At 43.9% G+C, this 114,868-nt stretch overlaps 1 protein-coding gene and 1 long non-coding RNA gene across 2 annotated transcripts; both read left to right on the forward strand.

Moving 5' to 3' along the window:
• Positions 1-24,582: 24,582 nt before the first annotated feature.
• LOC145362160 (cation channel sperm-associated auxiliary subunit gamma-like) lies at positions 24,583-52,032 on the forward strand. The gene is made up of 7 exons (XM_080218208.1): positions 24,583-25,452; positions 26,866-27,096; positions 29,152-29,205; positions 32,299-32,446; positions 42,795-42,921; positions 46,744-46,785; positions 51,900-52,032. The coding sequence occupies exons 2-7, from the start codon at positions 26,902-26,904 to the stop codon at positions 52,030-52,032; spliced, it is 699 nt and encodes a 232-aa protein (XP_080074334.1). The 5' UTR covers positions 24,583-25,452; positions 26,866-26,901.
• Positions 52,033-56,096: 4,064 nt separating this feature from the next.
• On the forward strand, positions 56,097-65,114 carry LOC145362281 (uncharacterized). The gene is made up of 3 exons (XR_013889968.1): positions 56,097-56,248; positions 56,678-56,849; positions 64,864-65,114. It is a non-coding gene; the product is annotated as an uncharacterized LOC145362281 (long non-coding RNA).
• The last annotated feature ends 49,754 nt before the right edge of the window (positions 65,115-114,868 follow it).

Here is a 114,868-nt window from a genome sequence, read left to right on the forward strand (position 1 = left end):
GCCTTGTGGATGAAAATCCAGCCATCGTATCCAGATTAGGCTGATCTATTTCAGAAAATTCTTATCAAATTATCATCTCTTGTAGCTTCGGTAAGTGAATTAATCACAAACAAAAACATGCCTATTTTCCTGAGAAAAACAAACCATGGTACCTAATATGAACTTTAAAATTCGTCATATGACTCATATTGTTCATATCATTAAAAGGTTAAGTCAGTAAAACTGTAAGATAGAACTTCTGCTGATGCATCGAATGGCTGCAAACAGAATGTAAAAATTGGTTATTTGATACATGTGGAAGTACAGTGCAAAGGGGGAAGGAACGGCTTTGTGCCTCCAATACTTGTAAATGGTTCATGTTACACGTAAATACTTAATTTAATCAACCTACAACTTAAACTGGATCCAGTAATTGGTGAAAGGACTAAAATCTATAAGCCAAGTTGATTAAATACACTGATTGCTTAATTGCTTGTTCCCTGTTGCCATCAGACCTTTGAATGGTCCTACCTTATATTAAGCTGATCTTTCTCTACACCCTAGCTATGATTGTATCACTACATTCTGCACTCTCTCCTTTCCTTCTCTATGAATGGTATGCTTTGTCTCTATGGTGTGCAAGAAACAATACTTTTCACTGTATACTAATACATGTGACGATAATAAATCAAATCAAAATTAAATAAATAAAATCAGGTCATAAAGAAATGGTAGTGCAGGTATGTGCTATGTTAAGAACAATGTAGAGATGCCGGCATTGGACTGGGGTAAACACAGTAAGAAGTCTCACAACACCAGGTTCAAGTCCAACCAGTTTATTTGGTAGTAATCCCACAAGGTTTTGGAAACGCTTTTCCTTCATCAGGTGAGTGGAGAGTTCTGATACACGCAGTTTACAAAATACTGATTAGAGTGCAAGTCTAAGTGCAAGTGATTAGAATAGTAGGTTAGCTGCAAAGACTTGCATTCTAATCAGTATTCTGTAAACTGTGTGTCTCTTTATATGCCTTTCTCTGATCAGAACTTTCTACACACCTGACGAAGGAACACGTTTCCAAAATCTTGTGGGATTACTATCAAATAAACTGGTTGGACTTAACCCTGGTGTTGTCAGACTTCTTACTATGTTAAGAACCCCATTGATGTTAAATGCGAGGTATCTAAAAGCCCAGAAGGGTATCTTGGAATACTGGCACTTAGTGTGTATATTTTCAATTTGACACAATGTAAGGAAAGATACATAAACTGTGAGGAACTGTGATCAATCATAAAAAGATAATTAACTTAAAAATCAATAAACAAGAACGACTACAAGACAACAGTACGTTAAACTATTTTTGGGTTTAGGGAGAGTCTGTCATTCGTTCAGCGTTGTGCTTCTCTGCGATATTCAAAACCTGCAGCTTTTAGATTGGAGCTCTGCTGTTTTCTGGGGAGTTCCGCTTGCCAGCTGTTTTTCCTCGCTTTCTCCTCTCCTGCTGTATCCCATTAACCCTGCTATGGATGTACAGTTATTTTCCTTTGATATTATTCTATTTAAATCACCCCCTGGATGGCGGGGCAGGCTCGAAGGGCTAGATGGCCTACTCCTGCTCCTATTTCTTATGTTCTTATGTTCTTTTAGCATGTAAATTGTATTCTTATCTCTCCACTTTGAACTCTCAACTTTTGATAGTTCTAACACTACTTCTACACTCCATTGTTCACCCCTTCTCATCCATTATCCATAATCTATATTCCATCGTTCACTCCCCTCTAATCACTTAGGTAAACACCTATTTTCCTGCTGCTAAGCTAATTTGCATATCAAAACCCCCTTCAAATAGATAAACTCTTATCAATTCCTTTTATTGCATTCTTCAAATTACTTTTATCCAAACTTTTCTTTTAACCTTTATTTTCAAGTATAGTTTATTTGTTAGTCACAAGTAAGGCTTACATTAACACCGCAATGAAGTTACTGTGAGGTTCCCGTAGCCGCTACACGCAGGCGCCAGTTCGGGTCAATGCACCCTAACCAGCACATCTTTCAGACTGTGGGAGGAAATCGGAGCACCCGGAGGAAACCCATGCAGACACGGGGAGAACATGCAGAGTCCACACAGACAGTGACCCAAGCCAGGAAGCAAACTCGGGTCCCTGGCACTGTGAGGCAGCAATGCTAACCACTGTGCTACCGTGCCGTCCTATTACTCAATTCTTATATCTTCATTTCCTTCCAAGTTCATGACAGCTGTAATGGCACCACGTGGGATTTTGTGAATATCATTATGTGATTATAACCACATCTGTACCTGCACCTCGAGGAACTTCAGTTGCTGAGATGACATCTGTGTAGACATTACAGGTCATCAGGGAAGGGGAGAGGTAGTTAGAGAGTTCCATTCAGGAGGCAGTCAGATCCCTCAGGTTGCGAGATGGTACAGGTCTGGTGAGTGGTCATGAACAGGAGCGTATGATTGTGAATCAAGATGGGTAAGAGGTTCTTGTTACCTATGTGACTCAGGACAAAGTCCATAGGGTGGATGAACAAACTGAGGATGGCACATGGTGCAGGAGACTATTCAAGTGAGAGAACTGGAAAGGAATACTTATGTTTAAATTTATTTATTAGTGTCAGAAGTAGACATAGTAATACTGCAATGATGTTACTGTGAAAATTCCCCACGGTAGTTGTAGGGAACAGTATAGCTAGGGGTAATTGATGATGTTCTCTATCACTGTGCAAAGGAGCTTTGAAGGAGCGAGTATCAAAGATGTATCCTCATGGACAGAAAGGAGGCTGGAGTGAGGAGAAGGATCCAACTGTTGTGGTCACAGAAGAACTAACAACATGGGTAGGACAAAGAATGAAGTATTGTTGATGGAGTTTGAGAAGACTAGGTTCAAATTAATAAGCAAATCTCTGGATTACTATCTGAACAACGTTCAAATTGGTGGAAAGCTGAATGCATACCTGAAAGAGTAGTGTGGGAGGCGGGCTTTTGTGAATCAAAACTGGCATCAGTATGACTGATAGGCAGCTGATAGGACCAGGTAACAAATGCTGACCTGGCCAGCAACACCCACATCCTGACAGAGAATTTAAAAAGTGGGATTGGCTCCATTTAAACCGATATGGGGCCAGTGTCTTCATAGAATCCCTACAGTACAGGAGGCAGCCATTCGACCCATTGAGTCTATACCAACCACAATCCCCCTCAGGCCCTATTCCCATAACCCCAAACATCTACTCGGCTAAGCTCCCTGACACTAAGGGTCAATTTAAAATGTCCAATCAACATAACCCGCACATCTTTGGAGGGTGGGAGGAAACCGGAGCACCCAGAAAAAAACCCATGCAGTACAGGGAGAATGTGCAAACTTCACATAGACAGTGACCCCAGGCCAGAATCGAACCCAGGTCCCTGTTGCTGTGAGGCAGCAGTGCTAACCACTGTGCCACCGTCTTGGTGAATTGTAACTCGGCCTGTAGATAAACAGGCTTTTAAACTAAAAAGGGAGAGCACAGAACAGCGTAGTGGCTTGGGTAAAAGTAAACAGTGTGCGAAAAGGAGACAAAAAAAAGGTGATAATGAATCAGTGAATAAGATCAGGTCAGGAAGAATGGTTAAATAAAGGTGCTTTATCTAAATGCATGAACTAACTTGACAAGCTCGTGGCAAAGAGGAAATAAGATGGGTTTGATAGTTTAGATTGGAAGCTAAATATTCCTGAGTAGTTGACATTTTGTAAATGGAAAAGCAGATGGTGGCAGCGACGGTAGTTGAGGGAGGTATAATGGCAAACCCTCGTAATAAAGGATGGTAGTAGGACAGTAGCAATGAATGACCTTGGCAGGAAGAGCAGAAAATACAATCAGCACAGGTGGAGGTAAGAAATGCTCCCTCTGCGTCCAAAGTTTTTTTTAAGTTGATTGTTTTATTAATATATGAATGATTAAGCATTTTCAAAAGTTGATAAGGAATCATAGAATCCTACAGTGCAGAAAGAGGCCCTTCAGCCCATCGAGTCTGCACTGAACACAATCTCAGCCAGGCCCTACCCCCATATCCCTACATATTATATCCACTAATCCCTCTAACCTACGCATCCCTGGACACTGAAGGACAATTTCTTAGCATGGCCAATCAACCTAACCCGCACATCTTTGGACTGTGGGAGGAAACCGGAGGAAACCCACGCAGACACAAGGAGAATGTGCCAACTCCACACAGACAGTGACCCGAGCCGGGAATCGAACCCAGGTCCCTGGAGCTGTGAAGCAGCAGTGCTAACCACTGTGCTACCGTGCCGCCCTGGTATTTGGTATGTATGAAAAATATTTAACTCAATTCGAGGTGTCACAGCGAATGAGCAAACCCAATTTCAATCTCGCGGTCCACTGAGAGGAAGGACAGCCACTTACGCGGCCCACCCACTAGTCTAGGTTGCTGATCACTGGTCTATGTTCTTGTTAAAAGATTTGACAGATGAAAAATGGGGAACATGTGAAGAAATATTTCATAATTCTCAACAAATCTGCTGCGATCCGTTAAGAAATTAAAACTCTATAGCAGCGGTCTCCAAACTCCGATCTGGAGGTGGCCCGCTGCAGGCAGGATGTGGCCTACGGGCTGTAGTTTGGAAACCCCTGCTCTATAGGAAAAGAGATCTGTTGCATAAACTAAATAGGTTAATGGTAATATTTGAGTAAAAGAGGCAGATAAATAGAGGACTGAGCCTGAGGATTGGGATAGTTTTAGACACCAGCAGATAGGGTATAAGGTGGGGAAAGCGGTAGGAAAAACAAAAATAACTAAAAATATTTGAAATGGTGAGAAACGCATCACATTTTTGGTGGTCAGAGGAATTTGGTAATCCCTGTACAAGAAATTCAGAAAGTTAACATGGATACAGCAAACAATTAGGAAAGCAAATGATATGTTGGCCTGTATTGTACGATGGTTGGATGACAAGAGTAAGGGAATCTTGCTGCAATTGTAGAAAGTTTTGCTGAAACTATACCCAGAGGATGGTGTACATCTTTGGTCTCTGTACCAAAGGAAGGATAAGCTTGCCTTGGAGGAAGTGCAACATATCATTGAAACTCAACAGTGCAGAAGGAGGCTATTCAACCACGAGCCTGCATCAACAACAATCCAATCAAGGCCTTATTAACGTAATCCCATGTATTTGCCTTGCTAATTCCCCCGATACTAAGGGGCAATTTAGCACGGCCAATCCATCTAACCCACACATCTTTGGACTGTGGGAGGAATGATGTGGAGATGCCGGCGTTGGACTGGGGTAAACACAGTAAGAAGTCTCATGATGCCAGGTTAAAGTCCAACGGGTTTATTTGGTAGCAAAAGCTACTAGCTTTCGGAGTGCTGCTCCTTCGTCAGGTAAGCATGTTGATATGCGCAATCTTCTTGGAAATTCTCTCCACTTACCTGAAGAAGGAGCAGTGCTCCGAAAGCTAGTGGCTTTTGCTAGCAAATAAACCCGTTGGACTTGAACCTGGTGTTGAGACTCCGTACTGTGGAGGAAACCAGAGCACCTGGAGAAACCCATACAGACACGGGGAGAACGTGCAAACTCCACACAACCACCCGAGGCTGGAATTGAACCTGCCGTTCGTCAGCCCACTGGCCCAATTGATCAAGGTTCCGTTGCAATCCAAGATAAGCTTCTTCACTGTCTGCTATGCCACCAGTTTTTGGTGTCATCTGCAAACTTACTAATTGTGCTTCCTAAATTCTCATCCAAATCATTAATATAAATGACAAATAACAGTGGACCCAGCACCGATCCCTGAGGCACACTGCTGGTCACAGGCCTCCAGTTTGAAAAACAATCCTCTACAACGGCCCTCTGGCTTCTGTCATCAAGCCAATTTTGTATCCATTTGGCAGCCTCACCCTCGAGATTTAATCTTAGGCCTTGCTAAAGTCCATGTAAACAACATCAACCGCACTGCCCTCATCTATCTTCTTGGTTACCCCTTCAAAAAACTTAGTCAAATTTGTGAGACATGATTTTCCACTCACAAAGCCATGCTGACTGTCCCTACCTGCCTCTTCAAATGCCTGTAGATCCTGTCTCTCAGAATACCTTCCAACAACTTACCCACCACAGATGAGAGGCTCACTGGCCTGTAGTTCCCAGGCTTTTCTCTGCAGCCCTTCTTAAACAAAGGCACAACATTTGCACTCTCCAATCTTCAGGCACCTCACCTGTGGCTGTGGACAATTCAAGTATCTCGGCTAGGGGATCTGCAATTTCCTCCTTGGCTTCCCACAACGTCCTGTGATACATTTCATCAGGTCCCAGGGATTTATGTACCTTGATGAGCTTTAAGACTTCAGCATCTCCTTCTCTGTTACACGTACACTCCTCAAGACATCACTATTTATTTCCCCAAGTTCCCGAACACCCATGCTTTTCGCAACAGTAAATACTGATGAGAAATATTCATTTTGGATCTCAACCATCTCTTGTGGATCCGCACATAAATGACCTCGTTGATCCTTAACAGGCCTTACTCTCTCCCTAGTTACTCTTTTGCCCTTTACATATTTGTAGAAGCTCTTTGGATTCTCCTTCGCCTTATCTGCCAAAGCAATCTCCTGTCCCCTTCTTGCCCTCCTGATTTCTCTCTCAACTCTATTCCTACACCATCTACACTGTTCAAGGGATCCACTTGATCCCAGCTGCCTATGCATGTCATGTGTCTCCTCCTTCTTCACGACCAGGGCCTCAATATCCCGAGTCATCCAGGATTCCCTACTTCTACCAGCCTTGCCCTTCACTCTAAGAGGAATGTGCTCACCCAGAACCCTGGATAACATACTTTTGAAAGTCTCCCACTTACCAGGTGTCCCTTTGCCTACCAACAGGCTCCTCCAATTAACTTTTGACAGTTCCTGTCTGATGCCACCAAAATTGGCCTTGCCCCAATTTAGAATTTTAATGTTTGGGCCAGATGACCAATTTGGACTGAGATGAGAAGAAACTTTTTCATGTACTTAACTAGAGTAGTCACACAAATACTGTGGCTAAAAGAACACTCCAGACTCACATTGTGATTCTCACTACACATCCACCATCTACAAGGTACAAATCAGGAATTTGATGGAAGACTCTCCAGCTGCCTGGATGAATGGGATCCCAAGAACACTGACAAAGCTCAGTACCATCCAGGACAAAGCAGCCTGCTTGATCAACACCCCATGCATCATCTTGCATTCACTTCCTCCATCGATGGCATGCACTTTATAGAAAGTGCAATGCAGGAACTCACCAAGGATCTTTTGAAAATACCTTCCAAAGCCCTGACTCCCCACCACCTAAAAGGACAACAGGCACATGGGAAAAAAATCAGCAAAGTGCAAGTTCCCCTCCAAACCATGCAGAATTATGACTTGGAACTGTATCGCTCTTTGCTCAGTGGGTCAAAATATTGGAACTCCCCTTTTAATGGGTCTGAAGTATGAAATTAGTGCACTTGGTAAGCCATGTCTAATGCTACCCACTTCCAATGTGTACATGTATAGTTGCACATATTAGGAGGCAGCGTTTTGACTATGGTGTGATGTTCCCGATGACATAATCGGCAATGTACGTCACTTCCATTACCTTACCCTTTCCCATATCCCTCACGATTCTAATATGACAATCTAAGTTCATGGTTATGTTCATGGAAAGAGTGTGATTCCGTGGTGGAAGAAGCTTTTCACTGGTGAAGTTCACCTGAAATACTGGAGCTTCTTGGACACAACAGGAGGATCTGCATTACTATCACAACTTTGCCTCCAAACAGCCAACTTCCACGATATCTTGTCTAGACGGCTGCCTCCTGACCACCCTCCCCATCCTGGTGCTGCCGGCATAGCTGGCTGGCAAGTGACCTCCTTTGTCACATCCTCTCTTGTTAAGTTGCCCCTTAGTGTCCTAAGGTATGTAGATTAGATTGATTAACAGGGTAAATGTGTGGGGTTATGGGGATAGGCCTGGGGTGGGATTGTTGCCAATGCAGGCTTGATGGGCCAAATGGCCTTCTTCTGCAGTGTAGGGATTCTATGATCCTGCAAGTTGCAGGGGTATAGAGAGTGTGAGATCCATAGATATTCCAGCAATTGAACCCAGTGAATAAGGCTGACACTGACATGGGAACATGTGTGTGCTGGGGATTTCACCCGCTGAACTCATGAGCAGAGAGATTTTCCAACCAGTACCCATAATCAGAACTCCACCCTCCACACCCAGGATGTGAGGCCCTTCCCTCTCCCACTCCTTGATGCCCTCTGACTCCACTGTCCTACCCTGACTCGCCCTTACTGCTCCGAGCCTCCTCACAAGCTGCCATTCTCCTGCTACCCTCCATTGCTCGGCAGAATTCAACAAAGGAGCCTGCTGGGCTTACACACACAACTGCACAAAGCTGACTGGTGCAATGGCAGCTTGAAATGAGTGTGAAGCGGGTGCCGCGAGATTCTTGTGCATCGAAAGTAGGATGGAATTATAAAAGTTTCACACTAACGAGTATTCAAAGCATGCGAATGTTTTAAAGATATGAAGCCCTCCCCCCAAAGGCCAGCAAAAGGTGAGAAATCTCTGCACTGCAACAATAAATCAAAATCTTGGCTGCTGCTTAATTCAGTCACCTTGCACTCTACGTTTCTCACTCTTGTGGGTTCCATAACATCCTCCATCAGTGTGTCTGCATGTGCCTGTGCAAAAAATAAAAACTACATCTGAGAATCCCTACAATGCAGAAAGAGGCCATTTGGCCCATCATGCCTACATTGACAACAATCCCACCAGGCCTATCCCCATAAACTCATGTGTTTACCTTGCAAGTTCCCCTGACACTGAGGGGCAATTTAGCATGGCCCATCCATCTAACCACGTCCAATGCTACCCATCCATCTAACCAGCACATTTCTGGACACTAAGGGGTAATTTAGCATGACCAATCCACCTAACCAGCACACCTTTGGACACAAAGGGGCATTTAGTATGGCCAATCACCTTAACCTGCACATCTTTGGACTGCGGGAGGAAACCGGAGGAAATCCATCCAGACACGGGGAGAATGTGCAAACTCCACTTAGACAGTCACCCAAGACTGGAACTGAACGCGGGTCCCTGGTGCTGTGAGACAGCAATGCCAACCACTGTGTCGGCTGCATCCCTGCGAGTCAGCAGTATTAAAAGGATGGCTCTACTTTGTAAGCGATTGCATGATTTTCCTTATGAAACCCAGACAACAGCATTGGGACTTTAAGTACGCTCACTCTTCATGAATCATCAGATATGATGGTCACAGGGATGGACAATGACCAAAATAAATTGTTGACAGAAGCAGAACAGGAGTAACTGACAGTAAATACAATCGTATCTTCAGTTTGTTTTCTTGTGCACCTTACTGGACAAAAATTGAAACGTGTGATAAGTATCAACCTGGCCTTTGGATAGTAGTAATCATCTCTTGCTGCACTTAAACATGGTCAAAAATTTGGATTCTCCTCTATTATTTACTTAGCAATTTCACGCACCCTTGCCACAGAAGCAGATTTGGACCATCTGGATTCAAGAACACTAAAGGTAAAGTCTCCATAGTCCCATCCTTTGAGGGGGAGAGTTGATTGGTGCTGATTTAACCCGAGGGTCATCACACCTTAGGTCAGGGGCAAGTTTGAGAAGGTTACGAATAACCTCAGCCAGTGCAGGAATTGAACCTGTGCTGCTGGTGCCGTCCTGCATCACGAACCAGCCATCCAGACAACTGAGCTAATCGACTCCCCCAGAACACTAGTGCATCAGAGATTGGATAAGAGGGTATTCACACAATCATTACCATAATAGGCACCAGCAAAGGCAGGGCCACTTGCATCTTCAGAACTGAGTACAGCAAAAGAGTTATCACGAAGAATGGGAGGAGAACCTCCACTGGCTGGAAGTGGTTTAAAGTTTATTTATTAGCCACAAGTAAGCTTACATTAACACTGCAATGAAGTTACAGTGAAAATCCTCCAGTCGCCACACTCCAGCGCCTGTTCAGGTACACTGAGGGAGAATTTAGCATCGCCAATACACCTCACCAGTATGTCTCTCGGACAGTGCAAGGAAACCGGAAGAAACCCACACAGACACAGGGAGAATGTGCAGACTCCACACAGACAGTGACCCAAGCCGGGGAATCAAGTCTGGGTGTCTGGCACCGTGGCGCAGCAATGCAAACCATCGGTTTAGTGACTCAAGGTCCAAACAGTGAGGGTGTAAGGTATGAAAATCAGCGAAAGCTACCTCAGACTGAAGGTTCGGTTAGTTAGTGTTACTTTATTTACTAATGTCACAAGTAGGCTTACGTTAACACGGCAATGAAGTTCCTGTGAAAACCTCCTAGTCCCCACGTTCCGGTGCTTGTTCGGATAAACTGAGGGAAAATTTAGCTTGGCCAATGCACCGAACCACCATGTCTTTCGGACAGTGTGAGGAAACTGGAAGAAGCCCACACAGATACGGGGAGAATGAGCAGACTCTGCACAGACAGTGACCCAAGCCGGGAATCAAACCACTGTGCTACCATGCCATCCCAGAACATAGGCTTGAAATTCCCATCTTACCTACGTAGGTTTGTTATTAAATCTTCATTCAAAAGCTTGTTAGAAAATGATCTGCTCTTCTAGAAAGTAAACAACCTTGCTGCCAAGTTCTGCTGATGTCAGTCCTTTGAGGTGTCTGTATTTGACCTAGCCTGTGACTTTACTCTAATGAAGGAAGGTGCGCACCAAATCCATTAATTCACTCTTACAGACTAACTCTTTAAGGTACTGGGTAACTGGAGCCATGCATGCAGTATTAGGGCTACCAAGCAAATGATAATGGATGACAGACTGAGGCAGCGTGGAGGTACATTTAATCAGGTATTAATACTTCCATCTGCATGATGAATACTTTATAAAGTGAGGAATGCAGCGATGGCATTTGCAACTTGATGGCATCCAGTAATAAGATTTTTTTTATTTCTTGTGCTTTCCATCTATTGGGCTGTTAAATAAAACTAACTGGGGTTTTACGCCAGAAATTGTGTTAGCATTCAGGAACTGGATTTCAGTATGAAAATATTTTTCAAAGCATGTTGTTTTGTGCTGTATTCGCAATGACCAAAATTGAGTATGTCACTTCTGATGAATGGAGAAAGAGGGGATGGGGAGTTTGGTAACTTTTAGGATAGAGCAACAAAGGAGCTAAAAATAAGACTAAATTAAAATGAATCACAACTTAACTGCAAAATTGAACATAAATATACATTTGTCTCAGATCAGCACACACCGATGAGTTTTTACTGCATAGTAGGAAATATGTGGTTCCAGTAAGCATTGAGATATATAGATGTCAAATTGAGTTTCATTTTTTCAATTAAAATTGGAACCACAAGAAATGAACCTTGTCTCACTGATCAGGCTTAACACATCAGGAATGAAGGTCGGAATTCTCCAGCCATTCAGGCCCCACTCTCACCCAGCAAGAATGAAGAACTCGGCACTCAACCCATTTTTTTTCAATTAGGGTTAGTTCAATGGTCATTCAACCTAACCTGCGCATCTTTGGACTGTGGGAGGAAACCGGAGAAGGAACTCACGCAGACACAGGGAGAACATGCAAACTCTGCACAGACAGTGACCTAAGGCTGGAATTGAACCCGGGTCCCTGGCGCTGTGAGGCAGCAATGCTAACCACTGTGCCACCGTGCTGCCCTATCAAGTCAACAGGATGCCAATTATTAGCGAAGTTCGATGCTACAGCTGGCAAATCACCTGTTTTTGTCAATGTTGCGCTTATAGTTAAATCCAGAAGCGCAACAGTGTTTTTGCATTCATCGTACGTTTGCCGATGACAGTTCTTCAATTTCTACAATGTGCACTGTTTTTCTGGATATTGAAGGGCAGAATTTGCAATGATTCCTGGTGACCTTGTCTTCCCTCAGTCCCTTCAGCTTCAAGATTCATGTTCCAAATGTCTTATCATTTTGTCTCCAGCCATTAGGAGGTACTCACCTCCTCGATTCTGCTAACTGAAGAACACTGAGTGCTGATTGAGGAGATCGGCACATGCAGATGGTGACAAGCACAGTCTGGAAATCAAAAACATATAGCGGACATATAGTTTGTCCATCTAAATAATGCTATAAGTTTGTTAACAACACTAACTTGCAGCAACACAATTAAATATTTACAGAAATGTAAATTTAGCCTGCAGGAATGATTGCAGGTGGTTGGAAGGGTTTCATGTCACAAGTAATTCAATGTGCCCAGGACAACTAGCTGTGTGTAACACTTAAAAGCTTCTGGGTTAGAAATTATGCCGTGAAATGTTTGTTAAGAAAATGCGCTTGCAGCTAAAAGAAAATGCTAATCTGTTTACTTTACAAAGATTAACACCATTAAAACTGTTGGCAGCGGAGTAACATATAAACATGTTAATACACATCTAATAGCACACAAGCTGAAATTTCAATCCAGTTACATCTTCATTTCCTCAAATAATTCTCTTATTCCACGATGAGATACTGAGGTTCTTCAACATCTTAATCCCGTTCTATTCTTGGTTGTTGACGTTCATTGGCACTGTCTGGGAAACAATCCTGAACGTAAGAAGTAATTTGTTCCACTAAAGCTGTCCGACAACCAGTAAGAACGTGGAAACTGTAATTTCAAATCTAATCTAGAAACTGGATGAATAGGAATTTGCCTTGAACAGCAGTAGTTTTCTTTTTTATCGATTTTCTTAGCTCCTGACGTTAGGCCATTGAATCACAGAATCCTACGGTGCAGAAGGGGGCCATTCGGCCCACTGAGTGTGCACCAACCACAATCCCACCCAGGCCCGATCCCCATAAACCCTTGCATTTACCCTAGCGAGTCCCCGACACTAAAGGGCAATTTAGCATGGCCAATCCACCTAACCCACACATCTTTGGAGTGCAGGAGGAAACCAAAGCACCCAGAGGAAACCCACACAGACACGGGGAGAATGTGCTAACTCCACACAGCGACCCAAGCCGAGAATCGAACCTGGGAGCTTTCCTCAACTCCCCAATTACTCAGACAGACTGCGCCCCACAATCCTCCCCCTCGGCCCCTGAACACCACCCCCCGACTATAATTCCTGACCCCGCCGATTACCCCTCCAAGCCAAACTGATTACCATGCTAAGTCTCCTCCCCATGCCCACTGATCCTGACTACCTCTCAGGACAACAAAAACCGCCTAAGTACACTCCCTACCCTACACAAATATTCCCCCAGACCTGACTAGACTCCCCACCACCCAACTAGCTCTCAGTCTGCCTATTCCAACGGCCCACCCACACATCCCACACGCACTGGTGTTTTGCTTCATAGCATTGCTCTGTTTTACTTTGGCCTGTATCTTCCGTGAATCACCATCAGATTTCCCATCCGACTACTCTTCTGCATCCAACACAGCTCTGTCCTCCTGCGTGGGGCTTCTGAGTTCAGCTCTCCCCGCCCCCAAGAAATGTAGAACGTACAGTTCATTGGAGAACTCCAGTGCAGCGGAGTAGAGTCAGAGGGAAGACTGGGCGAGTCCCCTTTCTTATGGTAGTCCTTGCTGTAAAGTAAGTTTAAATCTTTAGTGTGATTCTTAGTGAACGGGTAAATGGTGGAGTGAATGTGTAGGATGGTAAGGTGGGTAGGTGAGGTGAATGGGTAGGATGGATGGCAGGGGGGTGAGTAAGGATGCCAGGTGGATAAAATGGCAGGTGAGTGATATAATAGATGGATAGAGTGATAGGTTGGTAGGGTGGCAGCTGGATGAAGTAATAGGTGGATAAGGAGATAGTTTGGGGAGGGTGTTAGATGGGTGAAGTAGCCAGGTGGGTGGGATGGCAGGGGAATAGGGTGACTGAGATGGGTGGGTGGACGATGTGAGTAGGTGGGCCATGGGGCCATATGGAATAGTCAGGTTGGGAGCTAGTTGGGTGGTTGGGGGCTGGGTGCTTGGGGGTGTCTAGTCAAGCCTGGTTGGTGGGGGAGTAGTTATGTTAGGTAGGGAGTGTACTCAGGTGGTCATTGCTGTCACGAGAAATAGTCTGGATTAGTGGGCGGGGGAAGGGAGCTCAGCGTGGCAGTCAGGTTCCTGACTGGGATTGTGGTCGGTGCAGACTCTGTGGGCCAGATGGTCTCCTTCTGCACTATAGGATTGTATGAATGTCTAACATTTCCTTCTGCCTTCAGAGATTTGTGGACAAACACGCCAAGGTCCCTTTGTCAGACAGAACTTCCTAGTGAAAGGCTGTTTATTGAAAACTTCCTTGTCAAATTACTTCTTCCAAAGTGTATCACCTTACACTTTTCAGGGTTAAATTCCATTTGCTACTTATCTGTACATTTGACCATCCTGTCTATATCTTCTTGTTGTTACAAAGGGAAGGTTGATCTCCTCTCTGAGAACTAACACTCAAAGAGAAGTACCTCCCTTCATAATCTGTTAAAGTGCACGTGAGAAGGGATAATCACTGCACTCCAGCAACTTTTAGTGGTTAAATCAAAATAACTACCCGGGACTCTCCCAAAAAGCAACAACTTTATTTATCTAACAGTGAACAGATTAACTAAACTATTAACAAACCAAATAAATCACTATTTTAATGGAATAAGAACATAAACATAAGAAATAGGAGCAGGAGTAGGCCATCTAGCCCCTTGAGCCTGCCCCGCCATTCAATAAGATCATGGCTGATCTAAAGTGTCTCAGTTCCACTTTCCCGCTTTCTCCCCATAACCCTTAATCCCCTTGCTTACCAAAAACTTATCTACCCGCATCTTAAATATATTCAGCGAGGTAGCCTCCACCACTTCAACGGGCAGAGAATTCCAGAGATTCACCACCCTTTGAGTGAAGAAGTTCCTCCTCAACTCCGTTCTAAACTGCCCCCCCCCCCTTATCTTGAGGCTGTGCCCTCTAGTCCTACTGTCCCTTCTGAGTGGGAATGCTGTTTAGATAAATACAACTCCCGCTTATTAACAAATAAATAGAATTTCCAGTCACTCTCAAAATATAACCAGGCGTTACCTTCCACAATCTTCTATTTCCTTTGTTGATTTCTTCTGCCTTCACTATCTTCTTTTAGTACCTTTATGATTGTGATTAGGCTTTCTTTTAAGGCACAAATGTGCCTGTTACGCTGGCAGACAGTTGCTGTCTGTGTCTCTCCCTCGAGCTGTGAACTGCGGCAGATACAGTTGCTAGAATGGTAGTGGCTGTCTTCTGATTCTCTGGAGTTGGGAGCTGTCTCTTGTACCCCTGGTGACATACCAAAAATCCCCACAACAGAATTGGTTTACAGGTTACCAAAACATTAAATTCAAATCTGATAGCTTGCTGCTATTCAAATGCTTATTTTAAACTGACTGGTCAAACTTCAAAGACAACCTGCTGTTGTGGCAGCATCACTGCCTCTACTCGTGATACAATGTTTCACTCTATGCTCTCCGTGTACTGTATTTGTGCAGATGCTTCTCTTCAGTACAGGGAAAAAAAAGCTATCTTTTCTAACAGAATCATGCCATTTTACAACTCTTAGCATTTCTACAATTGTTTTAAAATTTTTTTACAAACACCAACTTCACATTGTAGCCCAAGTCAAATATTGGGTTTGCTGAAGCCACTGTCTTTGGTCCCTGTGACAAAACTCCAACTAGCCACGTAACCATCTCTCTCCTTGCCAACCAACTGATGCTGAACCAGAAGGTTCACAACTATGGTGGCATGAAGCTATCATCCATTGCTGTTAAAAAAAAAATCTGGTTCACGAATATCCTTCAGGGGAGGAAATCTGCCTTCCTTACTCAGTCTGGCCTAGACCTGCGACTCCAGAACCACAGCAATGTGACTGAATTGTTTGTGATTGAACTTGCAAAATGGCTTAGCAAGATCAAGTCACTCAGTTCAAGGGCAAGTGGCACCCACATCCTATGGAGGAAATAAGAAAAGTGATTATCTGGTTATTTTCACATTGTGGGAGCTGGCTATGCATTTACTGGCTGCCACATTTCCTACGTTGTTTTTAATTCATTCATGGAATGTGGGCATCTTTGGTAAAGCCAGCACTTATTGGCTGCCCCTAGTTGCCCTTGAATTGAGTGCTTGCTAGGCAATTTAAGAGTCAACCACATCATTGTGGATCTAAAGACACATATAAACCAGACCGGGTAAGGATGGCAGATTTCCTTCCCTAAATGGCATCAGTGAATCAGATGGGGTTTTATGACAATTGACATCAGTTTCATGGTCATTAGGCCTTTAATTCCAGATTTTACAGTGAATTCAAACTTCACTTCAATCTACAGAGCATTACTCTGGGTCTCTGGATGAATAGTCCAGTGACAGTACCACTACACCACCACCACCTCTTACTAGACTTCAAGAGTACTTCACTGGCTGCAAAGGTCTTTCTGGAGATTTTGTAGTGCATTGGGTAGCATCCTTGCCTCTGAGCCAGAAGCTCCGGGTTTGAATCCACCTCAAGACTTGAAGGCCAAGGGCGGTGTGTTTGTAACGCAGCCAAACACATCTGTAAAAGGGTCATCCTGATGTAAAGCGTTAACTCAATTCTCACTCCACAGATGCTGTTGGACCAAGATTTTCCAACATTTGCTGAGTTTTTCTTCAGATTCCAGCATTTGCAGTCATGTGCTTTTATTTTAGGTTGAATGACAACCTGCAAAATCCTTCCAAGTATGCCAAAGGCTGACAGTAAGAGTAAGAGAGAGACTCCTGGTCAGCTATGCTTGATGTGGAGTGACGCACCTCAAGCTATACAAGACACCAGTGACAGATTAGCGACCTGATCCAGAAATAACTAACTATGGAAACTTTTAGGAGTTTGCTTTAGTGCATCACACGTTGTGGGAAGAGAATAAGGAAATCGTTTATGGGCAGCACAGTGGTTAGCACTGCTGCCTCACAGCTCCAGGGACCAGGGTTCAATTCCCAGCTTAGGTCACCATCTGTACGGAGCTCCCCGTGTCTGTGTGGGTTTCCTCCAGGTGCTCCAGTTTCCTCCCACACTCCAAAGACGTGTAGGTTAGGTGGATTGACCTTGCTAAATTGCCACTTAGTGTCAGGGAGATTAACAGGATAAATATGTGGGGGTGACACGGATAGGGCTAGGGCAGGATTGCTGTCAGCGCTGGCTCAATGGGCCAAATGGCCTCCTTTTGCACTGTAGGGATTTTATAATTTATTAGTGCATTAGAACAAAGAAGATTACAGCACAGGAACACACCCTTTGGCCCTCCAAGCCTGCAGCCACCATGCTGTCCATCTGAATCAAAACCCCTTCCCCTCCCGGAAACCGTATCACTCTATTCCCTTCCCATTCATCTATTTGTCCAGACGCCCCTTAAAAGTCACTCTGGTGTCTGCAGAGGTATGGCAAGAGAATGGGAAAGCCCTTAATTAGTGCACTTTGTAAATGCAAATTTTTTTGGTTAATTGCTTCCCATAGACACTTCCAACAAGGAAACAGACTCCCAAACCTGAGTTTCTTCCGACCCCGCCACCAACACTTGGCCGCTACAAAATAAATGGTAAAACTCTCACCGATCGCCATTGGCATTGCTCCTGCCAAGAGAAGGTGCCGCATGCGCATTGGCGAAGCTCGGCTAGAGGGAGGGAACGACGGCGCATGCGCAGTGGCGAATCTCCGCCAATAGGGAAGACAGCGCACGCGCAGTAGCGAGGCTCGTCCAACGGGTGTGAGATGGCGCATGCGCAGGGACGACGCTCCGCCAACGGGAGATGGCGCGTGCGCAATAGTGGAGCCCACGCAGCTGTGAAAGACGGCGCATGCGCATTGGTGACGCACCGCCAGCTGGCGAGGGAGACGGCGCATGCGCAGTAGCGACGCACACCCAGCGGAGGGAGAAACGGCATTTGCGCATTGACGAAGCTCGGCCAGCATGGGCAAGACGACACTCACGTAACGATGACGCTCGACCAGCGGGGAAGACGGCGCATGCGTCGTAGCGACGCTCACCCAGCGGAGGGAGAAATGGCGCATACGCATTGACCACGCTCGGCCAGCATGGGCAAGACGACACTCACGTAATGATGACGCTCGACCAGCGGGGAAGACGGCGCATGCGTCATAGCGACGCTCACCCAGCGGAGGGAGAAATGGCGCATACGCATTGACCACGCTCGGCCAGTATGGGCAAGACGACACATGCGTAACGATGACGTTCGACCAGCGGGGAAGACGGCGCATGCGCAGTGGCAACACTCGGTCAGCGGGGCGGGGAGATGGCGCACGCGCGTTGAGAGGGGCATGCACAGCGTTGTGGTGGGCGCGGATGTTTGAGCGTGCTGGAGGCTCGTGGAGTGGCGGTTGGGGTTTGAATACGGCTGGCGCCAAGCTGGCTGCGTCAGAGAGAGAGAGCGAGAGAGAGAGGGAGGGAGGGCGAAAAGGAAGGAGGGTAGGTGTTTCTTATTCTTTAAACGAAAGCGTATAAAAGTCATTAAAATTACAACAGTGATTTGATTCCCATTTGGCCTCACTGCCAGTGCTGAGCAACGGGGGGGAGGGATAATTGCCCCACTTCATAGAATCCCTACAGTGCAGAAAGAGGCCATTCAGCCCATCGAGCCAGCACTGACAATAATCCCGCCCCAGGTCCTACCCTGCAACCCCACATATTCACTGTGCTAGTTCCCTGGCATTAAGGAGAAATTTTGCATGGCCCAATACACCAAACTTACACACCTTTGGACAATTCTCATAATGGCTGAGGTTATTCATAAAAGCCCCAACCTTTGCTCTTGGCTGAGGTGTGGTGATCCATAAGAACATAAGAAATAGGAGCAGGAGTAGGCCATCTAGCCCTTCGAGCCTGCCCCGCCATTCAATAAGATCATGGCTGATCTGTCGTGGCTCAGTTCCACATTCCCGCCCTCTCCCCATAACCCTTAATCCCCTTGCCTATCAAATCCTTTGGTTAAAATCACCACTGTCCAATCTACGGTCATCTGGGACTATGGTGATTTTACGTTTCTCCTTGATCAGTCCTGCCACCCTTTCTCCTTTAATTCTTTTCCTATCCCTTTTCTCAACATCTTGTATCCAGGCATATTCAGTACCTTTCACTGAGCCCAGGCCTCTATTATCACCCCAACATCATATTTCCACATGGCTATTTGCACCTGCACTTCACCAATCTTATTTAGCATACTCCACTCATTCAGATACTGGCACTGTAACCCTAATTTAGATTTATTACATCCCTTCTTACTTTGATTCCACCTAATTTCTTACTATTTCCCACTCTTAATTCTAACTGTCTCTTGATTCTTTGTGCACCTTGGTATTTGTCTTACCTGCTGGTTCCTGCAACTCTTAACAAGTTTAAACCAATAGCGCTAGCAAGGACTTTGGTCAATGTAGGTGCAACCTATCAACCCTGTCGAGGTCATATTTTCCCCGAACTGATCCTATCATCCCAGGAATCAAAATTCCTCCCTTGTGCACCATCATTCTATCCAGAATTCATCAGTTGTAACCTTGTATTTCTATACTCACTTACACATGTTACTGGAAGTGTACTGGTGAACATAGAACATAGCACAGTACAGGCCCTTTGTCCCTTGATGTTGTGCCGAGCTTTGTCCGAAACCAAGATCAAGCTATCCCACTCCCTATCATACTGGTGCGCTCCATGTGCCTATCCAAAAACTGCTTGAAAGTTCCTAAAGTGTCCAACTCCACTGTCACAGCAGGCAGTCCATTCCACACTCCAACCACACTCTGAGTAAAGAACCTATCTTGGACATCCCTCCTATATCTCCCATCATGAACTTTATAGTTATGCCCCCTAGTAACAGTTAGATCCACCCAAGGAAATAGTCTCTGAACATCCACTCTATCTATCCCCCTCATCATCTTATAAAGCTCTATTAAATTGCCTCTCATCCTCCTCCGCTCTAAAGAGAAAACCTCTAACTCCCTCAACCTTTCTGCATAAGACTTATCCTCCAAACCAGGCAGCATCCTGGTAAATATCCTCTACACTCTCTCCAATGCTTGCTACTTTAGAGGGCCCCCTTGCTAGTTTATTTCCAAGCTCCCTGAACTCTGACTGAAGGACCACAGCCCTTTTTCGGCCTAGATTGTTGACACCAGTGTGGACCATGGCTGTTCATTTTTCACTCTCCGCCTTCAGAGTGCTCTCATAGTTGCTCTGACATCCTAAACCTGGCACCAGGGAGGCAAAATAGCAACCTGGATTTGCATTTGTGGCTGTCGAAACGCTTGCTGGCAAACTATCAACTTATCCAGTCCTTGTAATGCCATTTCCACAAACCATCCTCCTCCTCCCACCCAGCACCATACAGTTGAGCTAGAAAATATAGGGATCCCCTTACAGCTGTGCTACTGTTAACCTCCACTGACTTACAGTTTTGAAGTATTTTTAAAATAAGGAAACTAGGTTAAAATTTACTTTGATAACAACTTACTAGAAAATTTCCACTCTTAGCAAATTCCAGTTGCCTCTCTATTTGAGCAAGCAACAGTTCTTTGCCCACACACTGGCTTCCTTATTGATGACGCTCTGCTGTCAGATCCCCACTGCCAATCTTGCATCATGCGATTCAAACTTACCTTCTCATGGAGCGGAAACCAGTTCTACAGGCTTTCAAATCTTTGCGCTTGTGCAGGCCGGGAGCAGTCAGCAAATTTGCCATCCAACATTTGTATTTCTTTGGGCAGAGGAAGGTCCCAGTGTGAACATAAGAACATAAGAAATAGGAGCAGGAGTAGGCCATCTAGCCCTTCGAGCCTGCCCCGCCATTTAATAAGGTCATGGCTGATCTGTCGTGGCTCAGTTCCACTTTCCCGCCCTCTCCCCATAACCCCTAATCCCCTCTCTTATCAAAAACCCATCAACCCGCGTCTTAAAAATATTTAGCGAGGCAGCCTCCACCACTTCAACGGGCAGAGAATTCCAGAGATTCACCACCCTTTGAGTGAAGAAGTTCCTCCTCAACTCCGTTCTAAACCGCCCCCCCTTTATCTTGAGGCTGTGCCCCCTAGTCCTACTGTCTTTTTTGAGCGGGAAGAGTCTCTCCACCTCTATCCTATCCATCCCATTCATCATCTTATACGTCTCAATGAGATCTCCCCTCATTCTTCTAAACTCTAACGAGTACAAGCCTAGTTTATTCAGCCTCTCCTCATAGCTCAACCCCCTCAACTCCGGTATCAGCCTAGTAAACCTCCTCTGCACTCCCTCCAAGGCCAAAATATCTTTGCGCAGGTGCGGCGCCCAAAACTGCACACAGTACTCCAGCTGCGGCCTCACCAATGCCCTATACAGTTGCAGCATCTTGAGGCTGTGCCCTCTAGTCCTGCTGTCCTTTCTGAGCGGGAAGAATCTCTCTACCTCTACCCTATCCATCGCCTTCATTATCTTACACGTCATTATAAGATCCCCCCTCATCCTTCTAAACTCCAACGAGTACAAACCCAGTCTATTCAGCCTCTCTTTATAGTCCAACCCCCTCATCTCCAGTATCAGCCTAGTGAACCTCCTCTGCACTCCTCCCAAGGCCAAAATATCCTTGTGCAAGTGCGGCGACCAAAACTGCACACAGTACTCCAGCTGTGCACAAAGAAGTCAGCACAAAGTGAGATCATGTGAACCAGAAAATAGAGCGCCAAAATGAGAAGAGTGCCAGGTAGGGGACGTGGACTGTTCCCAATTAAGTCAAATGGAGAAGAGAGGCTTCAAGCTGGAATTGGCAGGCCTTAACTGTAGAGGGCGCAGGAGAAGCCCTGACAGTTGAACAAGGCCTAGGAGAATCTTGGCCATTGAATGTGGCTCAGAAGATGCCCTGGCATTCAAAGAGGACAGCAGAAGTTTGGTGACTTTGTGCTGCAGGCCCTTTGGAATAGTAGTATTCTTCTCACTGCAACCAAAGAATTAAATTGTGTTTGAAAGTTTGGCGCTGGAGTGCAGACCCAGGAATCCAGAGGAATATGGTTTTGGGAGATAAGATTGGAACCCTGGAAGTTGTAAACTCATTGAGGCCATCTGACTTGGGGGTGACATTTGGGAAGAATTCCAAGGTTAGATCTTTGAAAATGAAGATTGGAATTCATTGTGAGAGAGGCAGAGTTTCAACAAGATTGTTTGATTCGTGGTGTTTACTGACATCTGGGTGAGTTATTGAGAATTTTGTGGAATCTGTTTCGATTGTATCTAGTAATTATCGTGCAGGGTGGTGTGTTTGTACACAGTTTGCTTATTAATTCACATGTACCTCATATTAACCCTGAATAATACAGTAGAAGATAGATATAGAACATAGAACATTACAGCGCAGAACAGGCCCTTTGGCCCACGATGTTGTGCCGACCAGTTAAAAAAAAACAATGACCCACTAATCTAAACCAATCCCTTTTCGTCCATAAACCTATCCACGGATCTCTTAAATGCCCCCAAACTAGGCGCATTTACAACTGCAACAGGCAGGGCATTCCAATCCCTCACCACCCTCTGGGTAAAGAACCTACCCCTGACATCCGTCCTATAACTACCCCCCCTTAATTTAAAGCCATGCCCCCTCGTGCTAGCTTTCTCCATCCGAGGAAAAAGGCTATCACTATCCACCCTATCTAAACCTCTAATCATCTTATATGTTTCAATAAGATCCCCTCTTAGCCGCCTTCTTTCTAGCGAAAACAACCCCAAGTCCCTCAGTCTCTCCTCATAGGACCTCCCCTCCGTACCAGGCAACATCCTGGTAAACCTCCTCTGCACCCTCTCCAAAGCCTCCACATCCTTCCTGTAATGTGGGGACCAGAACTGCACACAGTACTCCAAGTGCGGCCGCACCAGAGTTGTGTACAGTTGCAACATGACGCTGCGACTCCTAAATTCAATCCCCCTACCAATAAACGCCAAGACACCGTATGCCTTCTTAACAACCTTATCTACTTGATTCCCAACTTTCAGGGATCTATGTACACATACACCTAGATCTCTCTGTTCATCCACACTATTCAAAGTCCTCCCGTTAGCCCTATACTCAACACATCTGTTATTCCTACCAAAGTGAATTACCTCATACTTCTCCGCATTAAACTCCATCCGCCACCTCTCGGCCCAGCTCTGCAACCTGTCTAAGTCTCCTTGCAAACTATGACACCCTTCCTCACAATCTACCACACCTCCGACTTTGGCGTCATCAGCAAATTTACTAATCCACCCAGCTATACCCTCATCCAGATCATTAATAAAAATTACAAACAGCAGTGGCCCCAAAACAGATCCCTGAGGCACACCACTCGTAACCGAACTCCATGATGAATATTTACCATCAACCACCACCCTCTGTCTCCTATCTGCTAGCCAATTCCTGATCCAATTTCTTAGAATACCCTCAATCCCATACATCTGCATTTTCTGCAGAAGCCTACCATGGTGAACCTTATCAAACGCCTTACTAAAATCCATATATACCACGTCAACTGCCTTATCCCCATCCACCTCTTTGGTCACTTTCTCAAAAAACTCAATAAGGTTAGTAAGGCACGACCTACCCGCTACAAAACCATGCTGACTATCTCCAATCAATTCATTACTCTCCAAGTAACTATAAATCCTATCCCTAATAATTTTTTCTAAAACCTTGCCCACAACAGAAGTAAGACTCACCGGTCTATAATTCCCGGGGAAGTCTCTGTTCCCCTTCTTAAACAATGGGACAACATTCGCTATCCTCCAATCCTCCGGCACTATACCAGAGACCAACGACGACCTGAAGATCAGAGCCAGAGGCTCTGCAATCACCTCTCTTGCCTCCCAGAGAATCCTGGGGTAAATCCCATCCGGACCAGGGGACTTATCTATTTTCAAACCCTCTAGAATATCCAGCACATCCCCCTTATCAACTGCAATACTGTCTATTTTACACCCCTGCAACCCAGTGTCCTCCTCAGCTATATTCATGTACCCCTGCGTGAACACCAAAGAGAAATATTGGTTCAGTGCCTCACCAATCTCTTCCGGTTCCACACACAACTTCCCTCTACTGTCTGTAACTGGCCCTAATCTTGCCCTAACCAACCTTCTGTTCTTGACATACCTATAGAACGCCTTAGGATTCTCCTTAATCCTATCAGCCAAAGTCTTCTCATGTCCTCTTTTAGCCCTTCTTAACTCACTCTTCAACTCCCTTCTAGCCAATCTAAAGCTTTCTATGGCTTGCAATGTGCAAGTTCCAAAGTGCCATAACTGTGGAATGGCCCAAAGGTGCACTGGGAAACTATTCTCAAACCTCCCACTAACCCATTCCGCGCCCCCACCCCCATTTCCACTGACCAACTGACATTCTTGCTGACCACCCATCCCCCAGTCCCCTACTGACCACCTTACCACTTCCTCACTGACCACATTAACCCTATCCCTCCACTGATCACCAAACCTCCATTGTCACTGATCGTACCCAACTGCCCAACTGTTAGCTTCCCCCAACCAACCAACTCCCACCCTCCGACCAACAGACCCTCCCCCACACAGCTGCCTACCCTCAACCAATTGAATTTATAGATAGTATTGGATTGAAAAGAACAACATGATGTAAGCATATATGTGTTATTTCAGTAAAAATCACCCATGTCTTCATTTTATGCCTGCTTTATTAGCCTATCATCATGTGTCTAACCAGCAAATACAATGGCTGACTTCTAGGAGCTAAGGATTTGACATTCGACCTCATCAAACTATTTCTATCCACTAAACTGCCTGAAATCTGACATAAATGGGATACAACCATACAAACAAATGGATCATTAATGTACTCTGATTCACATTGCACTGAAGTGTCAGCTTGGACTATGTGTTCAGCTCTGCAGTGACACTTAAACCTCATCCTTCAATTTTCAAAGCAGAAGTGACAAACTGAGTAAAGTTGACATGAAGACTAACTATTTACTCGAATATTTTAAATATTTACATAAGAACTGATCTGTGCCTGTCTGCAAACATCCAACAGATTTATTTCTTTATAAGTATGCGTGCCTTTATAAATGTTCTATAAATTTTGGATAGCAACAACATAATTCTAGAATCTTAGAATCCCTACCGTGCAGAAAGGAGCCGTTCGGCCCATCAAGCCTGCACCAACAACAACAATCCCAGGCCCTATCCCCATAACCCCTAAGTATTTACCCTACTATCCCCCTGATACTCAGGGGCAATTTAACGTGGCCAATCCACCTAAACTGCATATGTTTGGACTGTGGGAAGAAACCGGGGCACCTGGAGGAAACCAACTTAGATATGGGAAGAACGTACAAACTCCACACAGTCACACAAGGCTGGAATTGAACTGGGGTCCCTTGGTGCTGTGAGGCAACAGTGCTAACTACTCACAGGTTAGTTAAGAACAGGTAAGCTATTTATTGAATTTCTCTGAGTATGTATTAAACCAAGTTTGTGCTAGTTTTCATTTCTAAGCATATTAATAATGCGTGAAGTATAAATTGTTGTTACCTTTATACTTGGTGTTCTTGCAAATTATCCAAATTAGTGCAAGACAAAAAGCTTCAATAGTATGTCTTTTAGCAGTAATCAGTGTTTTACAGATTGAATCTTTTGATTGATTTGCATGATTTCCAAAACTCGATCGTGTTGTGATCTGACAGATCGTAAGAGCTAAGCAAACTCGATCTCAGAAGGAAATGTAGCAAGTTACCTGAACTGTTTTGTATCTGCCCTGTATGACAAAAAGATATATGTACTGAAGACAGGAGCCACAAATTCCAGTAAATATTAAATTGAAACATTTATTAACCAAAGAAAAGAAAGCATAAACCAAAAAATAACACTCACACAGTTAAAATTAGTCTTACAGAACATTCTCCAAAAAAGATTCCTATAAATATCCCTTTGGGCAATAGTCCTTTTAGATGTTTAATCTGTCAAATATTCCAGTGATATACCACAAGGCATCCACTGTTGCTGTAGGAAGGGATGTCTCAGGGCGTCTGTCTCCCATTTTGCTGTGGAAAATTCCAAAAACTTTAAAACAAAGCCTTGCTTTCCAAAAAAAAAGACAAATTCTTCTCTGGGAGGCTGAAAACTCTTTCACTTTGCTACTTTTCACAGCTCTCTCCCAGCATTGAGCACACTCCAGGAAGTCTCCACAACACAGTTCCCAACCTCCCTTTAATTTATTTTTTCCTCTTCCACCTTTTCCCGTTGTCCTTTGACATTTACCTATTCCATGAAATAAAAATGTTTTGGGGTGAATTTTCCTGTTCGTAGAATTCCCGGGAATTGTAGCCAATGAGGGGCAGACCATGGAAAGATCCGTTGACCTTGGCAGGATTTTCTGATTTCGGGGCGAGCGCAGCTGGAAAACCCCATCCTTATGTTTTTCTTTTGGCTGCTACTGTCAGGTAACAAAAGGTAATAACTTTGCCATATATACTTATTACCTTTTCCCAGTTGTAAGCCACTTTTTACTTCCCTTTGAAATTTAAGAACTAAAGACAACAACCTTCTTTATCCCCTAAGACAAATTTCTACCCGTGTCTATTTAGTTGTACAACATCCAAATTTTCCATATTCACTTCAGATGCCTACCTTTCACGCAAATCCTTTGATGTCCTAAACCTTGCAGCCCAACTGTCCTCAGTTTATTTAAATTAGTTTCACAAACACACGCAGCCTGTACAAACCTGTTTCACAGAATAACATGATAAGTCCTAACATTTTACAGTAGAGCACTTTCCAATTGTTCTCTTAGAGTTTGAATATCATTTTAAATTTCTGTTCCGTTGCAGGATCTAGGTTACCCAGTTCACTTTGTCTCTGCTGCTATGCTTAAATTCCTTGGTCTTCTCTTTTGGCCAATTTGCTTGGCCTACAAATGTGCATGGCGCGTAAAACTGAGTACCTTCATTGACCGTGGTCAATCCTCAGAGACCATTCTTCAGCAAACTCCAAGTTTTAACCTTGACCGTGTGTTTCAAAATTTAACGGATCAGGGTATTGACCCTTTTAATGGACCTGAGGTAAGTATGTTACATACCAATTCTCAGAACTGAACAGAAATATCTAGCTGTAAATTAATCAAAAGGTTACAACAGTGTGTACTTCTTATCAACAAACTTCATGTCATTGCTTTTCTGTTTATATTTTAATGGATTTTGTTTATGGATGGATTGATTGTAAAAGTTTCTTTGTAAACAATTTAACGGGGAAACATACCAACAGTTCACCATCACACTGTTACATTTGTTAGTCTATAAAACGTTTATTGAAGGTGTATTTGGGTCCCTCAGATGCGGAGACAGGCGAAATTATGTGTGTATAAGGAAATAGACAAATGTTTTAATAGATACTTTGTAATGGTCTTCATGGTCAAAGACACAGAAATTCCAGAAATAAGGATGAATCAAGTGTTTAATGAGAATTAACAACTTAAAAAATAATGATATAAGTGAAAAAAAGTATAGGAGAAGTCAATGGGACTAAGTGGCAATGAATTCCTTGGATTTGCTACCCAAAGAAATTGACATCAGCTTTGCTTTCGTGTGTAATCAACGCTCTGTTATAATTTACCATCAACACTTACAATTTGGAATGAATTTGTTATCAAATTTGATAGCAAACTCAAAGATATCCTGGCACACTTAATGCTTTCCCGGTGTGCTTAAAGCTATCCCCGCTTACTCAAAGCTACCCCACAGTCTCAGCCTTTTACAATTTATGTTAATAACTTGGATGAAGAGACTGGAGATATGGTTGGTCAGTAATCACTAGCAAATGTTTGACAAAGCTCTTTGCAACAGAGAACATAGGCTGAGAAGTAGCATATCAGGAAGGCTGGCAGGTTTTGGACTGCATTCCAAGCAGCTATTGGATTTCTGACAGTGGGACTATGTTGATGAAGATGCCCCTTTGCCTGTGGTTGTAAGTGAAAGCACTTGCAATTTACAAATACTACTTGTTCCAGGGAGTTCTAATGGCTGTACAAATGTAGTCGATGACCCCTTGTATTTTAGGCAAATAAATGATGACCTTGAAGCCATTCATCAAGTGCTGCCCAATTACAGAATCACATCTAACTGTAGATGATTTTTTGTGTGTTGGAAGTTTGGAGTGGTTGAGTGTAGCCGAATTATGCTTATCATGAATGATCAAAGGAACATACATGTTCATCTTTAAAGTTTTTGTGGGGAGACATAGAAAACACTCGGTGGAATAATGTTAGGTATGAATCATTAAGCTGCCTTATTTTACAGACAGAAAGTGAACATACAGAACATTATTTGAGACAGGAATTTTCATTCTGTGAGATAAACAAAAACATGAACATGCTATGTTTCCTTACATCAGTAGATCATCTTGCTTGACTTAAACAGCATAATTTCTACCTGTCCTTGTGCGTACTAACCTTCCAAATCTTGATGAAAGCTTACTCAGCAGTTTTGTCAATTAAAAACCTGACAGAATATGTTTCAATGAATACTTTTTGTTTGTTCCAAAAGGTTCATAACTAAATGGGGTGGCATAAATATATCAACCTCTGAGTTTAAAAAAAAACTTAAATATGGTTCCTGTATCAAATCCTTTCTATGGAAACATAGTCAAGAACAAAACTTTCAAGACAAATACTTTCTAGAACATACTAGAACAAAAATTTTCAGGGCAAGATTTTCCAGTCCTGTCTGCTGCCAGTATTATCAGGCCCCAATGGGCTTTGGGCTGGGCTGCTGTACCTCCTACAATGGGACTCATGGCAAAGCCAGAAAATCCCCAGCCTCTGTAAAATTGTATATTCCATTTACTTTAGTTAAAACATTTCAAAGAATTGTAAACACAGGACCAGGCCCTTCGGCCCACCAAGAAATTTCAATTTATTTTGTCTGCTTACTTAAACACACAATCCAACTTTTTATTTTCTGCAACTCTTACTAAATTCAAGTAAAGTTAATGTGCATAGATTTGAACTTAGTACACTTGCATGTATATGTATCTGGATAAGTATGCATTTATAATAAAATCAGCTATCTATTTGTGCGGTGTAGCTTGCACAATTTAACTAAATTCTCTTTTACTTTCAGCATTACTATGCTTTCCCTTATTTCCTTCAGATACATTTAAGCTGTGAAAATGAGGTACTGTGGACATTTTTTTTATTGTAGTACATCAACCAAAAAGATCAAATTGCATTTGTATAGTGCCTTTAACATAATATACCCCAGTGAGCTTCATGGGTGTATTATCAAAAGAAAATTGACACTGAACCAAGCATGGAAATATTAGGACAGATGATCGACAACTTAGTCAAAGTGTTAAGTGAACATTTCAGATGAGGAGAGGGAGAGCTAGAGAAGTGAAGAATTTTGAGGAGGGAATTACAGGACTTGGAGTATAGGCAACCAAAAACAAAGTTGCCAATGGTGAGGCATTTGACAAAAGGGAAGCCCAAGATGGTGGAATTGGAGGAAAGCAGAGATTCACAGGATTGTAAGAGGATATGAATTTTAAAAGTGAAATGAACCAAGATGTAATGCAGACCATGAAACACAGGGTGATGGGTGAATGCACATGAGTTAAAATATGAGCAAATTAGTTTTGAACGTGACGAAAGGGTGAAAGATACCAGGTGAGCATTGAATCAATCAAGTCTAGCAGTGACACATAGAACCATAGAAATGTTACAGCACACAAGGAGGCCATTTTGCTCATGTTCTCCATGCCACCCTGAGGACACCGAGGTTCCCTTTCTTATCCGACCTTCCTGCACCTAGTTCTTGTCCCTGTAGCTTATAGTACCTATGGTGCAGATCCAGGTACTTTTTAAAAGTCTTTAGGGTCTCTGCCTCCACACTAACTTGGGCAATGAATTCCAGACACCCACCACACTTTGTATAAAAAAGTTCTCCCTCATGTCCTGTCTAGACCTGACTGCCACTTAACTTGAACCTATGTTCCCTGGTTCTAGAATTCTTCACCAAGGCAAAACAATTTTATCCTGTCTAGTCTATCTCTTCCCCTCATAATTTTGTACATCTCTATCACGTAACCCTTCAACCTTCTTTGTTCCAAGGAAAATAACCCCAACCTATCCAATCTCTGCTCATATCTACACTTTTCTAGCCCTGGCAACGTCCTTGTAAAGCTCCTGTTATGGGCTGTTACGATGGCTTGCTTGTTGTATTTAAAACTATTGTTCCTCTCAAGTAGCCAGACAAAGTCACAGAGTGGTTCAAGATGATTTATTAAAGAAAACTATAGCTATAGCACTCTGAATGAAATCATTCAGAGTCCTATGTATTGAGAAATACATAGGCAATTAAAGCCTTAGCTTAGATTACAAGTAATTATCATATACCAATACAAGAATAGGAGTTATCTCCATCTAATCATAAAAAGTTACATCATATAAATGTACAGCTTTTAAAACAAATCACAATCACATTACACTTGTTTAATTATAATATCAAATTAACATGAGAGGGATGAGGGGCGATTCTTCCAAAAAAATTGTAATTGTTGAATTCGCGTAAAAACTGGAGTAAATTGGGCAGGTTTTTTCAGCGGGAATTTAAAGAAGAACCTCCCATGCTCTGTGCACTGCTGAGTGTACTAGCATGAATCACGTTAAAATGCTGTGGGTGGGCCTGTTCCTGCTAGAGAGGCCAGCAGCATAGCGCTGAGCTGCCCACTGTGCACGCACCGATCTGTCAGCGATGAGATCGCCGCATGCACAGTGGTCCTGTCTCCTGGCCTCCCGATTGCTGGCCAGCTCGATCACTGGCCATGATCCAACAAGGCATTGGTACTTCCCCCTTGGGCAGCGCACTACCAAGGTTCCAATTCCAACGCCCCCTTCCCCGAACACCCAACTCTCTCGCTGTGGGTGCTGGAGATCCTGACTTCCTCCTTTGAGGGGCAGCTTGAGTGAAGTTCAGAAGTCCTGCCATCTTCTGGTATTGGTACTGATGGAACCCACTAACTGCCTGCACCATGGAGGGCATGTCCTGTCGCAGTGCGGTACAGAGGTCTCTGTGGTGGCCAGCACCCTACCTATGTTTTTGCATTGGTGTGTCAGTACAATTGCATCAGACTTCAGGCGGATGGACCCCTCCATGCCGTGTTTCAATGCAAGGTGTATACTGGGCATTCCATCCTTTTTTTTTGTGAGTTTGCCTTTAGAGCTCCAACAGCCAAGGTATGAGCGAGCCCAAAGGCTTGTCATTTGACTGGGACTCAGCAGATTTCCGGCCTCCAAGCATCGGCACAATCGGATGTCCCTGTCTTTGCCTGATGTGATCTGACATTGTAATATGCTCACAAGATTGTGACCCTGAAGCTACTCTAGAACTCCCATTGAAATGTGTGTTCTGTAATTGTAGAGGATGTGAGTGAGCACTGTGACGGTTATTCTATTTCTGGGTCCATGAACCCCTCCTGTGTGCTGCTCTTGGGGCTGGAGTCGAGGACCTGGCTGATGGATTTCCTCAGCTACTTCCCAGATGTGACTGCGAAAGAAAGGAAAACTCATTAGTGCATGGCAAGTGCCTGAGAAACAGGAGTCGTGACTCACAGCATTATTGTCTGACGAATATTGCAGTGCTCAATCCTCACTTGGTTTATCACTATCAGCACAGGAGGGGTGGGTGTCCTTCCCAGTTAACTGAATGGCTCCATCCTCGAAGCTGTGACGATCTTCGGCTCTGGTATCGTTTGTGATCTCACTTTTCTTGTGAGATAACCTGTATTAACAGATGGAGAGAGTGTAAGCAGGACATGTGTCAGGGCAGATCGTAAGAATGCCTGGCATGTGAGGATGGTGAGTCAGACCAACGAGGTATGCAGACATGACTCATAGGAAATTGAAAATGTGTCTGGGAGAGCGAGTAGCGAGTAGTGGCAGCCCTCGAGCTCACAGTGCATGAGATCCTTGTGGATGTGTGATGGGTGTGAGTGTGTGTTGAGAGTGATGAGTCCTGAGAGAATGGAAAAGATCATTATTCCTCTTCCTGCACCAAATGGCTGTCCTCTTCTGCAGTAAGTTAGCGCTGGCCACTGCTGCCACAGCCTCCCAGGTGGTGCTATGTTTGCCACCTGTGTTTACTGTCTATGTTACCTATGATGAACTCCATGTAAGATCTAATACTCTACTGCATTTGATTTCAGTTCAACTCATAATTTGTAACTCCTTGTCTTAATCATTTCTTTTCCCTTTTATGTTCACATAATAGGCAGATAATGCAAAAGCTGTTCTTTCTACACACTTTCAAGGAATGCAACCTATTGTGAAGATAAGATTTCGGCAACCTGTGTATTCAGTTTACACCTTGCCAGAAATATTGGAGATTGCAGTGACAGGAGCACCAATTGCTGATTCTGGTAAGTGTGCTCTACTAACGTCACAAACAGATCTAGGAGAAGACAGTGTCACAAAATTGAAGCAAATAGAACATTGAGTGAAGACAAAGTAAAACAAAATTCACAATCATTCAGACGTATTTCGATATTGTTATGCTCACATGAGGGGGGGTAGAAATTGTTTACCCTAATTTACCACTCCAGGTTTGCTGTAAGTTGATTTAGTTGTGAACTTAGCTAGGATGTACTTTGCCAATGCTGAAGGAGCCCCACTATGTACGCTTTCAGATTATGGAAAATTAATCAGACGAGTTTAAATGAAAGAACAAAATAAGTTTATTGACTTTCTTTATTCATAGATAGGCATGGGTGTCGCTGGCTGCCCAGCATTTATTGCCAATCCCTAGTTGCCCTTGAGAAGGTGGTGGGTGAGCTGCCACCCTGAATCGCTGCAGTCCATGTGGGTTGATCCACAATGCCGTTAGGGATGGAATTCCAGGATTTTGACCCAGCGACTGCGAAGGAACAGCGATATATTTCCAAGTTGGGATTGGTGAATGAGTTGGAGGGATGATGTCCCCATGTACCTGCTGCCCTTGCCCTTTTAGATGGAAGTGGCCCTGGGTTTGGAAGGTGCTGCTGAAGGATCTTTGGTGATTTGCTGCAGTGCATTTTGTTTGGGTTTTGGATGTTCAGGATTTGATGATTTGGGATCTGGGTTTGGAGTTCTATGGTTTTGCTGGGTGGTCTGTATCCATGAAATGGGCACTCTGGGGCTGTATTTTGTGGCAGCTAGGTTCGGTTTTCTATGCTATGAATGCCGGTTTTGGGGGGTGTGGGTTTTGGCAGTTCTAGGTATTGAGCAGTCCAAGTCCAGGCTGGGTCTATATTCTGTTAGCTCAGTCTACTTTTTATTGGGTTTGAATCTGGGTTTTAGAATGGCTGTGTTCATCTGTGATTTAGTGAATTCTGAAGTTTGGTTGTCCTGAATTGGGATGTAGAAGATTTAGTGGCCCAAAATTTGGAAGTCCAAGTCAGGATTTTGGGGGATCTAAATTTGAGGGCCAGTTTTACTGATGGTAGAAGCCCTTTTTTACCTACCTTCTGAAAGGCCTCCTCTCTCAAAATGATTGGTGATGGTGGCAGCAGGACCAGTCAGAATAACAGACTAGCTTCTCCAGTCAAGTTCTCTCCCTCCTGCCCTTGCTGAGCCTCCAGGCATTGATTCTGTCACTTGAAGAACGATTGGAGGAACTGGAGTAGTCAGCAAAGGGAAGGCAGAATCTGTGATTGGAGGAGCAGCTCCTCACAAATTCTGTCTCTCCTATTTATGGGATCAATTTATCTCTCGTATTTTGGGGCTTTTGTGGGTGAATTTACATGACACCTCCACATATTTTGAACACTGGCAGGTTAGAAATAGGTCATGCTATTCAACTGGTCCATACACAACGTTTAGACTCCCCATGAGCCTCATTCCCCTTTCATTACCCCTTCCCACACTTCCTCAGTAGCTCTCTATTCCCTTCTTCCTCGTGTATTCATTAAACCTTGTAAATGTGTCTGTTAATTACTTTAAACAATCATCGTTTGAGCATGTTCCAGGTGCTTGCTCCTAAATGTTCTACATGATCTGTTATTTGCTATTTTATGCTCCCTTTTTCTGCACTTAATCACAGAGGAGACAGGTTTTAATCACCCCCATCCTGTCACATTCTATCATAAATATAAAGACTCTATCAAGCATCCTTTCCAGAGAAAAAAGCCTCACTCTGTTTAAGCTTTTTTTCAATTCTAGCAACATGTTGTTAAACGTTGTTAAATATCTTCATTCATGGGAGGTAGGTATCACTGGCAAGGCCAGCATTTGTTATCTATCCCTAATTGAATGTCAGAAGCTTATAGTGAGCTGTGTCCATGAGCCATCCATACCAGATGTACACATGCACAGAGAAGAAAAACGTGCATTTTTTAAGTGCCTTTCACTGGACATCTCAAAGCACTTTAGAGTTCAATAAAGTACTTTTCAAACAGTCATAATTGTAATACAGAAATTGTAACAGCTGATTTGTACACAGAATGCTTCCACAAATGGCATAGAGTCACAGAGACATTTACAACACAACACATTTCAGCTCATCAAGTCTCATCAGCTCTCCGTAGAGCAATCTAGTCAGTCCTATTCCTCCACTGCGTCACTGTGGTCCTGCAAGTTTATTTCTGACAGATATCCATTCAATTGATTGTCTCTGCTTCCAGCACTCTGATGCATAACCAGTTCTAGATCATTATAACTCACTACGTAAGAAAGATCTTCCTCACATTCCCTGTGCATGTCTTGCCCTAAACCTTAAACATGTATTCCTCTAGACTTTGTACCATAAGCTATTGAGAAGCTTTTCCTTGCTTACTTTTATCACTTATATTGTCATCATCTTTGTGATAAACTCTACAGTTTGTAGTAAGCCTGTACCTTTGATATACCCTGGCCAAAGTGAAACTAAGATAATTCTGAAAATTAAGAGTTTCTGAGAATTTCTAAGAAGTGACCCGATGATTGAGGTTGCTACTGAAAGGAAAGCAAGGTACCATAAAAAGGAGCTAATTGGGGTATTGTGTTTCTTTCACTATTAATGAAAAATTCACTGTTTCACATTGAAGTACCCCCCATTTGTCTTAATGTCCGGTTAATTTTATATTGATTTTGGCTTTGATTGTTTGAGTACAACGTTTTAAAAAGTATGAACCCATGAGTTGGTGGAATTTCACTTGTATCCGTTCTGAGTTTGTGTATAGTTTATTTTTCCTCATCACGGCTGTTATTCAAGGCTTTGTTGGCATGAGATCTCGTGCGACAATATTGGCAATGAGAACAAATTGGCCTATAGTCACTAAGGCACCAACATCTGAATGGGGAAGGGTGAGTCCCCTGAAAAACCTGCAGGGAAGGTTAAAATTACTGTGTCATTCATAGTCGAATAGCTATGCAAGTGTTTGGGAAAATTGATCCATTTGAGCTGCAGGTTGAAATTTGTGGCCTGTACATCAAAAGACTTCAATGCTTTCTTGCAGTCAACAAAATAACTCCTGAAGAAAGGTTTGTAGCCCTCTTAAGAAGCATTTCTGGGCATTCTATCCATTTTATTGGTTAACATCAAGACATGGACCCGACGGGTCCCAGTCCTCTCAAAAGTTAAGAGAATGGTTTTGACAGGCTAGCATTTGACAAATCTGAACAAGTTGCCCTATTTTCGGTGTAGGATGAAATCAAGTGTGAAGACTGGGTGCTTTTGTGGGGAAGCTGAGTGATAGTACCACCACTGGGATGACGACCACTCCTTCAGCAGTTATACAGTGCATATCCTGGGCACTCCGAGACACAGATGTTGGCCAGGATTTGACACAGATAAAGGGTGTGGTCGACTCTTGCCAACATTGTGAAATGTATCAATCCCTTTTGCCCACAGCAAGCCTACACACCTGAGATTGGCCCAGCACCCTTGGATTTCACTGATCCTTTTGATCTTGATGGATGCTCTCTCGAAGTGGTTTGATGTGCAGATCATACGTTCTATGACTTACACAGTTACTATAGACAAGCTGTGACAATTTTTTGCAGTTTGCGGCCTACCAGAGATAATTGTTTCTGACAATGGCACCACTTCCGCTGCCAAAGACTTTCAGCACTTTGTCAGAATGAACAACATCTGAATGGCCTCATACCACCCTACATCTAATGCTTTGGCAGAAAGGGCAGTGTAAATTTTCAGAGCATCAATGAGGAAACAATCCAACAATTTTCTATTCTTGTATAATACCACTATCCCATGCCACCACAGGGTTTACGTCAGCCAAATAGTTGATGCATTGACACCTGAGAACCCATCTTGACCTCATTTTTCCGAATTCGAGAGGGAATGTGGAGGCTAAGCAAGCTTCGCAGAAGGAGTCTCGTGATTCAGTTAGGGGAGACAAGTAATTTGATCTGATTAATTTGGAACTTGTTTGGAACTTTGGGCAAGGAGATAGAGTATCAGTTTGGAACATAGAACCTTACAGTGCAGTACAGGCCCTTCGGCCCTTGATGGTTTCACAGATTGGTGCAACAATCTAAAGCCCATCTAACCTACACTATTCCAATATCATCCATATTTTTATCCAGTAACCATTTAAATGCCCTTAATGTTAATGTTGCCTGCTGCACAGTCTGTTTTGACCCCCATACAGTAGACAAAAAACTTTGAGTAGACGTCTTATTAGTACAACCAACATTTATTGAATCCTACACTATCAATAATCGCCCACCCGACCAATCTTGCAAAAAGTTACTAGAATTCAAGTCCAATACAAGACCTTGATTTAACTTTGCATGACTGGCAAGTACTCAAGCAGATTTTGGCCTTTATCTGTGTGCTGGTCTTGATAGTCGTCTGCGTGGTCTGGTTTGGCACTCTGGCTGTGGTCTTTCTTCCTTCCTTCTCGGGTGTGGTGACTCTCCTCTTGCTGGCGATGATCACCATTGTTATAGCTTGTTCGTGGGGTCAGAAAGAGAGAGATTCCTGGTTGTGCAGCACCCTTTATACCCCATTTGGTTTCATGCCCCTTTTGGCCATTGCCAATCAACCTATCAGGACTTTATCCTCCTGATCGATAAGAATCCAATCAGGTGCTGCCACACCGATCTCTGAGTGTGTTCCCAATGGCCATGTCTGTAAGTGCTGGAGGCACGTAGGTCACATACCTCCCTCCTAAATAAGGGTTCACGGTGCCCTTATGTCTGGTACACAACGCAGTGTGACCGGAAAGTCTCTTTCATCCTGGAGATGAAACAAGCCCAGTGTGACCGTAAAGTCCCTTTCATCCTGGAGATGGCCCATATCCTGTTTATTCACTCATCAGGGTTGCAGCCTGTTTGTCTCTGTCTTTAAACTGCAGCTCTTGGCCTCTTGGCTAAGATCAAGTTTAATATCGACATGCTGCACTTGGTTGAAGTCATTAGGTTACATTTCAGCTTCATTTGAAGCAATTATTTAAAGCGGCATCTGGGCCTTTTGGCTAAGATGCAAACTAGATCAAGCCTTGGAGGTGGAGCTACACCTACTCCAATCAGCTTGGATCATGTAGGTCAAGCCCAGGACAGGAGGTGAAAGCCCTGTCTTGTCAGCTTGGATTGGGAATGTCCCAACTTGTTGGGACTCTGAATTGGCTTTAAGAACATAAGAACATAAGAAATAGGAGCAGGAGTAGGCCATCTAGCCCTTCGAGCCTGCCCCGCCATTCAATAAGATCATGGCTGATCTGTCATGGCTCAGTTCCACATTCCCACCCTCTCCCCATAACCCTTAATCCCCTCTCTTAACAAAAACCCATCAACCCGCGTCTTAAAAATATTTAGCGAGGTAGCCTCCACCACTTCAACGGGCAGAGAATTCCAGAGATTCACCACCCTTTGAGTGAAGAAGTTCCTCCTCAACTCCGTTCTAAACCGCCCCCCCCTTGGATTGGAATAAAGTTTTAAAAAAAACTGCAGCCTGTCGGTTTAGTTTCTTGCCCAATTGTCCCAGAATGCTTTACAAAACGCCATTTTAGATGGCCCGCTTGGCTACATTAGTGAGCCCATTACTGTTGCAGACAGGGCATTCCATGCTCTTACTACTCTCTGAGTAAAGAATCTACCTCTGACATCTGTCCTATATCTATCACCCCTCAATTTAAAGCTATGTCCCCTCATACTAGCCATCACCAGCCGAGGAAAAAGGATCTCACTGTCCACCCTATCTAATCCTCTGATCATCTTGTACACCTCTATTAAGTTACCTCTTAACCACCTTCTGTCTGACGAAAATAGCCTCAAGTCCCTCAGCCTTTCCTCATAAGATCTTCCCACCAACATCCTGGTAAATCTCCTCTTCATCCTTTCCAATGCTTCCACATCCTTCCTATAATACAGCGACCAGAACTGTATGTAATACTCCAAGTGCGGCCACACCAGAGTTTGTGCAGCTGCAACATGACCTCATGGCTCCGAAACTCAACCTCTCTACTAATAAAAGCTAACACATTGTATGCTTTCTTAACAATCCTATCAACCTGGGTGCCAACTTTCAGGGATCTATGCACATGGACACGAAGATCTCTCTGCTCATCCACACCTCCAAGTATCTTACCATTAGCCCAGTACTCTGTGTTCCTGCTACATCTTCCAAAGTGAATCACCTCACACTTTTTCGCATTAAACTCAATTTGCCACCTCTCAGCCCAGCTCTGCAGCTTATCTGTATTCCTCTGTAACCTGCAACATCCTTCTACACTGTTCATAACGCCACCGACTTTAATGTCATCTGCAAATTTGCTAACCTATCCTTCTACGCCCTCATCCAGGTTATTTATAAAATTGACAAACAGCAGTGGCCCCAAAACAGATCCTTGCAGTACACTACTAGTAACTGAACTCCAGGATGGACATTTCCCATCGACCACCACCCCCTGTCTTCTTACAGCTTGCCAATTTCTGATCCAAACTGCTAAATCATCCTCAATCCCATGCCTTTGTATTTTCTGCAATAGCCTACTGTGGGGAACCTTGTCAGATGCTTTACTGAAATCCATATACACCACATCAACCGCTTTACCTTCATCCACCTTCTCAAAGAACTCAATAAAGTTTCTGAGGCACGACGTACCCTTCTGAAAACCGCGTTGACTATCCCTAATCAAATTATTCCTTTCTAGATGATTATAAATCCTACCTCTTATAATCATTTCCAAGACTTTGCCCACAACAGAAGTAAGGCATAGTGGTAGTGTGGTCCCTTTAAGGGTGGATGTTTGTGGGTCACATGAGCTTGGGTACCCAGGAAGATATTTTGAAAGACTGGCCCAGTACCTTATCAACGTTCAGGGCCACAAAGTCCCAAAACATGTCAATCACCTCAGAAGACGGGAATCTGCAGCTACACTGCCAGTTGTTAGGATGCTGTAAGAGAGCCCAGTGTATTAGCAATTGAGTTGGCGATAGCAGAACCGAGTGTTCCCCAGGAAGAATCTCAATTGTAAGGGGAAGCAAAGAAAGAAGGTGCAGGTCCTAGTTCAATGTCAGAATCTCTTGAGCTACCTCGCACTTTTGCAGACTCTGTTGCGTCTAGTTCAGAAAACCTGATTATGGTTCAAAAAGAGTCCAGAAACCCCCAGAGCAGCAGAATTTGCAAACTTTGCCAAATGGCCCATCTTTGTCAATTCTATTTTGACTATATATCTGTATATAAGAGTTTTTGTTTGCATTATTGTAAAAGAACTTGAGGGGGGAGGAATGGGTTGTGTGACCTCTTTAAGGGATGGATATTTTTGGGCCACATAAGCCTCCAGATATCTATTGGGAAACCGTCACCTTTCGGGTGTTAGAGTGCATGCCCTGGTCTGAGGGAACCTTCAGTGGGATGGTGACACAGTGGTTAGCACTGCTGCTGCACAGTGCCTAGCATTGCTGCCACATAGTGCCAAGGACTTGGGTTCAATGTATGAAGTTTGTGCATTCTCTGAGTCTGCGTGGTTCCTTCCAGGTACTCCGGTTTCCTCCCAAAGTCAAAAGATGTGTGGGTTATGTTGATTAGCCATGCTAAATTGCCCCTTAATGTCAGAGGGACCAGCAGGTTAAATACAGGGTAGAATTGTGGTCAATACAGACTTGATGGTCCAAATGGCCCCCTGTGCTGTAAGAATTCTGTGATTCAGTGTGAGCCTGGGAGTCAGTGGAAGTCGACCTGTATCTGTATTGAGCTTTTTATATAGTTTGTCTTCCCTTCAATAATTCATTGTTGTGATTCAAGGCTTCCTCGCTATGAAGCCTTGCACTACAATAATCTTTTTGCTTCAAGGAGAACAATCACAGCTTCTCTAACCTTGTAGCCAAAATCCCCATCCCCATAACTAGTATTGTAAATTTCTTCTGCACTTTCATAAAAGATTATGACTAGTATTGGACACAGTGCTTTAGGTTTGGCCTAAGCAGAACTTTATAAAGGTTCACCAAAACTTCTTTGCTGTCATATTCTGTGACTATTTATTAAGCCCAAGATCCCATTTAGTTTGCTAACACTTTCTGAATATGTCTTACTAACTTCATAAATCTCTATGTATATGAATTATTTATTAATCAGCCTATTATTATGTGGAACTTTGTTAATGCAAACTTTGTTCTAGACAACATCTAGTGCATTCCTTTCATTAACTTTATTGGTTACTGTGTCTTTAAGAAACGTAGTTTTGTCATGTGTCTATGCAGAACGTTTCTAGCAGCCCTTTCCATTTTATCAGTGCTGTTCTGTCTACAACCGATATCCTGTATTGTTGCTGCAGCAAAATAATTGCTTAATCTGAACTAATGCTATTCTTGTATTACCCTGGGATTTTATAGAGTGGGGCTTGATTGGGATGCTTGATAGGCATCATCATGTGATGGGGTGAAGCCAGGCTTAAGCAAAGAATTCCAGCTTAGTTGGTTTTTAGATGCTGCTTTTGACTTGAGAGAGAGTGGTATTTTCTCTAAAGTTAAAGACAGGAGATAAGCCCTTTCTTAGAGATTTTGCTGTACGAGAGTGGATCTTTCTCTGAGAGTTGCTGTTTTGGAAGCATGCAAAGCAGTATTCCTTTCTGTTTCTGAAGATTGGGAACAGCCAGAGACTCGATTTACCATTCTGAAACTTTGCCGTTTTGAGGATATATCCTTTTCTGGAAACTGCTGTTTGGATCTCTATTCAGAAATATTAAGAGGCTGAAAATATAGCATCACGTGAACATATTTATTTTTGTGTTAACTATTTCTGAAAAAGAGTGTATGTCTTTGGGTATTGATTTAAATTGGAACAATAGAGATAGCTGTTAAGAATTATACTTTGTCATTTTTAAGTATTTTAATTTTTATGTTCTAACTGTATTCTTAGATAATGTTTGTTTTGATAAAAGCTTCTTAGTGGGTCACTTGAATCATATTTGGAATGAAACACCTTAAGCGCACCCTAATGCCAAAATCAAATGTAAAAGTTGAGGTCTCGGCTAACTGCATGTTGTCCTTGGAGTTCTGGTCTGATTCTTAACATGACTTCATCAAAAAATTAAACTGCATTAATTATGATCTGCCTTTAAAAAAAAATCCATGCTGGCTATCATTAATTACTCTGAGCTTCTCCGTGTGCTTGCTAATCTTTCCCTGATCATTGTTTCTCAAACTTTACCTTCACTTATGTTAAGCAGTTGCAAAGACTGCCCTTACACCACTGTCCAATCACCTGCTACTTCCCTTGTGTCTCGGGCATTTGGAAATGTCCTTCAGCTATCTGCACCCCAGCTTCCTTTAGCAGCCTGATACAAGTCATATGGAACCAGTGACTTATACACTCTTAAGCCATGTTCACATCTCTTTGTGTGTCAGTACTACACTGTCTCCCCCATGCTTCCATGCCCTTGCCCAGTGTGTCTGTGCCTCACCCTCTCTCCGTCGGTCAGTGTCCCACCCTGTCCCACTATATCTGTGCCTCGCCCTCTGCCCGTGTGCCTGTGCCTCGCCCTCTGCCCGTGTGCCTCCAGTGTGTCTGTGTAGGAGGGGCATCTGGGAAAAGAGGTGTAAGGAGGGAGAGAAGGGAGCTGATGTATTCTCCTCTGATATCATCTGCCAGGCATGAAATCCAGTATCTTTGTTAAATTAATTTCCATATTCCATAACTGTAACTTTCGTATTCTCAAAAACAGTTTCTATAGATTATGAAACTGATTCTTGTGTGATTTATAGTCACTGTACACAGTTCATATAGTGTAAAGGAACAGGAAAAGAGCTGAAGACTTGTCTTGCTATTCCTCTGTCCTATTTATTTGTGACATACATTTTTGATGGCGATCAGAAAGTTATTATGAGATATAAATAACAAGAATACTAAAATAATGCCTCTTGTCACTTCCTTAGTGGCATTGTATTGTAACCTGTTAATCACTTACCAAAAACAGTGGTCTCAGCCTTTCAGAAGAGTGTGGGAGAGCCCTGTGATGGATAATGAAGTAAGAAGTCTCACAACACCAGGTTAAAGCCCAACAGGTTTATTTGATAGGAAAAGCCACAAGCTTTCGAAGCACTGCTTCTTCAACAGGACTCATGTTGGATTTTAACCTGGTATTGTGAGACTTCTTGCTGTGTTTACCCCAGTCCAACGCTGGCATCTCCACATCATGGATAATGAAACCATGGGTCCTTGAACTAAATTTATTTGGGGGAATAGGAAAGTGAGGCTGGAATTGATGTGGTTGGGTTATCTTATTCATGTTGTGCGAAGCCTTTATGAACTAGATCCACACTGTTACCTTTTTTCTTTTACTTTGTCAGTTTCTGAATGTTCAGCTGAAATTTGTGATTTGGCATGGTATATTCCTTTGCCGTATAAGAATGGATCCATAGTCTCTGAAGCAGTTATCACAAGCAATAAGATTGGGTTGCAAATACCAGACAAGAGGTATGGTGACAAATTTAAAATATTTTTTGTTATTTTGTTCAACTATTTATCCAAATAACTAGATTCTATGAAAATGAAGGCCGTGAAATTATATTGTGAACTGGGTAGCATCCAAACATTTAATTCATTCATGAATTCCTCTCCCTACTGTTTCGTTCTACACTTATTTTAATTAGGTTAGTCGCATCACTAAAATGAAGCGATTTCATAACAAAATGTTAAGCTTTTGGACATACCTCAACAGTATAATTTTACGGGAAATTTACCTGAAACTCGACATTGCCCGTAATTTGAAACGGGTTCATGGAGAGTGGCAGAGTTTCTTTTTGCAAAGGTATCATTTATTCATAAAATATTGAAAGAACATTATAAACATTTCAAAATGGTTATCACACAAAGTACAATAATATTCAGTTTTCCTCTATGTTGTGTTGTAGTGCTACAATACAATTAAAGAAACATTCCAGACATCCCAAAATGGTCATTACAAATGGTGCAAAGGTATTTAACTTGGCTATGTAGATCGCGTTGCAAGCTAAGGTGTTTCAATACAGTTGTGATATATTGAATGTATACAGTGAATAATAAATGTGAATCACATGGTCCGAGGGGGTTCTGTACAGTTCTACTCTTTGGTTCCCCATGGCTGAAAGGTTGATTTAAAAAAAAATATATATTCCTTTTGTTAAATTTACAAAGCCAATGAACAAAGTGGACAGGGCAAGCCCTTAATCTATTTCCTTGCTTTCTCCAAAAGCCAATACAAATTCCAGTTGAATCCAATCCATGTTTCCATAAGGGAAGCATACAAGATCCAAGCTGACAAGAAAAGGCTTGAGCTTAGCCAAAAGGCCAAGAGAAGCGGATTGGCTTTCTTTTGGCAAAAATATGCTTTATTCACATACAATCTGAAAGTTGCATTACAACACATTTCAAATTGTTACAACAATAAAATGCAGTAGTATTTGACATTTTTGCCAGAGATCAAAATGCAATCTGAAGTGCTTAACTTAAGTAATGGGAACATTGTGATGAAGATATTGAAATGTATGTAGAAAATAAAATTCATTTCAAACTATATACAGTTGGTCATGTTGCGCTCTGTGGTGATTCAGTAAAGTTACAAAGAATAAAGAAAATTACAGCTCTTCGGCCCTCCAAGCCTGTACCGACCATGCTGCCCATCTGAACTAAAACCCTCTACCCTTCTGGGCACTATATCTCTCTGTTCCCATTCTAGTCATATATTTTATTTAACTCTTCATCATAAGGCTAAGGTGGCTTTGAAAAATTGCAGCAGGTAAAGCCTTGGTTTAACCTCATTGGTTATCCTAATCGCTTACTTTACCCTACCTTAGGGAAACCATGATCACAAGCATTAGCTAATGGACTAGCCAGGTTCCCTACCTAATCATGGTTTCATCCTTGCCAGGGTTTTTCATAGTTACCAGCCATTGGATGACTGCTGATTCACGTCTAGCCAAGACCCAATAGCAACCCCTATGACTTTAAGGTGAAAGCAAATATTAAAATACAATATTAGTCTAAGTTAATGGGGCAGAAATTCCTTTATGTTTACTTTGTCATGCAGAATGGATGTTATGCTTTTGAATGCGAGCCTGGTCATAGGACAGAAGCTCCCAAATTTGTGGAGCTGATCAATGTAAGTAAGTACAATGTCAGTGCAACTTGTGTTGCTAATCTGCAGCTTGCCTTGTTTTTTTTTGACACTCAATTTTTCTTTACAAAACTGGAGCATCACAAGAGTTTACTTTTTCCAGGTGCAGACAGTAAAAAATTGTTCAACAAATACTACTTTCCATTTTGTGCTAGCACTTGAATGCACTCCTCCTTTTGCAATTTAGTCCAGCCTGTTGCAGCTGATGTCCTTAAGTGTATTGTCTGAAGAACTAGCAGCACATGTTGAGGCCACATAGCCTCGCATTTTGTGTCTTTGTGACAATTAAAGTCAGTCTGTTTTTGGAAAAAGAAGGCACACTTTGGTTGCGGGATCAATCACACAACGTTGTGAAAAATTATAGGCACTTGAGAGACTATAATAAGGCAGACAAGTAAGGAGTGCCATGCTTTTTCCAAATGCAATCAATAATTGAAAACCAAGGCATGGACGTTGTCGGCAGAGAGGAGCATGACGCCTAATGAGGTTTGCAGACAAACACTAGCCATCTCATAGAATCCTACAGCACACAAGGAGGCCATTTGGCCCATTTGAGTCTGCACTGACCACAATCCCACCTAGGCCTTATTCCCGCAACCCCACAAATATACCCCGTAATCCCCCTAGCAGCAAGAGACAATTTAGCATGACCAATCCACTAACCCACACATTTTTTGGATTTGTGGGATACAAGGAGAGGCTAGATGGGTTGAGAACTGGCTTGGTCACAGGAGACATGGGGTAGCAGTGGAAGGGTCTTTTTCCAGCTGGAGGTCTGTGACCAATGGTGTTCACAGTAAGAAGTCTGACAACACCAGGTTTAAGTCCAACCGATTTATTTGATAGTAAACTCAGTTTACAGATTACTTCTGTGCTTTATATACTCTGTCTGAGGCCAGAACTCTCCATTCACCTGACGAAGAGGTTAACCTCGAAAGCTTGTGAGTTTACTATCAAATAAATCGGTTGGACTTAAACTTGGTGTTGTAAGACTTCTTACTGTGTTTACCCCAGTCCAGTGCCGGCATCTCCACATCATCACCAGTGGTGTTCCGCAGGGCTCTGTACTGGGACCTCTGCTATTTGTGATATACATAAATGATTTTGGAGGAAGGAGTAACTGGTGTGATCAGCAAGTTTGCGGATGACACGAAGGTGGCTGGACTTGCTGATAGCAATGAACATTGTTGCACAATATAGCATGATATAGATAGGCTGGCAACTTGGGTGGAGAAGTGGCAGATGGAATTTAATCCAGATAAATGCGAGGTGATGCATTTTGGAAGAACTAATGTAGAGGGGAATTATACAATGAATTGTAGGACCATCAAGAGTATAGAAACACCGAGGGACCTAGGTGTGCAAGTCCACAAATCCTTGAAGTTGGCAGCACAGGTGGAGAAGGTGGTGAAGAAGGCATATAGTATGCTTGCCTTTATAGGAAGGGGTATAGAGTATAAAAGCTGGAGTCTGATGTTGCAGCTGTATAGAACGTTGGTTAGGCCACGTTTGGAGTACTGCATCCAGTTCTGGTCGCCGCACTACCAGAAGGATGCGGAGGCTTTAGAGAGAGTGCATAGGAGGTTTACCAGGAAGTTGCTGGTATGGAGGGTCTTAACTATGACGAGAGATTGGGTAAACTGGGGTTGTTCTCCCTGGAAAGACGGAGAATGAGAGGAGACCTAATAGAACTGTATAAAATTATGAAGGGTATAGATAGGGTGAACAGTGGGAAGCTTTTTCCCAGGTCAGAGGCGACAATCACGTGGGATCACGGGCTCAGGGTGAGAGGGACAAGGTATAACTCAGATGTCAGAGGGACATTTTTTAACACAGAGGGTGGTGAGAGCCTGGAATGCACTGCCAGGTAGGGTGGTGGAGGCAGACACGCTAGGGTTGTTTAAGACTTACCTGGATAGTCACATGAGCAGACTGGAAATGGAGGGATACAAACGAATGTTCTAGTTGAAGATCAAGAGCCTAATGGCGTTCCTGGGAATTAATAGATTCCTATCAATCGTCCAACAAATTTCAAGGCTCACCTTGTCACTTTACGTGCAGCTATTTGGGGATCTTCCATTACTGTCTGTATAGCCTGTTGTATGTCTATTTATGTTTATTGATGTCTCCTTTTAAATCCACAGGCGATTCGTCCACCTTGTTGGCCAAGAAGGTGCATACACACGGTGGGTCGTGCGAGGGCTGCTCTTGGATGTTACTTCAAGAGTAGCCTAGAGCATTTAGAAAGCAGTGGCAGGATCAGACAAAGTCAGCATGGATTTATGAAGGGGAAAATCATGCTTGACAAATCTGTTGGAATTCTTTGGAGATGTAGCTAGTAGAGTTGACAAGGGAGAACCAGTCAGAGGTATATTTGGACTTTGAGGAAGTGTTTGACAAAGTCTCGCATAAGAGATTATTGTGCAAGATTAAAGCGCATGGGATTGGGGGACATATATTGAGATGGATAGAAAACTGGTTGGCAGAGTGGAAGCAAAGAGCAGGAATTAATGGGTGCTTGCACAAGGACCCCGAGGTCCCTCTGCACCGTCGCCTGCTGCAGTTTTTCTCCACGTAAGCAATAATCCTTCCTACCATTATTCCTACCAAAGTGGACCACCTCATAAGAACATAAGAACATAAGAAATAGGAGCAGGAGTAGGCCATCTAGCCCTTCGAGCCTGCCCCGCCATTCAATAAGATCATGGCTGATCTGTTGTGGCTCAGTTCCACTTTCCCGCCCTCTCCCCATAACCCTTAATCCCCTCTCTTATCAAGAACCCATCAACCCGCTTCTTAAAAATATTTAGCGAAGTAGCCTCCACCACTTCAACGGGCAGAGAATTCCAGAGATTCACCACCCTTTGAGTGAAGAAGTTCCTCCTCAACTCCGTTCTAAACCGCCTCCCCTTTATCTTGAGGCTGTGCCCCCTAGTCCTACTGTCTTTTTTGAGCGGGAAGAGTCTCTCCACCTCTATCCTATCCATCCCATTCATCATCTTATACGTCTCAATGACGCCTCGCCTCGCACTTGCCAACATTAAATTCCATTTGCCAGTTCCTGGCCCATTCGCCCAGCCTATCTAGATCCTTCTGTAGACTCTCCACACCCTCCGCGCAATTTGCCATTCCACCAATCTTGGTGTCATCCGCAAATTTCGACACCATACACTGGGTTCCCTCCTCCAAATCATCTATATAAATGGTAAGTAGCTGAGGCCCCAGCACCGACCCCTGGGGCACTCCACTAGTCACCAACCGCCAATCCGAATAGCACCCATTGACCCCCACTCTCTGCCTCCTATTTGACAACCAGTCCTCTATCCACGCTAACACCCTACCCCCAACTCCATGTCCCCTGACCTTCTGCAATAACCTCTTGTGAGGTACCTTGTCAAACGCCTTCTGAAAATCAAGAAAGACCACATCCACCGGCTCTCCTCTATCCACCGCCCTAGGCACATCCTCATAGAACTCCAGTAAATTTGTCAGACACGACTTCCCTTTAACGAAACCGTGCTGCGTCTGCTCTATCAAGCAATTCCCTATTGCACCATAGCATTTGAAATATCTTTTTTAGTTGGACCCACTCAACATAGTTTTATCAAGCTTGCAACTATGTGATGCAAGGATATCTTTGAGGTGTTGTAGCAGTATTTTCATGTTGACATCATAACCTTTCAGCTACTGCAGCTAATTTTTTCAGATCAAGTTCTGCCACATCTCCAAGGATCTTGTTGATTGGCAATCCACTTTTCTAAGCTGAGGAACAATGGCTCAATATGGTATCTACAAGAATGGGAAAAGCCAGCTTCACCTTCTGAAACCACTTTCAATTCCATAGCTCTGTAAATTTCCTTATGACACTCTTTATTGATAGATTTTAATGGATTCTAGCAATTTCCGCATGGCTATCTGGCCTGTAGTTTCCTCCTTTCTATCTCCCTCCCGAGCTAGCCAGCAAATGGGGAGATTGACAGATTGGGACCACTGCACATGCGCAGAATTCCAGCACTGTCGGACTGGCATGAATAGACCCTGTCTCCCCGGGCTTTTAATGAGATTTACGATTGGGACCTCTGCAGTGCACAGAGTGCGGAGATTTGGGTGAGAAGTTAAACTGACAAAACAGTTGAGATTTTGAACAATTTTCCCACCAATTCAGCATTTTTGGGAGAATCGCCACCTATATTTGCTAGACCTCGGTTAATTTTATGAAAACCAAACTGCCCATTTATTCCCTTACTGTCAATGCGTAGACCATTGTTGCAGAGCTGATAATGCCCTTCTAAGGCTTCTTGCTACCCTGCTATCAGACCAAGGACTGTTGAACATAAATCTTGCTTTTTTCCTTTTCAATATTGATAATTTTTTGCTTATCCTGGTGTAAATAATGGCTGTATCAAAGCTTTATGTATGAATTGCAGAAGGTAATTGTTTAAATATGCATTGCAGTTTTTTAAAATTTTCTCGCTTTCTCTATCCCAGTACGTCCACTTTCTGATGTATTTTGTTCCATTTATAACAGACTTTCCAGACCTACGTGCATGTACTTTTTCCTTCAAACTCCCACTGCACTAACAGTGAAATTTGTCTGTTACATTTATTTCTGTGGGTTGTACATCTTTAGCAACATTCATTTATCCCAGTGATCTGCCAAGAAATCCAAGTCTTAATCTTTCTCAGTGATTGATCCTTGTTTGCTTTCACCTCTTACAATTTTGCTCAGTTTTCTCTGAAGCAGACCTTACAAATTTCTGACAAAAGCTTTTTTAAAATTTACAAATATTTGCTAGCTTTTGGTTGCACCCAGAGCAATAATAACAAGCAAAAGCTCCATTATTTACTTGGCAAGATAGAACTTGCGTTTGTATGGTCTTTTGAAGAATAAGGATAGCCACTTTCCTTTACAAAAAGCAACACATTTGCACAAAGCAAGGTCACATAAATATCAGTTAGATGAATGGCCAGGATAATCTGCTTTTGGTGGTTTTGATTGAGAGATGAATGTTAGGATTACTCTCTTGTTGCCCTTCAGATATGCTAGGGGATCTTTTATCGATATTAGGGCAGACAAGATCTTAACATTTCATTCCAAAATCAACATCTCTGACAATCCGTGCTACACTGATAAGTTGACCTAAATGATGTGCATGGGTATTGGAGTGGTGCGTGAACTGACAACTCTCTGATGCAGGAATCAGTATGAATCCGATATTAATTTAATCTGCTCTGTTCTTTAAATTAATACCCCTTTGGAATTAGGAAGTTAAACTGCAGTTCCTTATGGTTATTGTCCAACGTGAAGGGATGTTGGTTGCGACCTTACCTGCCGTTCACGCCACTCTCTTGCTTCAGCAAGGTTGGTCAGCCAAATCTCCGTTCACTGCAGCAGGATGGGAAAATCCGTCCCATGATGGGATTCCAGTCTATGAATTCAAATCCCACCGGTGCAACTATGGGAAATTGAGTTCAATAAATCTGGAATTTGTGGGCAAATATCAGATAAAGTCATAATTTAGTTAAAATGATTATCATTTAATAATGGATGACACGGTGGAACAGTGGTTAGCGCTGCTGCTTCTTAGCGTCAGGGACCCGGGTTCAATTCCAGGCTTGGGTCAGTATCTGTGTGGAGTTTACACATTCTCCCCTTGTCTGTATGGATTTCCTCTGGGTGCTCTGGTTTCCTCCCATAGTTCGAATGGCGTGCTGCGTAGGTACATTGACTCGAACAGGTGCTGGACTGTGGCGACGGGGGGGAGTTTCACAGTAACTTCATTGCAGTGTTAATGTAAGCCTTACTTGTGACTAATGAATAAACTTTAACTAATACTCTTCACCTGATCCATCAGCTTTCTGTGTACATTGCTAATAAAAGCATTTTTGTGGTAGTATTAATGATACATGTAACTTTCTAAATTTGCTTTGGTACGTTTATATTTATTTTATAAGAACATAAGAAATAGGAGCAGGAGTAGGCCATCCAGCCCCTCGAGCCTGCCCCGCCATTCAATAAGATCATGGCTGATCTGTCGTGGCTCAGTTCCACATTCCCTCCCTCTCCCCATAACCCTTAATCCCCTCTCTTATCAAAAACCCATCAACCAGCGTCTTAAAAATATTTAGCGAGGTAGCCTCACCACTTCAACGGGCAGAGAATTCCAGAGATTCACCACCCTTTGAGTGAAGAAGTTCCTCCTCAACTCCGTTCTAAACCGCCCCCCCGTTATCTTGAGGCTGTGCCCCCTAGTCCTGCTATCCTTTCTGAGCAGGAAGAGTCTCTCCACCTCTATCCTATCCATCCCATTCATCATCTTATACGTCTCAATGAGATCTCCCCTCATTCTTCTAAACTCTAACGAGTACAAGCCTAGTTTATTCAGCCTCTCCTCATAGCTCAACCCCCTCAACTCCGGTATCAGCCTAGTAAACCTCCTCTGCACTCCCTCCAAGGCCAAAATATCCTTGCGTAAGTACGGCGCCCAAAACTGCACACAGTACTCCAGCTGTGGCCTCACCAATGCCCTATACAGCTGCAGCAAGACCTCCCTACTTTTATATTCAATCACCCTCGCTATGAAGGCCAGCATCCCATTCGCCTTCCTGACCACCTGCGGCACCTGCAAGCTGGGATTTTGTGACTCATGCGCAAGGACCCCGAGGTCCCTCTGCACCGTCGCCTGCTGCAGTTTTTCGCCACTTAAGTAATAACCCTTCCTACCATTATTCCTACCAAAGTGGACCACCTTGCACTTGCCAACATTAAATTCCGTTTGCCATTTCCTGGCCCATTCACCCAGCCTATCTAGATCCTTCTGCAGACTCTCCACACCCTCCGCACAATTTGCCGTTCCACCAATATTGGTGTCATAGTTTGAGGATAATGGGTAAACCTTTTAGAACAGTGACTCTATAACTGAGGTGAGGAGAAATCTCTTCACTCAGAGGGCAGTGAGTGTGTGGAAGTCACTACCACCGAAAGTAGTTGAGGCTAAAATGTCTGATTTCAGGAAGGTATTAGATAGAGCTCTTGGGGCTACAGGGCTTAAGGGATATGGGGGGAAGCTGAGGGGGATCAGCTTATTAAATATGATCAGCCATGATCAAAAATGAATGGCAGAGCAAGCTGGAAGTGCCAAATGGCCTACTTCTGCTTGTAGTTTCTTTGTTGGCATGGTTTTGATGCATGTTTTTTATTTGTTTGATTCAATTAATATGAGCTTTTAGGACAGAAAAATTTGTTTTCCTATATTAATTTTCTTTTGCTGTTTTTATTTCACAATGCTGTTCTTTCCAGTATTCTTTTAAATATTGATGGATACTTGAGCCCCAAACTGGATTTGGAAGTTGGTGTTGACCCAAGTATCAAGCAATTTGACATTGGACATGAGGTTAGCAATGTCTGGTTCTTGCATAATTTTATGAATTAATAAATTTTGTTCAGCTAGACAAATATTTCAGTAGCAAAGTACTGTAGATACTAGAAATCTGAAATAAAAACTGGGAATCCTCAGTAGGTTTTGCAATGTCTGAGGAGGGAGAAACATGCTAGCATCTGTTTCCCTCCCTATAGTTGATGCCAGACACATGACAAGTATTTCCAGCCTTTTCTCTTTATGATTTAAGAATATTATTTAAAGCCCCCACCTGTATTGTGGTTAAGTGAAGGGTGTATTAGATTAAATATTTCACACTCATTCAATACTCAACAAAATTATAAAGATGTGATTAATGTTCATCTGATGAGCATTTTGACAATAAGGAATAATCATCATAGCTTTAATGGCATTGAACCATATTACAACAATTTAATGTGATTCCTGGAAAAGATAATCAATGAACAAAGACTTTCAGGAGATATGGGTGGACGTTTACCAGTTTGCAGTCTTTAAATCGTTAAAATATTTTTGGTATATTCCTTTGCGTGTAACATTGAGTCATGCTTATTTTAAATGGATTAAAAATAATGCACAGGGAAATGTAGTTTGAGTGTGTTTAAGGATCCCGATTCTATAATCTTTTTAGGTTCTCGGAATAAGCTTGTAGCTATCCTATGCCCAAGTAATGTCAGGGCAAAGCTATTTTCTTTCTTGCTTTAGGCATAGCATTGGTATCTGCAACTTATGGAATTAATGGAGTTTTATCACATGGATAGAACTAGAGGAGGACAAAGGAAGTGCTTCAAAGACACCCTGAAGGCTTGCCTCAGGAAATGCAACATAGATGTCAACACCTGGGAGACCTACTTGGAGCAACCTCTTGATTGAAGCGACACAATTCTTCGAGGACATCCGAAGGCCCAAAATAAGTCTGAGAAAGGAATGCCAGCAAGTCCAAGAATCAAACCCATCTCCCGGAAACAACTGCCAACTGTGCAGTCGAAGTTGCAGCTTTAGGATTAGGCTCATCAGCCACGCAAGGGCCCACAGAACCCGTGACCAGTGATACCCAGTTTCTTAGGTAGACAATCGTTCTGGTCACTGAAGAAGAAGATGATCTCATGGTAGAAGTGGGCAACTGCAGATGTGATTCTTTTGGCAGGTAACTTCCTATTAGTACTGAGACACCAAGCCACAGAAAGCAGAATGGTGACACCCAAGTGTGCAACATGCGTAGCAAAATTTATTATAAACAGATTTGATAAGCCACAATGCTAATATTAAAAATATTAGCTATGTGAAATTAATAACAAATTGCAAGTTAGATTAGAAAGTGTCTTGATAGTAGGAAGCAGAGAGATACACGACAAAGGCTAAGGTGGTGGAGTGTGGTGTCAGGCAGGAGTTAAAGATGGCTGCAAAATAGAAAGGAGAATGCAAGAGTAAAGGGTGTCTGTTTAAACAGTAAGTGGTATCCAAGTGTGTCCTGAGATCACAGAATCACTGAACTGTTACAGTGCAGAAAGAACCAATTTGACCTATCATGGACGATCTTATGAAAAGATATTCTAAGTCCAGAACAAGCGTGAAAACGGGACAGTTTCGGATTTTTTTTTGACAAGTCCACGTAGAATCATAGAATCCTTACAGTGCAGAAAGAGGCCATTTGGCCCATTGAACTCGCACTGACAACAATCCAATCTAAGTTCTATCCTTGTAACCCCATGTATTTACTCTGCTAGTCCCCCTAACACTAAGGGTCAATTTAGCTTGGCCAGTCCACCTAGCCCACACATCTTTGGATCATGGGAGGAAACTGGAATACCCAGAGGAAATGCAGACACAGGGAGAACATGCAAACTCCACACAGACAGATACCTGAGTTCAAAATTAAACCCGGGTTCCCTGGCATTGTGAGGCAGCAGTGCTAACTGCTGTGTCACTGTGCCACCCTTATACTATTCAGCCCATCAAGCCTGCACTTAGAATAATCCCACCCAGGCCCTATCCCTGCAATCCCCTGACAGTAAGGGACAATTTAGCATGTCCAATCAACATAACCTGCAAATCTTTGGAGTGCGGGAGGAAACCAGAGCACCCGGAGGAAACCCACATTGGGAGAATGAGCAAACTCCACACAGACAGAGGCTGGAGTTAAACCCGGTCCCCTGGTGCTGTGAGGCAGCAGTGCTAACCAGTGTGCTGCTCCATCTGTACTTAGTGCATTATAAAATGCTGAAAATTGTTTCTTGCTTGTACGGGGAGAGGGCAGGGCTTAATTTGTCAGAAAGCCAGCTGATAGCAGCAGAGGGCGTAATTGTATGTGTGCAAGTCTCTCCTCTGAGCAGTAAAGAGAGAACTGTCAAAGTCTCTGTTGCTTTCAGCTGGTCTCTGTGGCCTAAAGCAGCCTTCCCCCATCCCACCCCAACTATCATGGGGGCCCACGGTCTATCATCAGCCCCACCTGGCCTGGACAGACTGAACCCCTCCCCCAGCCTGGAAAGATTGATCCCCGTCCGGACCGATCCATCCCCCCTTCCCCTCATAGTCGCCATTGCAGAGTGTCAGTGGGCCTTCCCCCTTCCAATTGCAAGTGGTCACCACTGTAGATAAGTTCATCCCCTCTGGTCTGATTGATCACCCCCCCCCCCCCCCCCCCCCCCGCCCCTCTTTTGCACTGCCAGGTGCCCGGTGAGCAATGCCAGAGTATTGGTGGGCGGTGCCTAAGGGCACCCCACCTTGCTTCTGGTCTTCCGGGGCACCTCAGTGGTCTCTAGGTATACTGGCAAGGCCATCACATTGGCGAGGATCAGCAGTGGTTCTCACCGGAGAGATCCTCCCCCGACAAGACCACACTGGAAAGTGAGTCCAGACAATAATGTCCTGGCTCGCTAATCACATGTTCAATGTATTTAAATTAAATTTAATTAATTTATTCGGTCTCATGCTGGAAATGGGTGCGAAGCTGATCGCACCGGATGTGTGGCGCTGGTAAGATTGCAAGAGGCGAGGAATTGGGTGCAAACCTAATTTTTTGGCTCTATTGCGATCTTATCATCTCCTCCAGTACCATGCCCGTCGGCTAGTGGGGCATGATCACCCCCATTGTGTCTAATGGCTCTCCAAAAATAATCATTACTTAATGTCATATTCCAGCCTTTTCCCCATGTCCTTGCATTGTCTGCTTGAGTCTGTGAGAGTTGAAATAAACTTTTTAGCAGTTTCAATCGCTGTTTGTTGACATCCTTGTGCTATTAATAGCATTAGTGCTGCTTAGCTGATTTCCGCAAGCTATCATTATCAATTTTAAGAATTGTAAATTCACAATTCGATTCACTGCTCAAAGAGAGGCGGTGATGGGCTGTGAAGAATAAGGGCTAGAGGACCTAATTTAATAAAACAATTGGGATGAAGTACCGGAGAACCAAGCTGGACCGTGGCAATGGGCAACCCCTGTGACTGCATTCAACCTTGCTCTGGGGCTGTTGGGTTGGACTCCTGGATCTCCGTCCCCTGATCAAAATTCATGCCATTCAGTGCACCTTTCCCAAGATGGGAGAGGCTGATGTACAGAAAGAGTGAAGAAGTATGAAAGATTGAAGAAGAACAAGAGATTAGAGAAATACAAGGGACTAGAGGAACTTTAGAGATGGAGAAGATGGCAACAACCTGAACCCTTCTCATTGCCAGATTATTGTGATGCATAATCTGTAAATCTTTCTAAAATAATCAAGCCATCACATTTAATTAACTAAAATTGTATTGAAAATTATTGAGGAATAGTATAGTTAAAAAGGATTTGATATCTAATGGTAAATTAAGGTTTAGTAATTGGAGTTATTTATCACCAGTGGAATAAACTTCTCTTTGAAGAAGAGAGGTTCTCACCAACTAAGAAGGGCAAAATATTTTTATACAATTTTTTTATATAAAAATATATATTTAATTAAAATTATAGCAAGAAAAGTTTTTATGAATGAAGTCAGTAGTAAGAGTTTAATTACCAAGTAATGTTTTCATACAAGAAAGACTATAGTAAATTTGGTTTTGTTAAACTTCAAACATGATCTGAAACATGACTTGAAATTAGTTGATTTTTGTTCCTTTTTAGGTTGTAGAAATTGGGAATTTAGTTCCTATTCCCAATCCGTCAAATCCACTCTGGTATTTGCCTGAAAATAGTCCAGTTCAAATACTCGGAGGAGTTACTGATCGCAAGGTTGTCCTCTTGTCTACTACTGAATTTGAGGATTTTACTATTTTGGAGGTGACTTTCAGTTTTATGTGAAACCTTCTGAAAAGCATATTTATATTATACATGTATATAAATAGCCAATGATGAGTACTGCCAACATTATAATCCTGCTGCACTTTTCTATCGAAGTCACATGATCTCAAACCTTTTATGACAATTCTAGCTTGAGTGAATAACATTTGCCACAGGATGACACTTAAACCAGGGCATTTTCCAGTCCAAACACTGGAAGATGGGTCTTAGCATGCTTAAACTGGCTGAAGTTTTCTTGTCCCGCCTGCTGAGGGAATTGTAGCGGGTGGGGCATGAACCATGCAAAGACCCGTTGATCTCGGGCAGGATTTTCTGGTCTTGGGGTGAGCACAGCTGAAAAATCCGGTCCGGTATGATGTTACGGTTCACTGATTGTAGAATCACACTTTATATCTGTTTTGTTTTCAGGTGAGCATTGACAGTTGTTGGATTGGCTCCCTTAGTTGTCCACAGGGAGTGTACTCTGCCACCGTGCACGATGCCATTGCTACAGAAAGTATGTTGTTTATCCGGCAGAATCAACTAATGTATTACTTCAGAGGAAATTTTACCTTACTTCGCAATGTAAATCAAGGATCAGGTACAGTCCATAATCAAACATGTGGGACAGGGGAAGTGTCGATCGGCTGAATTGGAAGCAAAGTAATTGTCCTGATGTAGTATACATAGATACATAGAACAGTACAGCACAGTACAGGCCCTTTGGCCCTCGATGTTGTGCTGAGCTTTGTCCGAAACCAAGATCAAGCTATCCCACTCCCTGTCATTCTGGTGTGCTCCACGTGCCTATCCAATAACTGCTTGAAAGTTCCTAAAGTGTCTGACTCCACTGTCACGGCAGGCAGTCCATTCCGCTCCCCAACCACCCCGAGTAAAGAACTTACCTTGGGCATCCCTCCTATATCTCCCACCGTGAACCTTATAGTTATGCCGCCTAGTAATAGCTATATCCACCTGTCAAAATAGTGTCTGAACGTCCACTCTATCTATCCCCCTCATCATCTTATAAACTTTTATTAAGTCGCCTCTCATCCTCCTCTGCTCTAAAGAGAAAAGCCCTAGCTCCCTCCAAATCAGGCAACATCCTGATAAATCTCCTCTGCACTCTTTCCAGTGCTTCCACATCCTCCTTGTAGTGAGGTGACCAGAACAGGTCACACAATATTCCAAATGTGGTCTTACCAAGATCCTGTACAGTTGCAGCATAACTCCACCGCTCTTAAAACTCTAACCCCCTGTTAATAAATGCTAATACATTATAGGCCTTCTTCACGGCTTTATTCACTTGAGTGGCAATCTTCAGAGGTCCTTGGATATAAACCCCAAGATCTCTCTGTTCCTCCCCATTCCTCAGAACCCTACCGTTGACCCTATAATCCGCATTCAAATTTGTCCTACCAAATGAACCACCTCGCACTTGTCTGGGTTAAACTCCATCTGCCATTTTTCGACCCAGCTCTGCATCTTATCAATGTCTCTTTGCAGCCTACAAGAGCCCTCCACCTCATCCACTACTCCACCAAACTTGATGTCATCAGCAAATTTACTGACCCACCCTTCAGCCCCCTCCTCCAAGTTATTGATAAAAATCACAAATAGCAGAGGACCCAGTACTAATCCCTGTGGTACACTGCTGGTAACTGGTCTCCAGTCTGAAAATTTTCCATCCACCACCACCCTCTGCCTTCTATGAGATAGCCAGTTACTTATCAAATCGGCCAAATTTCCCTCTATCCCACGCCTCCTTATTTTCTTCATGAACTGACCGTAGGGAACCTTATCAGACGCCTTACTAAAATCCATGTATGCGACATCAACTGCTGTACCTTTATCCACACACTTAGTTACCTCAAAGAATTCAATCAAATTTGTGAGGCAAGACTTACCCTTCACAAATCCATGTTGACTATCCTGGATTAAGTTGCATCTTTTCAAATGGTCATAAATCCTATCCCTCAGGATCTTTTCCATTAACTTACCAACCTCCAAAGTAAGACTGACCGGTTTATAATTACCAGAGACATTCCTATTTCCTTTCTTGAATAGAGGAACACCATTCTCCAGTCCTCTGGCACTATCCCCTTGTAAAAAGTCTGACAACACCAGGTTTTAGTCCAACCGATTTATTTGATAATAGACTCACAAGCTTTCGGGTTAGTCCCTTCGTCAGGTGAATGGAGAGTTCTGGCCTCAGACAGAGCATATAAACACAGACTGTCTGTGCTGTATATGCTCTGTCTGAGGCCAGAACTCTCCATTCACCTGACGAAGGGACTAACCCGAAAGCTTTTGAGTCTATTATCAAATAAATCGGTTGGACTAAAACCTGGTGTTGTCAGACTTCTTACTGTGTTTACGCCAGTCCAATGCCGGCATATCCACATCATGACTATCCCCTTGGACAGTGAGGACCCAAAGATCAAAGCTAAAGGCTCTGCAATCTCCTCCCTTGCCTCCCAAAGAATCCTAGGATATATCACATCTGGCCCAGGGGACTTATCAACCCTCAGTTTTTTCAAAATTGCTAATACATCTTCCCTGAGAACATCTGCCTCCATCCTATCAGCTTGTATCACATTCTCGTCCTCAAAAACATGGCGCCCCTCCTTGGTGAACACTGGAGAAAAGTAATCATTCATCGCCCCTCCTATCTCTGACTTCATGCACAAGTTCCTGCTACTATCTTGGAGGGAGCGGAGGTTCAGTTGCAGGATATAGTTATTACGAGAGAGGAAGTGCTAGGGCTTTTAGGTAGCGTAAGGACGGATAAAGCTCCGGGGCCTGATGGTATTTATCCCAGGCTGCTTAGGGAGGCGAAAGATGAAATTGCTGGGCCTCTGGCGCAAATCTTTGTCTCTTCTTTGGACACAGGTGAGGTCCCAGAAGACTGGAGGGTAGCAAATGTGGTCCCGTTGTTCAAAAAAGGTAGTAGGGATAACCCTGGGAATTATAGGCCGGTGAGTTTGACGTCGGTGGTAGGGAAGTTAATGGAAAAAATACTTAGGGGTAGGATGTATGAGCATTTGGAGCGTTGCGATCTGATTAGGGATACGCAACATGGCTTTGTTAGAGGGAGGTCTTGCCTTACGAATCTGGTGGAATTCTTTGAGGAGGTGACAAAAACGGTTGACGATGGGAGAGCCGTTGATGTCATCTATATGGATTTCAGTAAGGCATTTGACAAAGTCCCTCACGGTAGGCTGGTAGAAAAGGTTAAGGCGCATGGGATACGAGGCCAGGTAGCTAGGTGGATTGAGAACTGGCTGGGCAATAGGAGACAGAGGGTAGTTGTGGAGGGTACCTTGTCGGGCTGGAGGCCAGTGACCAGTGGTGTGCCGCAGGGCTCAGTACTGGGACCTCTCCTCTTTGTAGTCTACATAAATGACTTGGAAGAGAGCGTAGGTGGTGTGATCAGCAAGTTTGCTGATGACACCAAGATGGCAGGGTTGGCGGGTACGGAACTGGATTGTCAGGTGATACAACAGGATATAGATAGGTTGGTGCAGTGGGCAGATAGGTGGCAGATGGCATTTAATCCTGACAAATGCGAGGTGATGCATTTTGGACGGAATAATGCAGAGAGGAGCTATGTGATAAAAGGTAGGCCGATTAGGAGTATAGACGTACAGAGGGACCTGGGAGCGCAGGTTCACAAATCCATGAAGCTTGCGTCACAAGTGGAGAACGTTGTTAGGAAGGCTTATGGGATGTTAGCCTTTATAGGAAGGGGCTTAGAGTATAAAAGCTGCCGTCTAATGCTTCAGTTATACAGAACGTTGGTTAGACCGCATTTGGAGTACTGCGTCCAGTTCTGGTCACCTTACTACCGGAAGGACGTGGAGTCTCTGGAAAGGGTGCAGAGGAGGTTTACCAGGATGTTGCCTGGCATGGGGGGACTGGATTACGAGGAGAGATTGAAGAGACTGGGGCTATTCTCCTTGGAAAGACGGAGATTGAGAGGGGACATGATAGAGGTATATCAGATACTGAAGGGAATAGATAGAGTTAATAGTGAGAGACTGCTCCCTAGACTGGGTACGAACACGAGAGGTCATCACTTAAGGGTGAGGGGGGGAGGTATAATTTGGAGGTAAGAAGAAGGTTCTTTACGCAGAGAGTTGTGGGGGTCTGGAATGCGCTACCGAGTAGGGTGGTGGAGGCAGGAACGTTGGACTCGTTTAAGATGCAGTTAGATAGGCACATGAGTGAAACGAGGATGGAGGGATATGGTAGGGGCTATTAAATAGGGTTAAACCTCGGGAGACACCGGAAGGGCAGGCTGTATGATTAATATTTTTTGTCTTTATTCCACAGGTGGAGGTCCACCTCGTGTCAAGCGAGGGGCATGCACACGGCGGGTCGTGCGTGGGCTGCTCTTGGAAGTCCAGGAGTGGCCTAGTACTTCATGTCGGTGTGTGTGCTTGATCCTGGACCGATAGACGGGCGCCGCAACAGCTCAGTGACTAGCACTGCTAGCTGTGCAGATACATGGATTTGGGCCTGTGTCTGTGGGAGTTTGCGCATTCTCCCTGTGGTTGCGTGGGTTTCCTCCGGGCGCTCCAGTTTCCTCCCACACCCCAAAGATGTGCTCTTAGGCTAATCGGTTTCTACCAAATTGACACTATTTCTTCCCTGAATCTGACTGAGTAGGGTCCCATTCGTAGACATGCAGGGTAGAATAGGTGTAGGGTGATGCGGCGGCGCGGGCTCGTTGGGCCGAAGGGCCTGTTTCCCGTGCTGGGTTGTTCTTTGTTCTTTGTATCCTTGACTGGCCCTACCCTCACCCTGGTCATTCTTTTATTTCTCACCTAAGAGCAAAAAGCCTTGGGGTTTTCCTTGATCTGACTCGTCTAGGATATCTCATGCCCCCTCCTAGTTCTCCTAAGCCTTTTTTTTTAGCTCAATCCTTGCAATCTTGTAACCCTCAAGCAACCCAACTGGACCTTGTTTTCTTATTCTTACATACGCTTTCTTTTTCCTCTTGACAAGACATTCAACCTCTTTTGTGAACCATGGTTCCCTCACTCGGCCATTTCTCCCTAGCTGATAGGGACATACTTATCAAGGCATCGCAGTATTTGTTCCTTGAACAAGCTGCACTTTTCATTTGTGCCTTTCCCTGACAGTTTCTGTTCCCATCTTATGCTCCCTAATTCTTGCCTAATTGCATCATAATTACCCCTCCCCCAATTATAAACCTTGCCCTGCCAGATGGCCCTATCCCCCTCCATTGCAATAATGAAAGGCACCGAATTGTGGTCGCTATCTCCAAAGTGCTCTCCCACAAACAAATCTAACACTTGGCCCGGTTCATTACCCAGTACCAAGCCCAATGTGGCCCCACCTCTTGTCGGCCTATCCACATATTGTGTCAGGAAACCCTCCTGCACATACTGTACAAAAACTGCCCCATTAGAACTATTTGACCAATAAAGGTTCCAATCAATATTTGGGAAGTTAGTCACCCATGACAATTACCCTGTGACCTCCACACCTATCCATAATCTGCTTTGCAATTTCTTCGTCCACATCTCTATCAGTATTTGAGGGCCCATAGAAAACTCCTAACGATATGACTGCTCCTTTCCTATTTCTAACTTCAGCCCATATTACCGCAAAAGGCAGATCCCCCTCAAACTATCTTTCTGCAGCCATTAAACTATCCTTTATTAACAATGCTACTCCTCCACCTCTTTTACCACCTTCCCTACTCTTACTGAAATATATATACCCTGGAGCTTCCAACAACCATTCCTGTTCCTGTTCTAAACGTGTCTCTGCAATAGCCACAACATCGTAGTCATACCTTTGCATATATTTATGTATTTCCATCAAATAAATGGACAACAACCTGATACTTCCAAAATATTTGAGCAAAGTTACAAATGGAGATTTAAAGTTAAAGTTTTTATTAGTGTCATAAGTCTGTTTACATTAATACTGCAATGTATTACTGTGAAAATCCCCTAGTTGCCACTCCAGCGCCTTTCAGGGGACACTGAGGGAGAATTTAGCTTAGCCAATGCACTTAACCAACACGTCTTTCGGATTGTGGGAGGAAACAGGAGCACCCGGAGGAAACCCATACAGACATGGGGAGAGTGTGCAAACTCCACACAGACAGTGACCTAAGGCTGGAGTTGAACCCGGGTCCCTGGTGCTATGAGGCAGCAGTGCTAACCACTGTGTCACTGTTCACCTTTAAAATTTTCACATTTTATTAATGTAGTTTTGACTCAAGTCTCACTGGAGGGAAATTGCGAGTCTTTAAAATGTCTTGACCTCAATGACATTGTGATATCACGGACACCATCCACCAGGTGCACTCTCAAGGTGTAAATCTAAGTGTAAAATTGCTCTTGGGTTGCAAGTGAGTAAAACACTGGCCTGTATGTTAACTGGAGATGGAAAGGGTGTCGGGGTGTCCGTAGTAAGCAATGACCCTGCCATGGAGTGTGTACTGATTTTAGTACAAGGTCAGTCTCCCTTTACTAATATGTGGCTGACACCTGGTAGCTTAACTGGCTGACGGGTTTAATTAAAGCTTAGTGGCAAAGGCCGCAGCTATATATCCATGCAAGGCTTTGCATAAGATTGGAATTTCATCAAGGGTGGAAGTCTGATTGGCCCATTCAGATTTCAGTGCACGGAGTTCACTGGCCTTAGCGTGTGGCGCCATGATGGTGAGAAACACGATTGGTTTCCAATAGCAGAGACCTGGCTCGGTCATGCTAGGGGGCTTGGAGGCCACTGAAGATGGGTGATTGGGGGCATGGCCAGGCAGTGCCCATCGAGCAGTGCCTACTTGGCACACTAGAGGTGCCTGACAGTGACCACTGGACAGCCCTATAGTGCCAGGTGTTAGGGACAGTGCTGAGGGGGTGGAATCAGAGTGTTGGCGATGACTTGGGGGGTGGCTGTAGGGGTTCGTGTCTGACTGAGAGTGGGTGGGGGGGGAGTGGGTTATGCAGGAGTGGATCATGTAGGCGGTTCTGATGGGGCTCAACTCACGGGCCGGGCAGGGAGACTAATTGGAAAGACCGCGATGCTCACGACCCATGTTGGGGAGGGGGTGGGGGAACATGCCACTGATGAAAGTTGGGGGGAGGTCCCAGTGTCCATGGTATGAGCAAGAGCATCTCCCAGTGCATTGTGAGATCAGGCATCCTTGCAAAATGGCTCATGAGTACTCTGAAGCTGACTCACTGGCTGTTGAGCCAGTGGCAGTGGTTGTGGCCACTGGACATCCTGACAGTGCCAGTTGGGCAACACCAGTGTGCCAGAGAAGTGCAAGGGGAAAGGGCCTAAGTGGGGGCCATGATAGCTGGGTGGTTGTGCAAGGGTGGATCATGTTGGGGTCATGATGGGGGGTGGGGTATGTCAGTGGTCAAGCGGGGGACTCATAGAGTAGGCCCTGATGCGGCAACACATGTTGGAGAGTGGGTGGTCCCATGTCTGTGGAGAGGGGAGTCCCATTTTTGTGGGAAGAGGGAGGGGGGTCTCCCAGTGCACTGTGTGATTGTGGCTGTCTTGCAAAATGGCGCTCGAGTACTCTGAAGTTGGGCTCACCAACTCATTTAGGCACCATTCTCCTGGTACCGCACAAAACTCCCAATCACCAAAAAACTGATAGTGTGAAGGACTGTGGTACGGACTGCAGCTGAGACACTGGCGTGGATCACTCCGTTATTCTCACGTTGTTTTTTGGGAGAATTCTGCCCATTGTTTCAATGCCACTTTCAGCTTTGGGTACAAAGATAAAGTGCTATCATTTTAGACGACGCAGGTGATGGAGCTACACCAATCACTGTGATACTGCATTTTACGGATTAGGCCAAATCTTTCTCTGTCATTCAGTTCTGCATTCAGCTTACTCCTAATATGGATGCTACGTTCTGAAAAGTCACAATCGTGCCTCATATTTCTGTTGTGGCTCACAAAGTGATCTATAGAATTCATGGTTTGCTGTCTGAAATACATAAATTCAAGATGGTGTATGCAAAAATCAAGTTTAATTCTTAATTGGTCTTCCATAATGAGGAAAGCTGCTGCTTCATGGAATTGGATTGTGAGATCATCGTGTCAGTTCACATGAGTTTGATATCTGTGGCTGGAACAAATGTTGAAGCCTGCACCGTTCTTTAAGGCTTAAATTTTGTGGCTCCACTTGCTTACAGTTCTTTGGATTACCTCTACATTTGATATTGGTCAATGTATGTTTGCATGCAATTGTCAGTTAATTCAACACCTACCGGTGGTCAAATTTCAAATCTTCCTGCTCAATATTGGATCAGTACCACAGTTTGGATATATTTATCCAATGCGTCACAGAACCATAAATTGCACCGAAATCTTGCTGCCATTTATGCCAACGAGATCTTATGGTCCCACTCATGGCACATCCCCACCACAGGTTTTCTGGTGTTGAAGGGTGTGTCCAATGGGAAGCTGCCTGCGACATTGCCTCCAACAAAAATGCTTTGGAAGGTCGGAAAGCCCCATCCTTGGTCTCTGAATGGGAAATCATAACTTGAATCTCAAGTAAGTGTTTTTTTAATTTCACTGTCTTGTGCATTTCCTTTTATATTTTGCAGACAGATGGCACCGTGTGTTGAGCTCTGTATGTGTGGAAAAACTGATTCCAGTTTTTCTTACTATTCACAATGAAGAAAATCTATTTGTCATTGGGGGAGGCAAGCACAAAGCAATGATCTTCTTTGGCACTATCAAAGGTCTGTAAACATGAATAACAAAGCTGATGATGTGTAATCTTTGAATTTTGATGTCTAGAATTTAGAATATTTTGCTTGGCAAGATCACACAAATAAATAAATTGCGAGTGTTATTGCTTCATGTGCCACTTACATCAGAATAAGAAAACAGTTGGGTGAGCCAGAAACAATTGCAAATGTTACTGGCCAGATAAGGAAAGGGCAGTTATTGTGGGTGATATGAATTTTCAAAAGAAATTTGGGAAAGGACAATGTAAGAATTTTAAAAGGAAGATGGTGACAATGAGAGGCTTACATCTTTAATTCCTCCATTATTTGTTAGACTCAAACCCAGATGCAAATAATGATGTTCATAATGTTGAAGTCCAGACAAATAATCTTGAGATCAAATCCTACCATGACTGTTTTGTATGTGAATTAAGTTTTAAAAATAACTACATTGATTGAATCATATGATCAGAATTTCCGTTCCATTTTCATCAGGCAGGTTTAGCAACAATGGTGGAAATTCTTGCAAAAAGTCCCAAATTGTTGGAGCGATTCTCTCAAAAAAAGTTCTGAGTACTGAATTCATAGTAAATCACAATTGCTTTTTTCAGTGGGAGTTCAGACTTGAATCTCCCAAACTCTGTGCAATGTAGAGATCATAATCGTGATTGTAATTAAAAACTCGGTTTGGGGGGGGGCTTATTCATACTGGAGGCTGTTAGTTCTGTGCAGACATTGGAACTTTCAGTCTGCAGTTTTCTGGTCAGCTTGATCGCTAGATAGCCTGGGACCCTGGCAGTGCTGCCCTTCCAACCACCCTCCCCATGGCTCGATCACTGCCCCTCATCCATTTGCAGGCCAGCCCCGATTTCCAGCCCCTCCCCCAGTAGTGACAAACCTCCCACCAGATCCTGCCCTGGCAGAACGTCTCCGCTGTCCTCCCAGGAGACGAATACCCTACCTACCTACCACCACCACCGGCAGTCCAACCCTCCCCAGCCGCCCCGATCGCTGCCCTCCCTCCGGTTCCCCATGCAGAGTGGCAGCAGGACCCCCCACTCCTGCTGATTGCCCCCTAGGGCCCAGCCCCCAGCAGACCCCATCCCTTGCATTCCCCCATGCGCAATGGGCAGTTCATAGGTATCCCCGGGCATGGGTACTTTGCCCCTTGGGCAATGCCAGAGAGCACAGGCTGGCACTGTCAGGATGCCCATGCTCAAAGGGCACCACGCCCTGTCGCCTGACTCCCTGGAGGACCCTGCTTGTCTGCCCTTCACTCCACTGGGGTCTCCCGCTAGTTCCCAGATAATGGGCAGCTAGTATGAACCCTGCTGGAGTGAAATTGTACTGCCAGGGTGGGAAATGCTAGTGCAGTTAAATAACATTAAAATAAGATTTAAATCACTTACCTGCTGCTACTGCCGGTTTCCAGTGTGGTCCCAACCGCGCTGGATATGCAGCGCTGGAAGATGCGCGTGCAGTGGGAGTGAATTGATTCCCCTGGCCTGCCACGCTAAATAATAGGTAATTAGTGTAGTGTGTTAAATATTAGCATGGCGCAATGGGAGAATCACCCCTGCTACGCTGACATGATTGTCTCTTCTCCTGTCAATGACTGGGCATGCCACGCTTCCCAACATTCAACTCAGGAACATAATTTGATTGCATTATCATCTCCTTATTAGCCTGCATCGTTCTCCAACCCTCTCCCCCAGACCTGACCCAACCTCCCTCAAGGCCTGAACCCACTCCATCCAAGACCAAACTAACCCCCCTTACCAAGGTCTGTTTCAACACGCATTGAGGTATAGCCCAACCCCTCAATCCAAAATCCCAACCTCCCCAAATTATACCTATCTACCTTATACACTTACCTTTTCCCTGCCCTGACAGGATCTTTAGATTTGGCCCAACCTTTAATTTACTTTGTTTACGGTAAATGCTGTAAAAAGTGGGGTGTGGCTTCCTTACACCCAATCGGTCTGTCTTCGACCTTTGGTACTGGGAATGTATTGCACTGTCTGGACCTTCCTCAGCTTGAGTTGGAATGTCAGGCAAAATGGGATTAAAGAAAATGTCTCACAAGAAATAGGAATGGAGTGGCGATCTGACTCGATTGCCATTATTTCCAGCTTTCATACGTGGTGGAAAATCAGCCCTTTTCAGAGTGTGCCAAAGTAAGGAGTTTTCTGTCATACCATGAAGACTAACTAAAAGATGTCAATGAGCATGAAGTGAATTTATCACAAGAAATGATCAAGAGTACCTGTGCAACAATTCTTCCCCAGTATTTTTGATTTTACCATTTAGTTGTGACAACTAATTTAAGTTTAGCGATTTTTAATCCTGCTTGAGCTGCTAACACCTTTAAACAATGCTTTTGTTTAGATGGAATTGTGACTTTCAATTCATTGCTGGACCATGAGGACAACACAGTGTGTTTCATATTAGAAAGTATGTTCCTGAGGATAATCAATTCATTTTTGAGTATAGATATTTTGTTTTATTTCTGTCTTTGGCTTTGTTACATCTTGCATTTAAGAACATAAGAAATAAAACATAGAACACTACAGCACAAACAGGCCCTTCGGTCCATAAGTTGTGCCGATCACATCTATACCTACCAAGCCATAGAACTATCTGTAACTTCCAATGCCATTAGATCCCATATACTCATCCAGAAGTCTTTTAAAAGACCCCAGCGAGTTCGCCTCTACCACCACCGATGGCAGCTGATTCCACTCACTCACCATCTGAGTGAAAAACTTATCCCTAATATCTCCTCTGTACTTGCTTCCCAGCACCTTAAACCCGTGTCCTCTCGTAGCAACCGTTTCAGCCCTGGGAAATAGCCTCCGAGAATCCACCCTATCTATTCTTCTCAACATTTAATAAACCTCTATCAGGTCGCCTCTCAACCTTCGACTCTCCAGGGAGAAGAGGCCTAGCTCCCTCAACCTATCTTCATAAGGCATGCCTCCCAATCCAAGCAACATCTTTATAAATCTCCTCTGCACCCTCTCAATAGCTTCCACATCCTTCCTGTAGTGAGGTGACCAGAACTGCACACAGTTCTCCAAGTGGGGTCTGACAAGGGTCTTATAAAGTTGCAGCATTACCTCCCGACTCCTGAACTCAATCCCTCGATTAATGAAGGCCAGTACACCATACACCTTCTTGACCACGTCCTCCACCTGCGAGGCCGATTTAAGAGTCCTATGGACCCGGACCCCAAGATCCTCTGCTCTTCAACACAGCTAAGACTCCTACCCTTGATATCGTACTCCTGCATCCCGTTGGTCCCGCCAAAATGGACCACTACACATTTATCTGTGTTGAAGTCCATCTGCCACTTCTCCGCCCAGTCTTGCATCCTATCTATGTCACGCTGCAACTTCTCACGTCCCTCCAGACTATCCACAACACCACCAACCTTCGTATCGTCAGCGAACTTACTAACCCATCCCTCCACTTCTTCATCCAGGTCATTTATGAAAATGACAGACAGCAAGGGTCCTAGAACAGATCCCTGGGGCACTCCACTGGTGACCGACCTCCATACAGAAAAAGACCCATCCACAACCACTCTCTGCCTTCTGCAGGCAAGATGTGGGTATGCCGGCGTTGGACTGGCGTAAACACAGTAAAAAGTCTGACAACACCAGGTTTTAGTCTAACCTATTTATTTGATAATATACTCGCAAGCTTTCGGGGTTAGCCCCTTCGTCAGGTGAATTCACCTGATGAAGGGGCTAACCTCGAAAGCTTGCGAGTATATTATCAAATAAATAGGTTGGACTAAAACCTGGTGTTGTCAGACTTTTTACTGTGTTCTGCAGGCAAGCCAGTTCTGGATCCACAAGGCCAAAGCCCCTTGGATCCCATGCCCTCTCTCCTTCTCAAGAAGTCTTGCATGGGGGACCTTATCAAACGCCTTGCTGAAGTCCATGTAAACCACGTCCACCGCTTTTCCTTCGTCAATGTGTTCAGTCACAATTTCAAAGAACTCAACTAGGCTTGTAAGGCACAACCTGCCCTTGACAAAGCTGTGCTGACTCTTCCTGATCATTCTAAACTTCTCTAAATGCTCATAAATCTTGTCCCTCAGAATCCTCTCCATCAACTTACCAACCACTGAGGTCAGACTCACCGGTCGGTAATTTCCCGGGCTATCCCTGTTCCCTTTCTTGAAAGTAGGAACCACATCCGCAATCCTCCGGAACCTCTCCCGTCTCCATTGCCAATGCAAAGATCATCGCCAGGGGCTCTGCAATCACTTACCTCACTTCCCACAGTAACCTGGAGTACACCCCATCCGGTCCCGGTGACTTATCTATCTTGATAGAATTTAAAAGTTCCAACACATCCTCTTTTTTAACATCCACATACTCAATCTTTTCAGTCTGCCGCAAACCTGTAGTACAACCTCCCAGATCACTTTCCATCGTGAATACCGAGGCAGAGTACTCATTAAGCACCTCTGCCATGTCTTCCGGTTCCACACAGACTTTTCTCCCTTCATCTTTTATAGGTCCTATCCCTTCTCTTCTCATCCTTTTACTCTTCACATATTTGTAGAACGCCTTGGGACTCTCCTTAATCTTACCCGCCAAGGCCTTCTCATGTCCCCTTCTGACTCTCCTAATTTCCTTTTTAAGCTCCTTTGTACAAACCTTATATTCCTCTAGAACCTTAACATCTCTTAGCCCTCTGAACCTTTTATACGCCTTTCTTTTCTTCCCGATCAGGTTCACCACAACCTTCGTGCACCACAGCTCCCACGACCTACCGAAACCTCCTTGTCTCATCGGAATGTTGTCATGCAGAGCTCCAGTCAAACATTCCTTGAAAATCCGCCACCTTCCTTCAGTACTTCTCCCCAAGAACACCTCCTTCCAGTTTACTCATCCAATTGTCTGCCTGATGTCATCATATTCCCCCTTACTCCAGACAAACCTTTCTAGCCTGCCTGATCCTATCTCTTCCCAATGCTAACGTAAAGGAGATAGAATTATGATCTCCACCCCCGAGATGCTTTCCCTCCGAGAGATCGTCACCAGTCATGGTTCATTAGCCAGCACCAGGTCAAGTACAGCCTCTCCTCTCGTAGGCTTATCCACGTGCTGTGTCAGGAAACCCTCCTGAACACACCTATCAAATTCCTCTCCATCCAAACCCCTTACCCTAGGGATGTTCCAGTCGATGTTTGGGAAATTCTCCCATCACGACAACTCTGTTATTACTACACCTCTTTAGGATCTGTTTCCCTATCTGCACCTCAACTTCCCTGTCACTACTGGGCGGTCTATAGAAAACACCCAGCAAAGTTATCACCCCTTTGCTGTTCCTAACTTCCACCCACAGAGACTCCGTAGACAGTCCCTCCACGGCATCCACCTTCTCTGCAGCCATGACACTGTCCCTGATCAACAGTGCCACTTCTCCATCTCTTTTGTCCCCCTCCCTGTCCTACCTGAAGTACCCAGTCCTGTCCCTGAGACATCCAAGTCTCTATAATGGCCACCATATCACATTCCCAAGCTGCAATCCACACCCTAAGCTCATCTACTTTCTTCACTACACCCCTGGCGTTAAAATAGACACACTTCAGACCCTCGGTCTGGGCACTTCCCTTCTCCGTCACCCGTCTAACCTCCCTCTCATACTGTCTACAGTCCTTCTCTACCTGGGAGCTAACCTCCTCGCTCCCAGTCTCCTCATCTCTATTCCCTCTCCCCAATGTTTATAGTTTAAACCCCCCCCCCGCCCCACCATTCAATAAGATCATGGCTGATCTGAAGTGGATCTGTTCCACTTTCCTGCTCTCTCCCCATAACCCTTAATTCCCTTGTCTATCAGAAACCTATCTACCCGTGACTTAAATATATTCAGCGAGGTAGCCTCCGCCACTTCAATGGGCAGAGAATTTCACAGATTCACCACCCTTTGAGTGAAGAAGTTCCTCCTCAACTCTGATCTAAACTGCCCCCCCCGCCTTATCTTGAGGCTGTGCCCTCTAGTCCTGCTATCCTTTCTGAGCGGGAAGAATCTCTCTACCTCTACCCTATCCATCCCCTTCATTATCTTATACGTCTCTATAAGATCCCCCCTCATCTTTCTAAACTCCAACAAGTACATACCCAGTCTATTTAGTCTCTCTTCATAGTCCAACCTCCTCATCTCTGGTATCAGCCTAGTGAACCTTCTCTGCACTCCCTCCAAGGCCAAAATATCCTTGCGCAAATGCAGCAACCAAAACTGCACACAGTACTCCAGCTGCGGCCTCACCAGTACCCTGTACAGTTGCAGCAAAGCCTCCTTACTTTTACATTCTATCCCCCTCGCTATAAAGGCCAACATTCCATTCGCCTTCTTGATCACTTGCTACACCTGCAGACTGGGTTTTTGTGACTCGTGCACAAGGACACCCAGGTCCCTCTGCACCATAGCATGCTGCAGCTTTTCGCCTTTTAAATAGTAATTCTCTTAATAATAGTAAGTATTATTAAATAATAATTTATTTTAAGAGTGAATAATGTCCTAAAGGATTCAGAGACCCTGGGGAAACCCTTTTATTGTTTTGGACATTGACCAATTATTATATTTCCGACCTGACATTTGATCTTATTTATAAACTGTTGAGAAAATTCCACTTCCAGTGTACTCATTCCTCACCATCCCCAAGTAAAGAAAAATTTGAATTTGCCCTTTGAACACATCTAAGATATACTTTTCAAGATTACAATGTGGTAGGAATTAACTTCCAGTTCATTGCTGTCTAATTCTGGCCAACAGAAGCCATTTGTGATAGGTTGTGTGAGAAGAGCTGGGGCAGAATTTTCCTGGCTCCTTATATGTGGAGGGCAGCAGAAAATCCTGTTGGAATGCTCCCCGACATGGCCCTGCTCCTGGGTGAGTTTCCCAGTGGCAAATGGTCATGGGAATTGACAGCCTGCTCACTGGAAGTAGGCAGGCAATTCATGTAATTCAGGCCTCAATATAGGTCCATGCCAGAGGAGGCCTTAGAGGACCTTCGGAAGCTGAATGAAATGCCAGTATTCGAGAGCACAGAAAAAGAGGTTCGACCATTGCCACAGTGATTTTTGTGAAGGGGCTGTTCACTGGGGAGGAAGCCCTGACTCCAAAAGCAATAGGTCATTCAGATGGCCAGCAGCTGTTTAATGCCAGCAGAGTCATCACTGATCCAGAGGCAGCTTCTGGTTTCATCAGGGGCAGGTAGGCAGGGATTTGGTAAGGGATGTGAAGAGTCAGGTTCAACATGGTGGGAAATAGGGAATGCTAGTAGAAATGGGAGCACTAACTTAGGTGGCTGGGATGGGGGAGGGGGAGGGATAGGAGGGATGGACAACCATTGGGTAAAGATGCTTGAACAGGAGGCTGTCTCCCAGCCCAGCAACCCAGGCTGCAATTTTTCCAGCCCTGTCGTGCCTGGTGCAGAATGCATTAGAGTGGTGCAGGGCCGGAGAATCATAATGAGTGCGCTAGATCTCATTGGTATCTTCATATCCACCGCTCCCAGACATAATCTAGTTCCCATCCAGTAATGAGCATTTAACTATGACTCAATTCGAGGCCGGATCTTCCCTGCTGCCAGGATTTTCTGACTATCGGGCGCAGCTAGAACCTGGCGAAAATCACTATTGGTCTCCACAATCTGAGTGATGGACTCACTGAGGGAGGGGGTGGCTCAGAGGCTGGTGTGGGGGACATGAGTGGGCATTGCGCATCTGGTAGTGCCAACCTGATGGGCACTGCCAAGGTGCAGGGGCAGTGCCAATGGGACTGGGACATGAGGTGGAGCCTAAGGGGTCATGAAGTGGGGCATGAAGGAGGCTGGTCATGAATAGGTAGTCATGAATCGGGTCATAGAGAGACCCATTGGGAGCGTGCCAGCGATTGTTGGGGAGGGATGTGGGTAAACATTCTCTCAATGGGGGAGAGGGGGAGGGCGGTGGGGTGGGGTTGGGGGTATATCCGATGCCTGTGGGGGTGGGAAGAGGATCCTCAATTTCAATCAGAGATCGCTGCACTCTTTAAAAATGGCACCAGATCTCTGTGAAGCTGGGCTTACCAGTCCGTTAGGCTCTATCCCCCTCCCCCCATGGAACTGGGACAGAACTCAACACTCTCCCAAAAAATAACCAAGTATGGGAAAAGTGTGGTTTCGCGAATCACAATCGTTTTGTTGCCCAATAGTCTTGGAAAAATTCTGCCCAAGGTTTTACATGCCTAACTCACTGCAGATAAATTGCACAGTACCATTGCCATGCCATTCAATATTACACTCCCTTTGCCTACCAACACACTCCCAATGTTTTGGGGGAAAGGGAGGCAGCTAAAATTGTGGTCATTGCAGCATTTAGGCAATCTTACCAAATTTTCCATTAAGCATAAAGATGTTAATTGTAAGTTTCTTTCAGGAGATTGCCTTGTGCTCTGGGCTGCCTTGGATAGATTCCAAAATGCTACTCTTCTTCTTGTCGAAGCCATAGTAACTGAACATGAACCTACAACATACTACCTGATTTATTATTATTTTGGTATGTGAATTTTCAAATGCTTCATTTTAACTATGATGAGACGAAAATATTAATCATTGTTCAGCTGAGTTGAATTACCTTCCACTTTGAGCTAAGATGAAAACAAAATATGTATGCTGGCATTCTGAATAGGAACAGAAAAGTATGGAAATATGTAGTGTGTTTGTCAGCATCTCTGGGAGATAAACAAAATTTGCCCAGATTTTCGTAATGGCAGTTGAACTCCAATTCCGGAATTCCTGCCCCATTCCTGTTTCTAACTAATTTCACCAGAGCAGGGTAAGGGTGTGGGTAGTTTGCCCGTACGCAGCACCCCTGTTCTTCCTGGCTCCATTTCAAGGGTGTTCGTAGCTTTTAGTGGTGTGGTCCCATTTGATAAGTAGGTGTGATGCATGACTCCTGAGAGGAAGCAAGAACCACAGGAGAACCCCAGTCTCAAATAGGGAACCATAAAAATCATTCACCTGCTCCTGGACTTCTGTCATTAACAGGCTTTGAAATACACAAATTTCTTTTTTTTTGAATTTCAATAGTTAGATGCTGTACAACAAGTTAGACTTTTTTGTAGTGCTGTGACTGGGATCTCCCAGTGTGGAAATTTGAAATGCTTTAAATGTCAGAGACCTTTCAAAGTAAAAAAAAACCCATCAGCTGGTTTTGTTCAACAAAAGTTTCCACCTGATTCTAGACACACTTGCGTGGTGTAATAAACAGTATTTTTGCAATTTCAACAGTCTCCATGAGGTTCAAGTATGGCCACAGTCATTCTTGTGGAGGGGCTTCCCCACCGGGGAGGAAGCCCTGATTCCAAGAGTATTCTCCATAAACTGGAATGGTTGTTATGATGACTGTGACCATTATAAATGCTTAGCTGAATTTCAGTTGTTCCAAAGCCATTTAACTCAGCTGGGGGCTGTATGGACATTTTCATGAAGTTATTAAAGGATTACATGTCTTTGATCAAATTAGTAAAATAGTTTGTGTTTTTGTTTTCACAACAGGTTGCGCATTTGAGGATGTTTAATATTTTTCGGAATGCTTTTTGAAGAGTTTTATTCCGTGTTGTGTACCTGAATTATTATATTAGAATTTTTGTTTTTTATTGTCCATTTCAAAGACATTGTGAGGCCAATCATATCAGTGCTAAGACATTGTTATAAGAGTTCCTGAAGGTAGCACTTCAAGCCCAAGAAGCATAATTGAGGGCATGTCCCTCTCTACATCAATGGGGACAAAGTAGGAATGGTTAAGAACTTCAAGATTTTAGGTGTCCAGATCATCATCAATCTGTCCTGGTTCCATGTCAACGCTATAGTGAAGAAAGCCTACCAATGCTTTTACTTTCTCGGGAGACTAGGGAAATTTGGTATGTCCGCTACAACTCTCACCAACTTCTACACATACACCGTAGAAAGCATTCTTTCTGGTTGTATCGCAGCTTGGTATGACTCCTGTTCTAAGACCACATGAAACTACAAAAGATGGTGAATGTAGCCCAATCCATCATCACTCAAACCAGCCTCCCATCGTTGACACTGTCGACACTCCCGCTGCCTTGGAAAAGCAGCCAGCATAATCAAGGACCCCATGCACCCCGGATATACTCTCTTCCACCACCTTCTGTCGGAAAAAAGGTACAAAAGTCTGAGATCATGTATCAGCTGACTCATAAACAACTTCTTCTCTGCTGCCATCAGAAGACTTTTGGATGAATCTATCTCGCATTAAGTTGATCTTTCTCTACACCCTAACTATGACTGTGACAACATTCTGCACTCTCCTTTCCCCTTCCCTATGTTCAGTATGCTTTGTCTATATAGCATGCAAGAAACAATACTTTTCATTGTATACTAATATATGTGACAGTAATAAATCAGATCAGATCTTCATCTGCTTCATCAGTGACCTTCCCCTTATTCATATGGCTAGAAGTGGGGATGATCACTGGTAATTGTACAGTCAACCTGATTAAGTCACTGGATCAAAATCCTGGAACCCCCCCCACCCAACAACAGTATGCGTACTTCATATGGACTGCTGTGGTTAAAGAACGTGACTCACCACACCTTATTCAGGGCGTTTAGATATGGGCAACAAATACTTGTCCTGTGAGCGATACCAACATCCTGTGAATGAATGAAAAAAACTGAACAAAGCAATGATCAACACCATTCATAACGCCTCAGATGAGGAAGCAGTCCATGTCTCTATGCATAACCCCAGTGACCACACTTCAAAAGTAATGTTGTTAAAGATCACTTTGGGATACCAGTGATATTTATTCAAGCTTAAGTAGAAATAATGTTTCTGCCACAAAGTAGCAGATAATGACCACCTCCAACAAAGAATTTAACTAGCTTCCCTCGATTTCAATAGTATTACCAAATCCAAATTCCTGGGAATTACCATTGACCAGAAGCTGAACAAGACAAGCCATATGAAATACTGTGGCCACAAGGGCAACTCAAGACTGGGAATTTTTGCAGAGAGTAATTCACCTCCTGATTTTCCAAAGCCTGGCCATCATCTAAATGGATGGCACAGCAGTTAGCACTGCTGTCTGACAGTGCCAAGGCCCCAGGTGCAATTCCAGCCTTGGATCACTGTCTGTGTGGAGTTTGTGCATTCTCCCCGTGAGTGTGTGTGTGTATCTTCCAGGTGCTCTGGTTTCCTCAAAATCCAGAGATGTGTGGGTTAAGTAGAATGGCCATACTAAACTGATCCTAGTGTTGGGGGATTAGCAGGGTAAATGTGTGCGGAGTTATGGGAATAGGGCCTAAGTGGGATTATGGTTAGTGTAGACTCAGTGGGCTGAATGGCTTCCTTCTGTACTGTAGGGATTCTATTCTACGAACTTCTATGAATGGCATCAGTCAGGCTTGTGATAGAATGCTCTCTACTTCTCTGAATGAGTGCAGACAACCCCAACAATACTCAAGAAACTTGACGCCATGCAGAACAAGGCAGCCTGTTTAACTGACACGTCATCCATCATCTTAAACATTCACTCCCTCCACCACTGACACACAGTGGCAGCCATGTGCATCATATACAAGGTGCACTGCATCAACTCACCAAAGCTCCTTCAACAGCACATTCCAAACCCATAACATACACCACCTGGAAGGGCAAGGGTTGTAAATGTATGAGAACACATTCACTTGCACATTCCCTTCCAGGCTGAACATCATCCTGATTCTGTTGCTGGATCAAAATCCTGGAACGCATTTTCTAATAGCAATGTGGGCATACCTACAGCACATGGACTTTGTGGTTCAAGAAGGTGGCTCACCACTCCCTTCTCTGTGGCAATTAGGGATGGGCAATGAATTCTTGCCTTGTGAACCAACATTCTGTGAATGAATAAAGAAGACAATTTTATTCAGGTATTATTGGCATCCCAAAGTAATCTTTAATCAAAATTACTTTTGAAGTATGGTCACTGGGGTTATGCAGACAATAGATTATCTGATGTTTCTTGTAGAGAAAAGTTTCCTAAAAAAGAAAATTGGAAAATCCTCAAATAATGAATGATATTCAATAATAATTAGTTGGTAATATTGTTGAAAAAAGAACCATTCTGTAGAAGCTTTTCACATTACAATTATCAGGACAGATGTAAGAATGTCAAATTTCAAAGGAAGTAACAATTTATACTGCAAGAGGAGCGATTGCTAATAAGTTGGCAAATCAGCTGTGATTGGTTGAGGTATAGCAGGTTAGCTGTAAAGACTTGCATTCTAATCAGTATTCTGTAAACTGTGTGTGACTTTATATGCTCTTCTCTGATCAGAAACTTCCACACCCCTGATGAAGGAACACCGTTACCGAAAGCTTGTGAGATTACTATCAAATAAACTGGTTGGAGTTTAACCTGGTGTTGTGAGAATTCTTACTGGTTAAGGTATTGCCATGAGAATGCATCAGGAAACTATTGACCCTGTGATGATACTGTGCTGTTAATATATTTTATTTTTGAGGGGAACTGCTTTAAGCGGCAGTGTTTTGTAACAAGCAATTGGTTTGTCTGGAGGGAATGCAACAGATGCAAGAAAGCAGAATAATTACTCAGAAACTGGAAGTGCAAAAAGATTATCGAATCAAAATGATGGCTACAAAGACAGAAGTTGGGGAAAATGCTTCAAAGACTTAATACAACTTAGTCAAAGGCCTATTGGGAATACGCTTAAATATAGTCAAGGTTTGATGAGAAGGATGTAGAAGCCCTTTTCATTTCATTTAAAAAATAGTTGCACTTAAAGTGACTCTGGATGGCCCTAAACACTCATGTAAAGTTGAGGAAGTGTGCAAAGGGATTAGTTCTCTTTGGCGAAGTCTCTGAGCAGCTCAACCTTCTGAAAAAGATGACTTCAGTTTGACATTTCAGAACTCTGAAAATTGAAAGAACTGGTTGGATTCAGCAAAAGAAATTAAAAGCAGATCAAAAGTGTTTTGTCGCAGTTTGCGTACAATATGAAGTTTTGCCATCTGGATCCTGCTCAACACTCTCAGGACAACACCATATTAATCTACAATCATGACAATGGAACTGGGTGCTGACTCAATCAAAGCAGGATCAACAACAGAAAGAGGCCTATGAAAAGAAAGAAGAAATAACTGGACAACAGCCATCCTAGTTTGAAGGTTATACACGTGGCAGGAGGAGAGAATGTGATTGCAGAAGCTTTACCTTGACTTTCATATGAAAGAAGGAGGGAATGTTCAAAGTTGGAAAAACTGAACTAGACTATACTATTGTTGAATTTGCATGCTGAGATGTAATGATGTGTATCTTATAAAGTGCTAATGGCGTGAAAAACTAGAGGCTTTAGTGAAATGAAGCCATCTTTTCATATTGTTGGTTCATTTTTTTAAGGGGGAGGTGTGCTATTAATATGTTTTATATTTGAGGGGAACTGCTTTAAGAAGCAGTGTTTTGTTACGAGCAATCAGTTTGTGTGGAATGAATGCAGCAGATGCTGGAAAGCATGAATGTTGTTAATTTTAGCCATGTAAGTGTTTATTTGGCAGAAGGCTTAATGGGGTGCATTTTGATTAAAGTAATGGAAGGTGAGTTGGGTACACAGAGGCAGAGTTATGTGATACTAAGCTAATGAGAGGAGCTAAGATTATAGCAGAAAAAAGTTTCATTTTCATTTTAAAAAAAAAAGTAGCTTGGTAACGGAAGCTATTAAAAAGAACTCTATCTTTAGCCCCAAGGTTATTATTCAAGTTAGAGTAAGTATATCTGTGTCAGCTAACTTTATTTAGTGTGGAGTTTTAAGTCTATAGATAAATATTGCTTAATTGGAACTGACATAGTTATGAAGTGCTATTTCTTTTCATATTTAAAGATTGTTCAAAATTACTTATTCACTTATGGCTGGCTGTTTTCTTTGATGGAGAGTTAAGATAAAGCGTAGCTTTTAGGTTACTAAGATTATATACTGCGGGATAATTGGATGAGGGCTGTGGAGATTAATAACAATAGGGGTAGAATGGGTTGGGGTGTCAAATGAGAGAGTGTTATTGGAAAAAAAAATGTAGGCATGATGCGGTGGTGGGGGGGGAAGCTGAGAAAATAAAGCAAAATTGCTGACAAGTGAACAAAGCTAGCTTTACCAGCTAGAGTTAAACTGCTTCATTTTCTTAGCATTATAGTGTTATGAATAAAGCTTGTTTTGATTAAAGGATTCCCTAAGTTGTCAGTGGAATTATTCTTGAGGACAAACAACCTTTCCTCAAATCTGTGCCAAAATAGAAAAACTGTTGGGGTCCATCTGACTTCACAATATACCTTGGGGTTTCTGATCTGGTGCCTAACAATCCCTGTACCTTGATTTAATTCAATGAAGGTTCAGTTCTACGACCATTTTCCTTTTGCCTGGAGTGGACAGGTCCATGTATCTAAATATATGTTGCTTCGAGCAAGCAGAAATGAGTTGCATTGGAAGCCTCTGATAACCATAAATTGGTTGTTTGTGTAATTCTTAGATCGTTCAGCAATTGCTGAATTACATCAGAATTATAACAAATGTTATAGTCAGAGGTTTGCAAGCATGGGCTGGATGTGTACAGTCAGTACTCTGTCTCTTGTGAATGGACAAAGGGATATGTTGTTTGATATGATCTGCTGGTCATTTGCTCATATAGCGTACGTACCTTGACAATTTGAGCAACTGCTGAAACTAGCTCTGCTCACTTGACAGCAATTTTGCTTTATTTCCTCAGCTTCGCCCCACCCCCACTGCATCATAGCTGCATTTATTTTCCAATGACGCTCTTTCTCTCATCTCATTCTACCTACCCGTGTTATCATTGATCTCCCATAGCCCTTATCCAATTATCCTGCAGCATATAACCTCAATAACCTAAAAGCTGCACTTCAGCTTTCCTCCTAAGAAATCAACTAGTGATCAGTGAATAAGTAACTTTGAGATCCATCCTCCTGCTTTTCGATGAATAATACTTGCTCATTTTTATATATCCTTCAGATGAGGGAAATTTCAAACTTCATTATAAACTTCCTTTGAATATTCCCAAAGGTAAGGTGTAGTACTTTACAACGTATTCATAACTTCCTGTTAAACACAGGTTTTTTCAATGAGGGAAATGAAAACATAGTTCATTATGTGTGATATTTATGACTGACCTTGTACTCCAATCTATTAACAGTTAAGGTCCCCAAATCATCTTGCTACGTTTAGTGAGGTAGTGGCATAGTTCCTCGATTTCAGAGCTACAGTTTGGGACAGGATCTGATTACAGTGCAGCATATTTGTTCAGGTTAATGGGGCCAAGTCTTCTGCTCATCTCTATGTAAAACCATTTAATCTTCTGAAGACAGAAGGGCACGTTAATAGGGTGGTGAAAAAGGCATTTGGGACACTTGCCTTTATTAATTGAGGCAGAGATTACAAAAGAGGGAAGTCATGTTGGAGTTGTATAGAACTTTGGTGAGGCCACAGCTGGAGTACTGTGTGCAGTTCTGTTCACCACATTATAGGAAGTCTGTGATTGCACTGGCGGGAGTGCAGAGGAGATTCACCCAGATGCTCCCTGGGATGGAACATTTATGTTATGAAGAGAGGTTGTGTAGGCTTGGGTTGTTTTTGTTGGAGCAGAGAAGACTGAGGGGCAACCTGATCGAGGTGTACAAGATTATGAGGGGCATGGACAGGGTGGGTAGGGAGTAGCTGTTCTCCTTAGTTGAAGGGTCAGTCACAAGGGGACATAGGTTCAAGTGAAGGGCAGAAAGTTTAGGGGCTGTGTGAGGAAAAACGTTTTACCCAGAGGGTGGTGATGGTCTAAAATGCGCTGTCTGGAAGGGTGGTAGAGGCAGAATGCATTGAGCGTGTCATAACATTCAGGGCTATAGACCAAGTGCTGGCAGACGTGATTAGGTGCGAGTTCAGGTGTTTCTAATGTATTGGTGCAGGCTCGGTGACCGAAGAGCCTCGTCTGCACTGTATGATTCTACTAAATAATATGCAAGTTATGGGTTGGCATTTCTTGTGATTTGTATTGCAAAAGTGAGATCTTGTTTAACTGATGCTGAGATAAAAATAAGTGTAAATGTTGCCAGCATTAAGCTCTTGAGGACATGCTTTCCTTTATGCACCCCCTAGTTTGAAGGCAGGGATTTTTGAGGTTACATTCAGTAATAACTAAGATTTCAGCTAAGTTGTAATGCATAGATCAGATATAGAAATGACTCTTATAGTTTGTGTCTGAACCCTTGACAATTTTATCCCTTTCATCTAGATTAAGGGTTATTTATTATTAGCAGCATGGGTTTCCTAAAAGGATTCCCTTGTTCACAAAAACAATGAAGGGGGTAGAACAAAACAGAATAGAACTGTACCCTAAAAGTCCCCTTTGCAGTGCTGTATAGCTTAGAACTGCCCAAGTGAGTACACATTGTTGATATGAATGGTGTGGCTGTACACTACACAGAGTAGAATATTTGTCTCATCTACTTTTGACACACAGGGAGAGATTTTCTGGCCGCAGTCACCCCAGGGTTGGAAAATCCTGCCTGAGGTTAATGGACCTTTGCGTGGTCTGTATTCCTTCTGCTTTGATTCCCGTGGCGGACGGGATGGGAAAATTCTAACTAGGTAGTTTTGATAGGTAAAAGCTCTTTAATCCTGCAAATTGTGAATGATGGTGAAGAATTAAATACAATAATAAAGCTGAAGTATTTGCAATCGTCTTAGCCAAAACTGCTGTTGAATGATCCAACTTGGCTCCCTCCTGAACTAACTGGGCCCTTAGCCAAGCTGCTCCAGTACAGCTACAACAATGTCATTAATCCAACAATGTGGAAAATTACTCCACATGATATCCTCCAAAATTAAATAGGACAAATCAGTTCAACCAATTGCCACTTTGTCAATCTACTCTCAGCAAAATAATGAAAGGTATTGTTGACGGTGCTGAAGGGCAGAATGGTTATACAGGGGTTAGCATTGCTGTCCCACAGTGCCAGGGACCCTGGTTCGATTCCTGGCTTGGGTCACTGCCTGTGCAAAGTCTGCTAGGGTTTCCTCCGGGCTTTCTGATTTCCTCCCACAGTGCGAAAGACTTGCTAGCTAGGTGCATTGACCATGCTAAATTCTCCCTCGATGTACCTGAACAGACGCCAGCATGTGGCGACTATGCGATTTTCACCATAACTTCATTGCAGTTGTAATGTAAGCCTACATGTGACACAAATAAATGAATAGACTGTAAATAGCATAACCTGCTTAACAGTGTTAAATGTGGCTTTGCCAGTACCACTTGGCTGCTGACCTCATTGCAGCTTTGGTCCAAACATGGACAAGCAGCTGAACTTAAATGGTGACATGAGAGTGGCTTCTCTTGACATCAAGGCAACATTTGAATGTGGCATCAACAAGCCCCAGCGAAACTGGAGTCAGTGGGAACCAAGGAGAAACTCTCCAGTGGTTAGAATTATACTTAGTACAAATGAATGTGTGTGCGGTTATTAGAGGTCAATTATCTCCGCCCTAGGACTTTACTGTAGGAGATCCTTAGGAGTTCTAGGCCCAACAATCTTTAGTTGCTTCATCATTGGATCAGAATTGAAATGTTTGCTAATAATTCCCACCACATTCTGTATGATTCACAAATCTTCAAAAACTGAAACAGTTCATGTCAAAGTGCAACAAGACCTGGACCACATCCAGACTTAGCTTGACAAGTAGCAGTAACATCTGCACCACACAAGTGAAAGACAATGACCAAAAATGGAGATTCTGATCATCTGCCCTTGACATTCAATGGCATTACCGTTGTTAAGTCCCCTACTATCAATCTACTGGGGCTTACCATTGACAAGAAATTTAACGAGATCAGCCATACTATCACTACAAGAGGCTGGGAATTCTATGGCAATATACTCACTCCTCCAAGGCTACACACCGTCTACAAGTCATAAATAAGGAATGTGATGGAATCCTCTCCAGGTGTAGCTCCAACAACGCTCAAGAAGCTCAACACCATCTCGGACAAAGCAGCCCACTTGATTAACACCACATCCACCACCTTACACATTCATTCCCACCACCTGTAATGTACAGTGGCACCAATGCATGCCGTCAACTTGCCCTCCATTACTCTTCTGATCTCTCAGCAAAGCTGAGAATAGTAGTGCTGCTGAGCACTTGTTAAGGCTAATACATGCAGCTCCTTATTTCAGTGAGCCACTGACATTGAAAGTTCAGCTGCATAAATCAAAGTGCTGACATTAGTTAAAACAGGGTGGACTAAGTGAAGGTTGTCATTTCCAACATCATCTCCTTTCGTCTTATGGTGTCACCTCCTGACGTTTTCAAAGCAAAACTGCCGAAAGAGTTTTTCCATTGAAGCCAACACAAAATTATCAATTCTTAAGGAACTTTGGAATCTATTGGATGTGTGTTTCAAATCATGTCAACATTCTTGGAATTCTCCAAATGCTTTGAGCGATGGAGATTTTGACAAAAAGGAAAAATGTTGCAACCTTTTGGCTGACACCAATGCCGTCATTGAAGATTGGCAGTTGAATTTTCCCCTTTGCGGTGGGTTCAGAATCAGCAGCCTACTGGGAAGAAGAATTTCAGTTTGGCAGATCTGAATAGGCATGGTGGACCTACTGCCTAATTCAGTAGTGAATTCTAGAGTGGCCAAGTTAAAAGTTTCACCTCCGTATCAAAAAAATGGCCCAGTTTTTCTGATGGAATCTGCTGTATCGGGATAGCCTGAAAATGTTTATAAAAGCAAATCTTCGGAACAATTTTAACCTCTTCCTAACCCTGACCCACGCTTCCCTCACCCCAACCCAACCCACCATTCCATCCCTTTCCCCACACTGTCACCCCAACCTGACCCCACCACTCAACCCCAATCCCATTCTCTCCTTCTACCCCTCCCCAGTCACCCTCACATTGCTCCAACGCTGCATTATTCACCTTACAATCACGTGAACTCAACAAGCCCTGTTGTAAAAGTTGAAAGCCATTCAAGAGGACAAATTCCAAGGGGGAAATGGCGGTATAGTGGTGTTCTCACTGGACTTGTACGCCCATATTAACCCATCTGCCCAGATCTTTCTTGCAACTATCCAGAATGAGGCAGACGTGAACAACCAGGTTGTTGTGCGCAAGTGCCCATATTATATAGGTGTTTCCCTTGGACTGCTATGTTCTATTACTTCATAGTACAATGCAATGATATATCAAGATCCTGGTCAGCTGAGCTACCTTCAGACACTATCTTGTTTATGTAAATAGAAATTGCAACAACTGCATATTTCAAAGTCTTTAACACTTTTCATTTGAAACTAGAATGGCAAGCAAATAATTTTCTTCAATTTGTGTAGTTTTGGGCCCAGTGCCTCATAATGGCATCAGTAAGGTGTGTTTTGCTCTAGTTGTATGTTAGATGTTCACATTTGAGGAACTGAAGATAAGGCACTTCGGTCAAGTTTCCATGGGTTTTCATTCAGATGAACCGTGAACTCAAGCTACACCAACAGTTCACTGCTGTCCTCATAATGTGCAAAGCTGGTAATTCCTACAACATTTCTCATTTGGTCTCACCGCCACAAATGCTTCAGTGACCTATACCATGTGGAAAGGTGAGTGGATATCCAAGAAGTCAACTAGGTCTACCCATCAGGTTGACCATACACTCATAGGAGGAGATCATACACTCAAGGGTCAAAGCCATTGTCAAACTTAACTCCTGCACGATTTCCTCCTTTGGCAATGCAGTGGCCATATGTGCCATCACGCTTTTGGGCAAGGGATTACGGATAGCCACCCCATCCCTGTAACCACCACCACATGCCTGCATGGGCTTTAAAAAATCCATGTGGACATACAATGATGGTCTTGCCATCAGCAACTTTCTCCTGCTGTTGGACCTAGCAATTTCCGAAGCAGAGTCCTCAAGACATGAATGGCTTTTAGCAATGGCATGCCACACCTAGTCTAAGCTATCTTCCATATGTTGCGTGTCCATTTCTCCTGCAAGGGGCAAAAGGAAAGCGAGGTGATGTACTGCAGTGCTGCATGGAAAAGGACAGAAATTCCAGAAGGATCAAGGCAGTATGCTGTGATCGTCTCGTGTCCCAATTTATACAGTGCTGCAGAATAACATGGCTTGGCCTTTATTCTGAGGCAGTTCTCGAATCCCATCAGCCAGGGGAAATAATCTTTCTGCATCTACCCTGTCAAGCCCCTTAAAAATTTTAAAAGTTTCAATGAGCAATTCTAATTTTTCTAAATTCCACAAAACAGGCTGGCACTGCCAGGGCACCCATGCCCGGGGGCATCAATCCCCACTGTCTGACCTCCTGGGGGACCCCAATTTCCCTCCCTCCATTCCAGCAAGGTCTCCCACCAGTTCCCTGAACATGGGGAGCCACTCTAAAGTCCGCCTGAGTGAAATTCTTCTGGTGGGGTGGGAGATGCTACTGGGCCTGGAGAATTCAGTCTCAGGCCCAATAAAAATATTTAAACTACATGAAAATTAGAAATCTTCCTGTTGTTTCCAGCGCAGCCCCAACTACGCAAATTTGGCGAAATGTCCAACACGTGTGTCTCCTAACCCGATGCGCAAAGAAAGTACATGTGGGAATGGGAGAATTGGGCTCCTCACATTTGATAGTATCACTATCCTACTAATGCTTAATATAGGGCCATGAGCTTACTCCACAGCTGAGGTTCTCCGGACCCACTGCAATGAATGAAGATTTGGCTGAGCGCCAAATTCTCCATTCTTGGCAATAGAGAATTCCAGCCATGGAGTGAGCATCAACTCTCAGCCAAATGTAAATGATCATGTGCTGTCAGTGATGGAGCTTGCTGTGAGAAGTAGATTAAGGGATTTGAACTTTCTGTTGTCATTCTATCTCCAATCCACACTTCCTTCATGAATCCCTGATCTGAAGTTATCCTATTGCACGGTGGGTCAAATCATTTCCAATTCTGATGAATAAATCTTTGTGAAAAACCAGCAGAAGAGGGTGTGCACTTGCCCTGTGAGTTTCTGCAACTGAATTCTCAACTTCCAGGAGTGAGCTGCAGTGGTATGTTTCTTAATTCAGTTTTTGACTATTATTGTTTCATATGATCATTTTTTAAGTGATATATCTTGAAATTTATCCTGTATTGATGAAAGGAAAAGAAAAAATTAACTAGCTCTCAGTACTTGGGGATGATTCTTCCAAAAAAAATTCTAAGTGTTGAATTTACATAAAAACTGGAGTAAATCAGGCTGGTATTTTCAGCCTGAATCTCCCAAACACTCTGTGCTGTAGAGGCACTAGGGTGAATCATGCAAAAAATCCTGAGGCGGGGCCTATTCCTGCACAAAGAAGCTGAATCAGTGTGTTGAGCCGGCCCCGTGCATGTGGTGATCTCTGGGAGATTGCTGAACAAGTCCTCCCAACACTGAGATCGCATGCCTCTCACCCCTCCCCTCCCCCCCACACCTCCCAATGCACATTGCTGGCCTGATCGCAGCCTCCTCACTCCCCCCCGCCACTGTCATTGTTGGCCTGATTGATGGCCTCTTGCTCCCCTCACTGACCCGGCCAGCACTGGCCTTCCCATCCCCAATGACTTGGACATCATTGGTCTCCCCATTCCCCACTGACCCAGACAGCACTGGCTTTTTCCCTCCTTTTCACACACAAAGTGCTGTGATGCCATACGCAGCTTCTGCTTGTGAGTACTCTCCCTTGTTGAGAGAGAGCCTTGAGCATTGCACCCCCTACTGTCCCTATATAGAGTATCTTGGTGAGTTGACCCAATCAGCACCTTTGGAGATGGTTCATTCTCTATTGAAACCAGATTGCCTGTTCATAATTCTCAATGAAATTTAACTATTGGGCCCATGACTAGCCCAAACTGACTGAACCTGGACTCCCATAGCATGCCAGAGCTGTTTCCAAGCGGCAATAATGGACACAAGACAGTGATGCCAAGAAGATGGCCATTGGCATCGTAAACACAGCAGGGAGGGAGAGCATGCAGATTGATGTGTGTGTGTGGCCATTGCGATCCCTTGAGCCATTGCCATGAGTGCAACTACAGCATTACCTTCCAGGAATGTGTTGCATGTCAGGGACCAGGACAGGGACAGACTCCTAATTATCACAAAATGGTTTGCCAATCACTGCAGGGTACATGCAGTCTGAGTGTCTGTGTTAACCTGAGCGCCCTGCTTGGAGCACCAGCTGCCTGAATTGATGAGCCCTCAAGCAGCACATGGTGCACTTTCCACCGCCCTCCCCACCCCACCCCCACCCTCCTAAAACCCCAGCACTTAATCGAGCCCCTCACCACACTCACAGCTAGGACAATGCAACAGCCCAGTGGCTGCAGATAGCAGCCTGACCAGCACTCAGTAAAGGACCCCACCCCACCCTGCAGAGACAACATGGAACATCCCTGGGCCTGAGAACAGCACGTCTAGTTCTCCAGGAACTTCCCTACACCAAGCAGAAATTTTTCTGGCCCTGCCTTCAATTTCCCTTGTAGTTCAGGGGGCGCAGACCCATAAAACATACTTCCTGTTCAACGCTGCCGTGTCAGGTCCTGACTTTGATAGATGTTGTAAATCTGTCAGCGTGACATCATGCCGGAGAGGGGGGAGAAGCTTGCAGGGGTGGAGATTCTAGCTGTGGACCTGCTAATGGCACGTTGAAGTATGTTAACGAATGGAAATTGCTGTTACACTGATTTTCAGTGTGGATCTGTTGACATGAAAAAAACTTAGGCTGGAAACGCAGTTGGTATCTGAAGGTTTCTTGGATTTCCACAGCAGTGTGGAAGGTAGTTTGAGAAATCGTGTGATATATCCTATTAAAGCACAAGCAGTCTAGCCTTATGTGATAGTATTGGACTTTTATAGTTCAACATCCATAAGGGAATGTTGCCTGGAGAGTCTGATCAATAAGGTACTATTTTGGGGGGAATGCTTTGCAAGACTTTCAACAATTATAACTTTGTAACAGTAATCTTTTCATGTTAAGTCTTTCAAGTTTTAAAAGCGTGGAGACCTGGACCCCAGTGTGAATCCCGTGAAATGGCCACTGCTGATGTCTCTCAGTCCGCTGCGTTACAAAAGCAGCTCAGCAGAATGCGAAAATCAGCCCCTGTGTCTTGTTTAATGTTGATGGAGATTTCGGTTTGAAGATCTGTGCTCCTGATTTTCCAGCCCAAAAATGAAGAGCACTGAATTGTGCAGGCTGATTCTTGATGCAATTCCTGTTTTTGTAACAGAGCACAAAGCCTTGTGATTCTTGGGCTTATTGTGTCCTTATTTATGCTGTTGCACTCCGGACATGATTTAGAAGTTAATTGAAGAATAATTCTGAACTCTTGTATATCTCATCATCTATAGCTCTCACTCCTTTGCCTTTTCTCTACAGAGAAACAAGGTTTTGTCTTACTTCTCGGCTCTGAAGATTACACAAACATCCCAATGATACCAATGGGAATTACACTAAGCCATATGAATTCGATGGCCTACATATGGGGAAACTTCTTATTTACCAGGTAATGTACATCGCGTTGCTAGTTGTGCTACATTATTAGCTGTAAAGTGTGCTAAGTGCATAAACAAAGTTATAAGATCTATGCTTCTGTTATGAAGACTCATTATGATGCAGCTGCTCCATTGCAGGTCCCTTAATATTTGCTTTGTTATCTTAAAGAAGACTGAATTATTGCCAGTAACTGCTGAGCTTTTTTTTTTGTATTTAGTTGTGACCTTAAAAACTCTTAAACTCCTGAGTGTGACCTTTTTTCTTGGAAAAGGGAAGACTGGGAGGAGATTTGATAGAGGTATGGTCTGGACAGAATAGATCGGGGGGAAACTTCCCACTCGTGAGATGATCGAGAATGAGAAGGCGCAGATTTATAGGGCAAGAATTTCCAGCCCCACCCACTAGCAGGATCTTTTGGTTCCACCAAAGTCAATGGACTTCTGGCTAGCTTGCCAGCGGACTGCGCTGGGACCAAAAAGTTCCAACCAAAATAACTTGCAAAAGTGAAAGGAAAACATTTTGCACAGCAAATGTCAAGATCTGGAATGCACTGCCTGAGAATATGATGGATGTATATTCAGTCAAAGCATTCACAGATGATTGGCTGTTATCTGAAAAGGAAGAATGTGCATGATTACAAGGAGAAAGCGAGGGAAAGATGAATTGCTCATTTGGAGAGCCAGTGCAGACATGATGGCCTGAATGGCCTCCTACACTGTAACAATCTTTGATTTGCTGACATTTTATTGGTACCTCCTGTTTCGTATTTATTGGTACCTTCTGTTTCGTATATATTGGTATTCCGAGCATCACTTTGAATTTGTAGTTGGTGAGGTAGGGCTGAAATGAAGGAAGAGGATGATCAACGGAGTTAAACCAAGTGCATACTTTTACATCTATGGGCATCCTTTAGGATCAGCTGACCGTTTATGTGGGAGAAATCAGTATACATTGAGATCACATTTGGAAGAAATTTAAGCCAATTTTCACATGGGCATATATTAAACAAGCAGCGGATGGTTCACTGCTCCTCTCATCGAAGAACATTGGTAGAAACCCCAGTTTTCATGATTGGGAGGTCTGTTGCCAGCAGTATTCACTGTGTTTCTACCAGCTTACTGCGTGTGAGAGTTGGAAACCTGGCTGGCTTCTTAAAGCCAGCCCACAATACTTAAAAGGTAAGCTGAGTTTTCAGTAATAGTGAGTTGGTAGCATATTACTGTGAATGAAAACAGCAAGGGTACCCAGCCTTTCAGCGAATGCTGTGGAATTGCTTGTGGAGTATTTGAAAATTGGGAAGGAAGATCTCTTCCACTCAAATAGTAACAGGTCTCAAGAAAATCGGTTCGCTGGCTTGGGAAGAGTTAGCTGAGAATATAATGGCGCCGGCACCATTTCCAGGACCCAACTTCAGTGCAGAAAGAAATATAATGATCTTGCAAGATTTGCCAAGGTAACATTCCTCTCATACAGTCTATACAGCCCTATAACCGCACTTTATTCCAGCGTAACTTTATTGTTTCTGCTGAATATGCCTTTCCTTCAATTACAATAAGACATTTCATTACAGGCTTGTAATAGTGCCTGGTTTTATATCTCTTCCATCAACACTTCCGCAGTATCACATTGAAAGTCTTAGATTATGTCCAGAAGTAATAAAGCAGATTTGATTCCAAATTCAATGACGCTAGCAACTAAGCTGTGTTGGGATCCCCACACCAACTCGACGAGGTAACAGTGGAAGGGTGTGTTTCTAATTGGAGGGCTGTGACAAGTGGCATTCCTCAGGATCAGTGCTGGGACCTTTGCTGTTTGTAATATATATGAATGATTGGAGGAAAATGTAACTGGGTTGATTAGTAAGTTTGCAGATGACACAAAGGTTGGTGGATTTGCGGATAGCAATGAGGACCATCAGAGGATACAGCAGGGTATAGATCGGTTGGAGGCTTGAGTGGAGAGATGGCAGATGGAGTTTAATCCGGACAACTGAGAGGTAATGAATCTTGGAAGGTCTAATACAGATTGAAAATATACAATAAATGGCAGGACTCTTAAGAGTATTGATAGGCAGAGGGATCTGGGTATATAGGTACACAGGTCACAAAGTGGCAACGCAGGTGGAGAAGGTAGTCAAGAAGGCATACGGCATTCTTGCCTTCATTGGCCGGGGCATTGAGTTTAAAAATTGGCAAGTCGTGTTGCAGCTTTATAGAATCTTAGTTAGGACATATTTGGAATATGATGTTCAATTCTGGTCGCCACACTACCAGAAAGATGTGAAGTTTTGGAGAGGGTACACAAAAGACTTACTTGGATGTTGTCTGGTATGGAGGGCATTGGCTATGAGGAGTGATTGAAGAAACTTGGTCTGTTCTCACTGGAAAGACAGAGGTTGAGGGGCACCCTGATAGAAGTCTACAGGATTATGAGGGGCATGGACAGAGTGGATATTTCCCAGGGTGGAAGAGTCAATTACTAGGGGCCATAGGTTTAAGGTGCGAGGGGCAAGGTTTAAGGGAGATGTACGAGGCAAGCTTTTTACACGGAGGGTGGCAGGTACCTGGAACACGTTGCTGGGGGAGGTAGTGGAAGCAGTTATGATAGTGATATTTAAGGGGTGTCTGGACCAATACGTGAATAGATGGGAATAGAGGGATGTGGTCCCGGAAGGGTAGAGGGTTTTAATTCAGTCGGGCAGCAAGGTTAGTGCAGGCTTGGAGGGCTGAAGGGCCTGTTGGTGTGATGTAATTTTCTTTGTTCTTTGTTCTATTTGTTTCATTTGTTTCATTTGAGTTGTAGAAAATATTAGTAGCAATGGAGAGAAAGCATTCTTGTTGATTCCTCTTATTAATTGTAAATCCCTGAAAATTTAGCAGGTCATTCTGGGAATATCTCATTTACATCAGGCCCCTTGAACATCATGGTTACCAGCAACTGCCGGCCTATAAATGAGGAATCGAAGTGGCTACCCAGTATTGGGGATAGCATGTCGTGATTCACTCGTTGAAGACTCTAGACATATCCCATTCAAACTCTTGTATAAAGGAGCCAATTATTTCATGTTTCATGTGGGTCACTCCCCCTCATCTTGTCCCCATCTATGAGTCATTATGTCTTATTTCTTGCAGACGATTGTCCTTCAGTAACTTAAGTGCTTTCAGTGTCACAGAAGTAGGAAATACCAATAGCAGGACACCATCCCCTTTCCAATCCCTCATTCTGAATCAGAAACAATGCTCACTGCCACATTCGATGTAAATTTGAATAGGGAGTCTACCAGTTATAGAATGCCCAGGAATGCCTGGAAAGATGGAGGCCTAACATGACCAGTACCTGGCCCTTTCTTTTGTGAGCTTCTACAGGAATTACAGTGAGAGTTGGGCAGCAGCCATAAAAAGTCTTTTTAAATGTGATAAAAACAAGTTGCTCACTAATAAAGATTTTGAAATGTTGTTTTAGTTACAATCTTGGTTCAACGTGGCTCGCTGTACCAGGGGTTCCAAGTTATTCCCTCATCCGTTATTTTACACCTTCCTGGAATGGAGATTTTGTCTTTATGACTGATATTGAAGAGGTACGTGGTATTTTAGTCACATTCAACAGCTTATTTTTATGAAATACACAGCAATATGAAATTGTAGAATGAGAAGAGATTATTTAGTCAGTCAGTCCATTCCTTCCAAAGACCACAGACCCGATTTTATCATCGAGTTGCATCCATTTTCGGGCACGAAAAAGTGGTAAAGTTGGCTGTGAGGTGAGTAGCGCAAACTGCGACTGCCTCTGTGGCAGTTCCCCCTTTACCAAGGCCCGAAAATGGCTGCGATCGGGATCGCACCCGAAATAGTCGCTACAGTCATTTGAATGCATTTGCATGCATTTCAATTGACTCAATAGGCTGCATATCCAACTTTACTGGCACTTTCCCCTTTACCATTGTGTTTGCCAATCTGGAATCAGTGTGAAACAAACATGTTCCATTTAAGTCAGATTCAGGCGCTCTATCAGTGAAGGTTGATGAGGAGTTAAGTGCCTAACGTCTGACAGCTCTGTGCTGCTTAGGGGGGGGGTCCTTTCATTGCAGCCATTTTGTTTCTAGGTTGGGATGGGCTCTGCAAGTGTGTGGGAGAGTGGTGGAGGGCCGTTGCTCAACAGGGTGGGAGATGTCCTATTTGCAGCTTGGACCCAATTCTCAGCACTGACCTCAGGTCTTGTGAATGCTGCTGAGTCTGCACTCTGCCAGCTGGAGGATGTGCACAAAGTCCCTGCTGCAGCCTCCGAACCTTTCAAGGCACCGTGATACGGGGTGGGTGGGGGATTCGTCAGTATGGATAGTAACTGTTGCTGGGCTAAGGGCAAACAGCATTCCTTAATCTCAACATGTGTTCCTCTCCATCTCCAACCCCGTTGTGATGCAACCGATTGATCTTGCTGTTTTTTTGGTTGCTGCAGAAGCTGAGGAGGAGGCTGTCAAATTGATGGCCGCTCTGAGCTTTTTTGCACCTTCCAGAACGCTAGTGGAGATGTACGTGGCATTTCCCAGTCAGTTGTGCACACCTGTGTCAAGCAGATCACAGAAGCCCTGTGTACCCAGGCTGGGCAGTACATCAAATTCAGCCTGGATCAGGCCCAGTAGTTCGCCTGGGCTGCAGGGTTTGCAGCCATTGCAGGGATGCCTAATGTACAGGGGGCCATCAGTTGCATCCCCGTCGCCCTCAAGGCCCTGTGGCAGAATCCATGAAGATCTTTCAGTAGAAAGGGATTGCACTCCCTGAATGTCCAACTGATGTGTGACCGTAATATGAACATGATGCATGTCTGTGTGAGACACCCAGGCAGTGTACATGACAGCTTCATTCTCAGGAGCTGTGACATACCAGAGGCATTTGGGGATGAGACCAGGCTGCGGGGGTGGCTTGCGGGTGACATGGGTTACCTATTTTGGGCATGGCTGATGACACCTGTGTGGAGGCCTCTGACTGAGATGGAAATGATACCAAGATTGGTGGAGTAGTGGATGAGGTGGAGGGCTCTTGCAGGCTGCAAAGAGACATTGGTAGGTTGCAGAGCTGGGCCAAAAAGTGGCAGATGGAGTTTAACCCTGATAAGTGTGAGGTGGTTCATTTTGGTAGGACAAACTTGAATGCAGATAACAGGGTCCATGACAGGGTTCCGAGGAATGTGGAGGAACAGAGAGATCTTCGGGTTCGTATCCACGGATCTCTGAAGGTTGCCAGTCAGGTGGATAGAGCTGTGAAGAAGGCTTATAGTGTGTTAGCGTTTATTAACGGGGTTTGAGTTTAAGAGCTTTGGGGTTATGCTGCAACTATACTGGATGTTGGTGAGACCACATTTGGAATATTATGTTCAGTTCTGGTCACCTCATTATAAGAAGGATGTCGAAGCACTGGAGAGAGTGCAGAAGAGATTTACCAGGATGCTGCCTGGTTTGGAGGGTAGGTCTTATGAGGAAAGGTTGAGGGAGCTGGGGCTTATCTCTTTGGAGCAGAGGAGGATGAGGTTTATAAGATGATGAAAGGGATTGGTAGAGTGGACGTGCAGAGACTATTTCTTCGGGTGGATGTAGCTGTTAGTAGGGGGCATAACTATAAGGTACATGGTGGGAGATATAGGAGGGATGTCCGAGGTAGATTCTTTACTTAGAGAGTGGTTGGGTGTGGAATGCACTGTCTGCTGTGATGGTGGAATTGGACACTTTAGGAACTTTGAAGCGCTTATTGGATAGGCACATGGAGCTCTCCAGAATTATAGGGAGGGGATAGCTTGATCTTGGTATTGGACGTAGCTCGGCACAACATTGAGGGCTGAAGGGCCTACACTGTGCTGTAATGTTCTATGTTTCTGTGAAACTCACTATACTGAGGCCAATGTAGCCAACTGTGTGATACTGGAGAGGTGAATAGGTCTCCTGAAAATACGGTTCTGGTAACTGGGCCACTCTGGCAGGGCCCTACAGTACAGCACCCTGATCTCTTCCCACATTGTGGTGGTGTGCTGTGCTCTGCACAACCTGGCAAAGCAGAGAGGTGACCTTTTGGAGGAGGAGGAGAATGTGGAGGCCGACCAGCTGGGCATCGCTGGGGAGGAAGCCGCCCAGCAGAAGGAGGAGGAAGAGAAGGAGGAGCATGCTGAGCAACACAACCCATGCGCTGGAGGGCTGGCAGCTAGAAGAAGCCACGCGAGGGCGATGGGAGGCCCTAATCTCTAGGCGCTTCACTAACTAGGAACCTGGGCCTGTGTCTGTGTGTGTGAGTTCCATTCCCCCACGCCACCCCCTGCCACCCCAGCTCCTTCTATCTCCTGCAACATCATTACACTAGACTGGTGGGCCTGTGTTAGCAAGTTTTTTGGCAGGCAAGAAGGTGATGATGACTTGCTAAGCATATGCTGATGATGCCCTCATGCAAACTAGCCTGACTCCTACCCGAGCTCTGCTGGCACCTGGGCCCATATCTGTGCAGCGGGTAAGGAATCTGAAAGCCCCCATACAGGGCCACTGGATGGTTGTAGTGGGGGAGGTGAGGGAATCGCCCGTGGGTTCTGGGCAAACAATGACTTCATTTTCTCAGTGACACAGCGTTGAGGAGCCTCCCCAACTGACATCAGTATGAAGCATCCCTCTGGCAGCCGTGAAAAGGATTCCTGTTCAGGACAAATCTGAGACAAATTAGTCACAGGTGGGTGGTGAAAAAACATTTAAAGATGACAATAAAAGTACTTAAATATTAAGTTCTAACATAAAAATGTGTGAATGGAAAAAGGTGCTTAAAGATCTATCTAACTAGCGCAGCCCTTTACCCGTGTCATCTTAGTGCAACTACAACTTCCTAACCTAACGTGGCCTACCACTATGTCTACGTGTCTCCCCAGAATGTGCATCGAGGGGGCCAGCTGCCTACCTTGCTCCGTTGCCTGTGATGTGCTTGCTGGGCATCCTCTGGAGGCCCTGGACCTTGAGGGCTGTGGCCGGCTTTCAGGTATCTGGGACATTTCCATGATGCCGCCTTCATTCTGCTGCCCCTGAGATGCCCCAGTGTCAGGAAGGGGGAATAAGAAGATGCAGCCACAGTCTTCTTTCTGGCTGGAAGGCCTTGGCATGGGCTCAAGCTCCTCCTTCTCCCTTGGGGTTCCTGTGGGCCCCTGGGTCACTCTGTGGGACAGCAGTGCTTCTGCAGTGAGCGCCAGAAACTCTGGCATCACCTAACCCCGGCAGTTCTGGAGGACACCTGTGTTCTACCCATCGTGGTCGAGCCCCCAGCAATGGTGCTCTGAGTCGGGGGTCACCTTTCAGTGGCAGCAGCAAGTGCCGTCTGTGACTGGGCTTAGCTACATCCCTCTGTGACTGGGCCACGTTCTCAGGCCTGCTGCCACAGCCCACTGTGGCGCCGCGCTGTCCCGTTGTATCTCATGTAAGCTCTCGAACCTCTCAGCATTCTTGCTCCTCCTAGGTCCACATCCAGACAGGTAAATTCCAAAAAAAATCAGTTTGATATTAGGCAGTCCCATATGGCTAGATTTTAGTGAGTGTAGCTCACGCTGGTTGCTTCAGAGCAAACGAATAAGGCCCTTATTTGCATCACAATAAAATAGTCTTTCACATACAATCTTTTCCTTCCATCAATATGACCATAATACAGTGATATTTGCCTACTACATTAGTTGCACAATAGTCCAATTAGCTAGTGCCTGAAAAAATGTGTTAGGACATACTGTGCAACAAAGTAGGAGAAAAAATAAAATTAAAAGTTAAAGTGAATTAATATTCTTGTTCCACGTATGCTATCTCAATCTGTTTGAATAAATTATGTGTTTTAGCTGTGGTATGGAAAAGAGGGCTTTCCACGCCTAACTCGCTTACGCCCGTCAAAGGGATGGACTGTTTTTCTGGAAGTGCAGCGCATAAAAAGAAATGATTTCTACTACAAAAGTGAGACTACATTAACTGTCTTCTTTGACAGACAAAAAAAATTACAAGAGGCAAGTGTGAGATATTTTTAAGCATTATCTCTAAGTTAGTTTTCTTTATTAATCCAGTAACAATTAGAGACAAAAAGATCAATCAATGCTCAGAGTTCAATGTTTTCTGAATGTATAGAAACATATTTTTCTTTGTTACAGATTTTTCACTGCAGTGAATGTCTTGCTATCTTTGTTGGAAAGAAGCAGAAGTTTTCTTATCATAGTTCTCCCACACTTGTACATGTGTCATGTATAATGCTAATCAATATAGAACCAGAAACAACAGAACTCATTTAAAAAACATGACATTCTTTGCAGAATTAAAGACTGAGTCCTTCAGCTTTTTCCCCCAATATAGATCATAGTCTGCTCATTGAGTATGCTCAGAGTTATCAAGCTTGCTCAAAGCTATTGATTGTGCTTAAAAATTTCTAGTGCACTCAGTCTGCTCATAATTATGAAGTGTGCCCAAAGCTATTCAGTGTGCTCAGCAATCTGCATTACAAAACAGAGGAAAATTAATTTCTTAAGTAATGTCTGAATTGATTCAGTTTTTATCATTTCATCCAAAAAATAATTCTGTTATTGAGTACAACCTTCAGATCACAACAAGATCACCATCAATTCTTAAGTCATTTTGATGTCAGAGGCTATAAATTCCACCCATTCCCTTCCCATGTCTCAGGCTCTCTCCATTTCTTACCCACTCACTGCCTCCAGATCTGAGGTCTAGACTCTTCCCTTCTCTAGCTCCAGTCTCCAAACTTCCCTCTCTTTCCCTTCAGTATCCACACTCCCTATACACTCTCCCCAGTCTCCAAATTCCCCCCATCCAGCCTCAAAACTGCCCCTCCCTTCAGTCTTTAAACTGTCCCATCTTTACCTCCAGTCTCTAAACTCTTCCCTTCTCTGCTCTAGTTTTCACATTCTCCCTCTCACCATCTAGCCTCCACCTATCTTCCCTCTCCTACCAGTCCCCCATCTCCCCCCTCAACCTGTGTCCAATCTTCCCCTCCAGTCTCCAAACTTCTGGTAGAGAATCGTAGAGAGCTTCCAGTTTCCACATGTTTAGATCATGAACAATCTGTCCTAGTCCCTCCATGCCAAAAGCTATAGTTAAGAAAGCCCACCAATCCCTCTACTTTCTCAAGAGACTAAGGAAATTCGGCAGGTCTGTGACGACTCTTACCAATTTTAACAGATGCACCATAGAAAACATCCTTTCCAGATGTATCACAGCTCAGTATGGCTGCTGCTCTAACCAAGACCACAAGAAATTACAAGCGGTTGTGAACGTAGCGCAGTCCATCATGCAAACCAACCTCTCATCCATTTACTCGGTTGACATTTTCCGCTGCCTCGGCAAAGCAGCCAGCATAATCAAAGACCCCCCTGCCCACACCAGACATACTCTCTTCCATCTCTTCTGTCGGGAAAAAGACACAAAAGTCTGAGTTCACATACCAACCAACTGAAGAACAGCTTCTTCCCTGCTGCCATCAGATTTTTGAATGAATCTGTCATATATTAAGCTGATCTTTCTCTTCACCCTTTCTATAACTGCAACAGTATATTCTGCACCCTCTCCTTTCCACCTCCCCTATGTTTTCAAACAACCCCAAATTGCCCCATCTATCTATTCTCCAAGCCTTCCCTGTTCTTTGCCTCCAGTTTGCATACATCCTACCTCTCCCTGATCCCCTCCAGTCTTTAAACTGCCCCTCCGGCCAATCTCCAAACTTGCCCCGTCTCTCTTCCTCCCTTCTCCAAACTTTAGCCCACTCCATCCAGTCTTCGAACTCCCTCTCCCCACCTTGGCCCCAAGTCCCTCCCTCTTTCTCCAGTTTCCAAACTCTATCCACCATGCCTCCAGTTTCCATCTGTGGGCCCCACAGATGTTACTGATCACCCTCTCATCTCCCTTTCCCTTTTTTTAACTCACTCAACTGCTCCTTTTCTTCTTTGCCCACCCATCTTCTCCTCAACATGCCCCACCAATGCTCCAGACCACACTGTTTGTCCAGGCTCCACTGATGCTGCTCAACTCAAGTCCCACTGAGCTCTCTCTCTCTTCCCACCCCCTCCTGCTCTCCTTGCCTTCTGCCCCACCCCAAATCTGACCTTATTGCAACTTGTTGCTGCTCATGCACTAGCTTCAAAACTGCAGTAGGCTCAGCCTCATCTCTATTCCATTTCTGATTGTTCCTGCAAGCTGAAATCTCTAGTTGTGTAATGGGGATGGGTGATGGGAACAGGGAAGGGGGGGAATAAGAAGGGGGTTGAAATGTGGGAGGAGAGGGGGAAGAGGCAAAAGGGGAATGAGGAAAGGTGATGTATGAGTTGGGAGTAAGCATTTTTAATGAGAAAGATGGGGAAGGTAGGGCGTTGCTGAAGAGAGGAGGAGAGGAGTTGGTGGAGAGTGAGCTTGTTACCAAGCCAATGGTCCTATACAATATAATATGCTGCCCACACCATAACATAGTGGGAGAAGAGGTTGAGGGAAGTAGAAGGGAGCAAGCATTGGTAGAGGAGAAAAAGAGGAGATTGGCTGCGGGGGTATTGGATGGGAACCAATGCAAGAAGTCAGAGGGAAGTAAAGTGGGGACAGAAACAAAAGGCAGTAAGGGGAAAAGTGGAAGGCAGAGAAACCGAAGACAAATCAAAAAGGGCCACAATTCAGAGAGTCTGGAGAATTCAGTAAATGGGTCCAGTAGGGCGAGGAGAAATAAAACACGGGGAGAGTATACAAACATGACAGGACAGATAGTCTGATGTCTGTTTGCTTTAAGACAAGGAGTATGATAGGTAAGGCGGATTAATTTAGTGCTTGGATTACTACATGGAACTATGATGTTGTGGCAGTTGCAGAGACTTGGATGAAAGAAGGACAGGACTGGCACCTCAGCATTCCAGGATTTAGATGCTTCAGGCGAGATAGAGAAGTGACAGAAGAGATGGTGTTACTTTACTCATTAGGGAGAATGTCACAGCTACACAGAGGGAGGACACCTTGGTGGGATCCTGCAGTGAGGCCATATGGGTAGAACTCAGGAATAGGAGCAGTGCAATCACAATGTTGGGGTTGTACTGCAGACCTCCCAACAGCCAGCCAGAAGTGGAGAAACTGATATGTCAATAGATTATGGGAAGATGTAAAAACAATAGAGTTGTTGTGATGGGTGATTATAACTTCCCCAACGTGGACTGGGAATTCTTTAGTGCCAGAGGCTTGGATGGCGGAGTGTTTGTTCAGTGTGTCCAAGAGTGTATCTTGTGGCAATATGTAGCTAGTCCAACTCGGGAAGGGGCTATCTTAGAACTGGTTCTGGGAAACATATTCGGACAGGTGATTGATGTCTCAGTGGGGAACCATTTTAGGGACAGAGATTACAATTCCATAAGTTTTAAGATACTTGTAGAAAAGGGTAGAAGTAGTCCCAGAGTGAAAGTACTAAACTGGGGGAAGGCTAACTATGACAGTATTAGGCAAGAGCTAGGGAATGTAGACTGCGGGTAGCTGTTTGAAGATAAATCCACATCCAATATTTGGGAATCTTTTAATAGTCAATTGTTACAACTCAGGATAAATATGCCCCTATAAAAATGAAGGATAAAGATAGCAAGATTCGGATGGCAAGATTTTGGAACCTTGAATGACAAGACAGATTATGAGCTTTGTGCAAAAGAAGAAGGGGGCATACATAAATTTAATTAAATTGAAAAACAAATAAGGCTCTTCAGGAATACAAAGAAAGCAAGAAAGAGCTTAAACAGGGACTTAGGACGGCAAAAAGGCACCACAAAATGTCCTTGGCAGGCAGGATTAAGGAGCATCCCAAGGCTTTTTATGCATAAATAAGGAGGAAGACAGTAGCTAAGGAAAGGGTAGGTCCACTTAAGGACAATGGAGGGAATTTGTGTGTGGAGCCAGATGAGGTGAGTGAGGTCCTTAACAAATACTTTGCATCAGTATTCACAAAGGAGAAGGATGTGGTGGTTGGTGAGTGTAGAAAGAAGGATGTTGACATTTTCGGACGTTGAGAAAGAAAGGGAGGAGATGTTGGAGGTTTTGAAAAACACGAAGGTGAACAAGTCCTGAGAGCCAGATGGTGTCTATCCCAGAATACTGAGAGAGGCGAGTGAAGAAATTGCTGAGGCCTTGGCCAAAATCTTTGAATCCTCTTTAGCCACAGGCAAGGTGCCAGGGGATTGGAGAGTAGCTAATGTTGTTCCTCTGTTTAAGGATGGCAGAAGAGACAATCCAGGAAATTACAGGCCTGTGAGCCTTACATCAGTGGTGGGAAAATTATTGGAGAAGATTCTTAGGGACAGGATGTATTCACATCTGGAAGGGAATAGGCTTATTAGTGACAGACAGCATGGTTTTATGAAGGGGAGGTCTCACAAACTTGATTGAATTATTTGAGGAAGTGACAAGAAAGATTGACCAGGGCAGTGGATGTTCTATACATGGACTTTAGTAAAGCCTTCAATGAGATTCCTCTGGCAGGCTGATACAGAAGATGAAGTCATATGGGATCCAAGTGAGCTGGTAAGATGGATAGAAAACTGGCTGGTCATAGAAAGCAGAGAGTAGCAATGGAAGGGTAATTATCTAACTGGAATTCTGTGACAAGCGGTGTTCCACAAGGATCAGTGCTGGGGCGTCTTTGTAATGTATATAGATGATTTGGAGGAAAATATAGTTAGTCTGATTAGTGAATTTGCCGATGGTACAAAAATTGGGGGAGTAGCGGATAGTGAGGAGGATTGTCAGAGCGTACAGCAGGATGAATATAAATCAGTTGGAGACCTGGGCTGAAAAATAGCAAATGGAATTTACCAGGACAAATATGTGGTGATGCAATTTGGAAGGTTTACTGCAGAAGAAAAGTATCCAGTAAATGGTAGAGTCCTGAGAAATATTTGCATATAGAGGGATCTAGGCGTGCAGATCCACACTTCCCCGAAGATGGCAACTCAGGTGGACAAGGTGGTCAAGAAGGCATATAGTATGCTGGCCTTCATCGACCAAGGTGTTGAGTATAGGAATTGGAAAATCATGTTGCAGCTCTAAGACTTTGGTTAGCCACATTTGGAGTATTGTGTACAATTCTGGCTGTCACGTTCTGGAAAGATGTTGATGCATTGGAAGGGGTGCAGAAGAGATTTACCAGGATGCTGCCTGGTTTGGAGGATATGGACTGTGAAGAAAGGTTGAACGAACTTGGATTGTTTTCATTGGAGCATCGGGGAATGAGGGGGGAAACCTGATAGAGCTTTACAAGATTATGACAGGCTTGGATCGAGTGGATAGTCAGTCTTTTTCTCAGGGACAAAAGGCCAATTAATTTGGGCCTTGGGTGAAAGTGAGAGGGAGGAAAGTTTAAAAGAGATGCAAGGAGCAAGTTTTTCACACAGAGGGTGGTGAATGCCTGAAGCACACTGCTAGAGATGGTGGTGGAAGCAGATTTTATGACAATGTTCAAGAAGCATCTGAATAGATACATGAATAGGCAGGGAATAGAGGTTTATGGATCATGGAGAGGCAAGAAAATATTAGATTAGAGAGACACTTCTGTCAGCACAGACTTGGTGGGCTGAATGGCCTGTTCCTGTGCTATACTATCTTTTGTTCTTAGGTGGGAGGGAAGCGAAGGAGGTGGTGGGGATTGTGGGAGACGAGAGGGTAATGAGGTGGGGAAAGGGGAGTAGAGATGGGAGAAGTGGGTGGGAGGGGTGGGATGAACGAAGGGGAGGAGCAGAAGGGAGTGGGAGTATGAGAGGTTCGAAGAAGGGCTAGAAGGGGAGAAAGGGTAGGTGGGTGGGAGTGGACAGGTTTTATTTTATATATGTGTTTAAAAGGTGGGAAGGATTGGGTGGATGTCATCTGTGGGGTGCTGTATGTATCAGGGGAACATCATATTCCAAAATGTTACCCCCCGCCGCCTTGTTTCTCTCTGCTCCCTTTCAAAACTTCCCCTCTCACTGTTCCACACCCTTTTGCCCTCAGGCTATCAGATTCTTCCAACCCTAATAGCCTAGGATTTATCTCACTCCCTTTGAAGGAGATAGTGCCACACCTCCCCATCTTTTCCCCATGGGCTTGCAATTTTTTCCATTTTAGATAATGATCCAAATCACTTTGAAGACCTCAATTTATCCAGCCACTGCTAGGCTCTCAGGATTCCAGGTCCTGATCACTAGGTTTAACATAACCTCCTTCAGATTTTACAGGGGCAATCTGCCAGCCTGCTGCACTGCTCGAGTAGCATAGTGGGCTGGGAGACATCAGCTGAGACCGTTTGCGCTGGACACCACAGTCTCTGTGAGTTTCCCAGCCTAAGATTTCCAGTGTACTCCACGCTGGAAAGCAGGTATTTCCATTTCATTAGCGGGGCCAGGACTGAAGTTGGGCTGCCGGGATGGGGCAGAGGCTGGCACTGCTGGACCACTACTGCATGTGTCAATCTCTGCTCTGACAGATTGGCACATATGCGGTGGCACACAGCACTATGCTCTGGCCTCTCAAGTGGGAATAGCCCCATGCCCGGATTTTCAGAGGAAATCATGCTTGGGCACTCTGTGATGTACGGTTTTGGAGATTTATTCCCATTTTCCTGCAAAAACTAGGGACTTAGAATTTTTTTGGGAGAATCCTGGTCAACTTCTTAGGACCTCTATCACATAAGTGATATTGTGTCAAGCTTTAAATTGCTCAATATAAAGCAATTCAAAAGTCCATTGTAATATTGAAAACAGTAGCATGGAAATGAAAAGTTGTAAGCACTTAAAATTAATATTTTGCACAAGCTATGTAAAAACTTTTGATCGCAGTAACTTGCAACTCTTTAAACCCAAATTAGTTTGATGAGCATTGTGCCATGACTCAGCAGCGCTGACTTTGGAACCACTGACATGTTTTTCTTTTGTATTTCAGGTTGTCTTTGCAGCTCTTCCAAATGGCACTACAAAAATATTTAAAAGAGCAATCCCAGTAGAGGAATTATTATCATATCAGGAGTTCTTTTATTTGCGTTACGTGACTGTTGACTCTGTGTAAGTGAAGATAATGATGTAAAGCTTGGCTGTGTCCTACAGTAGGTTACTTTAGGTTTACCATGAAGATTGGGCCTCTAGCATATATAAATATGTTTACTTAATTTGCGTTCCTTGTAAAACCAAAAACAAAACCCTACCCTACTTCCTCCTGTAACCAGAAAAAAGTTGCCGGGAGGACCTCAAGCAAGAGAAAATTGAGTTGAGATTCTTTTATTCTTTTACCTGCATAAGAGCAGTATGGTAGTTAGGACAGTGGTATGCTCCTCCTGCCAGATGTGGGAAATCAGGGAGCAATCTAGTCTCTCTCACAACTTTGCAGGAAGTGTCCAATTGTAGCTCCTCACAGATTGCAATATTCGGTTGGAGCGGCAGGTGGATGCACTGCAGAGCATAGAGGAGGCAGAGTGTGTGATAGATACTAGTTACAGGGAGGTTGTCACACCATAGGTTCAGTTAGGTGGATGGGTGACCGCAGGCAGGTAGTGCAGGAGTCTCCTGTGTCTATTCCCCTTTCAAACAGGTATACTGTTCTGTATCTGTTCCCCTTTCAAACAGGTATACCATTCTTAAGGGGGAGGGTGAGCAGCCAGAGGTCATTGTACATATTGGTACTAATGACATAGGTAGTGAAAGGGATGAGGTCCTGAAGTGTGAATAGTGAGAGTTAGGCAGAAGGCTGAAGTGCAGCACCTTGAAGTTAGTAATTTCAGGACTATTACCAATGCCACATTCTAGTGAGAGTAGGAATGGGAAGATTAGGCAGATGAATGTGTGGCTTGACAACTGGTGCAGGGGGCAGGGATTTAGATTTTTGAATCTCTTCTGGGGGAGGGGTGACCTGTTCCAGAGGGACGGGTCACACCTGAACTGGAGTGAGACTAACATCCTGGCGGAGAGATTTGCTAGAGCCATTCGGACAGTTTAAACTAGTTTGGCAAGGGGGTGGGACCCAAAGCAGTAGGGAGAGACAGAAGAGAAGGTTGAGGACATCACAGCAGTTAAAGAGAGCACATTAAATAGTAAAAAGTAGTGCCAATAATCCTAGCCAGATCAGGCAAAAGCAAGACAGAGAGCGAGGGAAGGCCAGACTAAACTGCATTTATTTCAATGGAAGAGGCCTGACGGGCAAGGCAGATGAACTCAGGGCATGGATGGGTACATAGAACTGGGATATTATAGCAATTACTGAAACATGGCTAAGGGTGGGACATGACTGGCAGCTCAATGTTCCAGGACACAGATGCCAAAGGTAAGAGAGGAAGGAGAGTTGCACTTTTGATTAGGGAAAATGTCACAGCAGTACTGAGAGGGGATATATCCAAAGGTTCGGCCGCTGAGTCTATATGGGTAGAACTGAGAAATAAGAAGGGGAAATCACTTTGATAGGGTTATACTTTAGGCCCCCAAATAGTCAGTGGGAAATTGAAGAGCAAATATGTAAGGAGATGACAGATAGCTCCAAGAATAAAAGAGTGGTAATAGTGGGGGATTTTAACATTCCCAACATTGATGGAGACAGCCATAGTATTAGAGGGTTGGATGGAGAGAAATTTGTTGTGTATTCAGCAGGAATTTCTCATTCACTATGTGGATGGCCTGACCAGAGAGCTGGCAAAACTTGACCTCCTCTTGGGAAATAAAGAAGGTCAGGTGACAGAAGAGTTAGTGAGGGATTAATTTGGGACCAATGATCATAATTCCAATAGTTTTAAGATAGCTGTGGAGAATGATAGGTCTGGCCCAAAAGTTAAAATCCTAAATTGGGGCAAGGCCAGTTTTGATAGTATCAGGCAGGAACTTTCAACAGTCAAATGGGGGAGTCTATGGGAAGGCAAAGGGATATCTGGTAAGTGGGAGACTTTCAAAAGTGTATTAACCAGGCGTCAGGGTGAGCACATTCCTCTTAAAGTGAACGTCAAGGCTGGTAGAAGTAGGGAACTCTGGATGACTCAGGATATTGAGGTCCTGGTCAAGAGAAGAAGGAAGCACATGCCATGCATAGGCAGATCAAGTGAGTCTCTTGAAGAGTATAGGGGATGTAGGAATAGAGTTGAGAGAGAAATAAGAAGGGCAGAAAAGGGGACAGGAGATTGTTTTGGCAGATAAGGCAAAGGAGAATACAAAAATCTTCAACAAATACATAAAGGGCAGGAAAGTAACTAGGGAGAGAGTAGGATCTCTTAAGGATCAACAAGGTCATCTGTGTGCAGATCCACAAGAGATGGGTGAGATCCTAAATGAATATTTCTCATCAGTATTTACTGTTGAGAAAAGCATGAATGTTAGGGAACTTGGAGAAATAAATAGTGATGTCTTGAGGAGTGTACATATTACAGAGAAGAGGGTGCTGGAAGTCTTAAAACGCATCAAGGTAGATAAATTCCCAGGACCTGATGAAGTGTATCCCAGGACATTTTGGGAGGCTAGGGAGGAAATTGCGGGTCCCCTGGCAGAAATATTTGAATCATTGATAATCACAGATGAGGTGCTTGAAAATTGGAGGGTGGCAAATGTTGTGCCTTTGTTTAAAAAGGGCTGCAGGGAAAAGCTTGGGAGCTACAGGCCAGTCGGCCTCACATCTGTGGTGGGTAAGTTGTTGGAAGGTATTTTTAGAGACAGGGTCTACAGGCATTTAGAGATGCAAGGACTGATTAGGGACAGTCAGCATGGCTTTGTGAGTGGAAAATCATGTCTTACAAATTTGATTGAGTTTTTTGAAGGGGTAACCAAGAAGGTAGGTGAGGGCAGTGCAGTTAATGTTGTCTGCATGGAATTTAGCCAGGCCTTTGACAGGGTACCGCATGGTTGTTGCACAATCGTAAACATTACAGGATCCAGGGTGAGGTAGCTAAACGGATACAAAATTGGCTAGATGACAGAAGCCAGAGGGTGGTTGTAGAGGGTTGTTTTTCAACTGGAGGCCTGTGAGCAGTGATGTGCCTCAGGGATTAGTGCTGGGTCCAATGTTATTTGTCATTTATATTAATGATTTGGATGAGAATATAGGACGCATGGTTAGCAAGTTTGCAGATGATACCAAGATTGGTGGCATACTGGACAGTGAAGAAGGTTATCTCAGATTGCAGTGGGATCTTGATCAGTTGGGACAGTGGGTTGACGAATGGCTGATGGAGTTTAATTTAAATAAATGCGAGGTGATGCATTTTGGTAGATCCAATCAAGTGGGAGCTACAAACTAAATGGCAGAGACATCAGCAGAATAGACACACAGAGAGACCTGGGCGTTCAGGTCCACAGATTCTATGAAGTGGCAGCACAGGTGAAAAAAAATGGTGGAGAAAGCATACGGCATGCTCCTTCATCAGCTGGTGTATCGAGCATAAAAGTTGGCAAATTACGTTATAATTGTATTGAATGTTGATTAGGCCACATTTGGAATACTGTGTCCAATTCTGGTCACCATACTACCAGAAGGCTTTGGAGAGAGTACAGAAAAGGTTCACTGGGATGTTGCCTGGTATGGAGGGTATTAGCTATGAGGAGAGATTGAATAAACTGGGAAGCTGAGGGGCGACTTCATAGAATTTTATAAAATTATGAGGGACGTAGATAAGGTGAACAGTTGGAAGCTTTTTCCCCAGGGCAGAAATGATAATTACAAGGGGGCAGGTAAGGGGGGAAAAGGTTCAGTGGCGATGTGTGGGGGCCTCAAATGTACTGCCAAGTGAGGTAGTTGAGGCAGATGCGTTAGCGACATTTAAGACTTATCTGGATTGACACATGAACATGAACAGAGGAATAGAGGCATACGGCAGTTGGTCTAGAATAGTTTAGCATGGAATAGTTTAGGTTAGAGGGTCATTAGATTGGTTCCACTGGTCGGCGCAGCATCGAGGGCCGAAGGGCCTGTACTGCGCTGTAATGTTCTATGTTCTCGATGTTCTAGATGAGACAAAGTGATTGGCACAGGCTTGGTGGGCCAAAGGACCTATTCCTGTGTTCTACTGTTCTTTCTTCACCCCTATGAATTCAAACCCTTATACTTACAACAGTGTTGAGTTTGCAGTGTGTAGAAGTTTGACTTGCACTGGGAGTGGGGATGAAATCATTTATCTGCTTCCTGCACAACAGAGCAATCATCCTATGGATCCCATTGACTAACTACCCTGATGACCTCCTCCTAGGTTGGAGTGATCAGATGGGAAGGCCACCTGTTCCCATTACTTGGAGGACTGCCTGTCTTTCCTTGACTGCCAGAAGGAGAATTTCCAGGGAGGCATCACTGAGCCATTGGCTAAAGGTTGCTTGCTGCCTTCTACTGAACATGTTCGTTTACAAAATCTGGAGTTTCTGGTCTGTAGTAAGGTGAATGTCTGTCTCCATATTGTTTAAATATGGCACCCAGATCTGGGAGATTGAGGTGATGGTACGGCATATGAATTAATGCCCATCCCCCACAAAATTTATTGTTCCCTTTGCAGCTGCATAATTAATGAGCTGAACAGTACAAGGCTTGCATGTTCGACCACCCTGCTCTCCAGTGGAATTCACTCTGGCTTTTACTTCCGTGACTGGATTCAGTCTCTGGAACAGAAAATTCTGCCTTGAGTTTTGAACACAAGATTGTGGAGTTTAGAATGGACATGAGAGTACACTGGGGGCCGGTGGATGTGGTCTTTCTTGATTTTCAGAAGGCGTTTGACAAGGTACCTCACAAGAGGTTATTGCAGAAGGTCAGGGGACATGGAGTTGGGGGTAGGGTGTTAGCGTGGATAGAGGACTGGTTGTCAAATAGGAGGCAGAGAGTGGGGGTCAATGGGTGTTATTCGGATTGGCGGTTGGTGACTAGTGGAGTGCCTCAGGGGTCGGTGCTGGGGCCTCAGCTATTTACCATTTATATAGATGATCTGGAGGAGGGAACCCAGTGTATGGTGTCGAAATTTGCTGATGACACCAAGATTGGTGGAACGGCAAATTGCGCAGAGGGTGTGGAGAGTCTGCAGAAGGATCTAGATAGGCTGGGCGAATGGGCCAGGAACTGGCAAATGGAATTTAATGTTGGCAAGTGCGAGGTGGTGCACTTTGGTAGGAATAATGGTAGGAAGGATTATTACTTACGTGGAGAAAAACTGCAGCAGGCGACAGTGCAGAGGGACCTAGGGGTCCTTGTGCATGAGTCGCAAAAGCCCAGCTTGCAGGTGCAGCAGGTGGTCAGGAAGGCGAATGGGATGCTGGCCTTCATAGCGAGGGGGATTGAATATAAAAGTAGGGAGGTCTTGCTGCGGCTATATAGGGCATTGGTGAGACCGCAGCTGGAGTACTGTGTGCAGTTTTGGGCGCCGTACTTACGCAAAGATATTTTGGCCTTGGAGGGAGTGCAGAGGAGGTTTACTAGGCTGATGCCAGAGTTGAGGGGGTTGAACTATGAGGAGAGGCTGAATAAACTAGGCTTGTACTCGTTAGAGTTTAGAAGAATGAGGGGAGATCTCATTGAGACGTATAAGATGATGAATGGGATGGATAGGATAGAGGTGGAGAGACTCTTCCCGCTCAGAAAGGACAGTAGGACTAGGGGGCACAGCCTCAAGATAAAGGGGGGGCGGTTTAGAACGGAGTTGAGGAAGAACTTCTTCACTCAAAGGGTGGTGAATCTCTGGAATCCTCTGCCCGTTGAAGTGGTGGAGGCTACATTGCTAAGTATTTTTAAGACGCGGGTTGATGGGTTTTTGATAAGCGAGGGGATTAAGGGTTATGGGGAGAGGGCGGGAATGTGGAACTGAGCCACGACAGATCAGCCATGACCTTATTGAATGGCGGGGCAGGCTCAAAGGGCAGATGGCCTACTCCTGCTCCTATTTCTTATGTTCTTATGTTCTTAATTCTGTTTTTGGATAGGAGCAAAAGAAAGAATCACATCATGGTACTTATCATCTAATTCCCTCTGATGTCTTGGGTTCACCATTTTGTTATGATCCTTCATCTAAGTGGCTCAGATGCCCAATAAAATGATGGGTACTTCATTTAGCCAAAACTAATTGGGGTTCAGTGGCATAATTAAAATCAATGCATTCTAGCTTGCCTTTGTATTTAAACTACAAAAGTAGGGTAATACAAAGATTGTTAGTTAGAAAAATTGACTTTTGAATGAAACACAGGACGGAAGATTCTGGCCCTTCCTGCAGGCTGGATCTTCTGGTCCCACTGAAATGACCACTGCTGCAGGTGCCTTGGCAGTAGGATAGGTGAGCCATGCAAGTTACCATTGACTTTGGTGGGACTGGAAGGTACTACTGGCGATCAGTTGTGAGCTGCTTCTGTTGTGGAAAAGCACACTGTGACAGGAGGCTGAAAAGTTCTGACCACAGTGCTAGAACCAAAATAGCCAGGTGATGAAGGATAAACTAAAGCCTCGTTTTTGCACATTTACACATGCATCTTCAAACCCCAACCAACATGATTTCAGTATGCTCCTGTTTCTAGGAGCACTAATAATCCTTAGTTAATGGTGGCACGTTGGTTTGCACTGCTACCTCACGGTGTCAGGGACCCAGGTTCAAATCCCAGTTTGGGTCATTATCTGACCTGAATCTGTACGTTCTCCCCATGTCTGTGTAGGTTTCCTCCAAGTGTTCCGGTTTCCTCCAAAATCTGAAAGACCTGCTGGTTAGGTGCGTTAGCCGAGCTAAATTCCCCCTCTGTGTACCCGAACAGGCGCTGGAATGTGGCAACCAGATTTGCACAGTAACTTCATTGCAGTCTTAGTGTAAGCTAACTTGTGACACTAATAAATAAACTTAATGCACCCCACAGAATATAATTAAATATCCAATCATTGTACGACTAAGACTTATTGTAACTTTTTCTCTTTTCATTGTTAGAGTCTGCTAATGCAACTAATTTAGCTTTACAGCCTTTAATTTCACAATTAAAGCAAATGTTATCTGAATGGTAAATTGTTTATTATCCAATTCTTTTTCAGCTATAACGACGTCACATTTTTAAACAACTGTCCTTTTGGAATAATGAAGGTGAAAACCTTAGCTCCGCCCTTGTTTTACACTCGAATACAGCATTATATAGCCAAGCCACCTTGGATCTTTTCCGACTTTGGAATCTACAGTGACCTGTCGCTGACTGTCTACCAAGGCCTGGTCCATGGGCTGCTATGGCTGCATTCCAATTATTATAGAGTAAGGAAACTTGCTAAGCAAACTTTGTTCATAAAAGGGCTGAATGCATAAAAATAACAGAGGTTTTGACCAAATTGAATAGGGATTTTACTTAGCATGAGTAATTATAGCAGCAGTGAGAAGTTGAGTACTATTAAAGCTATTATTGTGCTGAAGGAAGTGATGTATACCTCTGTGATTAAAAGAACAATTTGTGGAAAAACAAAAAGCCAAGTGGATAATAGAAGTGTCGAAAGCTAACAAATTAAAATGGAAATATTTTCCTGGTACCGAGGATAAGGATCAGATTCTGGCAACCAAGTTCAATGGAATTTGCCAAGGTAATGAAGCGATTTTCCCAAAAGAAACAGTGTCCAATGGGTGGGAAAATGGGAAGCTTTTTGGGTGAGCTAAATTTTGTGAATTTATGGCACTCTGTGCAATGCAGAGCCTAAATCTGATGGAGAGGCTAGCAGCAGAGTGCTCAAGGAGCCATCGGGCATGTGCCAATCTTTCAGTATACTGGAGGATCCCCCCCCCCCCCCCCCCCCCCCCCCCCCCCCACAACCCAGACATTGCTGGTCCCAAACCCCCCCCTTCGCCGATTGCCAGCCCTGATCCCCACTTTCTGAATGGTGGCCCCCACTCCCCCAATGCAGATCACTTGCCTCCCCTCCTACCTCCTGTCTATACGTCTGGTCCTGCCACCATCTGGTCCTGCCCACCCTGGCGTGAGGCTTCACCACCTCAAGCCCCTCTCCCTTGGCACTGCACAATGCCCAGTGGTCACTGCCAGTTTGCTAGGCTGGCAGTGCCAGGGTGCCCAGTGGGAAGTGCCAGGTCCCAGTCCTTCCTCCCCTACCAAAATCTCGGTGGTGGGGGGGTGTGTCAGTAGCTCAGGTCCTACTAGTGAGGCCACACACATTTGATCACTGTTGCTGGGAACTGGCAGTGATGTTCAGTGGTGGGAACCTTCACTGGCGAAGTCAGAGAGCCAAGTCAACCCCGGCAATACCATCCAGAGTTCGCTAAATGATTTGAATATTTAGATGAGTCTGGATTGTCTGGATCAATCAAATTGGCAAAAGTGATCTTGAAGATGAGTTTGTGGAATGCATTCATGACATTTTCTTGGAGAAATAGGTTGTGGAACAAGCAAAGGGATAAAGCAATTTTATATCTAGTATTGTGCAGCTATGTTCTTGTGACACAGTGGATAGTGCACTTGCCTCAGAAACTCTGGGTTTGAATATCACCCCAGGTTTTGATGGCCACAGAAAGTACAATGGTAACCTGCCCAAATAGCATCCACCTGCAAATCCGTTCAACACATGCCAATGACAAAATTTAAGAGCGGGAGGTATTCCTGGTCACGCATGTGAATGGAATGAACTTTGGGATCACTATCAAAGCTCCATACTGCAGCTTGCACATAAAAGTGCACATTGTCACTGTAACTCAGACATCCTGCATGAACTGTTTAATGCACCATCAGCATCATGCACGTTGAGGGAAGGTTAATTAGGAATATCATTGTAAAAGATCCACTGGGAAATAGTGATCATAATATTGAACTCCACACTAAGTTTGAAAATTATATACTCCAACCTCAAATAAGAAATTTAAACTTAAAGTCAAGAAGCTATATCCCTCTGCCTTAAAAGCATTTATTGACCCTGCTTCCACTACTCTCTGGGAAGATTCACAACTCTTAAGAGGAAATAAATTCTTCTCACCTCCATCTTAAATGGAAGACCTCTTATTTTTAAACTGTGTGCTCTACTTGTAGTCTGTCCCATTAGGGAAAACTTCCTTCTAGCAACCCCCTTGTCAAGTCCCCTCTGGATCTTATACATAAGATCATCTCTCAATTTTCCAAACTCAAATGGATGCAGGCTTTGCCTGTCCAACCTTTCTTCGTAAGGTAACCCCCTATGCATTCCTGAGTGGGCAGCACAGTGGCACACTTGGCTCTGCTGCGTCATAGCACCAGGGACCTGGATTCAATTCCTGGCTTGGGTCACTGTGCAGAGTCTGCATGTTCTCCCCATGTCTGCATGAGTTTTCTCTGGATGCTCCAGTTTCGTCCCACAGTTTCAAAGCCATGCTGATTAGATGCGTTGGCCATGCTAAATTCTCCCTCGGTGTCCCCGAACAGGTGCTGGAGTGTGGTGACTAGGGGTTTTTCCACAGTAACTTCATTGTGGTGTCAATGTAAGCCTACTTGTGACACTAATAAGTAAACTAAACTAACCTTCTCTGAATTCCTTGCAAATTTATATCATTTCCTAAAAAAAATCAAAAATGTACACTGTACTCACGGTATAGAATCATAGAATCCTACAGCGCAGAAAGAGGCCCTTTGGCCCATCGAGTCTGCACCAATCTCAATCCCACCCAGGCTCCATCCCCATATCCGTATATATTTACACACTAATCCCGCTAACCTATGCATCCCGGGACACCAAGGGGCAATTTTTAGAATGGCTAATCAACCTAGCCCGCGCATCTTTGGACTGTGGGAGGAAACTGGAGCACCCAGAGGAAACCCATGCAGACACAGGGAGAATGTGCAATCTCCTATGGTCTCACCAATGCCTTGCACAGCTGTAGTAAAACAGTTTGTTTCATTTTATTTTTATTTTTGGCCTCCTTACTTGAGAAAGGATATACTGGAACTGGAGTGGGTGCAGAGGAGATTCAGTATGTTGATTCCGGAGCTGAGAGGGTTGACTTATGGGGCAAGCTTGAATAGACTGGGACTATAACTCACTGGAATTTAGAAGAATGACGAGGGTCTTTAGAAACATAAAATTATGAAGTGAAAAGATAAAGTAGAAGCAGCGAGGTTGTTTCCACTGGCAGATGAAACGAGAACTAGGGGGCATGGCCTCAAAATAAAGGGGAAGCAGATTTAGGATTGAGTTGAGGAGGAACTTCTTCACCCAAAGGGTAATGAATCTGGAATTCCCTGCCCAGTGAAGCAGCTGAGGCTACCTTGTTAAATGTTTTTAAGATAGATGGATTTTTGAACAGTAAGGGAATTAAGGGTTACGGTGAGCGGGCATTTAAGTGAAGCTGAGTCCACAAAAAAGATCAGCCATGAGCTTATTGAGTGGCAGAGCAGGCTCAAGGGCCAGATGGTCTACTCCTGCTTCTAGTTCTTACAGTCTAAAACATTTCTACTTCTGTATTCCATTCCCTAAATGTTATACTTTTATGTTTCATAAATAACTATTAAAAGTTAACAAATTGTGGTTTTGTTGATTACGATTCTTCAGCTGATGTCCTATTGATTTCTTTCCATTCAGCCATATGCTGACCCAGTTCATGATCCAACATGGAGGTGGTGGAAAAAATCACGCAGAGCTGAGGTATGATGTACAATATCACTGTTAGAAAAATGTTTCTGAAATACAGGGACTATTCTGGAAGAAATATATGGCCAAAGAAAGTGCAATCTTTTTCTGAAGAATGCACAAAGTAGCCTTTCTTCTCATTCTTCAGAAGTTATGTTTTAAAATATAAAAATTAGGTGCTTAATGCATCAGAATTCTTAAATGGATGATGTGCTCCATTGGTAACTACTTCATAACCATTTCCCATGGTCTGATCAGAAGAAATAGCATGGATAAGTTGCAAGTCATGCCTTACAAACCTGAATTTATTGAATAGGTCATAAACTCAATAGATAAGGGATTATTTATGGATCTTATTTATAATTCACTTTCTGAAGCCCTTCAATTAAATGTTTGTACTAAAGACTTGACAAAAATGAAGATGCATGGAATTGGAAGTAACCATTTGAATGGTTGAAAAAATGATTATAAGATAGGAAATAGTGTGGTATAGTGAGCAAATAGAATAGTTACAATGATATGAATCATTACACAACAGTAATACAGCGGTCGTATGCAAAAGACTGTTCAGCAGCTAGAATAGCCTGCACTCATGAGAAATGTACCCACCTACTAGCTCATAATGTACATAGATAAACCAGTTTGATGTAACTGCCTGAGTGGAACTGCAGTCTGTCCGTGAAGGATAGGTCAATCAACCACTATAATAAAGAGAGTATGGGCCCGATTTTACTATCA

The sequence above is a fragment of the Carcharhinus amblyrhynchos genome, unplaced genomic scaffold, assembly GCF_965287045.1.
Source record: "Carcharhinus amblyrhynchos unplaced genomic scaffold, sCarAmb.v2.hapA scaffold_37, whole genome shotgun sequence".
Lineage (NCBI taxonomy): Eukaryota > Metazoa > Chordata > Chondrichthyes > Carcharhiniformes > Carcharhinidae > Carcharhinus > Carcharhinus amblyrhynchos.

Excerpts from the sequence above, each read along its gene's own strand:
- LOC145362160 (XM_080218208.1), top strand. The coding sequence starts at position 26,902 with ATGCTTAAATTCCTTGGTCTTCTCTTTTGGCCAATTTGCTTGGCCTAC. Across the intron at positions 29,206-32,298 it reads ATTTAAGCTGTGAAAATGAG|GCAGATAATGCAAAAGCTGT; the intron begins GTACTGTGGACA and ends TTCACATAATAG. Across the intron at positions 32,447-42,794 it reads AGCACCAATTGCTGATTCTG|TTTCTGAATGTTCAGCTGAA; the intron begins GTAAGTGTGCTC and ends TTACTTTGTCAG.